The following is a 115,984-nucleotide window of genomic DNA, read 5'->3' as shown; positions in this document are numbered from 1 at the left end:
AATAGATAATAGTCCACCCCTCAAACATACCCTCTGTTAATATTTTAGTGTATTTTCATTTAGCATTTATTTATATGCACTGGTCATAATTTTGAAAACTTTGATCAACTTTTATTTTGTTTTTGTGAGGTACTATTACATTAAAAGTATGTTCGATGTTATTATATGTTCTTTTAAAACTTTAATTGAAATGGCTGCAACATATTCCATTTTCATTACTTCTATTGTTGCTACAATGCATATCAATATTGCCTTTTAAATAAGTATTACCAACTTTCTTCCAACTACACACCAATCATAATATATGAGTGTCCCTTTCAATACATACTAACATTAGGTATTATTTTACTTTGCTTCTTTGAGGCACAGAAAATTCTAATTTGTTTTCATTTAAATTTTAAATTACTAGAGAAGTCAAATACTTCCATATGCTTTTAATCATTACTATTTCTTCTTTTTTGCATCTTTTTTGTTCCCATTAATCTATTTATCTTAACTATCAAGAAAACTTGTTAAAAGGAAACTTAAAGCAACCTGATAGCATGCATTTGTATTCTCTTGATGGGGACAATCCATTGACACGAGCAAGCCTGCTGCCAATTGGTAAAAATTGCTCTTCCTGGAGAATAAAAGCCTCAAGTTTTGGATAAAGAGAAAATAATAGTGTTAGTTATTCCTTCTTGAAAAGTACAGCAACTGCCAACTGCCCCCTTGAAGTGTGTCATGCTAGACAATGAATCAGAGACAACTCCTAGAAAGTGACACATTTATCAAAAAGCCTTTAATATAGCAAACACACAAGAGGTGCTTCTGTGAAGGTTTGAAGGGATGGTTAAAGTCCTGTGTACTGAGTTCCTGCTTGATTAATGATGTTTATTTAAGCAGAAACAAATAAAATTATGTCAGATGAATATAAAAGGAAATAAAGATTTCTAAGAATAGGAAAAGAGAACACTCAATTAAGAATTCTATGAAAGACTATTTTGAAGAGATAAATATAAAACAAAAGCAAGGTATGTCTGGAAAGCAAATACATTCAGAGTATAGGGAGATGAAGCAACCCTCCAAAAAAAGAAAGTTCTATTTTGTGTTTGAGCATAGATTCATTAAAATAGAATATTAAATGGTAGAAGTGATTATTATGGCTAATTCTGAGTTTTACTAGTCTAATATAACAATGAACACTGTCACAAGTGAGAATATGGACAAAAGAAGCTATTCTTTGAAGGAAGAGGGTATGGATTTGTAACCACATAAAAGGCATATATTTTCTCTCATCAGAGAAATCAGGAGAAACTGGTAGAAGGATTCCTCAAATAAAGTTTAACCAAGGATATTTATCCATAACGACAACAGACAGATACCATTCTTAGATGATAATGTTTTTAAATAACCAAGAATCTTTGGAAATCAAATCAAGTAAGACACATTCATTAAGATCCAATTGACATTTTGAGGAATAAAAAGTGAGGAACAAATTTTCATGAATGTGCTTGTCAATCTAACATTTGATAACATACAGAGAGGCTGAAGTGAAACAAAGGAAGTTGAAAAATGAAGCTGAAAAAAGGACCTTGTAAAAATGGTTTCACACATTAAAATCCAAGGCACATTTGATTTGTATACTAGGATAATAAAAACACTATAATTTATAAGATCCCATTTGAAAAAACCTTAAAGAGAACTAGTTAGTTGGTACAAGCAGCATGTATTTACAAAGAATAAATCTTGTCATACTAATTTCTTCCTTTAAAAAAAACACATTACTAGACTAAGTGGAAATGTTAGATGCAATCAACCTTAATTCAAGAGCATTGAGTCTATATTACAGATCATTGCTGGGTACATACACATTTGCTAGGGAATATGTAAATGTAAGAGGACACAGTAAATTAGCCAATGAGTAAACGAAGCTTGTTATGTAGGATGAGAACAGAGAGGACAATGCCTTAAAGAGTTAGTTCAGAATTCACAGCGACCTTGGCAAACTGAAGACAGAGTCAAACACAAACAGGGTAAAGTACAAGCAAAGTGAGGTCATGTGTAAGTTAGTCCAAAAAGAGGACAAAAAACAAGCTTCAAATACAAGTTGTGGAGGACTGTTATATGGAAACAGGCCAAAACCCATAGGTAGCAGTCATAAAGTATAGCCAGCTGTTCAAAGCTACTTGTAGTAAGTTGTAATCATTAAAGCCATACAGAGCAGAATTTAGAGTGAAATTTATGAAAAGAAAATCAAAGTTTGCTAGAAATTTTAATATTAAACAACTTAAAATACCAAAAATGGAATTTGACCATTAGATAACTATTAAATTTAAAAGCATGTAATGTAGGACTCCTAATCAAATCTCTCAATCCTGAAGAGGTGGAAAAAAAGAGGAAACTCTTGGGTAATAAATAAGAAAAGTCCTGCCCTGGCTAGTGTGGTTCAGTGGATTGAGCGCCAGCCTGCGAAGCAAAGGATTGCTGCTTCAATTCCCAGTCAGGACACATGCCTGGGTTGCAGGCCAGGTCTCCAGCCAAGTCCCCACTTGGTGGGTATGGAGAGGCAACCATACATTGATGTTTTTCTTCCTCTCTTTCTCCTTCCCTTCCTCTCTCTAAAAATAATAAATAAATAAAATCTTTAAAAAAAGAAAAAGTCCTACAGTAGACGCTAAAACATTGAAATTTATAACCACCATATATATCATATATGTGTGTTTGTGTATATGTGTGTGTGTGTGTGTGTGTGTGTGTAGAGAAATAAATAGGTATTTAAATGAACAAATTTTAACGGCTCCAATGATTACAAATATGATTCCTCGTGGAAGTTGAGGGACTTAGCATTTGTTGATCACCCATAGAGTGTCAGCTACTGACTGAGCCACTTGGCATGTCTTATTTGCTAACCCTGAGCTGAACTTGGCTGATACTATCTCTGTTTTACAGATGAAGTGGTGAATGAGTTCCAGATCAAGACCACACAACTAATAAGTTGCAAAGCTAAGATCAGAACTAAACTCTTAGCCAACATCCATCTTCTTTTCATCATGTCAAAGGCTGGTTAAGATCCGATTTGATAGGAAGAATATATGATTCTAGAGGCAACATTGCTAAGAAATATTATAATACCGGGAAATCAGTAAAATTTAACCAGTAAAAAATAAATAATTAGAAAGCAGACTCCATAAATTGTCTGATTTAATATTGTTTAAAATTAAGATAACATAAGAAAAGAATAATACAGAAATAAAACTATAAAATTTCTCTTCTAATCTACTTAGTAGAATTAATTAGCCTGGGTGCCACACTTCTAGCTGGCTAACTGATTTACCTGAACTTACAAAAGAATATTTTATATTCTTCTATCTTACATACTACTGATGGAAGTTACTTATTCCAGAATCTAGATAATTAAACACCATTGAATTTTCATGGTTGTTCATAAATAAAGTCTACAGTTACTAAAATATAATAATAATAATCAATTCAATAAATATTTACTGAGTGTTTTCTGTGTATCAGGCATTGTATACCAGGAAACAGTATTGTTTTCTGCTGAAAGATACTTCATAGAAAATTGGAAAATTTTTAATGTGTTCCTTAAATTCTCATCATACAAACAATATAAAAAATGTAGGTAGTTTTACACAGCTGAAAGGAATCTTTAAAATCATCTATTCTAATTTTTTGTTTTATAGATATAAGAAACATCTAAATGAGGCAAAGTCATCTCATTGTTCTTGAATAATTTCATACTAGGTCTAAAACTTTAGTAGAAATAACTGTAGAAATGTAAGTTCTGAATAATTACATTTCAAATAAAAATAATTTTTTAAGTGATGGACCAAATAGTGAAAGAAACTAACAATTACATAAATCAAACTCTATACTTAATGTTGACCTTAACATTTTCTTAAAATTTGGCTTAAACATACCCACAACATAAGCTTCAGAACATGTAATGACTCAATCATCAGGTGCTTTTCATTGTAAATAGTAAAATATTTCTAAGAATGAGTTTTAAGAATGTAATTCATCATCAGCCTTTTTGTGCAATGATTATTATCATTGCAACAAAACTATCTTCTAATGTGTTCAACAGAACAGACAGCCTGTTTTTTTTGTTGTTGTTGTTTAACTTTTGTAGTGAGATAACACAAATGATTTTGCAAAGTTTTAAAGCGCAACTCTGGCCATTAAATTAAACATATTTGAGGATCACAGAGAAGCCACTTGTGCAATGTGTCTTGAAGTTACCGACTTCATGAAGTAAGAGGCAGCAGGTTACATTGGAATGACGTAGAAGATTTTTTTTTTTAATTAAAAACAGGTCACTCACGTACATTCCTACGCCACCCTTTTTATAGTACATTTGTTATATTACATCTGATTTCTTCCATGGCCTCCTATTTTCAGGGGAACATGGTCCAAAAAGCTGTATTCCACCACCCCCTAACAATCAGAGCACTACTCTCATAAACATTGAAGTTTCATCTTTACTAAAACATTATTGCAAGTTCCTATGAATGTAACATACAGCTATTTCTTTGTCCAGATTTGGAGACTTCTGAGTTGAGTCATTGAAAGGCAGGGTGCCTTTTTAATTTAATAAGGCTAAAAATTTTCGGAGCAAGGTAATGCTCCTTGGGGGGAGTGGGGGCAAGGACAAAAAGAAAACTGAGATGGGGAGGAACAAGAGGAGGGAAGAAAAAAATTCTGGTCCTCCAATTCTACAAACTTCTAACAGTCACAACTGCCAACTGGGATTTCAACTCTTGACATTCCCTTGGTGTCAAAGAATTAAATGTTTTATTCTGGTATTGTTTATTTGATGTCATTTATTTTTAACCTACACTTGACCTCATCAAGATCATCTTTAGTTCATAAGAAGATGAAAATATGTAATATTATTTGCTGATTTAACTTGGATTAGGGCATTTATTATTTCCAGGGAATATTCTTAAAAGCTTTGTGAACTGAAAAAGCAAAGAATTGATTATTAAAAAGATGAGAACTATGTCAAGGTTTGAAAAAATTGTTTTTAAAAAACTTAATTGACTGGAATTAGAAGTTGAGGCTAAACAACAATAATAAAACTCCTACAAAAAGAATGACTTGACATATTATAAAAAGTAATACAAATGAAAGAAATAAAGTTGTATAATGGAAGAAGTACAATGTTTGTTACTCTAAATGGTACACCAATATGAAACTTGAAAAAAGGAAAGCTTACCAGATTAGAATATTTATACTAAAAATGGTGATTGCATTTCTCAAATTATTAGAGACTATGACTCAAAAAGTCGCTTGTCCATAAATGTCATCTTTCTACCATAAATTAATAAGATTAATTAGTACTTGATTAATTAATATTTTCCTTTTATAACAAAATAAAGATACATACAGGCTTTTCAGGGACATTGGTTAGTTATAAAATATTGGTACTGCCAACCCAAACCAAGTATTTTTTTCAGAAATATATCTACTTCTCCAAATTTGAAATAGACAGAATTGTCTTCTAGATAAATTATGTGATAAACATTTAAATAAAACACAGGTCTTACATTAAAACATATTTTTTCTTATTTTTCTATTTATACAAATTTTGAAGACTTAAAACTTAATGAAACCTGGTTGCTGTGGTTCAGTGGATTGAGCATCGGCCTGCGAACCAAGTGTCACCGGTTCGATTCCCAGTCAGGGCACATGACTAGGTTGCACGTCAGGTCCCCAGTTGGGGGCGCAAGTAAGAGCAAACCACACAGTGATGTTTCTTTCCCTCTCTTTCTCCTTTCCCCTCTCTCTAAAAATAAATAAATAAACAAACAAATAAATATAAATAAATTATCTTTTTTAAAAAAACTTAATGAAAGTTACTGAAACCTTCAGGAGTATAGTTTAATTTCCTCATTCACATGCAAATAAGAGATAATTAATGATCATTCTGTCAACACTAAACTAAAAAAATTGTTATTCACTAGACTGTGTAGCTCTCATTTACATTTATTTTTAGTACACAAGGTAAGAGTAATAAGAAATTTCCCAATTGTGAATGTATCCCAATATTTACCTTGATAATACTTAAAAGTAAGTGGAAGTATCACAGTGAACTGAGAAAACAGAACTCAGTTCTGAGAATAAACATTTTTAATAACCCAAAATTAAAATCCTGAATTGTATGCATTTTCTGCAAACTGTCTTTGCAGCTAAGTCTGCTTAGAGGCCAGAATCCATTTTAATGAAAGTCAGCCTTTTAAAGAGGAAGTACTTTTTTAAAAAAATGTTTACATTGAAATAAAAGTTGTTTATCATACTGACAAAAAATCAACAAATATGCCCATTGGGCATATTTTTTTAACCTGTTATTTCATTTCTTGGGATATATAAGTAATCTTTAGCTCAGCATCTAGAATGCAAGGCAGGGGATGTAACAGGCGAAAATGGCTCTTATACCCTGAAGGTAAGACATACGGTTACTTCACAATGATCCGTAAGAAATCAAGGCAAAGGCCTATGCAAATATAAAAACAACACTGAAGATCAAACAGGACTCCTTACAGAAACCAGAGCCACTTAGTGGGAGAATCCAGTTCTACTGGGATGTTCTTTCACTGCTCTTCAGCTACCACCTCAGTCTAAAATAATCAGTACTCTGCACTCTGACATTTTTCTCTTCTCTTCCTCGTCCTGCCACACAAATTTCACCATAGAAAATACTTAGGGCATGATAGAAAGGGTACTAGGAAAAACAAAAGAAGGAGTCAAATGAGTAATGTGCACTTATAAAACCATATATTTAAAATATGCAAATGAATTCACATGGCTCGATGTGTAGCCGACAGGGTCAAAGTCCACACAACTTCTGCCTTCTGAAGCTTTCTCTTTATAAAATGGAGTTAATTTTTTTTTAAATTATGGAAATAACAACAAATTGTGAACCATTTAGCCAACATACAATGCTGCAATATTTTACCTGATGAAGAAATTTGAGGCCGAACATTTGTTAGATTAATTTTCTCAATGTCTATGTCCTGTCAATCCGTCAAAGCCATGTATGTGAAATCATGCTTTCTTTATGAACTTTCTGAACCTCTTGTTTGCACCATAGTTAAATTGCTATCACCTATTTTTATTTCATACCCTGATTAAAATCCTTAAATAGCTCCACCCCACTTATTGACTATAATGCAAAGTTAAAGATACAATATGTACAGTTTTGCACAGAGTTACACTATTTTATGCCTCATTCATGCTGTAGCATCCTCAGTTAGTTCCTTCATTATCTCTGTTTTCGGTCAGCAAGTTGGAAATAGTAGCAACTGTTATCTCTCATAGGTTATAAGTGATCATTAAGTCTATGATTCCTTCTATCAGCATTTATTGAAGGCCTTTCATGTGCCAAGCACGGTGCTAAATCCTAGAATAGAAACAAGACTCAACCACAGACGTGTCCCCTAAAAAACTCACTTTTGAAAAACCTTCCAAATTTAGTCTTAAAAAGAGACTAAATTTTCTACTCTCAGAATTAAACAATAAGGAACAGAAAAAAGAATTGAAAGCTTAAAAACTTGAGACCCATAAGACCCAAGCATAACACGTCAAATCAATATTCCTCTCCAGCAGCTTTCACAGAATGACATGTGATCACCTGTCATGCACCTGGAGAAGTAAATAGCCCTCATGGCACTTTTTATATCCCAAAGGAGTAACCCACACCCTAGGAGCCAGTTCAGATACAACAACTTCTCAAAAATAAGCACTTTTTTACCAGCCAGTTTTGGCTAATGGGTCTAGAGATTAACACTGATCAAATTAACTAGAATAAAACTCTAAATATCCACGGCCTGTGTCACTATAAAGACAAGGTATAAACCATGAAATCTCACATTCACTTCTTTTAAAAAATCAAATGTTTTCTGAAAAACACATGACAAATAGATATTCATGCTAAAATGTATTTTTAAATAAGTTCAAGTTAATATTGAATGCTACAAACACATAAGGCATATTTTAAAAACAGCAAGCTCTAAAATAAATAAAACCTCAAACATCCATCAATTTATGAATCTCTACCTACTATCAGACCCAGTAGGAATACCAAAATATAATTACTAAATCACAGAAAGAAAAGTAAAGGCTCACACCAAAGCTATATTAAAATTGTAAGGGTTTAAAGGTCACAAGAACTTCTCATCAGAATCCAATGAATTACTGAGCTCACCACTCTTCCTTCTTTTCCAAATCTTGCATACGAGCAGCTAAGAAAAGATGAGCCACATCAAAATCAAAGAAAACCCATTTTTGATTTTTAAAGCTATACATTGGATGGCTCGAAACAGGATTGCCATGTCCAGGCCCCAGTTTGCAAAGTCCTTTTTTAAGGAGATTAATCTTTTTCTTCAGGCTTGAAAACACTGCTAAGCCTGGGAAAATAACTACCCCACTACCTTGATTCTGGACTCCACGTTTCTTCCAGACCTAAGGTGAGGCACTTCTCCTTATCTCCAAAGGAAAGACAAGGCTCCAAAGTCCAGCAGACAGGTAACATTCTCAGGCTGATAGGATTAGCAGCCTTGTCACGTCACCTGACTTTGTGGGGGTGGGGGCGACGTGCTAGACACTCCAATTCAATTTAAAAATTCTTGAAATTGGCATATTTCCTCACTAAATACATGTCCCAAATATCTTAACAAATTTCAAGATGAAATATAATGGCTATCTTTTACACACTTACTACACTTCAAAATGGCACACCACAATTTCCATGAACCAGCAGAAATATGCCCTGAATTTTATTTGCAATTATATTTCAAGCCTGGTGTGATTTTTTTCCCCAAGGAATATCTATGCACTCAAACTAGCATGAGGAAAATTCTAATTACAAACTAGCATGAGGAAAATTCTAATTAAAGCCAGTTGAAAATAATTGACAGCTTAAAAATATTTTACATATTTACATGTATGAATGATATAGTAAGAATTAAGTAAAATGTTATACAAAATGTTTCCCTAGAACACAAACCAACCTGGTTCTTATTAATGTTCCTTTGATATGTTTAAATCGAAGCAATCAGCAGAATTAGCATTTTTAATATTAAAGGTATAAACTGTTCTTCAATGAGGATGAAAAACATAACTGTGTGTTTACATAAGTCAACTCAAAACCTCAGAATGGCACTTTGACATTAATTCATTCTATCACAGTAGCTGAGATATTTAAGCTTTGTCTGCAACATTTTCTCATAAGGAAATTGAGAAAATTTAATGATCACAAAAAAAGAGTACTTGGCCTAAAGGTGTATCTCATCAAATATGCTATATGCATAGGAAAAATATTTACAGTAATACATTTCAGAAGAAGTTTCCAGTTTTACAAACCTACTGATACGGGTTTATTCCCAGTATATTTTAACTACTAACAAGTGCACAAAATGCTAAAATAGTCAAGAAATAGAGGCAAATTGTATCCTTGGCTTGGTCATAAACATGTTCTATCCTTAGCCAAGTCAATTCACCTCTTCATATAGCAGTCTCTCCAAACACTGGGCTAGTGAATGTCACATAAATGACAGGATGTGTAAGAGTTGAGAGAGAATATGAGAATATCTATCAAGTACTATGATCTCAGAAGAGAGCATCAAAGGACATCAAATAGTCCTACACTGATAAGCTTAGTAGAATTGTTAAGAGATACCTGGGTGTGTGTGGGGGGTGGTGGTAAAAGGTGTTTCCTGATCACCTGAATTTGTATGTCTAATTTTCCATCATGTATCTCCACAGGGAAAAAAGCAGGGTGTTAGGCTAGAAAATAATAGTGGGGAACAAACTTTAGACTGGATGATTAGGGAAAGTCTCTCTGAAGAAGTGATATTTAAGCTGAGATGCAGACGACACATATTAATTAAATAGGTAATATAGAAGAAAGAGCATTCTAGCCATTCATGAAGGCTTTGAGTTGGGAATTAGTGATACCCTCTAGGAACTGATCGGTGGGTAAAAAGGATGGTGAGCAAGGGAGGTGTATGTCCAGGAGAGATCTCAGAGAGAGTCAGACTCCAGATCTCATAGGGGCTGGTAGGACATGTTAAGATACAGATTTGTCACCCACAGTACAATAGGAAGCCACTGGAGAATTTTAACCTGATGTCAGTCTGCTTAGGTTGCTAAAATAAATATGTACTGTGGATGAGGTGGCTTAAAGAACAAACATTTATTTCTCACAGTCTAGAAGCTGAAAATCCTGAGCTCCAGGTGCCAGCATGCACAGGTTCTGTGAGAGTTGTCTTCCTAGTTCACCCCCGTTGCAGAGAGAGGACGCAAGCTCTCTCAGGTCCCGAAGCTTTTCACATGGGCACTAAGCCCATCATGAGAGTTTCACCCTCATGACCTAATTACCTCCCTAGGCCCCATCTCCAAATACCATCATCATGTTGGTGTTCAGAGTTTCAGCAGATGAATTTGTGTGTGAGGGAAGTGGGGGACAAAAACATTCAGTCTATAGCACATAGAAAGTGAATTTTACTTATGTGATGAGAAGATCAATCTGATTATTGTAGAGAGAATGCATTGCATGTGGGGTGAGTTCATGCAAGAAGCTAACCGTGGTAGACTTTTTTGGGTGCTCTGCCAGCACACCTATCTCCCAGCCACTGTGAGGGTTGGCTGCTCATGAGGTGCCGCTGACACCTTTTCCAAAGACTGCCCTGGTTGACGTGTGTTGCTTTGCCCCATCAGAGGGTTATGAAAGACCAAACTCCTCTCCCTAGAACGGACAATGGCTCTGCCATGAGATCTGTGCTCCAGAGCCCTCCCCTGTGAATCAGGCCAAGATTAAATCACATATGTAATTATATTTAAATGGTGGAGGGAGAAGTCAGATTGAAGTGAATAAAAAGTGAATGGGGTGTTAAAAAGTGGAGGCAACAAGAGAAGACGAGCAGTTATGTAAAATAATAGAAGCTGGATGAGAATGTGAAGCAAGGAAGGGTTTTATTTGCTGTTTGTTTGCTTTTAAAACAGATGGTGACCAAGGCATATTTGAAGTTGATGAGATGGCTGTATCTCAAAAGGAATAGTAAATCTGCATGATACAAAAAGTGTAGCCAAAAAGTAAAGACTTTGAGAAAGAGGGTCAAGGTGAAACCTAGAGAACATGGAGGATTGGCTTATGATAGGATGAGGAGTAGATGCATGAAATATCCCTCCTCTAGCTGATGGTGGTGCGCTGATTTGCTAGTACAAAGATGAGCACATGGCCTGTGGATGGTGTCTACTCTATAATGGAGTAAGTTGTATCGTTTTCAACTGAGGATAAGAAGGTTTAAGATAATTTCTTTGAAGAGTAAGACATACTGTCATTAGAGAACCATAGCAGATGATCCAGTAGTAGGAGATTCCCATGTGAAACTGATTATGTAGAGTGACACCAGAATGTCCATGCATGTGGTTTTCTCCAGCCATGTTCAGTTAAATGATTGCACGCATAGACATAGAGGACTATTTACCAAAGATTTAAGTTTTGCCAGGCCAGTTAGAGAGAAACAGGCGTGTGGAAGTTGAGGGTATCTGCAAAGGGATGATTATAATTGTAGACATTAGACTCTAAGCTAGATAGGAAGGGATTCTCAAAATCTGTTAAAAGTGGAAATACCGAGTATTTAAGGTCAAAGAATAAGGAAATGGGTATGTGAGAATAAGGCTGTTTGAATTTTGGAGGGGGTGCAATTTCTGGTAAAGAAAGGCCTCAATGTGACCACAGGAGTTTGTAGGTGAAGTCAAAGTCGAGGCAGAAGAGTGGGATGATTTACTAAAATTGATTTGCTTCATACCATTTGGTTTATGCAACTCCGGTACTCTCGGGTCAAACAACATCTGCCAAATGACATGAATTCTGTTTACAAAATTAATTAACCATCATTGCATTATGAGGCCATCTAGATGAGTAAATTGTACTAAGTAAAGCCCAAATGGTCTCCTGTTTTTCCCTCTGGGGGAATCTACACCTTCACCTCTCAAAAATATTGGCTGAAATAAAGTTCTAAGAATTTCTTTGTTGTTGTTTTCAGGGGTTAACCATACCAATGAGGCCTTGGACTTCTCTGAGTCAGCATAACTGATCAATCAGCATTTCACTGATTGCCTAATCCCTCCCGCTCTTCATAAGAGGGGGAAAAAGCCCTTGCAAAACGTGTTTGTTCTATTTGTAATTCTGGACAAAGCCGATAACGAGTTGCAGCTGCTGCACAGAGTGTACTGCTGCCGAGGCCATCGCTTTAACTTATAGATAGAAGTGCAACAGCCAGAGACGCTCCTGGGGCTGAAGCGGCTGCTGGAAATAGGGCGGCAGTCTCCGGCTATAGTCTCTGTGTTTCATTAGCCAACAATTTGTTCTGCTGCGAAGACAGTTTGATTGGCCAGGCAAAAAGAGATGCAAAAAGAGAGATTTTTAAAAATCACGACTCAGCTGAAAGAGTTCTGTTTTTTCTGACCTGAGCAATTCACTTCTGTCAGTCTCAATAAAGATGCTTGTAATAGTAGGTGATTCAGACTCTGAAGGTGTGCATCCTTCTGGACACAGTGCTCTCCTGATGATTAGAATCTTGGGGCTATGCCTGGGGCCTCACAAATTCCCAGTGCTCAAGCTGCCTGGAGATCCAGCCCTTCTTTCAACTGAGTTCTGTTCTCTGCCTGTGTAACTAATGACTGAGTCAAAAAGATGGAAGGTCAACTATTTGCCCTTGACCAGTTAATAGGTGTTTCAGCTGAGTTAACTAATGAAGTAACATTGTCCTTTTTTTGTGATATCAGTTTATGTTTTATCCTAGAGTATGAACTAGGTCATGGGGAAAACAATAGTAGTCAATTTTATAAAGATTAACCCAAAATAGAGGCAGATTTCTGGAATGACGGAATAAAATAGTAGGCGTCTTATGCTTTGCTTGAAAGGTTCTCAAATTGCCACTTACTATCTGTGTAGCCTTGAGCGAGTTGCTTAAACTCTTTGAAACTCCATCTCTTCGTGTATAAAATAAGAATAAGAATCCCTATTATGGAGGATTGTTGAGAGAATATAAGTGGAATAAGTTATGTAAAATGTCTTGCACTGGTATGTAAAGGATATTCTCAGTCAGAGTGTAAGTGTAAATGGGTCTAGGCACTTTGTAGCATGATTTGTCATTATATAGTAAAATACATAATGTAAAATGTGCATACCTATGGCAATTACATTCTCAGTATGTAACTTAGAGAAATACTAAAACATGCACAAAATGAAACAGATGTAGATAGATATTCATTTCAGCAGAAATGAACCAGTGGGAATAATATTTCAATGTGTTAACGTTCTTTTCTCTTGAAATTCTTTTTACTGACCTTCACCACATACACACCCCATTTGCTTTGGGGTAATTTAAGATTATTACAGCAGGAATACAAAGGAAAAGAAAAAGTTAATATTTATTTTATGGCATTCTAATGGTATTTTTGCAGTAAGACAATAGTCCTACAAAATAAGATTTGTCCAAGATTTTTTACAATCTTTAAACTCTTATCAATTTATCAAACCTAGCCAAGAGGACTCAGATTAGGTAACATTATTTCATATTACAGAGGACAACCCTTCTCATTATAATCACTGGACACTGAGGTAGAAGGTAGGAGGAAATGGCATAGAGGAAGCAGACAGTCCAAAGCCCACACTTCCAGACTGTGGGGTAATAGGCAGAAGAGTGAAACATAAGGGGAACAAGAAGGTCATATCAGGATCCCTTTTTCCCACTTCCATCCCTGGCCCCTCATCCAGAACAACCCTTCAAGGAAGTCAGGATGTCATGGGGTGGAAATGACAGCAGCAGGCCAGCAGATAAATGAACCTGAGACAGAAATGCTAGTCTTCCAAGCCTGGAAACTGAAGATCTGGAATCAACCAAGTCCTCACTGTGGCCACACAGAGGATCTGAGAGCACCAGAGGAGCTACGAGGCCTGGGGTCGAGATGAAAAGACCGCTGCGAGCAGATCATTTCAGACAAGGAATGAATAGCTAGCCCAGTACCACCCTACAGAGAAGAGGGAGCATAACACCACACCAGTGACCAGCACGGAGACCAAACCAGCTCAGCTCCTCTGCAGAGATCAGTGAGGACCCAGAGAACACTACACCAATACAGCACCCCTCCTCTCCACCACCAGATCAGTAAGCCAGATAATCAGACGCCATCTTGATGAGGAATAGTGTGAACAGATGGAGCTTGGAAAAAAATTGAGCAGCTCTGTCAGTCAACCAAGCGGGGACAGAGTTGTTAAAGAGTATTTGAATTGCAGCATTAGACTCAAGACAAAGATTACCAGATTGGACTAAAGGTTACTTTTTAGCAGGTTAAATAGATCTGATCTGAGGGTAATTCTAAACCTTGTTTCAAAATAATCAATGGCTACAACTAAATAAAACACGATCTTCTAATTCTGTGGAAAATTTTGCAGCAGATTAAAGTAGATATCTATATACAAAGAATAAGCCAACCACTGGCACAGTTTACTCCTGTATTAACTCTGTGTTTCACATGTGTTGACTTATTTCATCTTCCAACAACCCTGTGAGCAGGTTCTATGGGTATTCGCACTTTACCTAGGAGGAAACTGAGGCACAAAAGTTACATTGTCTTCTCAAGAGTTCCCTACTTATTAGTGGTAAGGCCAAGATAAGAAAGATCTCTAAGGCATACTGGTGAGTGATAAAGGCAATTTATGGAACAATGCATACGGTATAACAGTAATAAAAGACCTGTACAAATCAATATCATGCAACTTTTATCTGTAAATGACTGGGAAAAAATCTGAAAGGGTATTATCAAATTGGTAATAATAGTCTCCTCTGGTAGCAGGAAGAGTTTTTCCATAGGAAAGCGTGCTGTCAAAGAACATTTTAACATTATCCATAATGTTTTAATTTTTCACATTGACAATACAGCAATGAGCTACTCATGTTGCTAAAAACTGATCATATATATCATACTAAAAATGGTGGTATCAGAGTATGATGAGAAGCAATACATTTTTATTGTTTATTTTACCTGTTATATGTTTGTACTAGAAGAAATTATAAGAAAATGCAAGCATATGTATAGGATAATGTTGAAAGTTAATAAATTCACATTGTTCGTCCTACCATCCCCACTGGATGCCAAAGGACTGATTTTTAATTATGCAATAGTAATTAAATGTGGATCAATGATATTCTCTCAAGAATACCAACATAAACAAAAATAGTTACTTGAGAAAAGAATAAATTAAAATTCAAAGTTTTACTTAAATTTATAAGGATATCTCATTTTAATATATTGAATAAGTTTAACCAATATAAAATTCTATTTTCTTGATTTTTTTCAAAAGTTAATTGAAAACTGACTCTGGGCTATATTGTACAACCTGTAATATACAGAAGTAGAACATTTCAAAAATGGCATCATTATGTTGTATATAAATAAACATGGAAAGAAATAAGGATACAGGTTTTATTATAATAGGAAATGAAGGCCCCTATGAAGTTTATAAAGGCCTTTAAAACTTGAATAGCATATTGGGACAAGAAAGGAAATCTAAAAATGGCCCCTTATTAATTTGGAAGATAATTTTATTATGTAATTATATAATCTCGACTCTTATTTCAAATCCTGCCACAAACAATCAAAAATAGCTACTGATCCTCACTCATATTCTATGGGGAGAGAATTCATTGCTCATTACCAGAGAAATACAGTTAACTAAGAGTTAAACGCTTGTTTTAATCTTGTACTTGTGTACATACAGCAGAGAACCTGTGTGTGTGTGTTGCTCTAATACACCACTGTTCTTTCAGCCTGAAAAGATTAGTTGTACTGAGGAGTGGGGTGGAAAAGGAAGTGCCATGTGTTTTGTAGGATAACGGACTGTTTGTTTTCTGTGCAAGGGCAGAATAAGCACAAGCACATCACTTGTCAACAGTACCTGATAAATCATATTACCACTGATCCTGAAAGAATCACTGCTCTCTTATAATTTTCATATAAAATGACACTCTTCAGGGATATGTTGTAGCTTCCTACAAACTGATGGTAGAAATCTACACCGTGGAATCAGGGCATCATATTTGATAAGACTACTGTTGAACAGCAGTCAAACGCAGCTGCGGGAACACCTAGACGACACTCAGGAGTGACAGTACTTATACCTCAGAGGGTGCGTTGGCAGGTGTCGTTTATGTCATGTATGTGTGGTAGTCCCACCGCCGAAGGACAATGACAGTCCATGCGCCTATGAACTCACTATCCTGTGCATAAAACCTTTACTCACCCCTTGCCTCTTACTCCAACCAGAATGAATAAGATAACTGTCATTCTTTCCACAATACACAGCAAATGCAAGAAAACCAGAAACAATTATTCACATGGAAGGAATGTTATCAACTATAGTTCCCTTATCACTGGTCTTTCTCACCACTCACTGGTTTGAAAATTAACCCCTTAGCAACGTACTGTAACTGAACCTGGTGGTGCATTGAGGAAACAGAAATCCAAAGCCAATCATTCATCTTTAGATAATATATGATACACCTTCACAGCTTATCAGCATTTCAAAGTACAAAAGTTTAAGAAATTCTTATTAAAATGCATACAGTATCATTAAGGAAGGGAATGGTGAAATTTAACTTTCTAGGTTTCTGGTGTGTTCATGAAAATGACATAAATTTATCACAGACTTTCAACTACTGACATTTCTACCACTGAAATACACAGTAGCATTACTTGTTAATAGCACATGAATTTTTTGTTCTTCATGTTTATTTGTCTTGTAATATTTAACTTTAAGAAGCAATCTAAAAATTATACAAAGTTTCTATTCAACTATTCATTCATATGTTCTTCTCCCTTAATATCATTTCCTCTTACTTTTTCAATTAAATTTATTGGGGTGACATTGGTTAATAAAGTTATATAAGTTTCAAGGGTTCAGTTCTAAGACATATCAACTATATATTGCATTGTGTGCCCAACACTCAAAGTCAAGTCTTCTGTGACCATATCTTAGATCCCATTTACCCTCCACAACACCCCCACCCCCCTTCTCTCTGATAACCACCATACTGTTGTCTGTGTTCATGAGTTTCAATTTGTCTTGTTGGTTCATGTTACTTTCAATTTGATATTCCACATATGAGTGGAATCACATGGTTCTTGACTTTTTCTGTCTGACTTATTTCTCTTAGCATGATATTCTAAAGGTCCATCTATGTTGTTGAAAATGGCAGTATTTCATCTTTTCATCTTTTCTGGCTGAGTAGATATAAGATCTATCAAGCAAATTAAATTATTCTCTACAAAGGCATTATGACAGTAGATACTGCAGTTGGCATTTATAATCCATGTTCTTTAAAGACCTACTGGCTCCTTTTGCATCACCTATGTGCACTATTTCTTCTTCTAAGACACTTTCAAGTTAACAAAAGCACACATTTAATGCTGTGTTCAGAGGTCAGTAATGGTCACAGTGGAACAATCCTAGAAATGTACAAATTCAACCCACAGCAATAGATATTAATGGTTTGGGGTAGTTGTTCCATGTGTGAACAGTCATTCATCTCTCTAGAATGAGTTTGCATTAATCAGAAGAAAGATGAAGTGATTACACAAGGCCCTCCTCCTTCCAAGGTGCCCTTCATCCCTTTCACAGCACAACTGAAGGGAAACACCTGAAGGGAATGGCCTTTCTTAGTCACTGCAGGGCTGGTTCTGTACCTAAGCAACATGTGTGCCTGTAGGCAGCTCCTCCACAGCAGCATTTTTGCTGTTGAAACCTTGCCCATCTCCCCATGGGGTATTCTAATGCTTCTTTTCAGAAGCTGTGTGATAGCAGCAGCCAAGTGCTAATTCATCAGGACACGTGGCATGAACATCTAACATGGCTCAATCAGTCACACCAACTTGGACTAATCAAGGGGCAGCCAACAAAGGACAGCTGAGGACACTGGCTTGATTCAACAGGTCACTGTCTGATTAAAATAGGCAGAGGGAGTTGAGCAGTTGGTTGCCCTATTCCCCCACGGCTTTCCTTTGAAGGTAAGAGGAACAGAGATCATTTTTGATTACTCCGAAATGAACTTGTTTCCATGTGGTTTATTAATGGTCACTTGACTGATCGCCCTTGCTAGACCCCTGTCTGGTGCATGATTCCTCAGGGGCCTTCCAGAAATAAATATAGAGACTATCCAAGAAGCCTTTAATTTGAAAATCTAAGAAATACTCCAAGTGATTCCTTTCCAGAAAATAGATGAATTTTTATTGTTTTGGAAAGCCAGATATATAGCCTGTTACCACTATTTCTAGCTCTGAGTCTAGATATGTGCAGCTTCAATTAGTGAGTATACGTCTTAGGAATCTCATTCTTTGCACAGGTTGTAACTGAGAACACAGACTCAGGACCCTGACTGCCTAGTTCAGAACCTGGTCCCACTACTTACTAAATTTGTGTAATAGGGAAAATTACTTGTTTACCTTCCCTGTGTCTTAGTTTACCATCTGTATAATTGGAATAATGGGATTGCCTATCTCATAGGGTTGTAGTAAGAATTAAATGAGCGATTTTTACTTAGTGTTTAAAACAGTATTTAGCATATAATAAGTGCCACAGAAGTGTTATAATCACTATTCACCATTGTTGTTATTGTTATTTTTGCAATCTCAAGACACTGTGTTCATAGGAAGTTTTCAGTTCTCCAGTCCTTGGACCTAATAAGCCTTCAGAAACCAAAAACCCTTTTAATCCTTAGGGTCTTCTCTAAGTCCAGAAGACTCCAAGGATTTGAGATAGAGCAGGGGCAATGATGGCAGGCCCTGCCAGATGCTACTCCCTGTCCCTGGTGGTCATGCCACTCTCCAGGAAAACCCTAACTCTGAAAAGTTACTTTTGTCCCTTCTCAGCACTGCTCTTCCCTACCTTTCTTAACTTCATTGGTCACTCACTCTCACTTTAGCTTCATAATAACTGAGCTCAGTTTTTGCAGAATCACTTTCTTAAAGACCTGATTAACCAGTTAAATTCAGTCAACCAAAGTCAAAGAGTGTGATCTTTAAGGCTGAGTACTGTATCCTACTCACAATGAAAAAGAAATCTTCCCAATTGGACTATGAGCTAGGCTTGTGGCCAGGTTCGTAGAACTGTTTACCAAATATAAGATACCATGTATAGCAACTGTTTTATTAGTATAATAAATACATAAGGTAAATACATATTTTTATTTAGAAATAGCTATCTCCTAAATCAAAGTTTTAAATGAATAACTTTAAACTAAAGTTAATTTAATAGAAAAATTCAAAATTCTGAGCATCAGAATATATACCACTATAAAAGTCTAAAGCATCTGGTTATCTTTTTTGACCTAGCAAACTTCAATTTAAAAAGCCAGACATAACTATTAGCTATTGCTTCTGCACAAGTCACCCTTTCTAGTAACCACCCTATTCCTAACAGAAAACAGAGTAAAGACAGAAAAATCGACATCTACTTTAGTACTACATGAACTATTTCAAAACAAGACAGGAAGTCAGAATTTAGGGCTGCTAAGTAGAAAGACATTCAGTTGATATTTTATCAGGTTCTCTCTACATTGTTCAGAATGATTTTTAATATACCACTTTTTAAGTAACACATTCCCCTTTCAAATGACTCTAAGGTCAAACACTAATTAACCCTTTTCTCTTTAAATTTAGTAATGATACAGAGCCTTCTGCCTTATTTTAAATTTTGGAGTAGTCTTATAACCCTCTAAAATTAATTACACATTCTCCAAAATGCCTCAAAGTTCTTTGTGATCTGGTCAAAACTAATAAAATACTTAAACTTTCACCCAAGAGGCCCTAAATAAAAACTCTGATACAGAAATAAAGTTTTAATCAGAGACATTACAAAATAAGATTACCAAAAAAACTGTGGATTTTCAGAGTTAACAAAACCTGCACCCTTGAAAGAGAGCATCACATGAACCAATCAGAAACTCTTGCTCCTCTCACTGATTTTTGAGACCTTGAGCTGCTGATGAATGTATGAGTGTACATTTTTACAATAATACAACAGTAGAAATTATATTCAGAGTCTCCATCTCACAAGAACAATACAGTCTAGAAAGCCATGTGCCACACAGAAGGAACAGCAAAATTGGGTTATAATGACCCGTTTGTGCTTATATTTTAAGATTCAGGCCATAATACATGGCTGGAGTTTCACCTCAGATCAACAGATCAAGGCCAAATTAGAATCTTGTTCTCAAAATCTTTTTAGTAGTGGATTGTAAACAACTTAAGCAAACCATCTGTTCAAAGAACATATTACTATAAACTCTTCCCCGTAAACAGTCTTTTTTATTTTCTGTAGCTCAAAGTTACCAGAAATTCTCTAATCTTTTTTTTTTTTTTTTTTTTTTTTTGTCTTTTCTCATTCATTAGGCCAAGTAAAACAGCTTGGAGTCATAAACTCCGCAAATTCGAACAAATACTTAAACGCAAAGCTTTGGATTGGATTGCCTTATTAAAATGTTCCCAGTTGATTACTTTTATTGTTCACTTTTTCGGTAGGCATGGAATGATAAGTACCAAAGACATAGAAAGCCTAAAATAACTGGTAAATCAGTGAACAATTGAGAGACTATTACACAATGCTAAATAGAAACCGCAGGACTTAATGGCTGGCACAAGAATTCTGTTCAAAATTACAAACGGAACATAGAATTATTTGTTCTGCAGAGTTCCAATTTTTTTTTCCCTGTCTTTGCCCGCTGAAGCTAAAATTAATTCCTTGGGGCTTTCAGCCCAAGGCCATGATCTTCCAACTTGCGTGCAAGTTGCTCCTTCTGTCATTTTCCGATATCAAAAACCAGAAATTTTAAGTCAGGTCCTGGAGAGTTTTCAAGCCTGTTGTTCTGTTCAACTGGTAAACATGGCAAGAGTTTTTAGGACAGTATTACCGGCTTTTTCAAAATACATATGTAAGACTTAAATAAGACTAAAGATTTAAAAAATCGTCATCTCTCTCGTCAGCATTTTCCTGGTAGTAACTAAAACAGTTGTGCTCCAAGCTTATTCTGCAAGGGAAAATAATTAAAACACAGATTCTTGGGCCACGCACCAGATCTACTGACTCTGAATTGCTATATTTGGAACCAGGGAGCTACATTTTTAACAAGCACTTCAGTTAGTTCTGAAGTAGCTGGTTGTCAACTACATACACACCAGAACTAGATCATGCATGGAGGTTGGGGTAAAAACAAAGAGACGGCGTATTTGTGATAGTGCATGAACACTCTAGGACTTGGCTTAATTGCTACCTTTACCATTACCATTCACAACTACTCCCTTATATTAAGGTATATAATCTTCCTCAACCTCAGTTTCCTCATCTGAAGAATGAAAATACTAATCTAGTACCTTCCTCATGGCACTATTCTAATAACCATTGGTTTGCAGTACCAAAATCACTCAATAAAAGAGAGCCACCATAAATCAGCTGCCCTGTGGTTGCACACCCTTCACAGCATGCCAGAACAAGAAAATCTTTGCTTCAGGAACTGTCCTAGTTATTCTTATGCCTTTCATGTGTGCACCAAAGACAACTGTGTGTGTAAAGTGGGTGAAGGCAGTGGTCCAAACACACAGATACTGACATTAAACCATCTGAATTTAAATGTTAATTCCATCACTTTTTTGAGAAAATTAATTAATATTTATGTGACTGGATATACTCCTCTTTCATCAGCATAATGAGTACTTATCTCAAGTAAAATGGTTAACAGAGTTCCAGGCAAGGCTCAATTGCTTTGTTATAGCAACATAGGAAAGATCTGATGAAGGAAAGTGAATAGTTTTATTTTATAGTTGAGAATAAAAGAAAATAAAGTTATTTTATTAAATAGCAATGACATGTTGAAAAGCAAATCGTTGGCATTTTTTATTCTGGATCAGAAGAGATTAATTCATTTAAAGAGTTAAAAACTCCACTTGTCAAAAATTTCATTTTACTTAATAATATAACACTCATTTGGTACAGGAACTAATAATTTTGCCCAACTTTTAGATATGCTTTTATGCAGGTCACTAAATTGCCTTCAGTATCAACCTTCTTATCATGAAAATAATTATAAAGTGGTAATCCTTACCAAAATATAATAGTATTACACTTTAATAGAATGCTTGCCGCCTATAAGGTTTAAAAATTAGAAGCTTAAAATCACTAAAATTCATTATAAGAAACATGAAATCCATAAAAAGAGAAGATTTAGCTGGTGACAAGACCTGAAAGCGCTGTTGAGTGAAAATGTCTAGCATTATATTGTCTGTATATCTCGAGTTGAAATAGAATATAATTGAACTGACAATGGAGCAATGAATGGGCAATAAAATGGGTATAGAATAAATGCAGTTAAGACAAAATCAAATAAAATCTATATTTTACCCAGCCCTATCTCTCTCTACAATACTGTCTAGCCTCTCTTCTGCTTCCAAGTGCAGGAAGGCATTCTGCCTAGTGAAAGTATTGATTGAATAGTGAAGAGTAAGCAAAAATATTCTGAAATGCTATCTTTCCAGGTATTTTTTCCTTTGTTGTCAGAATCAAAGGAAAACTCAAACTACAATGTCTCATTGTTTTCCCTCCAGAAGCTAATGTTTAGGGAATAAGCGTCTGTAATGCAATAAACCCAACAACCAAGGAAAGACAAATGACAAAATCCTCCCCTAGTAATATAAGCCTGACTGAAAAAAATAAATGATGCAGATGGACTCTCCGATTATCAAAAGTGGTAGCCTCTAAAATAGGTTTATCCTAGCAGAGCCTTAAAAAATGAAGAGCAAATTTTGAACATTTTCTGGGAGAAAATAGAAATGTCTTAGTAACCTTTGCTCTTTCCTCCCTAGATTTCAATTTAATATCATAGCAATATTTTTGTACCTAGTGAGTGTTAAGCAAGACTTAGATTGCAAGATAATTAAGGTATGCTTCCTATGTTTAAGGAAATTAAAAGACTCAGAGATACACAAAATTAACCAGGGATGTTATTCTCTTCGTGCAGCTATGCCAACACCTGACTTCATGTTTTCACTACTATATTCACTATACTTCCCTTTAAAACTCTTTATTTGAATTTCCAACCATTATGATAAACTCAAATATGCATAAAGCAAAACAAATAATAATTTATTTCCTCTTGCTACCCCCCAAAAGCATTCTATATTCCAGTGTCTCAGAGCATCACTATTTCTCCATCACCGCAGGCTGTAAAAGGTAACACTTTCTTTGATTAATCCTTTTCTCTCCTGTTTCATATTCAGTTGGCCACTACAGCCTTCCCAATTTTTCTGAGGATTTGGCCCCACAACACTTTCCCTTCAATTCCTAATATGAGACTAACTGCACCTTATCTTAGATTACCTTGACCTATTACAGTCATCAGTAAATAGGATGACAGACATCTGCTTCACTCACACCCATGAACTTGGAACTAAAAGAAGATTGTAGTAGACACAACTGAAATGGCCTCGGGAGGTTCACCACTGGGGTCCCCACAGTCGATACCATTCCTGAGGCACTACTGTTTGGTTTACCCTTTTCTTCTTTGAGCTACCTTGGCATATTTCCTATAAATTACCTTTTTTTTTTTAACTTATTGATTTCTGTTCCTTGCAACTAGAAGAACCTTAACCAATCCACAGGGACATGACTGAGTTAAATCAACAAATCATAAGAGGAGATAGAATGTCTGTCTACTAGATCTATAACATTTTACTAAAGCTTAATTGGCACTTTTGACATAAAGTACTCATGAATGTCAAATGGAAGCCAGTGTTAAAACATTTTTAAGGAGGCAAAGCAGCACTGTGTTCATTAGAGAGATGGCAGTCAGGTCACTAAAAAGGTTTCAGTTTTCCTGCTATGGGGTAAAAATGTTTTATATGATCACATTGCAACCTAGATAAAATATGCCTCAAAATCATCACCTAATTTTTGCTCCAATTATTTGTCCACTAAACAATCAACTGTGTATGACTTCAAATCCCCACATACCTCATCACTGGCACCAGGGTGACTAATGTTGAGGGTGTGAACGCTTTAAAGGGACAGCCCCTCTAAATGAACAATATCTCCACACATTTGTTTACCATGAGTCTCTTACCAAGAGTCCAATTATTTCCAAGAGGACCAATAAAGGCCAGCTTATGGTCCTAAAATGTACAGGAATATAACCATCACTGCCATGAATTAATGAGGAAAATATCAATCTCTGAGCCCTGGATGCAACCTTGTCATGAATGTCACCCTTCACTCCCACTCCACTGCATCAAATATCAATACCTGTATAATTGTCCCCCACCCGACCCTCCACAATCTTCTTCTCATTCATTCATTGTTGTGAGTCTTTTTTATATCTATCAAGCACTAAATTAGGTAATAAAGAGATAAGGACCATAGAATACGAATAATTGTCTATCAATAACTAAGAATGTATCAATATATGCCAGTGAATACAAGAACAAACAAATAGAAGATTCTTTTAGAACATATAAGAGTGTGACTTACTCTAGTCAGGGTTATCAGGAAACATTTCCCTGAGGAAACAGCATTAAAGTAGAGACCTGGATGATGGCTCCAGAGACTTCCCTCCAAACCCTTTTTCCCACCACTGCTAGGCTAATCTTTAAGAGTTTTCAGCACTTCTCTTGTGTTCAAAATCTCTGCCCATTAGGAAAACAGTGACACTGGGAGACTTACCTGGGAACCACTAGACTAGGTGATCTCAAGAGTTCCTTATAGATCTAATGATGCTATGATTAATTTTTAGTACATACACATTTTTCCTTATTTATTGGAGTCCTGCAATTAGCTGGATGTCCCTGATATATTTCTATGTATGAAAGTAAGTTACTCATTTTTGGACAATAACAACTTAGTATAGGTGTTTTTGTTTGTATATAGTTTTATCACCATAAAGAAATGTGTGGAGGGAAACACATCAAATTATTAACAACCATTGCCTAAGAGGAGGAAAAGAAGATGGGAAGAAATAAAAAACTAAAAATGACTGTCAAATAACTGAAAAATATCATGGCTTAATTTTAAGTAAAAATTCAAATGTAAATATTGTATTTATACTATTTCTGTAACCCTGTAACATTTGAAAATGGTAGAGATTTTGATCTTTATCAAATATAAACATCACAGATAAATGACAGTATTGACTGATTAGGTGACAAGATTATAGCAATTTGTATCACCGGTTTCTTTTTTTTTTTTAATTTTAATACTATGCTTGTAATTAAGTAATGTTTAAGCTTGTGATTTTAACTCACAGAAGCATCTACCCAGCTTCAAAGACTCTCTTTAATCCAGCTTCATCCTCTCTCTTCAATCATTCCCACATGCATCCACCAAGCATTTTTTATCAGTAACCTTCAGCTTTATGGCTTTTGTGATGAATTTCAAGGTGTGTGGGGAAAGGGAGAGAGAGAGAAATTTCTTGAATTCTACTGTCTGGCAGACACTGGTGCTAGGTACAGTGAGTGCTAACTCCGCATCATCGACTGGGTCTTAGACACCGCAATTTCAAGTGAAACCATATACAGACAACGAAACCAATTTTAACGTAGGCTCCTGCTAAAAACAAGAGTTAGGTCCCTACCGCATATTTCTAGTCACAAAAATATCACTAATCTTCTAACTAAACTCAACATACTTTATTATTTTATAATATTAAACATTGAAATAAATGTGAACTATACATACATTTAGAAAGATTAATAAAACAAGTAAGATTGTAATTTTCCAACCTGCTTATTCCAATTCAGGGTCACAGATGGCCGGAACCTCTCCCAGTAGATCAGGGCACAAGGGGAGAGCCCACCCTGGACAGGACACCCTTCTATTGCAGGAGACACTCACACCCACCGACATGCACTTATAAGGGGATAACTTAAACATGCCAATCACCTCATGTGCACATCTTTGAGATGTGGGAGGAAACTGAAGTACCCTGAGACAACCCATGCAGACATGGGTAGAACATGCAAACTCCACCAACGTGGAATGAAACGACATTATTTGGGGACTTATTGTACTTTACATTCATGAATCCGTTAAATCTTTACAATAACATTAAAATGAAGGGATTTCCACCTTTCTCTTTTACAGATTAAAACACTGCGTGAAGCAACTTTCTTGAATTGACAGCACCAAAGGGGCAGAACTTGAGTTTTCAAATTGAACATCCTTTACCCACTATGCTTTGTCCCCTGCCTACCTCTCCCATGTGGCCCCAATGAACTCTTCACTCCAGTCATTATGGACTACTTAAATTTTCTAGCACAAGTCATTCTTTCACCCACTTTTCTCTTCCTCTTTCTCCTCCTGCTCCTCCTTTTCCACCACCTCTTTCTCCTTCATTCCCTTCTCTCTCCCTGTCTCTCTCTGTCTCTGTCTCTCTGTCTCTTTCTCTGTCTCTCTCTCTGTCTCTGTTTCTCTCTCTCTCTCTCTCTCTCTCTCTCTCTCTCTCTCTCTCTCTCTCTCTCTCTCTCTCTCTCCCTCTTTCCTTCCCTCCCTCCTCTCCATTTTACTTTGTTGGGTATGTACCACTCCTACACCACCTATACATTAAGCAAACTCTTACTTGGTCCCTATAACTCAGCTCTGTTATCCTTTCTTTCTGCAAACCATCCATGATGTGACATCTCCAAAGAGATTCAGAAGCTTCCTCTGTGCTCTCATTGTGTCTATTTTTACACCTCTATCATGGCGCTTATCACTGCCATAATTACTTGATTACTTAGCCACCACCTCACTAACAAACCCTCCTCACCCTGACTGTGAGTCATTGATGGGCAGAAACTGTAATAAATTCTTCTCTCTAATTCCACAGCCTCATACAGGACCTGAGGCAAGACAAAAACTTGATAAATACATATTAAGTGAACTGTTCCCTAGCATTCAGTACACAAATCAAGGTCATTTAGAGAAGACAGGTGAATGAACAAGACAGAATGAACATGATAGTTTGCCCTATGTTCTTAAAGATAGCATAGACTCTCAGATAAATTGACTGTCTGAGGTAGATTTTATATCAGAATAATTAGCTTGACAGTACAAAGTTCCAGAGAAATTATACATATTTATATATACAAAGTTTTACAAGGTGCACTTATAGACACTGAAACCTAATTCGAGGGTGTCTAGTCATATCATGATTTCTTTATCCATGGCGTAGTATAGGGGCTAAGACAGTGGCTATTTCAACAATGACCCATTGGACAAGTGACTGATGACAGCAGGAGCTTCCTCCGTGCTTAACCCTGCAGAGGAGGAGAATGTCCATAAAATTATATTATCAACCCAGTTGATGAGATTTAAAGTTGAATTTAAGTTAATAAATAGAGATTTTTTAAATGTGATTCTTCTTACTTAACCAATTTAATATAGTTAGGATCACTGGTTCCAAGTAACCCAAAACTTGGTAACTTAAGAAACTTTGAAGGAAATTTTGCACAGAAGAAAGAGTCAAAGAATATGGCCTTTGGAACCAACAAGCATTTAGTGAAGCTCTGAGGTTCACTCCCTAGTGAAGCTCCAGGTTTACAGGAGTCATGGCCTTAATTGATTGATTATTACTCAATCTGACAAAAGCATCTGATTGGTTCAGCTTGGTCATGTACCCAAAAATCGGCTAAGAAAGATTGGAGGTATTTGAGGGACAGTTTCATCAATAATCCAATCAAAGGAGGATGAAAAGTGTCCCATAGAAATATTGGGGTGCAATTACCAAGAAATAAAAAATAAGACAAATGGTTTTGAGGACCGTAAAAACAATATATCCATTAATGATTCATAATTCCTACTTTCCACTATTTAGAATGTGAGCTCCTTGGAGAGAGAAACTTTTTTTTTCCCCTGGGTATCCTCATCACATTATCTACCATATAGAAAATATTCAATAAAAATGAGTTAAATTAATTTAATACCTTGTCTCTAAGTAAATTGCTCTTTGGCTCTATTAGCTAGCTATCTAGTGGGTCCAAGAAGAAAAAATTATACAGAGCATGTAAATTTTGATCAAAGCAAAAGTGAAAAAGATTCAAAGCCCTAGGCAGATTTTAATGAAAACCTTGGATGAACAGAAAACCACGGATGAACAGAAAACCACATGAAGGGTCCAAAAACTCTTGAAAGGTAAATATCATAGTACATGTTAGAGGGCAAAACATAGGAAAGATAGGGGGAGGGGAGTAATATTCATTGAGTGTCTACTCTCTGACAGTTGTTGTGATAGACACTTAGGCATATGCTTCCTCGCTAAATACGGTGTGCCGAAACTTCAGAGGACACGCAAAAAGTAATGACTACTGCAGAATTCAACTTCATTTACTTCATAATTGTGGATATGGCTCACTCTTGGCCTGAAGTACCCTCCGCTGAGCACACATTTGTTTTGCACAATGGGGCCCTTAGCTCTGATAAAGAGCAAAGGGTCAACTTCGCTGGTCAAAGGAACAACAATCTTTGCCCCCTCCGCTCCGCTTTTAAGCACACCCAGTGCAGGAAATAATGCCAAGCACTTCACATGTGCCCACAGAGCACTCTTTCCTTAACCGTGTACAGACACAATAGTTAACTCAGCTTTTTGGGAACTTCCTTCTTCTTTAGCCTCTAAAGTGGAGAGAATCCAGCTCACTCTGTCCTAAAATAAAGACTAATTATTTGAGGTAGAAAAGAAATGTGTTTCCAGATGGTTATCTGTACTGACAGATTTTTAAAAGGCCTAAGGAACTCTGCAACATCTTTTGGCAGCCGTCCGTCTCGAGAGACGATGGTGTAGCTTCTTAAGAGTCTATCTGCACCGCCGAGAATGGCTGTGCAGTCTGACTCGGGAGTGACACGGTATCTGTCTCCTCCCGTGTTGAATCGACATCTTGCGATGACGCTGGAGTGTCCTCTCCAGTGAAGCTGAAGCTACAGAGCCTGGGCAGGGTGATATGGAGGGTCTACTGTTGCCCATGCAGCAGACCCCCCCCCTCTCTTCGCAGCTGAAGGGTCCAAGGGAAAGACGGAGTCAATACAGCTTGGCTTCAGGTGCGCCGCAGGAGTTGCCGGTGTTGACTACAACGTCAAACCGCCTTAGGGACTCCGGCTCCGGATTTTCTGTCGGGGTTTACTCCCTTAGCCTTTCCCCTGAAGAGGTATGCCGCAAGGCAGCGGAGGTTTTTTGGAATCAGAGTTTTCCTTCTCTGATGTGCCCTGACTGGAAGATCGAACCAGCGACACTTAGCTCGCAGGCCGACGCTCAATCCACTGAGCCAAACCAGCCAGGGTGTGCAACATCTAGTCCATGCTTAATTTACAGATGACAGACAAAGGCTCAGATAAGAAAAGTGAGCTACTCAGTCTCTCAGAACTAGTTAGTCTTAGGGCAAGGACTTGAACCTGGGTCTCCCATCTCCTAATTCAGGTCTCTTCTTTTATTGCCAGAGTTTGTTTAGATGTTGAGATTCCACGGTAGCTTTAAGTTGTTTACAATAAGAAACAGTGGATTAACTACCTTAATTTTTTACCTGATTTAATTCTTTGCCTCTCTCTCAAAATTGTTTTTCTCGGTCCAAAGGATGTCCAGTGAAACAGAGCACTAGCTTCTCATAAGAACCATAGAGACAAAAAACATGGGTTTATCATAAAAGGTTTTAACTTTGGGGTGCTCTTTTTCTATTTGAGTCCTCACAATCATGACGATATGCTCTTTCTTCCTAATCGTCTAAGACTTTGATGAGATCCATGGACTCAAAAAGCAACATAAAATGTCTACTGTGATCTCTAAAGTGTTTTAAATCAAAACAATTTCAGCCATCTAGATAAGGAAGTCCCTTGGTAACTGGGCCAAGAGCACCCTCTGGTTGACAGCAGCAAAGACAAGCAACAAACATTAGAATGGTTCAAAATAAAGTTTTGTGATTCCAGAGTGGCTTATCCCCATTTTGGTTTAAAATGTTGAGGATGAAAACACAATTTTTTTTTATCTCATTCCTTAATTATTATATCAGTCAAATTTCCTAGTTAATAAACAACAAAATCTACTCTGACTAGTTTAAGTAGAAAAAAGTATTTCTTAAGATGATAACAGCCTTAGCTACACCAAACATTATCCATAAAATTTTTAAATGATGAGTTTGACTTAATAAAAATTAAAAACATTTGTACTTCAAAGGTACCATTAAGAAAGTAAAAATATAAGACATAAACTGGAAGAAAATATTTGCAAATAATATTATTAATAAAGAAATTTTATCTAGATATATACTGTTGCAGCTCAATAATAATAAGATAACCCAATTTAAAAATGGATAAAAACATTTATATAGATATTTCACCTAAAAAATGGTTAATTAGCACATGAAAAGATATTCAACATCAGTGGTCATTAGAGAAATGAATATTAAAACCACAAAGAGATGTCTATTTGATGTCCACTACATAAACTATAATCAAAAAGACACATTAACAAGTGTTGATGAGGATGCAGAGAAACTGGAAAATTTCACTACTACTAGTGGAAATATAAAATGGTACACCTACTTTGAAATCAGTTTACCAGCTTCTTAAAAAGTTAAACATAAATTGACTATATGATCCAACAATTTCTCTTCTAGCTGTCTATCAAAATAAATGAAATGAAAACATATCTCCCCACACAGGCTTATATAAGATATTCGCAGAAGCATTCTTCATGATAGCCAGAGAGAGGAAATAATCCAAGTGTCTGTCAAATGGTAAATGGATAAACAAAGTGTGATGAATCCATACAGAAAGGTACATACTATTCAATACCAAAGAAAAAACAACTGATAAAGGCTACCATGTGGATAAACCTCAAAAACCTCATCCTAACTAAAAGAAGCCATTGTAAATATTGTCTGATTCCATTTAGATAAAATGTCTGGAAAAGGCAATTCTATGAGACAGAATGTAGATTAGTAGTTGTCTGAGCTGAGGATGGGAACAAAGGTAATCAATTGCAAATAGGTATGAAATCTTTTTGAATTTATGGAAATGTCCTAAAATAGTGGGAATTGTTGCACAACTCTGAGAATTTATTAAAAGTCATTGATTTCTATGCTTAAAATGGGTGAATTTTATGGCATATATATTACAATTTAATAATGCTCTTGGAAGACTATCACTTTTGGTTAAAATGAAATAAGAGTGACTGGATACACCTTCCCACATGAAACAACCAGAAAAGACCAAACAGTATGTATAAAGCAACTGCTTTTCAAGACTCAGGAAATAAGCAGTCAGTATCAGGGGTCCCAGACAGACTGTACACAGATAAGATGAATCCTGTGGTTGCCCCAGCTTACTGTCTTGAAGGCTTTTCAGGCTTTGGCTCAGAGAAAAAGGACTGAAGAAGAATGCAGAGGACTCCCTAACTTTAAGGACATGAAGCTGAAAGTCTAGGGAGACAAAAGAAGCTAGGGTTCTCAGTATGGAGTATTGAACAAGAGTGAGCTAGAGAGAAAGCATGAGCTTCGGAAATCTACAAAGTCCCCTCAAGTATTCAGCATTTGCATGTAAGGAAATTATCCTAGACCAAGAAAAAAACAACCTGAAAAGATCAGAAGGAACAACTACACTAAAAAACTTCATAATTCACAAGATATTAGGTAGAGTAGTAAGGGTCTTGCTCCCATATTGAGGAATAATTAGCCCTAGACTAAACATGGGGCTGGCTACACCTAAGAAATCATAGGAGCAAGATCCAAAAGAGTTAGACTACTAAGCAAGTGACTTAATTGTGTCCTAGAACAAAGCTAAGAAATATTTATAGAAATGCAGAAGTCTCCAATACCCGATAGTATAAAATAGCAATATCTGATAGTAAATCAAAAATTACAAGGCATACAAAGAAGCAAGAAAATATGACCCACCATGTGAAAATAAGGAAATCAATCAAAATTGAAAGAGAAATGACACAAATATCAAAATTAGCAATAAGAAAATTAAAGCAGTCCTGGCTGCTGTGACTCAGTGGATTGAGCGCCTGCCTGTGAACCAAAGGGTTGCTGGTTTGATTCCCAGTCAGGGCACATGACTAGGTTGCAGGCTGAGTCCCCAGTTGGGGGTGCATGGGAGGCAACCACACATTGATGTTTCTCTCCTTCTCTTTCTCCCCCCATCACCTCTCTCTAAAAATAAAAAATAAATAAAATCTGAAAAAAAATTAAAGCAGGTTTTATAACTCTGTCTCATATGTTCCAACAGTTGAGACAAGGGAGATATTTTTTAAAAAGAGAGAAATTAAATTTATGGACACGAAAACTACCATGTTTGATATTAAAAATCCACTGGATGCATTTATAGCAAATTAGATGTTGCAAAGGAATACATCGATGAACTCAAAAACGTAGCGACAGAAACTCTCTGAAATGAAACATGGACAGAAAAAACAACTTTTTAGCAAATGAACAAAGCATTAGTGAACTGTTGGGCAACTCCTAGTGGTCTAATATATGAGTAATCAGAGTCACCAAAGGAGAGAAACAGAAGGAAGATAAAAAGATTGAGGAAATAATGGCTGAATTTTTCTTAATTTTATGAAAACTATAAACACAGAGATCAAACAAGCTCAATGATATTCAAACACAAGCAATGAAAAAAATGAACTATAGATACATACAACATGGATGAATTTCAAAATAATGTGTTTGATAAAAAAGTTAGATTAAAAAATTCATACTGTAGAAATCCATTGATATAAAATTTTAGAAGTGCAAACAAACTTAGAGTGACTGAAACAAATCAGAGGTTGACAGGGAGGATAGGCAGGAAGGAAGAATTACAAAAAGGCGTGAGGAAATTTGGGAGGGTGATAGAGATATCCATTATCTTGATTGTGGTGACAGTTTCACAGATGTATGTATACATATGTAAAAAGATATCAAGTTAACTGCTTTATAAGTATGGTTTATTAGGTGTCAATTATAGCTCCAAAAATATATGTTAAAATATTAATACATTAAATATATGGATTTTTGTATATATTAAAATTATATAAATTAGCCAAAATCCATACCAAAACAGGTATCACCATCTTAGAAGGTACTAGAAGAATAAATCAGGAATCTGATAAAATGTAAATAAGTAAATAAATAATAACAATTTGTAATTCTCAGAACTGTTTTGAGGGATGTGCTTCCAGGAACATGACAGAGACTTGAGCTGATGAGGAAAGCCCAGGTGCCACCGCTGCCTCTGAGCACTGCGAGTTGGGACTCGGCTCTGGTGGTATCAGTATAGCCACCAGAAACAAGGCCACTTTTTCGTAAGGAATTTTTCAAAAATCACTGCCCTTTCCTGAAGCCAAATACCTTTTCCAGCACTTGATTCAGAAAAATGCTAACTCCACCTGTGCCTCATGCTGCCCACTTTTGAACTGAAGTCTCGTTCAGGTTCATGTGACTGATGAGGCCTGGGTCACAGGTCTGTATCTAGCTGCCAGAAAGGCTGGAAACTTGAGTTCAAAATCCATGCAGGGCAGGGAATGCTCATGACGTATTAGTTTCTCCATCGACAAAAGACTCATTTAGATACTAATGGGCAGTTACAAATAATGCTGAATGTCCACTACAATCATTATTCATAATTAGACCCAAGCCAAACTACAAACATTTAAACATCACTTTATACAAAAGAAAACTTGGTAAATGTCAATAATTTAAATTTTAGATACAACACTTTTCTTAATTTAATGTTCATAAGTGATGCTAGAGAGGTGGATTATATAATTTTATTTTCAAAATCACATCAAAGGAATATGAAAGATAATAGAAATAATTTAGCTGCATGTACCACTTACATTTGTGAGGGCTTTTCCCATAACTTATCTCTAATTTCAAAAGTAGTGGTCACACCTTAGAGAAAATGCAATCAGGTCTCCCAAAATTTAATTAAGGTATTGAATAACAACTTTGCCTGATGAGGCAGATATAATAATTAACAATGCAGAAAATTGGGATAGATATATAAAGCACAAGAAACTACTTGGCATACTTGATAAAAATATTTAATTTTTTACAGAAACTGATCAAGAAACTCAATCAAGGATGTATTCTGATTTTGAAGACCACTTCAGGGAGAAAAATCTTCTTGACTATGATGGATTCTCTTGTAACAGTGAGAGAAGGAAAGAAACTGAAGATGTTTTCCGAGTTTCAGTTTGAAACACAATAGGAGCAAATTTGCAGGGAAAGCTGAGGAGTTAAATTTGGCAAATGTTAGAGTTGAAGGAATTGTGGGTCATCTACCTGAAAAAAGTTCAGAAAATCAAAATTCTGATATGGAATTTCAAAAAAATCATAGAATAATTATTTTCAGTTCTCAACTTTATTTGTGTTTGGATCTTGTGATAAGAATTAAGTTGAGGGGGTAAAAAAGTAGTTGAAGTTCAAACAAGACAAGAAACATGGTTCTCTCTCCCATCCGTTAAGTCCAGAAGTTGGTTTGGTAGGAGACCCGGAGGATCAGTGACCCAGCTCCTTTTCTTATGTGGTTTGCTCCTCCAAAGTTATCTCAGTGCAAGAGGGTTGCTGGAGCCTAGACCATCATATCTCTATTCCAATCAGCAGAAGAGAGAAAGGAAGAAGAGAATACCTTCTCTGTTTAAATACTTCCTATAAATTACACATTCCACTCCCTCCTTCAACCCATTAGCCAGAACTTAGTCAAGGGCCACACACATTTACAAGAGTGGCTGGGAAATAGTGTCTTTATTCCAACCACACATGTACCCAGCTAAAAATCATGGCTTCTTTACTTAGGAAAAGCAAGAAAATAGATAGTGGGTAATAATTAGCTTTTAGCATGAAAATCTAGGACAAATGTCTGTAGCAGTACTATTTCTCCCTCTAAAGAAAGCAAGTGGCACTAACAGCACCATCACTGTGAATCCCAGAAAATTTGTAAAACAGTAAATCATGCATAATCTTTGGTACCTTAACAATTACTAGCTACCAATTACTTGAAAGACACAACAGATCACAACATATCAAAGTGTCAGGGCATCATGAGCACACAATGATCACAGCATGACCACCTGAGGTTACCGATCATCAGTCACTTCGTATAGGGGCAAAAGAACAAATCCAGTAACATGGATAGCATATAAAATCTCACAGGTATGAGATGGAATCATGATATGAAATTTAAAAAGATGGTTTCCAGTTTGTTCATTAGATTCCACTTACGTGTGAACTCATATAGTACTTGTATTTTTCTGACTGGTTCATTTCACTTAGCATAATGTTCCCCAGGTCCATTCATTCTGTTGCAAGGGTAAAATTTTCTTCTTTTTCATGGCTGAGTAGTATTCCATATAAGCAAAATAAAAACAGAGTCATAGATAGAGAGCAGGTTGGCAGCTCTGAGGGGGGTATAGGGAGGCAGAGAGATCAAGCAAAAAAGGGGGAAAAGAGAAAAAACTCATGTACATGGACAACAGTATGGTAATTGTTTGGGGAGAGGGGTGGGTGGAGGTAGAAGAGGGTATAGGGGGATAAATGGCGATGGGAAAAAAATAAAATAAAATAATTAGAACAAAAACAAAGAAAATAGAAAAAATAATTTTAAGGTAGCTTCCAGTCATCAAAATACAAAACTCTCATTTTGAATAACCTCTTGGTTAAGCAGTTCAAAATATAGGATAGCCAGAGTGAGTTTCAACAAATAAAATGATTAAGATATTCTTCTAAGAACTATATGCTGTTTTGTATCATATATTTCTCTAGAAAAAACTCAAGAAAAAGAAAAAGGAATTGGAAGAAACATTAATGAGATGGAAAAAAGACTAAGCTGTGTAAATGGAGTAACTGCTATCATTTTTCTTTGCCATTACCTTGACAATAAAAGGTTAGTACGGAAGCTCCTGATTTATGGTCCTTTCACGCAGACACTGCTGAACAAAGCCACATTGATTTCCCAGGATCCGAGGTGGGGCAGCTCAAGGCCACTAACAATCGCAACTCACACTTCTATTGGTTTAATATCTATAAATTGGATCTGACCCAGACCAAATTTATGAATGGGGCTGCTTTTGGCCTACCTGCCTTATCGCTGACAAATAAAAACTTTTACCTTACCATAAGTAATACACATGAGTGCACCCTGGACTTCTGACCCATATCTGTGTTGGCTCTCTGGTTCAGAGAACTTAAAATTCTCTTTGAAGATTACGCACCAATAAAGTATATTAATCTTTGATATACCCGAACCTTTTACTGCTGAGAACAATATTATCACAACAAGAAGACTAAGTTAAAGAAATTATGTAGAAAATTTCAATGCATGTGTTCCTGGTTTTTCCTTAGGTTAGTGCCATTAACAAAGTGGTATTAAAAATGCTTTTCTGAAATATTTCTTCTTTTACACATTATTATAGAGAAATAAAGTAGAGCCATAGAAAAGAGTAAGCTAAAAGTTGGTGCCAATGCACACGTATTAGTCTATGCATAAAGGTAAAGAAGAGAGAGATTAAAAGAGCACAAGATAGCTAATATTTTAATAAATAACAGATAAAGAGGAAGAAAAGTCTGACATCAAAAAAATGAGAAAAAAAGGAAAACTGAAATCTTAACTGTACAGCTGTGTTTCATTGAAAGGCTCTCTGGAAGAGGTGGCATGAGCTGAGTTTTGAGGGACAAGTAGAAGTTAGTAGAGAGAACATGTGTGAAGACAGAAAGATGTGACCCAGCCACCCCTCTGAGGAACTTCACACCATGGGTGAGGTGGCGGTATAAAGGTAGAGAGGGAGCCAGAGTTCAAGTCTTCAAACACTTCATGTACTAAGACAGTTTACTTCATCCTGAAAGCTCTATGAAACTCATGAAAGAGTTGAAGCAAAAAAAAAGTAATATGATCAGATAAGCATTTTAGAAAAGTCATTGAACCAAAGAGAAGGACATGCAGGAATGTGGTTAAAGCGGGGACAGAAAGACAATCACAGCGATGAGACGTGACAAGATCTTGAACTTAAAGACTCTGGGAAAGAAGAAAGAAGACAGATTCAAGAGGTATTAGGAGACAGAAATAATGGGCCTTGTAGATTGATTGGGTGAAGAGATGAAAGAGAGTAATGTAAAATGGTACCATCCATATTTCAAATCAGAGCAAGCAGACAGCTGGCTTTGTCATTCTCTGAAAAACGGTTTACAGGAGAATAAGAGGTCTAGGGGAAAGATCGTAAGTTCAGTTTTGATAACATTCAGTTTGAGCTGCCTAATAGGATCATCAGGAGATGTCAGGAGGCAATTGATCATGAATCTGAAACAGCATAGTTCATGGCACAATGACTCATGGAAAATAAAACCTAGAGAAATCACTTAACTAGAGAATGACGATGACATAAAAAAGTTTGAGAATTATCAAAACTACAATGTATAAATAAGTATTAGTCAGTTTTGAGCTCTCTATAGTCCTTCCTCACTAAGGAATTTGTGTTGCCCCTCAACCAATGTGACTCAGGGTAATAACCTCTAAAAGCCTTTCTACGTTGTTCTACACATGCATTGTATTACCTTTGTCCCATTAAGTTTGACCCACACTGTGATGTAAGCACATTTCTAAGCCTCGAGCTTTGCTTATGCAGTCATTAAAGTCTTTGAATACTAAGTCCCTCTTTGTCAACTCCCATGGATGTCTGGCCAGTCTGTGTTCTTTTTCTCTTTTAGTGGCTACGGTTTCTTCATACATCAGTTGAAAAGATTTTAAAGCCCTAATAATTATATGAGTTTCTACCTTCTAGATTCCCTTTCACAAAACTGTTATACACCCCTGGAAGTAGCTCATTCAGAATGCTACTGTCTGCCCTCTTCATGCCCAAAATTACTGGAATTATACTGATATACTCTTCCAGGCTGAGTCTTTTCTCTAGACTTCTGTTGACCTAGAGAAGCATATGACTAGTAGGGAAGAGTTCCAAATGCCAACCGTTAAAGGTTTTATATATTGGTCCCTATCTTATGCCTACTCAGGTAACTCAGAAGTGAGTCAGCAAGAAACAAACAAGGACCATGTTCTCAGTTGCTCATTTCCTAAACTTATTTAGGTTTGTATAAACACAATGCACAATGCCAATCACAATTAAGAAGGAAGTTTCCCTCTTCTTCATTGCCTCACCTATAGGAGATTCTATCCTTTAGAAGGTGGATGTAGGGTTAAGAGGGCATAATCTCTGGTGTCAGATTGCCTAGACTCAGAACTTTGCTCACCAATTTATCAGCTGTGTGGCATTGAGAAATTTACTTACCCCTGCCTTTACTCAGCTTCCTCATCTGTAACATGTGAATTGTAATAGACCCTAGGTCATGAGGTTGGTGTGAGGATTAAATGATATGACACATGTCAACTGTTTAAAATGTACCTGGCATACAGTAAGCAATCAATAACATTTGCTATCAATTTAAAGAACAACGTTTTCTTGTATTTTTGTTAGTTTTTGCATTGTTTGGGTTTTTGTTGGTTGTTTTGTTTTAAAATGAAGATGGGTTATCTAATGCTGCCAGATGGTAACCAGAGAAGAGTAAACAACAAGGGATCTTCATGGATGGACACACACCACGCTTTGCTCCGCTGTTCCAGGCAGTGACCCATCAGTATATGTCACTCAGGGAAGAAGAAAGCACAGTGGTATATCCTGCCTTCCAGAGCCTAGCATCTGCCTAAATGACAAGCAGCTGGGCTAGAACAAAGTCTGGGAAGAAATACAATCTCTTTTTTAAAAAATCACAACACATCTTCCATTTTGACAGCCTGGGGGGGGGGTGAAGGCAGCAACACAGAATAAAGCAGCAAGTGCATTTTGAGATCTTCCAGTGAAAAGCAACAGAGAAGCACACCCATTATTCTGCAAAACCCTTACTTTTATGTACACCCAGAGCTTTGGTCATAACTCAAATTGTACTGTAAAAAGGGAAAGGATTTCTGACTATTTTTCCTTGATGGGACATAAAATTCTTTTTCTCTTACTGGATTTGGCTGGTGCTGCCACAGCTGTTGCGGAAGAAGTCCCCTGCATAAGAATTTACCACTGTAACCTGAATATGTTACCCTTCTAAGAATGCTGTGTCTGAGTAATTTTTAAATTTCTGAAATTTTTATCAACCATAAAGGTAGCAAAGTAAAATTTAATCGATGGTTAGTTTTTATGACCAGATAATAAATTGTGACTAGAGGCAGAAACCAAGAAAAGGGGAGAGAGAGAGGAAAAGAGAGGCCACTGACACAGAAAAAGAGAAAGGAAAATACCAAGAAGAACACACACCTGCTGGAAATAAGGAAAGGGTGAGCTAATATTTATGCAAGGGTTCACTTTCTCTCTCCCTTCAGACAATAGCACATTTAATGAGTCTCTCTCTATCAACTTGTCAAGTAAAACAGCTGCACCTTCTGTGCCTCTAGCTCAGGGAAAGAAACTGAAGTGTCATGTCCCCACAAAGCGTCCTAAGCTAGATATCTCAAGGATATTGCTCAGGGAAAGTAAAAATCCCAAATAACCAGCCTCCTCCATCCCAAGAATTGCCTGCGCCATCTAGCGGCAGCATGCAACATAACTTCCAAGAGGTTACTAACAGAATTACAAGAGCTTCTGATTTTACTTTCTGTAGAGTCAGAGAGACCTAAATTATCCTCCCAGTCACGGGATCTCAACGCTGGGAGCGACCTTAGTGAGACAATAGTTTCAACTCTGGCTGCACAAGAGAATCATATGGAGAGTTTTTGAAAATATATTAGTACTTGGGTCTCATGCTCAAATACTTATTACCATAAAAAACCATTTTTTTTAATAAAAATAATTTGTTCAAATATGATGAGTAAGAATTTCTAGGACTAAGACCCAGGGAATTAGTATTTTTAAAGAGCTCTTCAGGTCACTTAAGCTAAATCCAGGCTTGAGACTCACTGGGCTAACCCATTCTTCCTTGTTTTAAAGTGTGGAAAAGGGGAAGGAGTTACCTTTCATCATTTGTTGCTGGAGGAGCAGAGATGGGAACTGAAGCTCTCACTCAAATTGTTAGGTCTTGTTAGACCAAGGTGAAAGTCACCAGAGTGTCAAGGGTCAAGGCAAAAGAGAGGCTAGAAGCACTGTCCAGACTGGAACTATGATTTCCTTTTAAAGTGAACTTGCTTTGCTCTTCAAGTTTTTCAATCTCCTGTCCTGACAGATGCTCCAAATATGTTCAAACTAAATTAACTAATGCTAACATAAGTGAACACTGTATTCATTTGAAAAGATGATTTTTACAATAAAAGAGTAAATCTTACTAAATAAATAGAAAGTAGAGTTTTTAAAAACTTATTTATTAAACTTCTTTTCAATGACATCTATTTGCATAAAGTTTGCTGGCATTAGGAAGTATAAAGATAAATTTTTCTTTATAACTTACCTCACTTCAAAAAGATTTAGTACAAAAATAGATATAAAACAGTAATTTTTTATTTAATTTTTAAACAAATCAGAGTGAAAAGTAATGAAGACCAAATAGTAAGAGAAAATCAGGACAAGTTAATACACAGTTCCTTAATTAGATATTACACAAATTCTCCTGAACTTATTAGATCAAATAAAAAATAAGGAAGCTGTGATCAGTTACAAGAGTCCCATTCCCTATTTGATAAAAAACAGACCAGTGGTTCAGAATAACGGTAGGGCAAGGGGTTGACAAAAAAATAAATTAAATCAATACATACATTAGATGATAATAAATGAAGAAAAATGAAACTAGAAGAAGGGTAGGAATTAATCATTAAATGACATGATCAGAAAAGATATTGCTGAGAAGGTGAGGCACCTAGCCATGCAGCTATTTGTATAATAAGGTTTTTTCCTACTCACATGAAGTCCAGTACAGGTCAACGTGATGACTCTGATCCATACAGTAATTCAGGGCACCAGGCCATTTCCATCTTGTGACCTCGCTCTCCCCAGGTCCTCTGGGTTCTTCCCTCCACTGAACTGGATAGTGTGGAAAGAGAAAGAGTGTGAAGAAGGCACACACTCCTCCACCTGAGGAGACAAGCATCATCACCTCTCATTCCAATGAGAACCAACCACACAGCTCCACCGCTGTTGAGACGCCACAGGCTGGGGAATGCCACAGGAGTGAAGAATGAGCATACATACGAGCTTAAGCAGTTCCTACCCACAACCACTTAGGAACCACTGCAGTTATCCCAGGGAAGAGCATGCTGATTGAGACCAGGGTGACAGCAGTAGAGCTGGGGAGATCCTGAGTTAAGAGTTGCCAGAGTTTACTGAGAAATTGGATATTGAGTATGAGAGAATGAGAGGCGTCAGCTTAAAGCCATGACGAACCTCTCATTCCTGCACTGGGGCATCGTGAGAGCTCCATTTGCCTGAGTGAATTTCTATGTGGCTCTTATTCGAGGCCAAAGGAAGAGGAGGGCTTTATTCAAGAACACTCAGGTAAGCACAGCAGAAAATATGGATATTAAGATGACGGCTAGTCTTAGGCCTCAGAGTTTTTCTTGTTTCTTGTTTCTTGTATCTGGCTCTGGAGACAGATACATATACAGTTCTTTTTTTAATTCCTCAAATAGCAAAATGTAGAGTGAGAAAGTTGAGCATTTTCCTGTGAAAATCGCAGAGCCTAAGGGGTCAGCAAATGCCATAGACATTTCTGATTCATTGGCTGTGCCCTGCTGGGTTGAACTTTTTGGTGAGTTACCTATACAAGACACACTCCAAGAAATACTTGACAGAGAAGGCAGAGAATTTTGGTGAAAACAAGGATCTGCATTTTTAAGAAATAAAAACAATGTTTTGTGCTCTTTACCATTTTATCTTTACTAGGAAGATAAAGGAGGAAGGAAGGAAGGAAGGAGAGGAAGGGAGGGGAGGGGAGGTAAGATTAATTGCATATCTCCCCATACACACTGGCTACATATTCCCTCATGCACACACACACATGTAGTATGTTTATACTACATGCATACACACTCACCTTCCCCAAGTAGTGAATTCTGTGCTCAGTGACAAAGAAAAGAAGTGTGGCAAATTGAAAAAAAAAAAAAAAAAAGGAAATTGCCTGATTGCCTGCTAAATTCTTTTCTTCATACATTTTGCTACTGAAAGTCTCAGCCCATTTTGGAGACAGGAGGGACAAGAGAACATACTCCTGAGTAGATCAAATATGCAAGCCAAATATGCAAATATGAAGATAAAAGGCTTTTCTTGGGCTAAATGAGATTTTCTTCAACTAGACAGGACAGGCAGGAAGAAAGTGCAGTGTTGCTAAAGAGGCTGTATTTCCCACGAGGAGAGGGGCTGGTGATGGAGGGCGTACAAATCCTGTCTTTCTTTAAAATGTTGATATATTGTTCATCATGAAGTTTTGTATTAAATTAGATGTTTTAAATTTTGCATTAGAATATGATTTATATGATACTGATTTTCCCAGCCCCCCCTTAATCCTAGTCTTAGTGTCACATCACAGAAAGGTGCCAATGCCACCCCACTAGACCCAGCATGCTATCTAATGGGATGATGGACACACAATGGTAAACTCGGTGTATAGATTCTCTACAAATAAAGAGGCTCCTCTGGTTATCCCAAATTTTATACTGTGTAAGACCTTTGAACTACGGAACAGGTAAACGTAAGAAAAAAAATGAAGCTAACAGGAAAATTGAGATTGGGAGCAAAAAATAATTTGAGTTCTAAATCGTGCTCATTTGAGTTCATGAATCATTCATCCATTTTACCAATAATTTTCAACACTAACTGCATATTGGAATCACCTAGAGTACTTTTAATGCATTCTAAAGACAAAGCCCTACCTGCAGACGTTCTGATATAAAAGGTATGTTTTAAAATCTCCTCAACTGATTCTAATGGGAAGCCAGGATGTCACTGCCTCATACTAGCAAGCATCCGTGCTGCGTGCCATGTACACTCTGACAGTGGAGTCCAGCAGAGGTCCAGCAAAAGGATGGCCACCCCTCTTGTCTTCCTATCTTCCCTGCTCCTGTGGCTTCAAAACAAATCTTAGCATGTACTGCGATGAAGCATAAAACAAAACCAAGCTTACCACAAAGCCTGGGAACATAATTAAAACAACAAATTTAAAAGCAGCCCTTCACCTAAAGCTCAGACAGTGCCAATCCTTTAAAAAGTGTATTTGGATTTATGTGATCATTCCTTTTAAGATGCCAATGCCGTTTTATAGTTAGGGATGTAGGACAATAAGAAAACACATTTGGAATAAAATAGTAAGAGATTGATTGCAGTTCTTTTTTATGGAATTTATTGTCATCGCTTAAGTGTTTTCTCTATGCTACATGACAGCAACATACACTGCACCACCTGTCTACCTCTTAAAGCCTAAAAGTAAAACTTTCTCTACTCTGCATTGATAAGGACCTGGCTTAGATGAGGTTTAACCCTGGTTTTCAAGGTGCTTATAATCTAATAGACTATTGGTAATTCAGCATTCAGCATCACGCACCATGATGGATGTCCCTGAAATAGCTTGTGAACCAGGTTACAGTTTCCGACAACTTTATTAACCCATCTGTTCACTCATATGAATGAAATCATTCCTCTACCAACTACAAACGACTATCACCTCAAATGACAGCGCTGCAAATGAGATGTTCAACTTGAAGGAGTATTTTCCTGTCCCCAGGGAAATGTTACTGCCAGGATAAGTAGAGCCAAGAGCAAACTGAAAAAGAACTACTTCCCGTTTGCTAAATATAACCTATAACCGGCTTACAAGTAGGCAGGAGCAACAGTCAACTAAAAGGTGACTGAAAGATGCCAGTAACAACCAAAATTGCCTCCAATTGTAAACCTATGTGCAACTCCTATTTGAACACCAACTCAGTGGAAGCAAAGGATGAAAGATGGCTCAGAAACCCAAAAGAGAAAGGTCTGGGGATAAAATTCAAAGAATCTATAAATTAAATTGAAAAACAAGTTAAATTATATCATTTATTTTCACTACTATCTAACTGAAATTTCATCTTTTATTCAAATATAAATGTGGGTCCCAAACCACAGCCATATCACAGTACTTGTAACTTTGTCACAGATACAATTTACTGATATTTTCATTTCTCCTTACAGTTTTTGTAAATATATTGAAATACTATATATGCCATTACTTTGGCTTTATGATGATTATTAGGGAAGCCATTAGAGTCTGTTACTTAATATGTAAATAAGAAGCACACATACTGTATCACAATTTTTAAGTTATTTTGATAACTTGTATTCAATGTGATGTGTTTGGTTTTTTTGGTTTTTTGTTTTTTGTATTTTTTGTATTTTATCCTGTCCATTTAAAAAGATTATTCTGAGGAAGAGTAACAAGTTTCAGCAGACTACTAAAGCCATCTCAACACACACACAAAAAAAGTATAAGAACCCCTGAAGTAGAGAAACTTCTCCTCTCATTGCAGTTATGGGTAATTAGACTATTGTGTAGTCTTACTATAGATCCCAAGTATATAATCTTAAAATTCATATCAGCAAAGCAGGCAAGAAACAAAATATCCTCTGCTTCATTCTATGCTACCAGTGGCCCCCTGAGCTTCATGGTGGGGTAAAGAAGACAGATATTCTCTAGGCTTCATTCCAAATAACTCGCTAGAAGTTATTTTTTGCAGATGACCAAACTTCAATAATATGAAATGCTTCCACTCACTACCCATTCACACTAGCTATCCTATTTTTAACTTCTATAGTGACTTGCTAGAGGAGTCTAGCAATTAATATAACATTTTGGAGCTACTACTTTTCTATATTTAAAAAGCATAAAACTGTGAATCATTAAACTATATAACTATGTTTAAAGCTGTTCCAGCTATCAAATGTTGCTATTATATGATCATAAAATGGTATAGCACAGAAAAAGAATTCTGGAAGCACAGTGAAGCCTAACTCTTGTGGATGGATATATTGGGTTGGCCTCAACCTAAATTTGTGGCAGTCAACTTGGTTGGCTTCGGCCCTGCCCCCAGGTTCTCGGTTACCAACAACTCTCCATACCATAGTGTTGGTTGCTGCCAATGGCTTTGTTGCACTGTCGCTTGCTTTGTTACCACCAGCCTCAAATCTCCACTGAAGCCCCTGTCAAGTTAAGGAGGAAAAATTGAGAAAGTGGAATGATAGGACTATCCCTCAGGTTAGTAAGCTGGAAGGAAGGCCTGGTCTTCCAAATGGCATAGGGCCCCCCTCCAGCAGAAGATTCGTCTTAGGAGAGACGCAGCCCACAACTCCCAAGTGCTGACAGGTCTGCTCAAAGTGATTTTGCATCTCTTTTTATGAAAGAATTGGTGGAGACTTGATGCCTTAATTGGTGTGGTGAGATAATAATTGCCCATGGTCACAGGACACTCAGAACATCAGAGAGAACTAAACAAACCCCCAGATATCAAATGCACACTTGTACAACCAGCACAATCAAATACAACCAACGTTTAAATCATTCCTGTAGGAACTCAATACAAGCAATAATTACATCATCCAAAGAAACAAAACATTCTCTTACAACCAATCAAACTCATTCAACTCAATTATTCAAACAATTCCTGCCAAAACACAATTCAAACTTGCACATCAATCGCCTCCAGAATAGCTCCCTGGAAACATTATAAAGTGTCTCACAACATTCTTTATCTTATAGATGCAGAATCGGGAAACCACAGAGTTTTAAGGGACTTCTCTGAGACAAGAGACTTCCTTCCTTCCTTCCTTCCTTCCTTCCTTCCTTCCTTCCTTCCTTCCTTCCCTCCTTCCTTTTCTTTCTTTCTTACAATCTATGACAGTATGGGGAAAACCAAGTATGTCTTGTTTATGGCACTGTCTCCCCACTTTATGATGGTTGACTTAAACTAGATTTCCATATCTTTTACTGCCTCTTACCTAATATTTACTTACTTGCTCCTATAATCTCCAAATTAAAATGTCAAAAGGCCAGCCGATAAACATGCCAGGGAAGGCAAATTTCTCTTCTACTCACACATAAAAGTGGAGCAGGCCTATTTCTGGGCCAGTCCACTGGTGTTAAAGAGAGGAAAGTACTCATCCCTGAGACATATCAGGGATCAAAAGCAGTGTCCACACGCATCCATCTCTATCACCCCATCAGAAATTTGGTCTGTCCTCTGAGAAGTTCTGTAGTCAGTAATTCAAAACTAAGTCAGCAGCAGCTGAGTGCCTTACTCCACAAGTTAAAGTAGCCCTAGATGCAAAGAGCATCGTGGAGGAGGGAGAAGCCCTTTCCCATTAAACCCTGAGATATGTATTCTTCAAGGTAAATCAAATCAGAGATTTCCTTCTGCAGAGTTACTTGCAGTGATCCAGGCCTTAGGGAGAAGATTTCTCATCATCTAGGAATGTGCACTGTGGATCAAATAATTTTTAAATGTTAAAATAATAAGTATTTTCTTACTAAGATCCCCACTGAACAATTTACAGTAATCCTTAACCTGTTGTCTCTTTCATCTCCAGATTTGTATGAAAGTAAAAGGAATATTTATTAAAGGTATGAATCTGCAGACCTCTAAGACTTCTCTTAGACTTGCTAGAGAAATCTCAGTAAACTTACTTGGGAAACAGTTTTACTTTTTTTCTATAGAACATTAAAAATTAACCTTTCTACCATTTTTTTGGCTATAAAATGTGATCATAAACTTAAAAAGTAAAAGAAATGATGGAGTGGGAGAGGAGCTACAAGCAGTTTATAAACACATTTTTAACCCACAATTCCCAAAGGAAAACATTACTTTCCCAAGAGAGGTCTTTTGGTTATTGTACAGCAGATGGGTAGAATTTGTCCAATCCCTGATAAATCCATTGGTTTATTTCTGCTCATAACACCCTTCGTTTCCGAAGGCAATGGCACCTATACTCACAGAACAATCACTACCACAGCAGGTGCAGCAGGAGTAGTCAGGGCCACCAGGCAGCATGCTAATAAGGAGACTGCTGGAAAACCACAATCTGTCAAGCCCTGGAAAAGAAATGTGGTCATGAGCAAATTTAGCCTGCAATCAGAGGCAGGGTTTTTACGGTATGAGGCTGAACGATAATCGCGGGCCCAGACATACGTTTTCATCTCTCCTCACTTTTCAAATAAGGATGTTTTTGCTTCAATGGTGGCATTGGAAACATGATAATAATACCTTATATTGACAAGTGGCTCGTCTCCTCTCTCAACCAAAGCAAGTGCACCCTTTCCTCCAATATAAAAGGACAAGTTATACCTGTGACCCAACCAAGAGTGTGATTCAGTCCTGATTTCTTCTCCTCTTTTTCTTTCCTCTCCTCTTTTGCTTTCTTCTCTTCCAACCATGGAGAGTAGCCCATTTGTGCAGCTAATAAAGAATAATGCAAGCAAGCCAAAGAAAAAGGTTGTACAGCAAATCAGATATTTAATAAAGAAAGGAAAAGGCCATTTCAATGCAGATTTCAATTAGGTTCAAGCCCAAAGGTTTCCCACAGGTCCCCAGCGCAGATCTGTGAGTTATACTGAGTGAGGTTCAGATGCCCTTTTTTAAAAAAAGAACTAGGACATATCCCTATGGTCTGTGACACAGGCAGGAAAACTGATTTAGTGGCCTAATTCCATTCTCAAAATTTGAAACACCAATTTGAATTGGTGCCTTCTGGGCATTTTCCTGACATTTCAGTGATGCTAAGCTGTTCTCCATTTGGCTTTTTATAAATTGATACGTATAGCTGATAGCACAAACAGACGTAAAGGTAAATTTACTATCTAAACACTTGAATGAGGAAAGGCAAACTGGAGAGAAGAAAAACCTTAAAAGAGAGACCAGACTTAGCTTTTAAAAATAGGAGGGACATCAGTGTTCTAAACAACACCAAATTGATCTTAAACATGAAGACAGCAGGTCATTCAAAAAATGCCAGTACCAAGGGGTGGCTTGGAGAAACATCACTATAATTTCCATCTATCTCCTCATCCCTTTTTTATTTTTTTAAAGATTTTATTTATTTATTTTTAGAGAGAAGGGAAGGGAGGGAGAGAGAGAGAATCAAACCAGTGACCATTTGGCTATTCCTTATTTTTTTAATATACAGAGTTGATTTTATTTTCTGTCTTATGTACAGTGTTTTGCAAATGCAGGTTCAGACATAAGACAGCTGCCTGAGCCACTCCCATGTATAAATCATGGAGCTGCCACAAATTCAGATGATTCCAATTGTATCCGTTATATAGCAGGTTCCATCTATCATTTGTACTGGCTGTAAGATTCCAGAGTGCAAATCTGCTACTGAATATGTAAATGGCTAAGGCCAGAGGGCAGGCTAGCAGGGAAGAGGTTGGGGACAGAGGAAGCGCTACATCTAGAGCCACATGAAAGGCACGCAAAGTGGCATGCTGTTCAGTAGCTCCTTCCAAGACAGTAACACGTAGATTCTTTAAGGAAATGAGGGGATAAAAAGTTAAGAATATTCCCAAATTAGACTTCATTTCCAGAATTGTAACTAGAGACAGATGTGCTTCAATGTACGTTTTCCTGTGTGGATGGGGTAGGATTTATTTACAGAATAGGGATTTAAAGCAAGACAAAACAGTCATTGGTCTTGTTTTTGGCTTGGTTGCCAGAAATTGACTCTGAGATGAAGACTTGCATGTAGGAGGTTATCGTAGAGTACCCTCTGGACAGAGGGGTGTGGAGAAGTCAGGATGGAGAAGCTGACCCACAATGCAGTTGCAACAGAGCGCTTGCCCAACCCCACAGGGAGCTCTGGATCTAAGATGTCCTTTCAGAGTGCTCCCAGGTTGTAGCAAGGGTCCTGGGCACTTGGACTCCCCAAACTGACCAGTCATTAAACACTCTTCAAAGACACTGTTAAGAAAATAAAAAATCAGGCCACAACCTGAGAGAAAACACGTACAAATCACACATCTGATAAAGGGCTTGTGTTCAGAATATATAAAGAAATATATAAAGAAATCTCAAGACTATTAAAGAAAATAAACACCCTTAAAAAAGAAGGGAAAAGGATTCAAACAGAAACATCACTCAAAAAATATTATTTGCAAATAAAAATATGAAAAGATGTTCAGTAGTGTTAGTAACTAGGAAAATGAAAAGTAAAACCACAATGTGTTACCACTACACAAATTTGCTAGGATGGCTAAAATTCAAAGAACTGAACACATCAAATGCCAACAGGAATGTGGAAGAACTGGAACTCTCATACATTGCTGGGGGGAATATAAAATGGTACATTTTAGTAAACAGTTAATTTTTTTCTTTAAGTTAAAAATACACTTAATCTTTACTACCCAACCATTCCACTCCTAGGTATTTACCCAAGAGAAAAGAAGGGCGATACACATACAAAGACCTGTACATGTTACTAGCATCTTTATATGTAATAGCTAATAACTGGAAATAACCCAAATGTTCATTAAGAGGTAGACAGAGAAGCAAATTGTGGTATATCCACACACACACACACACAAAAAAAAAAAAAAAACATAATAAAACTGAACAAGAAGAAGGACAATTGATACATGCAATACAGATACCTCTCAAAATGATTATGCTGAGTTAAAAAAGTCAGAGTACACACTATGTAATTCTATTCATATAAAATCCAGAAAATGCACTAATTCTACTTAACCTAGATCATCCCCTGCTCATCTTTATCTCATTGTGCTGCTCCCTTCCAGACTCACTCAGCTGTCACCTGCCAGGAAACCTCCCTGACTGCTCCAGGGCTGGTGAGGTGTCTCTGCTATACATTCCCAGAGTGCACTGCGCATCTTACACAGCATAACATTTATGTATATTGTAATCATCTGTTTACTTATTCATCTTCTTACTACTCTGTAAGATACTTTCATTAAAAACCACACCTAGGTTGAGAAATGCTCTATAATGTCTACTTGAAACAGCTATTGGAAGAAAAGTAAATGGGTGAACAACTGAGCAAAAGAACCAACACTGAATAAGAGAATATAATTTGGAGGCCCAAACCTTACATAACCAGGCAAAGCCAAACTTGTGTATACAGTGTTCCCTCACTTATCACGGGTGTTACATTCTAGATCGGCTCCTCCCCCACCCCCCTGTGATAGGTGGAAATCCGTGCAGTAGGAACCTTACATTTATTTTAGTATTTAGATATATTTTAAGGCTTTATAAACCCTTCCCACATACTTACAAACCATCCCCACTCCCTTATTAACCTTTTCCACACTTTTATAAACACTACTTATGTTCTTAAACATATTCTACACTCTTAAACCTACGTAACTTTAACAACATACATATACAGTACCGCAAAATCCCGCAATATAGTGAAAAATTCGCAATAAATAATTAAATATAATATTTTTAAAAATCCCGCAATACAGTGAGGTCGCGATAAGTGAACCATAATATAGAGAGGGACTACTATAAAAAAAATACATGAAAACAGATAAAATGTGATTTTTGCAGACAGATAGAAAAGGGTTGTCTCCCACCACACACATTTGCATCAGTTTATTTGAATTCTACTTGCAAATATTCAGAATGAGAGAAATACAGTTTCTCAAGAGAAAAGAAAGGGTAAATTAGGAGCTTACAGTAGAGGGTAGGGGTTATGAGAGAGTCTGAGCAACCAAGGGGCAGCCCTGGGCCCCAAAGGTCACCAAGGGACAAGAGGGGGACAAAACTACTGAGCGCTGCAGCTTCTTGGGGGGATGGAAGGGGTTAAGTGTAGGTCAGCACATTGGGTCTCCCCTCAGGTTTGGAGCCACCACTTACTGGATGATGACCTCAGAAAAGTGAGGTGACTTTGTAAGTCTTAGTTTTCTCACCCTTAAAAGCAGGATATTAATAGCAGTGGCTACTCCGGGTCAAAGGTCATAACTCAGGTAAAGCACCTAGCACACAATAAAGGTCCCAGAAACAGTAGCCGTCAGCAGCAGGAAGCACTCGCTATGGCCCAATCTCCTGCCAACAACACGAAATCCTCTTAAAGGTTTCGGAACCTTTATGCACCAAGTGACAGCAAACCTCCTGGTCCAATCCGCATCATTCCGTCTGGCCTCTGGCGTGGTGGTGCAGGGCTTTATTAAAGAGCTCTAAATTAGGCCTCGTTATGAGAGGTGTAAGCTAGAATTATTCTGCCTGAAGAAAATCAAGTGTAAGTTTTAAAACTCACAAAAGACTTGTTCTAACTAGTTGTTCTCCTCCTTGCTCAAAACAGGTTTAAAATTCTGTTTGAGAGACATTTAGGTTAGATCTAAGAAAGAACTCCTGGGAATATGAAGGTTGTAAGAGCCCTAGTTGAGCCCAGGCCAGGGGGCTCACTGGTTGACTGGTTGGAGTGTCGTTCAGTAGACCAAAATGTTACAGGCTCATACCTAGGTTGCAATTCAATGTCCAGTGGGGATTGTACAGGAGGCAACTGACTGATGTTTCTCTCTCATATCCATGTTTCTCTCTCTCAGTCTCTCAGTCTCTCTCTCTCTCTCTCTCTCTCTCTCCCTCCCCTCTCCCTCTAAGATCGATAAAAGCTTGTCCTCAGTTGAGGAATTTAAAAAACAAACAAACAAAGAAACAAAAAAAAAAAAAAAAGAACACTACTTGACTACCAAAAGAAAATGAGTAGATATATTTTCCTTCCTCCCTTCCTTCCTTCCCTTCTACCCTCTCCCTCACTTCTTTCTTTCTCTCTCTCTCGTTCTCTTTCTCTCTCTCTTTCTTTCTTACCAGTAGTCTAGGAACTACTGTAGGGCCTACAGTGTAGCAAACATACATTTGAGGTATGATATATAATTCACATAATTTCACAGTCTACTTGTTACCACAGTACATACCACAGTTTTTGGATTGGAGCTCCTCTCTCTGTGACTCTCCCCTCTCTCTCTTTCTCTCCCTCTTCCCCGTCCCTCTTTCTCTAGCATTTCTCAAACTTGACTCTGCAAGAGGATTATATGAATAACTTGTTTCTGAAAATGCAGATTCAGGCAGTACCTTTAGCGGTCCCCCAAATCTGTCTCGCTTCAACAAACCCACTCCTGGGAACAGACCCAGGGACGCCCCTTCTTCCAGCTTCTGACCACCCTCCAACATCTTTCCAGTCACCACCTCCGAAACCATCTGAGCCATCCTCAGCCTCCAGGACCAGCCAACACATTTTTTTTTTTTTTTATCCTAACTTCCAAATTCGTCAGGATTACTCCACCACGGTGGAGGCTGCCATCAGCCACCTGGTCAACCCGCACCTACGGGCCTCCTACACTTACCTCCGTCTGGGCTTCTGTTTTGACTGGGACACTGCGGCTCTGGAGGGCTGGGCCACTCCTTTCTTGAGCTGGCTGAGAAGAAGGGCGAGGGCATGGAGCATCTCTTAAAGATGAAAAACCAGTGCGGTGGCAGCCACGCCCTCTTCCAGGACCCGCTGAATCCATCCCATGATGAGTGGGGTAAAACTCAGGGTGCCGTGGAAGCCGCCACGGCCCTGCAGAAGAACCTGAGCCAGGTCCTTTGGGATCTGCAGGCCCTGGGTTCTGCCCACACAGACCTCCATCTCTATACTTCCTGGAGGGCCACTTCCTGGATGAGGAGGTGAAACTCATCAAGAAGATGGGCGACATTTGACTAACCTCTGCAGACTGGGATGGATAGAGAATCTCTTTGAAAGACACCCTCGAGCAGGACTAAAAGCCTTTGGAGCCTGGAGGTCTTTGAGGGGCCACCCGCAACCCCCTGAGCCTCTCCCTGAAACTATGAGGCCTCTTTTTAACCACTCTGGAGCCCTTCCTCATGCATTGGACCAAGTAGAAACAACACTGCTTTATTTACAGCAAACAAACAAAAAAAAAAAAAACAACTAAATTTAAAAATAAAAAATAATAAAAATGTAGATTCAACCCCAACACTACTGAATCAAAATCTCTAGCAGTAAAATCTAAGAGTCTCCATTTTGAATAAGCTCCTGGGATGACACAGTGTATGAGAATTATTGCTCTAGAACTTGAAGTTACTCGGGGAAAAGGTTTTGTGTAACTCTTTGGACTTCAAGTCCTGTCCCTCAAGAGGCAGGAAATTAGCCTGAGAATTTGATCCTCTGTTTCTCAGGCAGCTCTGAGAGCCACTCTGGACCAGAGCTTGGAGGCTCAGCCCAGGTGTGACAATGGCAAAGGAGTCAGTCCCTCCCTTGCAGGTAGGGACCTGGTTCTGGCAGCCCCTTTTCCCTGCGCCAAAGACACTGGCTGACCAAGTAACATGCACAGTTCCAGATGATTTTGCATGGCAGTGGCAGGGTGAACCAGCTGAATTCTTGACGTGTCCTTCGAGGTCTGTAATTTGCATTGCTGAATTCCTATTGCCCTAAATAGCAACTTCTCCCGCCACTTTTATGAACTACGCTCTACTCACAGAGTTACCTATACATTTGAACTCATACCTCTTCGGGGGAACTAGAAAAGAAAAACAAAGTACAAATAACGTGGCTACCAGGCAAGTCAGAAAGTTTTGAAGTTTCTCTTTCAAATGATTGAGAAGTACTTTCTGTGAGGCAAGTCTGAAGCTTAAAAGAGGAACTACCTGGGCCAGAGCATCTCTGTTGATTACTTTCCCTGCCAGAGAGAAGGGCTGCCAGATATGTCAAAAGAACACCTCAAAAATGGGACATTATACAAGGACCTGGTAAAACATTATCTCATTCCATAGGTGAGCTTTGTATGGGTGAGTGGAGAGTGGATGCAAATATAATCCTCCTTGGATGAGGACGCAGTGTTGCTAGAAGGCTGCTCCAATACGAAGTGCTTTCCATCCCTACCTGCATTACTCATTTTAAGCATACAGAGAAATGCAGCCTACATAATTTTAACAATGAAATATTGGTACCTATTTTCAACAATAAAGAGGAAAGCAGTTTTTTCCCATTTTTCCTTTAAAGACATGGAAGAACACTGTTGATCAAGATCTCATTTCCAATGTCTTCTCAAAAAAGCAGTTTAAAAGTTTGTACATTTTTACCAACTTCCCATACTCACAGTCTTTAATCTCCCAAGAAATCCCCAGCACACTTGGCCGCACATAATAGCAGCTCTTACCCAGCAGGTGCATTTCAAGAAAGGAATCTGTCAGCACACTAGTAACAGTCCTGTCAAGGACGGGAGAAAATGCTGCCAGCGCCATAGGAAATATTATCTCCAGGAAATTAAAAGTGTACCGTAGCGTGCACGGCGTGTGACTGTTTATGTTCTTGTTTCCTCCACTGGCAATAGCTTCTGTCAATCCATGAATGAAACAGAAAACCACTACAGTATTACCCCGTCCCAGCGGGGTGTTAAAGCAGCCGCACAGTGATTTCAAACTTAAGTTTAACTCTTTCTTTACACTTTGAGCTGAAAAGAAAGCAGAGAACTCTCCTCAAAAGAGAAGTAAAGTCAAAATAGAAGAAAAGTAAAAATAGTAAAAGACATTTGCCTGATTTTGAGTGTGTGTGTGTGTTTTGTTTTATTTTTGTATTTAGGATGGGGGAGAATTTTCTTAAAAAAGGAGTGGGGGGGGCTTTTGATTTATCTTCTACCACAGATCAGTGACCCAGTTGCCAAGAAAATGCAAAGAAATAAGTAGGCGGAAACAGAGACGGCATGGTTGCTAGGAGGTCAGAGGCAGAAACTTACGCATGTTGCCACTTGGATAGGAGACATATAGTATCAGTTACTCTAACTTCCATTTTGCATGAGAGACCACGAACTGTCCACTAAGGTCAGTCCTCCCATCCTTTCATTGTAGCTGGGCATGCAACAGTTCAGCAGAAGACTTCATTCACAGTCTCCTGGATATGGCCATAGGGCCACATGTTCATCAGTGGAATAATGTGCGATGGGATGGATTCCACTTCCTGGTCTGGGGCTGAAGGCATCCAATATGCACTCCTCTATTCTCCTGACCTTCCCACAAGCTAGAACACAGACATGCCCATGACCAGCATGGATCTCACAGACGAGGATAACACAACAACATGGAAGGAATCTGTGATCTTGAGTGCACACATGGAACAAAGCCAGCCTGAAGTAAGAGAAAAATAAATTTCTAGTTATTTCAGCCATTATGTTTTTGAACCTCTTTGTAACTGTAGCTTAGCTTTCACTCTAACTGTGACACATTATAACATTTGAAATTAAGGTCTAAGCATGGAACTAAAGAGCCTTCAAACGGTACCTGTTTTCTCTGTTTCATATAAATCTTCCTTGATTTCTAGAGGCATTATGTTTTAAAGGTAATAATATAAGGATTGTTTCCTGAGAGTTTACACAAGACAGAGTCACGAATTTAAAGAAGGAACATTATTCTTTTTCTAAAAAATGTTATTCTAAATTGATCAAAAGTGAAATGTGCCTTGAAAAATCACCAAACTTGTATTAATGACAAGTTTGTTCAGCTACCATAGCCATAGGTGAAAACAGTTACAGGATAATTGTGCCCCACCCCCACATTTATATGTTAAATGAAGTCCTAAATCCCAGTACCTTAGCATGTATCTATGAGACATAGGGTCTTCAAGAAGGTAATTAAGGTGAAATGGGGTCATTAAGGTGGACCCTAATCCAATATGACTAGTATCCTTTTAAGAAGAGGAGAGACACAAAAAACACCAGAATTATCTTCTAGAGGATGAACCCCTTGAAGTACAGGTTTCCCCCATAGGTGAGTGTTCTAAGAACCCATCTGTATCAGTGTACCAGCTGGCATTATTGTGAAAGGCTGTGTTCAGCTTCGGTGAATTTTTTTTGAAGACCCTTTCAATACATTTGCCCAATTCATGATGGGCGATTTATGAGCACACCTGCTCACAGAAAGGTAGCCCAAGGTTGGTTACAGTCAGCGTCTGACATTGACCTGCACTGCAGTTTTTGACTTAAAACAGCATGACCCCCGTGCCCCACCCTCCCTACTCACCCAGTCTTGTCTCAAGCGACATTTTTTTCTTTCCCTGAATGAAAAAATTCCTCAAAGGGAAACATTTTGCTGATGTAGAAGAGGTGAAACAAAAAACGGCAGAAGCACTAAAAGGCATCAAAATAGATGAGTTCAAAAACCTTTTTGAACAGTGGAAAAAAGCATCTTAATAGGTGTATTGCATCAAGGCAGAGAGTAATTTGAAGGTGTCTGAAATATAAACATGTAAGAATAACTGCACAATTTTTTATAAATAAATTCCTGTTTGGGGGGGTCCCCCTTCGTAGATACACACACACATGGAATGCCATGTGAAGACACAGGGAGTCTTAAGATAGCTATGTGCAAGATAAGGAGAGAGACTTCAGAAGAAATCAGCTTTGTCAACAATATTAATCTTATTTCTTGCCTTCAAAACTGTGAAACAATAAATTTCTGTTGTTTAAGCCACATAGACTATGCTACTTTGTTGTGGCAGCCTTAAAAGACTAATATAGGTACTAAATGTAAAGCATTTTCTTTTTTTTTTTTTTTGGAGTCAGAGCCAAGGAGGAATTCTTCGGGATGGTTCTCTAACAAAATAAAGCAAAACAAACAAACAAAAGAAATTAGTTCTATATGATTTCCAATTATTCACATATTTGGATTTTTCCAACTAACAAAAGACTTGTTCATACTTTGATTATATCTGAACTTTCAAAACAGTGCTAAACCTTTCCCAAAATAAGTTTGGATCCATGCCTTATACTATATTCAAAAGTGAACGCCAGACAGATTAAAGACCTAACTGCAAAAGGTAAAAAGCTTATAAAATAAAATGTAGCCTCTGAGTGTATAAAGACTTTTTGAGCATGAAGCTAAATCTTCAAATCCAGTGTCAAAATTGCATGGGTTTAACTTCATCACAATGAATAAGTATGGTTCAATGACAGTGTCTGCTCTGCTCTGGTCTGCTTTTCTACTCTCGCAGTGTGCTCTGCTCCAGTGAGACAGCCTGAGAGTTTTAGCTCTAGCTGGGGAAACAACACAGTCTTCACTCTTCAGTGAAAGGAAAAGTGCCCTGCCTGAGCCACAGGGGAGCTGGGTTATATAGACAAAAATCCCTGCCCTTGGTCCTTGATTGGTCCATCTTCAAGCAGATGAGGGCTCCAAGTCCTTAAAATTTGATTGGTCCAAAATGCACTGTCCTGATTGGTCAGAATAGAGCCTCTAATTGGTCAGAGCTGTGCAACTCTGATTGGATGGGGAAAGCCTCAGTCCTACAGTTTGAAATAGGATTTCAGGAACTCCTTTATAAGGACTGGCTCAGAGGGCAGAAGCACAGGGCAAACATTTCAGGGCAGAGGCAGGTAGGTAGTTCAGTGCATGCTTCTTCCTGAAGTGTGGTTTGCATGAGAATCCCTGTGTAGAAATGTCTGCTAGGCTCTGTTTTGTTCTGTTTTTTAATTTGAGCTCAGTTAGCCACCAAGAGCCCTTCTTAGTAGGTACCTTTTTCCTCAGGGATCACAACAGATACCTAGAAAAAGTTAACAGACTAGTAAAGATATCTACAATATCTAAAGACAGAGGAGGTTATTATCTAGACTATCTTCCTCCCCAAAAATAAAAACAAAACAAACAAAAAACAACTTCTGGAAATAAATAAGAAAATAATGCAATATCCCACAGAAAAATAAGCAAAAACTGTAAACAGGTAAATCTCAGGAAAGGGCCAAATGTCTAACAAGTATATAAACAAAAGCTCAACACCATTAGCAACAAAAATACTAAACATTGAAACATCAGTAAAATTCCATATTGCACATTAGAATTGCAAAAGCTAGAACACTGGATGATATCAAGTATTGGGGAAAATACAGGAATGACAAACTATTAGATTGTGTTGCAGGAAATATGAACTAGTCCATTAGTTCTAGAAAGGAATCTAATAGTCAGTACTGGGAAAATGAAGTATAAGACTGTCCTATAATCCAGCAATCAACTTCTGGGTATGTATTTCAGAAATGCTCAGATCAGATCCTTTTGAAAACATGTACCTGGATATTCCTAGCTACATTATTTGTAACATGGAAGTTAGAAATAGTGCCCATTTTGGGGGGAAAGGATAAGTAAAATGAGGCAGAGACATTATATGAAAATACTATGCAATTATCTAAAATAATAAACTGTCCACAGAAATTGAGTATTTGTAGCACTAACCCATTTATTTAAAAATATACCTACATAATTCATTACATGTTTTCCAAAGGATATACTGGGTTGTCCAAAAAGTTTGTTTTGTTTTTTCTGTAAGATAGCTCTAGCAAGTACTTAGTTTTCTAACTTCATTAGAAACAATTTTGTTAGATTGTATTGTGACACCTGTCAGATCAGCATGCATTTTTTAAAAAACTAATCAAATTTGGTGAATTTTTGTGCAGCTATTTTAATATTGAAGATGGAAGGAAATACACAACATTTTTGGTGTATTATGCTGTTATTTCAAGAAAGGTAAAAATGCAGCTGAAATGCAAAAAAAAAGATTTGTGCAGTGTATGGAGAAGGTGCTGTGATGGACTGAACATGTCAAGAGTGGTTTGTGAAGTATCTTGGTAATATTGACATTTTGGGCAAGTGATTCTTTGCTGTGGGGCTCTCTTATGCATTGGAAGATGTTTAGCAGCACCCCTGGCCTCTACCCACTAGAAGCCAATAGCGAGAGATAGCCTACACACTCAAAATATCCAAATCAATAGTTATTGGTGAAAAATGAAAAATGTGTCTTTTATTTTACATAAAAAATAAATGAGCTTTTTAAAACAACTCTGGTGTTGTGGATACCAACACCTTCTCCCTGCAGCTTCCCACACCCACCCACCAAGCCCTGTACTGTGAAAAATTCTCCTGTAGCATTTGACTCTCCAAAACTTTAACTACAGAATACCAAGAGAATACCTCTCTTAGTATTCTCTGGAGGCTGGTTCCAGGAACTCTTATATATACTGAAATTCACAAAAGTTCAAGTTTCTTATATAAAATGGTGTAGATCAACGAGTATAGTCATCCCTCCACATCTGCAGATTCCCAACTGTGGAGCAAAAATATTATTTTCATTCACAGTTGGTTGAATCTGTGGATACTAAACCCAGGGATACTGAGGGCTGACTGTATATGTATTTTTTTAAACCCACATAGAAGTAGACCCATGCAGTTCAAACCCCTGTTGTTTAAGGATAAACTGTGTAAATTTAACACATTGTGGAGATTGCCTAAGGGGGAGAGGAATGGGAAGGAAACAAGGGTTAAGAAAAAAACAAAATAGAATAAGGTGTTTCATGCTCTGATAATGTTGTACTAAAAACTAAGAAGCATAGTTAGCTCAGTTCTGCGCCTGAGATTTAAACACACACACACACACACACAAACCCTACCACCCCAAGTTCGTTCCTCCTGAATTTCTTTCAGCACGCTATTCTAGCAAGCCACATTTGCAGTGCGAACACTGGAGTGAAACTATCTCGTCTTATTAAATTATTACATTATTTACACTGTCTCAGCGGGTCACCACCAGGGACCTTTGTGTTTCTCCTCTCCCCCTAGGGACGTTTGGTGTTGGCAGGTTGTTACTACTTGGGAGAGGTGTGCTACTGGCATCTGTTGGACAGGGCCAGGGACACTGCTGAGCATCCTGCAATGAACAGGACAGCCTTCCCCGATAAGAAACCTTCCTTCCAAGTGTCAGTAGTGCTGAAGCTGATAACCCATGTGCTACCTTACAAGGTTTTCCAGATTAGGTGTTTGGGAGGATGCCCTGCAAACGGACCAGATGCTCCTTTCTCTTTTCCCATCTCACTCTTCCATTTACTCTCCTTCCACCTCCGCCTTCCACTCTTCTTTCATTTCTGCTCATTCAAGCACAGTCTACTGTCTAGGATCCTCGCTCCTTCTAGTAGTCATTAATCTAATTAACCATCACACTGATTTTAATTGCTCATATAAAGACTGTGAATGGGATAAACAGATATTAAGCTTTTGATAAAGAAAAATAATTGCTAAATGCCTTTCCCTCTTTTTTCTTTTTTCTCTTATCAATTGCTCCACCACACACCCATCTATTAAAATAGGAAGAGTATCCAATTTAAGATTCATGAGGGCCTCTACTAAATCTTCATGAATTTGGTGGAGATAAGTCTCCTCGAAGGGCAACAGTTAAAAAGAACACGCTGAGGAGCCAGAATCAGGGTCAGAAGCAGATGACAGCCACTGACGGACAAGATTGTGCCAAGGTGGGGGGCTGGGGAGGATTGAACTTCAGCAGTTGCAGGTTTGGGACTCCTGTCCTGAATGAAACAAGAGAGAAGAGAAAAAGAAGCAAGAGTCACTCTTTATGACTTTAAACTGAACTCCAAAATGCTCTGAGCAACAGAATGAGCCTAATGTGAACATTTTTAGATAATGGAGACTATTAAACATTGAAATTGAATGTTCTGGATGTCCTGCTCTGTTAAACTTGGTTATGTTTTTAAGGGCTTTGGGTATACAGTATTATAGTCCCATGCAGGCTAAGGACCAAATTAACGTTCTTAAAAGCTGTGATTTGTGTTTTCTTGTATTTTCCCGGATGTTTTATCAATTGCCATTTGGTACCTTGTCCCTAGGGCTCTCACATTGCCTCTTGAGTGCCTGACAGGTCATGGCCCTTCAGAATACTCTGATTTGTGTCCTTGTGTTGCTAATTGTGGTGTTGGCTTATTGTTTGCTCTGCTTCATTTTTGTGGGGTTTTTTTAAACAATTTTATTTGTTTGTTTGTTTGTTTGTTTATTTTTAGAGAGAGAAGAAAGGAGAAAGAGAAGGAGAGAAACATCAACATAGTCATGTGCCCTGACTGGGAATCGAACCAGTGACACTTAGCTCGCAGGTCAACACTCAATCCACGGAGCCACAGCAGCCAGGGGCTGATTTTTGTTTTTTTGAAAGTGAAAAAAAAGTTTGGAAAATCTCTGAAGAGACATTATTGAGTCCTACCAGAAGGAATACGAATCTGTTTATTTCTCAATAAAGTCTTTTTCCTCTCCAAATTTTAAAAAAAAAAAAAAAAAGTGTAATTCTTAATGAATTTTCTGGACTTGAATTAGGTTTCATAAAACAAAAAAATTAAAGAGAACAAAGGTAGAAAATATTGAGCATATTTGCACATTATTAGGATAGCTCCCCACTCCAGCTACCCATAAATTAAATTGTCCCTTATTATCCTTTAGAAATCACACTCCTGTCTCTTTAAAGAACTGTAAGCGAGAAGGAGGCGGGCCTCCGGAGTGACGAGGGTTCTCATTGGTCCGACTGGGAGGAAGTGAGCGGTGACAGCGTCGCTCCTTTTACCGTCCGGTGGCTGTGGGGTGAGGGACGAGGCGGGGCTGGCCATCGGGGCTGGCCATCGGGACTCTGCGCGGGCAGTTGCTTGAAATCGCGGGAGTGGGAACGTGGGGTGCAAAACGGCTCCGCTTCATCGCGGTGGGTTCGGGCCCCTGGCCTGCTTTTCGCGGAGGTGCCACGCCCTAGCGGCCGGGCCGACGTGGGCCCGGGGTCCAGTCGGACCGCCGAGACCGTGCGGTGGCCCTGGGGCTGGCAGGAAAGTGTTGCCAGGACTCCGGCCGCCGCCCGCGCGGCTGGGCCGAGGTCCCTGGCTCAACCCCGGTTCTCTTTTTCCCCTGTTCTGCAGGCTCGCTACCGGCGTCATGGCTCAAAGGGCCTTCCCGAATCCTTATGCCGATTATAACAAATCCCTGGCCGAAGGCTACTTTGATGCTGCTGGGAGGGTGAGTTTGGGATACACCTGCCCGAATCCCTTCCTCCAACCCCCACTGTTGGGAAAGGAGCTCAGTTTTGCCTGAAAGGGATGAGCATCCCTTTTTAAAAAAATATTTAATTCAATGATAACTGTATTATAAAATACATTTTAAATGTATAAAATACACGTTAAAATATACAATTTGAGCTTCAACATGTAGACTATAAGGAATCGTTCATTGCTCGTTGACATGACCTCAGTCATTGGTACTTTAAATTACAAAAACAGGCAGATGCAGTTTATTATGTAATTTTGCATTTTTGACCTTTTTGATTTGCTTTTGAAAGAGGAGAAAATCCCGACGGGATTTCACACGTGCGCTGTTCGTTGCGTTGAGTGTACACACGTCTAGGCGGTGGTGATGAGCGTGAACTGGAAAATGTGGTCCAGACATCTTTAAACTGAAAGTGCCAAGAGAAATTTGGGACATAGGCCCGAAATTCTTTGTGCCGTTTCTACTCTTTGCAGGACATCCCCAGAGCTGAGAAAACTAGTAAGTTAAACTGGCTTGCACCTCACCAACTGCTGTGCAATGGAGAAGCTGGGTGTGAGTTACAGGAGGCCCGTGTTTTCTCGTGGCTCTCTGGGGGAAGGTGATCGTCAAGAGAGAATACAGTTCTTTCTAAGAACACCCTGTTAAGAAACCCTCAGAGTGAATTAGATTGGATAAGTGACCTCATTAAATGCACACACGTTGTTTAAAATTTGATTATCAGGTTATTTCTTCTAAAGTCCTCAGTCATGTGACAAGTATTTTACATGTGACGTAATAGCCTTAGATTTTCACATTTGCCAACTTACCGTGACAGACGGCCATTTGAACCTGTGTTCCGCCTCGCGCTGCAGATCCTGAAGCCTCAGTATTTTGTCTCGTCTTGTCGGAGAAAGACCTGCTGTTTCATGACAACTTGGCGAAGGATGTTTGCTAGTGACAGAAGCCTTTAGGAAAATGGCGCTCGCTATTTAGGCTATTTATAAATGACATGTTTTTTCTCTCTCTTTCTAAGGGAGAGAGAGAAAAAAAAGATATTCCTAAATTTAAACTCTAGCTGCAAAATAACAGTGTAATTTATTGCCTAACACTTGGTTTTGGACAGATCCCAGAAAGAAACCAGCATACAAGTTCTAAAATTGCTTAACATTAAACACTAAGGATGAGACCCTGGAGATCTGTCCTTAATTTGTTAACACACACATTTTAATAAGGAATTGATCTGTTTTCTTGCATCTATCTGAAAAAACGGTCGGGAGGTAGTTTGTAGAGACTTCAAATATCACTAGAGTTTGAACAATTTTGTGGTCTGCCACAAGCAATCAATTCTCAGGCAGGTCACCTTTATTAAGTGCAGTTATGTGCCAAATAGAAAGGAACTTCCCTTCCTGAGGCTGAGGCAGTCTCATTATTCTTAGTCTCTTAAAGTAAGGCCAAGCAAGAAGATAAATTATCTGTGATCTATGAACAGAAGACGACATGTTCTCATGTAGATGTGCTCTTCTGTCTAGTTGAGATTTATAGATCTTTTATATTCATATTGAAGTATAGGTTATCTTACCAAGTGTATTTCAAGACTTGTTGAATTCTTAACCTCTTGGCAGAAATTGTTAAATAATAGGACTATGTCCTTCAAACAATGTGGTTTCTTCTTCAGAGTGTGAAATAAGGGATCATAGGGGTGCTAAAGATGCTTCGGAATTAACAATCCAGATGTGGCTGATGGTCTGATTTGTTGTATGCTCTGCTCTTCAGAAGTAAAAGTTAATGTCTTTTTTTTTTTTTAAATCCTCACCCAAGGGTATGTTTATTGATTTGAGAGAGAGAGATAGGCATCGATGTGAGTGAGAAACATTGATTGGTTTCCTCCCATACTCGTCCCCATCGGGGATCGAACCTGCAACTTATGGTGTGCGGGATGACGCTCCAACCAACTGAACCACTCAGTCAGGACATAAAACTTAATATCTTATATTATTATTATTAATAATTCTATACTGTCTTCTTACTTTTTTCAATGTTAAGATACCCTTTTTAAAAAATGAGATTATGATGCTAACAGCTAGTAGTTAGGTTTGTTTTTACAATCCTTACATGGTAAAATAAAAGGTACCCTTGTTGTGTTCCCCAACATTGTTTTGAAATTTTACTGCTTTGTGAAATCCAAGTCTTGGAATCACAGCAGATTCCTAAAGTTATTGAAGGATACCTTAAAGTAACCTTTTATGATACTTGATGATTGAGTGTACACAGAACTTTTGAAATACTTTCCGGTTGTCTTTAGGATGAATGACGTGATGACTGTGTGGGTCCCACGTTTGCCCAGCATCTGTGGGCCGTCGTACGGACATCACTACCCACCAGCCCCAGCCCTAGTGTGCTTTCAGTTCACTTCCAAATCATTGCTTGTTATAGAACCTGGACTGCCTGTAATAGCAAAAATGTCAACAATTACATCCCTGAATGCAAAAGACCTGAGACACACGATCTCATTTGATCTTCCAAGTACCTTTGTACATTAGTGGGATAGGTATTTTCCAGACATAACTGAAGCGTAGACATTACAAGTTGAGCAAAATCACTCATCTAATACTGGAAAGGACATTGGCCAATTCAGTCACTGAGCAATACTTATGAAGCCCCTACTCTGCCAGGTGCTGTGCTGGGCATAAGGTTTTTTTCTTGTTGTTTTTGTTTTTTAAGATTTTATTTATTTTTAGGGAGAATGGAATGGAGGGAGAAAGGGAGAGAAACATCGATTGGTTGCTTCTTGCATGTGCCCCGTCTGGGCACTGAACCCAGGCATGTGGCCTGACTGGGAATAGAACCAGCGACCTTTCACTTTGTGGCATGATGCTCAGCCAACTGAGCCACACCAGTCAGGACCTGGGCATAGGTTTTTTAATGCTAGATTTGATGTTCTTTCCACTCTGCCCAAGGCTCCTGATATCTGTGAATTTATTTTACTTTTCTTATATGACTTCTACAATTTTTAAAAGATGTTTATTTTGTATAAATGGGTTTTTATAAATGTTTATCCTACTTTTTAAGAAATAAAAACAAAGTGGTTTCTTTTAAGGAATTAACATTGCTGCAGCTTAAATACTACAACTCCAGCGACTTGAAAACAGCAAACATCTTCTGACTTGTGATTAATTTAATAAACTGATTTTTATTATAATAAAAAATTGGTTTAAATAATAGATGATCTCTACTAAATGGAAATTACTGTGACCCAGTTTATTATTGATAGTCTATTTTAGTATTTAAAAGACTTTTATGTATAACATTGAAGTTACAACAGAAATACAGTTCATCCTTGAACAATGCAAGGGGTTAGGGACTCTGATCTCTCAAGCAGTCAAAAATGTGAATATAACTACAGTCAGCTCTCTGCATACTCGATTCCCAGCCACGGAGAGTTGACACTTGCACAACACAGGTTGGAACTGTGCAGGTCCACATTGATGTGGGTTTTTTCCCTTAACTGTGCAGCCTGAATTTCCTGCCTTGAGTAGTAGTACTTCTAAGTTTCGTTTCTTGGCTGTTGTTGTTTAAGAATAAAATACAGTAAGTCCAAACTGTGACTTTAAACAAAACAACATATAACGAAACCAATTTTGCTACAGGCTAATTGATATAAACAAGGGTTATGTTCCTAGGGCATATTTCTGGTCACAGAAACATCCCAAAATTCTAAGGAAAGACCTAAAACACGTCTCATATTAAACACTGAAATGAATGTCAGCAATGCATACATTTAAGAAAGATTAATAGAAACAAGTTTGATCATTCTTCTCCCGTCCGCTTAATCAGGTTCAGGGTCGGGGGTTGGCAGGAGCATGTCCTGCTAGCTCAGGGTGCAGTGCTAGAGCCAACCTGGACAGGACACCTTCCTTGCCAGGCTGCACCCACATACACACAGACACACACACACACACACATCCACACTCAGTCAGGTGCAGTTTAGATGGCAGTACTCCTCACGTGCACATCTTTGGGATGTAGGAGGAAACTGGAGTTTCCAGAGAAAACCCACAGACATGGGGAGAACATGCAAACTCCACACTGACAGAGGACCCAGCAGGAATCAAGTTTTTCCTTATCAACAGTGTAAAGAAACAATAGCTAACAGTGATGTTATTTGAGGAATTGCTGTAATTGTCCATTTCTCCCAGGCAGAAAAATGTGGCCCAAGTGGAAATAAAGTACCCTTCTATTTTTGATAGCCCATAGCTAAGAAGTCAAGGAGCCCATATATTTTGATGTTTGTTTTCCTCTTACTACCTGCAGCTGACTCCTGAGTTCTCACAACGCCTGAACAATAAGATCCGAGAGCTTCTGCAGCAAATGGAGAGAGGCCTGAAGACGGCAGACCCCCGGGATGGCACCGCTTACACTGGCTGGGCAGGTATGAGGAGCTGCAAGCTGGCCCTGGCGTTGTAGGAGGGAGCCAAGCGTACCTTTCTAGAGCAGTGTGACTCAGCCCCTTTCCTGCCTCCTGCATCTGCATACGAGTAATTGCTGCGCGCTCAGCCTAGCTCCTGTGGCTCCTGGATTTTTCACAGGGCTCTGAGCTTAGGGCAGGGAAGGCAGAGTCGTGGGCTTCGTGCCTGACGCACATTTAGATGGCGGCTGTGCTTGTGAGAAGAAAACGGATGTTCAGCTTTACAGGGTTAATCTGGAGATTAAATTTCAGTGGGAAGAGTTCCACAAGAGAGTGTGTGAAATAGAAGTAATGAGAAGTTATCCACAGGAAGTAAAACACACCTGGAAGCATTGTTTTTATAAAAATTACCACGTAACAGGGAACCATACAGAACACAGTAAAGTATAGATTCTGTGAACTGATCTTTTCATAGTCATCGCGGGTTGATTCATTGTTTGCCCATCACTGAGAGGTTGGAGAAACTTTGGGAAATAACAGTTCATAACGTGTCGGAAAGGTAAGAGGGAAACCAGAGCAGGAAAGATGAAGAACTGTGCTTAGTGGAGAAACAGAAGAAACTTTGTAATCTTGAAAAGCACAGATTAGAGACTCCGTGTTTCCCAGTTACTCTGAAAGCTAGACACATTGGAACAGGTTTTCAGCTTAGGAATTTGAATATGAGTTTAAGGCAATGATCTTGTCATAAAAATGCATTTCCTGAGCCTCACAGCAGGGATTCTGGTTCAGGAGGTCCCGACCGACCGGGGCTGTGGTCATCTTTGCACAGACTTTGAGAGCAGGAATTACTCTGAGCAATCTCCTAGCAGTCAGTCCTCTTCCAGTAATGGCAAGTGATTCTGTCTGTTTTTAAGAGGATGGGAAGGCAGTTAAAATCAGAGTAAAAGTTATAATCTCTCAGGGACATTTAAGGTCAGTATTTTATAAAATAAGAGGAATGAATGGGCCCTTTCTCTTAGAGTTTATTTAGTTTTATGACTTGTGAATTTTAGAAGCTTAACACAAGACATGTTAAGATGAGAATAAATGAAAGTACTTTGCTTCAGAGTGGAAGTTATAAAACAATTTCATTAATTGAATATCTACTGTGTTCCAGGTATGCAGTAATTGCTAGATTAATGTCATTAATAAACATTATTATTGTTTATTTAAAGTTATGAGGATTTGAACAAAACTGGACAAGTACAATGCATGGTTAGCTTTCCTCTTGATTTTGACTTTGTAACGAGGCACAGACTTACAGGGTTTTTCTTAACACGTTGCATAGGGGTGGCGAGAATTTTCATCATTTCTAAAAGGCATTTAAATACCCCGGTACACAATGTGTTAATATATTTGGAGTTTCTATTATTTTGTTATTCCAGAAAGAATGATTTAAACCTCTAACTTAACTGTTTGCGTGAGCTTGTGTTATTACATATTCATAAGGTGCCCTGCTTTAGGGGGAAAGAAGTGGGGCTCATTCCAGTTTTGAATTAGCAGTTTGACAGTGTTAAGAAAAGCCGTCAGTCAAGCCCCTCTGTTGCCAGGGATAGTTGATAAATTAGAAGTTAAGTTTTTCTTGGAAATAGAAAAATTTTCCTCCAAAATAAAATGAAAATTTGTTCAAATTTTGGCAGTATGAGGTTTCGGCATCATCTCCTTTGAATTGTCAATATTCTTCACCTTTTTTATCCTGTAGTATCTGTGATAATCATTGCTGGCTCCTGGAAGTAGCTTACATGGCAAGTGTCTGAGGCAAATTGGCATACTTAGCAGTTCAGGATTTCTTCAGTTGCTGGTCGTTTTATGATGTAGCATAAAATCTTCTAGATAAATTCGCTAATGATTTTTGATGCAAGGTTCCTTCTGTCTCCTAATCCAGCACTGTTAAAAAGCCATCATTCTAACATAAAATGGACTCTCTTCCAGTATTTTGATAAGTAAAATGCTTTCCTGTGCTGGTGTTCAGACAATCTGAATGGCATAAAACTCTGAAATGCATAAGAATCTAAAGCTGATTTGGCCACAGAAGGTCACAATGTTAATACCTCCCATTATTTTATATCTTACCAAGTGTTTCTATTCACAACTGTAATTTTAATACCAAAAAATATATTCACAAATATCTTAACACACTAAAAATACTTGGTGTGTGTCAAAGCGGTATGTACAAAATATGTGTAGATTTGTGTCGTTTTGTGGGTGCCCATGTTATCTTTCTAAAGTTGGTAATTTTTAGAAAACAGGCATTATAGTTCATTAACTTTGTTCGGCACCAAATTTAAGTCCTATTTTGATAAATATTATTTTATTTTTGATCTTTTTGCTCTGTTGCTAACTTGCCCAAAATTGTTGTTTTGGGAAACACCAATTCATTGTAGAAAACCTCTAAAACTTTATTTCCTTCTTCCATGTTGCTATTTACTGAGCATTTGCTGTCAGTTAACAATGAAAGCTTTTGCAACTTATCACGTAGTTTGTACGAGAAATCTTCACAATTATTACAATTAGTTAAAACTTTCGATTACCACCTTAGTATTGTTTCATTCCCGTGTACAAACATGGTCAATACTTAGTTATGATTCAGTTAACATAGGCTATTTATTTATTTTATACTTGGAAGCTATATAATTTTATTAACCAATGTGACTCCGATAAATTTAATTAATATATATAGATACAATTTTTAAAAATCAGCTGGCAGTCTTATGGGAGTTCCCTTGTAGGACTGATTGTCCTTCTCTTACTACTTTTAAGATTCCCTCTTTGTCTCTTTGGGTTCATTTTGTTTGGGACTCTGGACACATGTGTCCTTTTCTTTCACCCAATTAGGGAAGTTTTCAGCCATTATTTCTTCAAATACATTCTCGATCCCTTGCTCTCTCTTTTCTCCTTGTATTCCTATCATGCAGGTGTTGTTATGCTTGGTGTTGCCCCAGAGGTCCCTTAGACCTCTCTCGATTTTTTTTTTTTCTTTTTTGCTGCATTCGTTGGGTGTTTCTGCTATTTTGTCCTCTAATTCACTGATTCAATCCTCTGCTTCATCTAACATGCTGTTGATTTCTTCTAGTGTCTTCATTTCAGATATTGTAGTCTTCATTTCTGAATGGTTCTTCTTTATAATTTCTATATCTTTTTGTAACTGTCTTTTTTAAAGATTTTATTATCTTTTAGAGAGAGGGGAAAGGAGAGAGAAAGAGAGGGATAGAAACATTGGTCAGTTGCCTCTTGCATGACCCCAACTGGGGACCTGGCCCACAACCCAGGCATGTGCCCTGACTAGGAATTGAACTGGTTCACAGATGGGTGCTCAACCCACTGAGTCACACCAGCCAAGGCTATGTTACTGTCTCTTTCAGTTCACATTAAGTTTATCTATTCATCTTTAAGTTTTTTAAGCATTCTTATAATCATTGTTTTTGAACTCTGCATCTGGTAACTTGGTACCTCCATTTCATTTAGTTCTTTTCCTTGGGATTTCTCCTGTTCTTTCATATGGGTGATGTTTCTTTGTCTTCCTATTTGTCCACTTCTTTATATTTGATTCTGTGTATTAGGTAGATCTGCTATGTCTCCCAATCTTGATAGTTGGTCTTATATAGTAGGTGTCTCACAGGGCTCAGCTGTGCAGTCTCCGTGATCACCTTAGCTATGTGCTCCAGGAATGTTCCTTGTGTGGGTCATGTTAGCCTTCTTGTTGTAGGTCTTGATTGCTGTTGGCCCATCTGTGAGTGGGGTTGTCCCTCAGGCTGTCTGACTATGAGGATCTACCCTGACCACACTGTACAAGCTGCTGTGTGGGGGCTGACACCCCCAAAAGGGGATTTGGCCTCAGCAGGGTCAAGTGCCAGCCAAGATATCCATTTGAGTGTGACACTTGTGTGGTTAATTGGGGCATGCTCTGTGGTCTGAAGCTTACCACCTGTTGTGTTGGTTCTGGGTCATCTTGGAAGGGATTCCAGTGTAGGTCAATGTGAGATGCTGACCGTAACCAACCTTGGGCTACCTTTCTGGAGCTGCTAAGCAATCAGCAGTCTGTGGCTGCCTCTGCTGGGCCTGGGTGTGCATGGGAGAGGCCAAGTTGTGTACCATCATAGGCTTCCACCAGCTCTAAGCCCAGGGACATGTCAGCAAAAGGCCCAATGTACCCCAAGATCTCACGGATGAGCACCTCCGTGAGGTGCTCATCCGTGAGATGCTCTTCGCCGACGACGCAGCCTTGACATCACACTCCGAAGAGGGACTCCAGCAGTTAGTCACCTGCCTTTCCCACGCATGCAAGGAGTTCGGACTAGCCATCAGCCTGACGAAGACGAACGTTATGGCTCAAGGCACGGGGACTCCCCCATGCATCACCATCGACGGATACACCCTGGATGTTGTCAACGACTTCACTTACCTTGGGTCCACCATCTCGAGCTCTCTGTCAGTCGATTTGGAGGTCAATCGGAGAATCGCCAGGGCAGCCACAGTTATGGCCAAACTGAACCGACGAGCGTGGAACAATTCCAGCCTCACTGAGAAAACCAGACTGCGCATCTACCAAGCCTGCGTACTCAGCACTCTCCTCTATGGCAGCGAGACGTGGACCACCTACGCAAGGCACGAAAGGAAACTCAACAGCTTCCACATGAGGTGACTGCGACGCGTCCTGCATGTCGCCTGGCAGGATAAGGTCCCCAACACCGAGGTGCTGAAGCGAGCCAACATGAGCAGTTTGCATGCAGTTCTTAGTGAGAGACGCCTCAGGTGGCTCGGCCATGTCAAAAGAATGGATGCAGGCCGTATTCCCAAAGACCTCCTCTACAACGAGCTAGCAGAAGGCCAGAGGATGACAGGGCGCCCAAAACTGCGGTTTAAAGACATCTGCAAAAAGGACATGACACAATGCTCCATCAATCTCAACACATGGGAAGTTCAAGCAGACGACCGCCTAGCCTGGAGGCTCGCGGTCAGGCAAGGTACGTCAGGCGCAGAGGCTGCGCGCAACGAGGAGGCGGTCCAGAAAAGATCGAGGCGGAAGCAGCGTCAACAGCAGCAACAACAGCCATCTGCCTTCACCTGTAACAAGTGCGGCAGGGATTGTCACTCCCGAGTCGGACTGCACAGCCATTCTCGGCGGTGCAGATAGACTCTCAAGAAGCTACGCCATCGTCTCTCGAGACGGAGGGCTGCCGCCGACGACGACCCCAAGATCTACCTCTGCCACCCCCTGATGTTGCCTGGATTTCCTTTAGAGTCTTCCAAAAAAAGTCTATAGATGGGCCCTGGATGGCCACAGCCCACAGTCTCCTCCATGAGGTGTGAGCTCAGCAGTGCAGGGCCACTTGGAGAATGGGGTCTGTGGGTATCTTGTTAGGGAACAGAGGAGTAGGGGTGGGGGAAGTGGCCCCTGTTCCAGGGCCACACAACTTAGTGTCTGCCCAAGTCTCTGACTGTTCTTGGGTTCATCTGAATCCCTTAATAGTTCCCTAAGGCAGAGCATATCACAGGCCAAAGATGGATGTAGCCAGCAGGTTTTTCTGCAGGACACGAGCTTGGCAAGGTGGGACCTCCGGGAGTGAGAAGGATTAGGTTAGTGCACCCCCCAGGCTGGTGTAGTAAGGGCAGGAGTACTACACCCAGGGGAGATGGCCCCTCTGGGCAGCGTGGCCCTCTCAGTACAGGGACCTTGGCAACTGAACCTTCAGTTCTCTCCTTGGCGCCATACAACCCAGTTCTCTGTACGACTTCAGTTTGCTCTGAGTCACCTTCCCTCCAGAGCCCCAGCTGAGTGGCTGAAAACTAGATTTTGTGTGTTGGCTCTAAGAGGGCACCTCGGTTTCTTTCAGACTCCTGTCTCTCCCTGGCAGACAGAATCCCAGCTGGTTTTCACAGTCAGGTATTATACAGGCTGCTCTTCCTGTCTCTGGCGCTCTGGGTTGGAGAACTCAGCCTGTGGCTGAGACCCCCTCAGTCCTCAGGTGGAACCTTCGTAGCTGAGATATCCCTCCAGATTCCCAACCTCCACATGTAGGTGCAGGGCCGTCCCTTTCCGCATCTCCACCCCTCCTACCCATCTCTATGTGGCTTCCTCTGTAGATCCTTTGGTATGAGACTTCAGTTTAGCTAGTCTTCAGTTGGTTATTCAGGTTGCTTGGTCTATAATTTCGTTGTAATTCCCATTTGGCACTGGGAGAGGACGAGTGTAGCTTCCTCCTGCTCTGCAGCCATCTTGGATGGCGACATAGGCTTTTAATAGGATTCAGGTGTCATTTTCACTGAGCCTACTCATTCACACCTGTGGGCTGACAGAGTCCAGTTTTAGAATCTGTATTCCTGACTTCTACTGTTTTTTATTCCCAACAGAGAGGTAAAATGCCTTGACCCTAGGAAAGAAAGGAGGGAAGACTTTTTTAAAAACCTCAGAACCGTGTCATATTCACAACGGACACAGTTATTACCTGAATCCCTCTGGTCTGTCTCATGCTTATCCAGGCATGAAGTGTTGTGAATAATCAATTTTCCAGGCAGTAATTGAGAGTTAACAAATGATTGCTATACATTAATGTACGAAAGCAAGAATTCAGTACTTTAATAATAAAATACAATAAGTAAATTTTGGTTCCCAAGGGAACGAGGGTCATCAGTATGCAATTTTGTGATCATTTGACTGTCGAAGGGCAAGGGTAAAGATTAAAACACAGTTCTTGTTAATAAAAGGGTACTAGGATTGACATTTGAATGATAGGAGCCAGAAGGTGTGTGCATGTATGCCAGTAACTAACGTTACATGCCAGGCACCATCTAAGTGCTTTGCATTAATTAACTAATCTAAGTCTCGGAAGAACTCCATGGCATGGATCCTATTCATACCCCCATTTCACAAATGGGAAAAGTGAAGCAAAGAGAGGCTGAGTATTTTTACCAAGCTAGTAAGTGACAAAGTTAGGATTCAACCCAGCCAGCCTGGGTTTAGGGCACCAGCTCTTTAGAGAGAGAGAGAGAATATGAATGAATGAGAATGAGCATATGTGTGTCCACTTCTACATCTGGGTTTACCCCATACATTTTATAAGTGATGATCTACACGTAAGCTCTCAGATAAAGTAATTTGAGCAATCACAACACGATGGTACTCAGAAGTAGAAACTTTAGAAATGGCTAATGACTTGTCAGTTTAAAAAAAAAAAAATCTTATAGGCCCTGATAAAACATGAAAGGAATTTGGAAAGAAAGAGGGAAATGGCTTGTTAGACAGGCAAGAGTATTTACTATGTAAAAGTCTATTAGAAAAAGTTATTTGGAATTGGACATAAAGTAAACCCTGGAAAGATTTATGAGCATTTACAGCTAGAAAAATGAAATTGCCAGCATTGTTCCATAGAAAGTGTTTTCCCCCCTAATCCTGAATTAACATATTAGCATGGTTTCAGGATAGAAAATTAACTGGGCCAAAACAGAAGCTTTTCCTCATAATCGCTTGTATTTGAAAAAGCTTATTGAGGATCTTCTTATGTGAAATATCACCCATGTCTGAAATCAATCAGTGGCTCCTGCAGCTGTGAATAAGCGATATTTGAAATAAACAGCTTCGGTTCTTTTCACTGAAATCCTTCTTTATAAAATGAGTGCATTGAAGTGTAATGCATCATGATATTGATATATGACATATGCCAGCAATAAGCACTGAGTTGTTTGTTTTTAGCCTTAATCCTTTTCTGGTAGATATGCAAGAGTTCTTTATAGTATGTGTTCCCGGTATGGGAAGCAAGATAAGCAGTAAGGTTCTCTAGGTGGCCCATCGAGAGCTGTTCTATATATCTGTGCACACAGCAGCAGACAGTGCAGAAAAGTAGTAGGCAAGGAGGGCCTTGTAGGTCATACCCCATGGCCAGCTACCAAGTGGTCCTGGGTGGTGTCCAGGGACCTGTGGGGAGTCACCACAGAGCATAACACCACCTGCATCAGGCTGCTATGGGTTTTGTTACAGGCAGATTATAGGTTTTAGGTGGGAGAAGATTTTAAAGTGCCTTACAAAATGGAAAGCTTAAAACACTGGAGAGGAATTGTTATTATAAAGAATTAAATAAGCAGATAAAGTATTCTTGTGTTAGAAATCAGCATTTATTAGAAGAGATTGCTTCCCTTGCACATAACATGGTAGGAAGGTTAAGTAAACCCAAGGGATGGCTGATCTGACTAGTGTCTTTAAGAGAGAATGAGGGAAAGTGTTAGCCTTCGTTTAATTTCATTTTTCCCACTCTTAACTATGATGATTCCTAAGGGAAATGATGATTAACTCACACTTTGAGAGGGAAAAAAATACAGACAGGACTCTAGAGGCTTTAGTTCTAAAAGACATGACCCAGTCTTTTATAACCAACTTGCAACATTAATGAGGCTAAGATAGGCATATAGTTCCACTTTTCAAGTATTAAATAACATTTTAAATTATAGGATATGCAGCATAATCCCTAGAGTAATATTAAATTGCACTCTAAATGTAAGTCATTAAAGTGTTTCAGAATGCTGTTCCTCTGATCTGCCAAATATATATAGCCTGTGAGCTACAGCTTTAGCATGTGGGTCTTAGTTTCCGCTGATTCCAGACTTACTTGAAAGGACTCACTCCAGCCAGGTGTCTTTTCTTTGCAATTTGATCTCCTTATTAAGTAACCCTTCATCAGAGCCAGCATTTCAGTGTCTGATGTGAACCATGAACAAGTGTCCTTCACCTTCATGAGAAGCACCTGTGCCTTCCAGCAGGCTCTGGTAAGACAAGCAGAAGGAATCCAGGGTGTGGATCTACACCAGGTTTCTTAGAGCCCTTCACACTGACCACTAGGTAAATAAATACACCAAGAGTATCACCTGCTTTCTTTCTGCCTGTGCTTTCAATGGTGTTGGTGTCATTGTATGATAGGTTACCTTCAATTGTTAAGACATAGGGCTGAAACGACTGTAAGGATTAGATGCCACCAGTGTGGTTGGGTGAGGCACAGAGAGCAGGGTGAGTGTTTATAGTTAGATTAAAATAAATAGAAGGAAGGAAGGAAAGAGGACATATCTGAGTGATTTGATTTTTACAGACAACACCAAAAAGACAGGGGCTGGGTCTTGTCATTTTCATTACAGTAACTTCAGCACTTACTGCAATGCTTGGTCCATAGTTGGTACTTTATAAATATACGTTGAATGGATGATGAATGGATAGATGATGGATGGACGAATGGATAATGGAGAATATTCTGCCATTACTATTCTAGCTGTCACCTATGCAAACTAAAAACAGTACATTAAAAGTAGGTGGAATGGGGAAAGGATGGGAATTCAACTCGTTTCATATGTTAGTCAATCACATTTCTTACCCTTCAACCTCTGATCTAATTGAGAAATGAACTCAGAAATTAAATAGGGCATATTGTTTAGATCTGGATGTTAGGTGGGCTTCCTCCTTGTCGCCTGATTTGAACTTATCTCCCAAGACTCAAATAGAGCATCTGGACAGCCCAAGGTATGGAATGGATCACCACATAAGAAATAGGAGAGAGAAGAAGACAGCGAGCCTGGGGACAGAAAAGACTTCCAGAAAGTTCAAGAGTGAGACCAGTTAGCACACTTTTCCAACCTCCCCGTCAAGGGAGCCAGTGAGAGAGGAGAAAGGCAGGAAATGGGAGGAGGGAGAAGATGATTCCTTCTGTATTTTCTCTCCCTTTGGATCAGGCATCAGAGACGAGACAAGGTGACTCAGTCAACACATTGAGTTTCACATTGGACATTTGGGATTGGGTATTTATAGTAACTACGCACTGAGGACGGTTGTAATGATTAGCATGATTCACAGTAACTGTGGAGTAGCTATTTCCATTTTACAGATGAAGATGTGTGGGCACAGAAAGGCTTAGTAAATGTGTTAAGATCCATAAGTGGCAGAGCCAGCCTTCAAGCCCAGACAGTGACTCCTGATCTCGTGCTCTTAATGACTTCTTTGCTGCAGGACTCACCACTCACATGGCAGTCCGAATAAGATGGGGAGTGCTTCCTAATTTGACAAGCACGACAAGTACAAAGCAGCACACTGCGGGGCCCCGAGAGGAGGAGGAGGGAAGCATGATGTCCTTGTCCTCTTTTTTTTTAATCTCTCTTCCTATTTGGACAGTCAGTTCTGGAAACACATTCAGGAGAACAGAAGAAGACACATCTTCAGAGTGCTCATGTGCCCTCTTCCACGCCTTTGTTTAGTGCAATATTATTAAGTTAAGGCTGTGGAGTCTTAACTAGTTTGCCCCCGGATCACCTGTATTTTAAGTACTAGAGTATTTGGAAAGCCAGCAGCTCACAATGCCCAACTTCAGTAAGACGACTGAGAGGATATACTAGTCAGCGCACTGTTTACATGCAGCCTTTGTGGAGAGTGCTGTGCTCTAACTGCGGTGACTAGATGTGAGAATCCCACCCGAAAGGCCACTGCAATTGTGTGGAAGAGCTGGAAATGCACACACTCAAGCGTCATAAAATAAAATAACACCTTAGAAAGTACTAACCTGTTATAGAAAGACATGATCATATTCGATAGGGTCAATCAGAGGAAACTTCACTTATATCTTCATAAATCTGAAAAGAAAGAAAATCATAGAAATTAATGAACACCTGAAGTTTTACATAGCGAGCACTTTATTTGGAACTTAGAACAACGCATCACCCCTCTTTTAGGCAGATCGTGTCTTCATATCACTCTTGGGTGTTAGCTGAGCACCTCCGGTGACTCCAGTAGTATCTACAGTCTGAACATGAATTTTCCTACCAGGGCCCATGAAGAGAGTCTTTAAAAGCCCCTGACCTGTAAGGAAATATCTTATTGAGTTGAGGCACCATAGCAAATATTTGTACATCAGTGTGGACTGATTATAAATAAAAGAATAATGTTAAGGAGTCCTCTCTGAAAAGCAGATTACAGAGAAGCGTTTGAGATGTTCGTACATCTGTGGTTATCATCTCCATGTACATTTGAGACACACCAGGTCTTGATTGATCAAGATGAATAGGACTAATGATCCCTCAGAAATTCAGAGACTAAGTATTAATTACTTCTCAACAGCTGGCTATATTTATAGTACTACTGGGGTAAGTGCTGAGTAAGGAAATTGCAGATTTAGAAGTGTCCCCAAGCAGTTTACCCTCCCTTGCCAGAGTAGTAGCTACAGAAGGAAACAGAATAGAAAAATCTAGTTCCGTACAGAAAGCCAGAATGGGTTTCTGTTACAGCAAAATTTTATTTGGTCTTCACCGTATAAATTTTTTTTCTTTCAAGTAGTTGTCAACATTTCCAAAAGAAGACATTTCTAGGATGAACTGTGAGGCAGGGCCAGACTCCCTGAGCTTAAGCAGAATATTACATCTACCCTTGTTTCAGAGCATTGTGGTCCCTAGAACTTCTGTGGTGATGCAAATGTTACTTTGCTGTTCATTACGGCAGCCACTAGCCACATGTGGCTGTCAGGCATTTAAAATGTGGCTAGTGTGACTGAGAAACAGAATTTTGTGTTTACTTTTAATTAAGTTAAATATTGGACACCACAGTTCTGAGCAATCAAACAGGCTCTAGGAACTGTGAGGTCAAGATAATAAATATCAGGGTTTCTTGTGGCCTCTCAGACCGCAAAGAAGATGAGAAGCCTATTTTTTTTGTTTTTGTTTTTTCAATCAAACACAACTCCCACCTGCATTGGATTAATGAGTCTTCTACTCCAGCTGCTCCTGAAATTGATCACTTTGGTTAACACATTTCCCACACACCTGGAGGATATTTATCTCATCTTTCATTCCTAGACTACAGACTCATATATCCATCTGTCTGCTTGACCACTCCACTTGGATATCTAATGAATATCTCAAACCTGACCTGTCCCAGGTTTGACTCCTCTCTGCCCCCTCCCCTCCAGGCCCCATGTTAGACACTGGTAGTGCACACCCATATCTGGTGTCCCCTCCTGGGTTTGTGGGAGAATTAGACCGACAGCCACCCCCCCACCTCCATCTTCATTGTAGTTAGGTGAAGCTACCTGGTGCTGCAGGTGGAAGTGGAATATGTGACTTCCAAGCCAAAGCATGTACTTGCTGGTATGATACGCTGCTACACTCTTATGTGGTATGTGTCTAGGATCCGTTTCCTGGATAAATGGATAGACTTTCCTAATAAACTTATGCATCTTCAGTCTCATCTTAGAAGACCTAGACTAACATATATGGCCAAATTTATCTTTTAAAAATGCTTTTGTTGAGTACTTCTCCTCTATATAAACTGATAGATTAGCATCAAATCTAAATTTCTATGTCTGCTTTTTAATCATTTGAATCCCCAAGGAGCCCAGCCTTATTAACCAGGTCATCCCCTAGGCTTCTTGTCCACACAAAGTTGCTCAGATAATTCCACTTGCTGAGAGTACTCTCTCCACCTGCTCCATTTCCGTCTTTTCACATCGGAAGCCCCCTTTCAGTCTGCACCCCACTCATACCTCCTTCCCCATGATGGAAGGGATTCTCTGCCATCCTCTGTCCATCTTTCTTCACCAAGTCAGCTTCCAAGGGTATAAAGGACTAAAGAATTAACATGACATTTTGAAAAATTACCGACTTCATGTATTTGATTCTAAATGGCACTTTATTGATTGGTTGTTACTGCTGTTGCTTAAATTTATCTGGACTTACATAGAGGTGGGATCCCTATAACAACTTTTCTCTACTCTTTTGGGAAATGAGTAAGACTATCGAGGAATAATCACTTGTTCCTGAAGGAAAGTGCTCATTACTTAAGACAGGGAGGATATTACTGCAAATACTTTACTCTTCACCGTTAATGACTTTAGGGTTAACAGGACAATAATGGCTTAGGTTTTGCTTCATATGGATTATTTTCTCTTTAAAATATGTCAATATATTTAAGTTATATATATGAACAAAGCTAACAAGAGAGTAAAATAGTTTTCATAGTTTAATGATAGTAAATAGGGAGCAAACCAGCTAAGGAATAGAATATATAACTTAAATGTTATATTAATGAAAATGTCAGAATTTATCTTGATTCAAAAAGAGGGAAGAGGGGCTTTCATTTTTTTCTAAGTAAGGTAAATCAAAATCTATAACAATTTGTAGCATATTTTTACAGTTAAGTGCATTCAAAGTTTAAATCTTATTTCAGCCATTTCTGGTCTAGAAGAAAAGGTGAAACAGTAGAAGAAGGAAACAAATCTCCATTATTCTACCTTTTGCTTAGCAAGCGGAAGAGAAAGAAATTTTACCTCCTACTCAAATTGAAGCCCAAGAATACTCTTGATTAACTAGTATGCACTGTAATGAAAAGTAAAAGAAAACATTAAAAAGATTAAACTCTCTACATCATCCTGTGTTGAGCCTCACGACCAGTTTTGATGGTGGTTATTCTAGAAGCCAGTAAAAGTGTTGTTTCTCATTGTATTAAATGTCCTTTAGAGAATGGGAATCATATTTGGCGCTGAGTTTATCAATGGACGGTATTTGCCATCTCGGAGTCTGGCTCCATTGCCCACCTGGAGTCATCTTCACAGCTCCCTCTCAGTCATTCCCCACCAGGCCCCACTGATTTTGCCTTCCAGACAGACATCCTTCCAGTACAGTCTCACTTCATCTCTACTGCAGCTACCTGTCTCTCGCCGGTACTCCTGAAGCATCCTTCTAACTGCTCCTCCTGCATCCACTGTGGCACACACTCTTTCCCAAAACTTACAGTGAACTTTTAAAAACACAGATCAAATTATGCTCTGCCAGTGCATAAAGTGGTGCTTTTCAAATAAAATCCAAAACCCTGAACTCACTTACAGGGCTTTATTGATCTACTTTCAGCCTACCTCTCCAGCTTCAAAAAGAGCTGTATTCTTTCGGATTAGGCTTACCAACATGTGGGGATACATCTAAAATAACAGTGTCTTTAACACAACAGAATTTCCTTCTTTTGTAAATAGGCAATCCGGACTGCTTCACAGTCCCCCTGGATTTAAGCTTCTTTGATACTGAGGCTTTACTGTCCTCATCACAGAGCTCCCACCTCATGGTCTAAGATGGCTGCTTCAGCTACACCATCACATCAGCATCCCAGCCACGAGGAAAGAAATCACAAGTCCCCTCCATTCAAGAACATTTTTTTGAAGTTGCCCCCATTACTCCCAGTAGGCCTCGTTGGTCAGAAGTTAGTCACATGGCCATCCCCAGCTGCAGAGAAGACTGCTATGGGCAGCCCTGTGCCTCGCTAAAATCCAGGGCATTATTGTTGAGGGAAAAGGGAGACACATTTTGGGGGTCAGTTAGCAGTCTCTGCCACAAGAGCTAAATCCTTATCTTCCAGATGGTGAGTCGAAATGTCTGATACAGAAAAATGAAGAGGTGGCACATAGCATATCATTCATTTGAAATGTGGAGGCAGATACTAGAGGAAAATGGCTAAAGTTACTGAAAGTGGTTGCCTCTGGGAGGCAGGAGCAGAGTGGGGCAGGAGACTGCAAATGTCTACTAAGCCTTGCAGTACTATTTAGTTTCTTCCAGAAAGAACATTTATTTTTATTAAAATTACATTAGACTATAGTTGTTTAAAGCCTCGGCTGTGGCCCGGGTGGTGATTGTACATGAGGATTGGATGGGTTTTTCCTGCAGAGCCCTGGAGGCTGTGTCTTTATTTCCAACCAGTTATCTCTCGGCCTTTGGTATTTATGCAAAGGGGATGTTATTTGCATGAATATTGTGGGAGGTGTGGAAGATCATAAGAATCAGGTTCAAGGCATTTGGCCATACGCAGGTCGTCTATTTTTTTCTTTTTTCTATTATTAAATTTGGGCACCTGGGGTATAAAATGTTGATGAGGCATTAAACATCTTTGACTTAGGCATTTTCCTGACCTAGACTGATTTATAATAAGCTTATTCAGGAACATTTTTCTAATTGGCAGCAGCACCCCTCACTTGAAACACTTTTCATTCTTGGGTGTTCTGTGACAGGGAGGGTAGACACCGTAAATTGCAACCTTCAGGAGATTGCTTAATCAAAATAAGCAGACACTGAGTCCCAAAATGAGAAATAGGAGAGAAATAGAACCTGAGGTTGTACAATCCCAGAGGCTGGCATGATAATCTTCTGTTGATCAAAAAGGAAAATATATATATATATATTTTATCTAAATGAATTATTATGAGACCTGTTGAAATGATCACCTATTTTTCATGAGAAATACATCACATCTTAGAATTGGCAAACTTTCATGGGTTCTGTTTGTTAAATATTTAGGCCAAGAAGAATTGATAATGAGAGACAAAGGTCGGCAAAGGAAAGCAATCATTGGACTTGTATTTAATCACTTCTTATTTTCTCAGATCTCAGTCATGTCATTATCTGGCATTGGTGCTACATAACTTAATTAGGAGAGTTCAGGCAGCGATGGGAATAGGAGGGCAAAATGAAAGGGTAACAATTTAAACAGATTGCCTGCAGATGCCTGGTGTGGATGAGATGAAGCCTATTAAGGAACTAATCCTAAAAGAAGCTCTTGACATTGATCATTTGTGAAAAGGAGATTTTTTTTTTTTCTTACCCACATACTTGGTTTTGTATACTTATGTCTACAAACCTTAAGCATTGCTACATCTGATCATCAGCTTGTGGGATTACTAACACCAAAACACTTTGAAAGAGCAGACAGCGTTATTAACTTCGGCAGGAAATGAAAATTTGCTCTTAATATACATGTGAAATTGAATTGTCTATACCACAAAGCTTTGGAGATTACCCATGCAAAATGAGAAAACTATCTAAATTTAAAATTGTCCTCAGTACAATGAAAAGTAATTTGGCAGACTGCATTTTTACTGCATTGAAATTCGTGAAGAGATTGGCTCTATTAATTTAGACTTAAACAGAGGCTCTGTATCTTTTAAAAATGGCAAATGAGATGGAAAATGTACTTTAAGGAGAAAAATGAATTTCTGGAAGAGCTGCAGGCAGGCTCCCTGCGCCACATCTGAGCCTGCCCTGAGACCAGGCGGCTTCAGAGGGAAGGTATGTGTACTGTGACGGGTATTGGGAATAAGGACATGTAGCAGACTTCCTGAGTAGGGTAAGAAGCAGACTGAGTAAGGGCCAAAGCAAAAGTCATTGGCAGCTTTTACAGTATAGTTCCTAAAGAAGCTGGGTTCTCAACAGAGAGGAAAAAAAAATTAAGGAGGAGTTGAATTTATTTCGCTGCCCAAAATGATGCTAGAGTAGGGGATTTGGTCATTCTACCTGCCTTCTCATGGAAAAAAAAAAAAAAAAAAAAAAAAAAACCTCTATAAGGAGAAATTTGAATTTTTCATTTCCTACCCTTTGAATTTCTTTAGCTCACAAGAACAGACATGCCTTGTTTATTGCTAAGTAAATTATTATTTGTTAATTAACTGACTTTATTTGGAACCATACCTTATGACCTAACATTTAACCATCAAAAAGATTACATGGACACAACAGCCAGAGTGCAACAAAGATTAATAATAAACTTGGAGTTAGAGATCTTGGAGAGTCTTAGACTTCCTATTATTTAGCGTTAATAATGATGAAGAAACTGAGAGCCGATAATGTGTCTGCCTGTACCTGGTTTTTAGAGCTGCTTGGTAACAAAGCTGAGTCTAGAACTAAGGTCATCTGAACTACCAGACAGTTTGCATACTTTTTACGCTGTAACAAAAAGCCACGCTGCTGGGTAGGCAACACACCAAAATAATATAGTCAGCTGCCCTTTTCTCACTTTTCCATTATTTTCCTGTTGCTTTTCAGGTATTGCTGTGCTCTACTTACATCTCTACGATGTGTTCGGGGACCCTGCCTACCTACAGATGGCACATGGCTATGTAAAGCAAAGCCTGAGCTGTCTGTCCAAGCGTTCCATCACCTTCCTCTGCGGCGACGCGGGCCCGCTGGCCGTGGCGGCCGTGGTGTATCACAAGATGAACAGTGAGAAGCAGGCGGAGGACTGCATCACCCGGTAATCCCATTTCTCTTTGAGGATGTTTGTATGCCTGTTATTATGCATTAATTCTGCATGTGTTAGCAAAAGAACATTTTAATGAATTTACTCTCAGCAATAACTCTTAGTAGTGTCATTTAATCAATTCTCACATTATTCCTATGTTGTGGTTAAGAAACATTATAATCGCTATATTATATCCCTACATTATATTGCAAGATATAAATGGCACTGACACAGTCCAGATCAAACATCAGTTTCAGTAACAAAAATAAGATCAAAAGCCTAATTATATGATAACTAATCCAAGGTGCTATTCAAGATCAGTGCTCTGGAAACAGTGCGGTTCATTTCCTGTGGGGGTTGAGAAGAGCCTCCTAAGTGTGTGCAAACTGATACAAGACTTCTTTAAGGACACATGCTACGGAAAGCTCTCTTTTTATTTTCAGGGCAGCCCACTAGAAGCTTGTGAACTATGAAAAGTTACCAAACTTTTGTACTAGTAAATTACAATTACTGCTTTACTAGAATTTAATGAACACTCCTTCAGAATTCTACTAAGAAATCTGGCTGCCATGCAATTCTGCATGCATGTTAGTTCCCACTGAGCATGGTAACATACAGAGTTACATTTCCAGCAGAGGTTTGTTGTTATTTTTTATTGTTCTTTTACAGTTGTCCCGATTTTTCCCCCACTGCTCTCCGCTGCCCCACCTCCCCACGCCTGGCTCCCACAGTCAGTCCCCATCCCGTTGTCCATGTCCGTGGGTCACTAATACATGTTCCTTAACTAGACCCTTCCCCTTCTTTTCCCCCTTATCCCCCTCCTCCCCTGGTCACTGTCATTCTGTTCCTTTTAGAGTCGTTTTCAAATCACAGCATAATTGAAAAGAAAGATATATAGAGTCCTCATATACCCCCACCCCCACACATGCACAGCCTCACCGTTGTCAACACCCCCCACCAGAGAGGTACACTGGTCACAGTTGATGAACCTGCACTGAGACATCATAATCACCTGAAGTCCATAGTTTACATTACAGTTCACTCTTGGTGTTGTACCTTCTGTGGGTTGGACATATGTATAATAGCACGTTTTCATCATGACAGTATCATTCAGAGTGGCCTCACTGCCCTGAAAACCCTCTGTGCTCTGCACATTCGCCCCTCCTCCCTCCTCCCTAACCTGGCACCCATGGCTTTTCTGCTGTCTCCGTAGTTCTGCCTTTTCCAGGATATGCCCTGGAATCATGCAGTCTGTAGCCCTTTCAAACTGGCTCCCGTCACTGAGTAATATGCAATCACAGTTCCTCCGTGTCTTTTCATGGCTTGATATTTCATTTCTTTTTAGCGCTGAATAATATTCCACTGTTTACCAGTTTACTTATTCACCTACTGAAGGACATCTTGGTTGCTTTCAAGTTCTGGCAAATATAAACTGCTATAAAAAATCCATGTGCAAGCTTTTATGTGGACATAAGTTTCCAACTCCTTTGGTAAATACCAGGGAGTATGATTGCTGGATTACTGCTAAGGATATGTTTAGTTTTATAAGAAACTGCCAGACTGTCTTCCAAAGAGGCTGTCTCATTTTGCATCCACACCAGCGGTGAATGAGAGCTGCTGTTGCTCCACATCCTTGCCAACATTTGGTGTGGTCGGTGTTCTGGAATTTGGGGCGTTCTAATAGGTGTGCAGTGATATCTTGTTGTTTTAATTTGCACTTCCCTCTAATATATGACATGGAGCTTCTTTTCATGTACGTATTGGCCATCTGTATATCTTCTTTAATGAGGTACCTGTTAAGGTCTTTTGTGCATTTGAGTCCAGCAACATTTTAATCAGTGATGGTCCCTGAGCTGACCATGGTATTTTTGTTTTGTTTTGTTTTCCCTGCTATTCTTTCTTATAAATTACTCTTAGAATTGTATTATCATTACTGATTTCATTTGTTGAGGAGCCTTGGTTAATCTCTCATTGTGTCATGGTTTATATAGTTCAACAACAGGTTTTTGGCCTAAAATTCTAATAACTAGATTTTTTCCACTTAAATTTTATTATGAAAAATTTCAAACATAAAAAAAGTTGAAAGAATAGTGAATACCTATATATCTACCACATAGATTCTACTGTTAACATTTTACTGTACTTGCTTTATCACATATCTCTCCATCTATCCATTCCTCTGTTCATTATTAATGCTTTCAGGGAGCTGCCTTTCAGAGTAAATTGCAGACATCAGTACACTTCCTTCTAAATACCTGAGCTTGCACATAATTTATTGGAGTTCAGTATCTGGCTAGTTTTTTCTTCCTTTGATGTAAACTTTATACATAACGAGCTGTTTAAGTTTTAAGTGTAGACTTACTGAGTTCTGATGACTACATATACCAGTGTGCTCCATGCCCCTATCAAGATCTGGAATATTTTCCCAAATTTTTTTCTTCTCCATCTTCTGTCTTCTCCTTCTGAAATTTCAGTTACACATATGTTGGGCCTTTTAATATTGTTCTACTGATCTCTGAGACTGTTCTTTTTTCAATCTTTTTATCCCCACTCTCTGTTCTTAAGATTAGGTAATGTTGATGTTTTCTCAGTTCACTTGAGAAAAAAAAGTGCCTTTTTTCCCCTGTCCTATCCATTCTGCTGTTAAGCCCATCCAAGGAATTTTTTATTTTAGACATTGCAATTTTTAGTTCTAGAATTTACATTTGGTTCCTTTGTTCCAATTTTTTTTAGTATGGTAAAATACATATAACATCAGATTTACCATGTGAACCATTTTTAAGTATACAGTTCAATGGAATTAAATGCATGCAGGATGTTATGCAACCACCACCACCACCACCATCTTCATAGCTCTTTTCATCTGGCAACCACGGTGCTGCTTTCTGTCTGTCTCTGTGATTTTTAACTGCTCTGAGCATCTCATGTAAGGGGACTCATTCAGTATTTGTCTTGTTGTGACTGACTTGTTTCACTTAGCATGATCATCCATGTTATAGAATGCACTGTAAGTAGACTCTTTAAGATTTGGTTTGTATTGTATTTAAGGAAAGAATCAGCCATACTCCTGTCGTTTAAGCATATATATGCGAATTCTCCCTCCTCCCCCATTTTTACATCATACAGTGATATTTTCTTAGTGCAACTAATTTTTTTCAGTGGGAAGGGTAACGAAAGAGAGGATAGAGGAGGATCCAAGGAGCCTTGCGCTCTACCTGTAATGATCTATGAATTATATTAAAGCATTCCCTGGATTGTTGTATACTTCCAAATACCGTTTTTTATGCATGCCTGTGATACATCTATCAGGGGTTAGAAATTACCTACTGCAACTTAAAAACAAAAAAGTGTAGTATTAGTGTATTTTAGAGGAAAAAACTATGACCATCCCATTCCAGGGCTGGGAAGTATTTAATATAAAATCTGTCACTAAGCTTGATCCAAAATGACAAGTGAAACAAAACTGATTTCCCCAAAAGTTTAATTAACACATATATTCCTTTTAAAGTAATTAACTTGCATGAGACCAGCCAATACAAAAAATGTTTCATACCCATCTAAATTTGAAATAGAAGCTAGCTTTTTATTTGTTTTCCATAGCCAGTTTAAAGCCATTAGCCACCTACCTGCTTTACAGGTTCACAAGGAACTCCCATTGAATGAATCACTCTTTTTAAGTATCATAAAAATAAATTGTAGTGGCCCAATATTTTATTTATAATGCCAGCCTTTCTCATGTATGTGCAACCAAATAGTAATAGTTTGCTATGTGAAGAATGTTAATAGGTGTTAATATTTGTTAAATACAAGTAGTGTGTATTTAAAAAGATTGGGGAAATTAATTAAACAAAGGTAAATATGTAACTTTACTGTCTGCTCAGTCTTCAGAGAGTCTGAAGAGAAACTCCACCTACTCTAGAGAACGGAATTTGCCACATTTATCATTTAGACAATGTTTTTTCCTCATGACATTTTAGGGCCTATTCTTCTAAGAAATAGTCTTTGGGGAACAGTACCATGTAGTAATATTGGTTTATTTTAAAACACTCTTAAGAGTAAGCTACAAGTTTTTTATACCTTGGTGATAAAGGTATTTTTGTTACTTTTGTCTTTTTAAAAATTTTATGACATTTTAACAATATATTTTTTACAGCCAGTAGACTTGTTAATGTTAAAAATATAGAATGTGAACTTATGATAGGAAAATACATTGTGGTCACAGCTTCGATTTTTTATATTTCTGGATTTCATGGCAGAAGAAAAAGAAAAATACTATTTGTAGTTTCACATCTCCTTTTTAAGAAAAAATTATGTCTTTTCAGTTCAGTTTCAGGAAATCCAAAATTAATTGATGTCAATTAATTTGAAGACAATAACTGAGGTCTCATTGTCCCGCTGATAGCGCTTTCCTATATTTTCTTAGTATAGTGGTCTTCAGACTCATAATTTTCAGTTTTAGAAATCAAAGTGTCTTTGGGATCATCAAAAGCTAATCCTTAGATAGAAAAACCGAAGTACAAAGAGATCAGTGTTTCCTTAAGATAAAGGTTCTTAACTTTGGGACCCTGAGGGCTTGCGAAGGTATAGAAAACCCCCAGATTGCATTTTCACTTTTCTTGGAGGGGTCTGTGACTCTCCAAAAGAAGAAAGAGAGAGGGAGGCAGGGAGAGAAGGAGAGAGGAGGGCAGGGGAGTTCAGATTGTCCTGCAGTTGGCCTGTGGGTAGGGTGGTAAGTAGTGCTAGTTCTTCCTGGTGCCCGACTTCTGTATGGATGTCAGTTGTCACCCTTCCTTCTACAAAGAGACTGCTGGTGCCACTACACAAATAGAGAACACTGCCTGTTTGGTACCCAGTTAAGTGACTAACCTGATGTATTGGGGCCAATACTCAGAGTGATGAAGAACTTTGGCTCTCTGGTCAGAAGAGGTATACCCTCTCTCTTTTGTAGTGTGATGAGTACGAAAAGCACTTCTTTTTTAAAAAAGAAGTCAAACTTCTTTTGATGATGTAAAGCAAAAAACTCCCCAGCGACACCCTGCGAAGTATTGCTAAAAGTAGAACAGAACTACCCTGTTTTATTTGTCTTTATTCTTCCTTCAGATTGATTGCTATTAATATCAGCATATTAAAACAAATACATGGACCTGCATCATGTGCTTCTGGGTTTGAGAGTTTCTGAAAACACATAGAATAATTATTATGACTTATAAATGCTGTCATTCCTCCTTTTTTGTCTTAAGAATGGAACATGTAAAGCATGAATTTAAAACTCCTACTTTTAATAATTATCAGACCCACCTAATGAGTTTTAATGACTTGAATTCATATCCAGAAAAAGATGGAACACGCACTTACTTTTTTACCCTAAACCATATTGTTTTAAGGAGATGTTCTGAGTAATACTTGATTTTCAAAGATTTGAAAGGTATTTGCTACCTACTTTGAACTTCCCAAATGCAAATAAGTTTGGCTGCAAAATAATTGTAATGCTAATTATTGATCCATATTGCCACCTAGTGGTAATGCAGGTCAGATCATAGTGGTGACAAATAAAGGAAATGCGTTTTCTAATACAGCGGTTCAGACATTTTTGTTTAGTTGAGAACATCATTGCAGTTAATGCAGTGATTGTTCTGAGGAACTTCATAGAGCAGTGTTGGGTTAGAAAATTCATGGTAATTTCTCTTTCAATATTTCTTTTAATCTCCTTTGCAAAAGTCAATCAAAAGTGCTTTTTTATATCCAAATTCTATACAGTTTGATACATTTACATTAAAACTTGATTTAAAATTTCTTATCAAGACTCTGAAACATTCATTCTGTTTACTACAACAGATGAGTTTATATCTAGTAAACAGATTTTACTTTCTTAAGGTTACTGACCTGCCAGTTGGACATTTAAAGAAAAGAGAATTTTTATTAAAATTTTTTAAGTTCTTTACAAATATTAGGAGTGTGTGTGTATATGATCCTGAAGTAGAAAACAAAATGGCCCATAATTCCACATCCAGATGACCTTGCTGGCATTCGGGAAAAAAGTCAGGGTATCACAAGAAAATTAAAAGCAATCTCTTACCGCTGTGCTCCTGTACCTAAAATAACACTGTTTGTTCTCCTGTGAGTTTAATGCCTGTTTTTGCAGAAGGAAAAATACGCATGAGCCATCATTTGCATACTTAACCAATCTGATTGAAGTGCCTCCATTTGCTAAGATACAGTTACTTTGTCAGTAACTGCCACCAGCCATGCTTTTCAAACCCCTCCTTCCTGCTTAAGGACCCTTTCCTGACTTTCTCAGTCTGTTTCGTAACTGTTGTCCCCCGTTAGTCGTGAAGCCGTCTCATTCTGGTAATTAAAACATGTCTTCTTCATTTTAAGTTGTGAGCGCTCCCTTGTCTCACCACAGGCCTGTGGAAGTGGCAGGGAGGCGTCGGGCGGGGACAGCTCTCTGCTCTTTCTCAAGTACCTTCCCTTTGGGGCTCACTCTCTTCACCGTACCTGTTGGGATCTAGCCTAGTGATAGCAACTGTCCGGTTTCTGTTTGCTTGTTTGTCTTTGATTTTTGTAGATATTGGTAGCTTCCAGCATTGCAGGTGGCAACTGTATACCCACTACTGCCCAGTTATAACCTTACCACTGAATCTGCTGAAATGAAAGCCCAAGCTATTGATTAAACTCTACCAAATGTGCAAACACTGTTTGGGAGTGAGATACACACGCACACAAGTGGTCCCCGACCTGTCTCTGTTGCTCAGACGAAAGCCACATTGTAGGCCCTTCTGAGATCTTACTCACCAAACAGTGCCGTCTGCCCGCCTACCCATCTTCACCACTCATTCCACCAATGAAAAGGCACTTTCTGACACCTCACTGCACCTACTAATAGACCATCTGGTGTAGATTTTGATAAAGTTATTTGAAGTGTAAGTATTGTACCTGTGAATGTTGATTCCTGATTACAATACTTTAAATATAAACAGTCACCCCAGGATGTAATTTTTGATACTTCAAATGTTAATTAACACTTCCTAGTGTATAGACTAAAGTTAGATGAGATATATACACAGGCCCTTTTTATATTTAAATACTTTTAAAATCAATTTCCACACAGACAACTTAGAAGAATTTTTTAATTGGAAGGGACCACTCATTTTATAGATGAGGAATTTAAAGCACAGGGATTAAGTTGCAAGTTCAGTGCAGGTTTAGTGCCATAAGCTACTTGATGACAAAGACATTCTTTGATAGGACTAATGTTCTCTCATAATTACTCTCTTCTAGAAAACCTAGAGCTCTTCCCTCATACTTCTTCCAGGGTATTAATATTATTTTACAAAGTTTCACACACACAAAAAAAGTTGTTTTAATAACTTAAATGGTATAACCTTTAATTTTAGGATAATTTAGAGGTAACTGAAATGTGCTTTCAAATTTCGTGTGATAGAATACCTAAAATGGCAAGGACAGTTTTCCTACATGTCATATTTGTTGCACACACACACACACACACACACACACAGGGGGAAAGGTTCATTCTCAGCGTTCAGACTATAAATGTGGTCACTTTGCTGAGCTCATCTCCCTCTGTGAATACCACCTAATTTCTGGGTGCTTGGAGCTTCCTTTTTTGGTCCTCTGAAACAAACTTTGGGGCTTTGGTTACCCCACTGCCACATACTTCCCACTACTGTGCCTACATCTGAGGCCAAGCGATGGGGAAGCTAGAAGAGAAACAGTGGGGGCACATTTTTAATTTTTTGAGGTATCTCCATACTGCTCTTCACAGTCATTGCACCAGTCTGAAGGAACCCAAAACACTAATTCAAAAGAACATAAGCGTATGTTCACTGCAGCGTTATTTACAGTTGCCAAGATATGGAAGCAGCCCCAGTGTCCATCAGTAGATGAGTGGATAAAATAACTATGGGGCATTCACACAAAGGAGTACTGCTCAGCTGTGAAAAGAAAAAGAAAGAAGAAAATTTTACCCTTTGCAACAGTATGGATGGACCTGGAGAACATTATGCTGAGTGAAATAAGCCAGTCAGAGAAAGACAAATACCGTATCATTTCACTTATATGTGGGATCTAATGAACAGACTGAACTGATAAGCACAATAGAGACAGACTCCCAGGTGGAGAGCAGATGACGGCTGGAGTTGGGGGAGGGACTGAGCAAATAGGAAAAAGGACTCATGGACGTGGACACTGTGTGGCGATTGTGGGGGTACCAAATGGTAATGGTGAAAATACAATTTAAAAAATTAACATATAATAACTTAATATATGTTTTAGCTGTGTGTTTTTCAGATGTACCATTCTTTAGTATATGCCACTACCTAAGTCCTTTCAAATTACCTTCAGCATGTATTTTTCTTCTCAGGCTAATTCACCTAAATAAGATCGATCCTCATGTTCCAAATGAAATACTCTATGGTCGAGTGGGCTACATCTATGCTCTTCTCTTTGTGAATAAGAACTTCGGAGTAGAAAAGATTCCTCAAAACCATATTCAGCAGGTACCATGTTTTTGTGCTTTTTGTAGTCTTTTTAGGATTCCACGTAGTGCCTGCCTGAACTGTTGGTTTTATTTAACCAGTTAGCTATCCCAAGTAGCTGGAAGTTGTATATTGACCTCAAAAAGTCAGGCATGATCAGAGGACCAGTAGCCTCATGCTGAGTGCCGTGGAAACACTGCAGAGAATGACTTGGGAAGCCGTTCAGCCATTTTGAGAGTTTAGAGGCCCTTTCCAAGAAGATAGGGGCCAGATTGCACCTTGCAGGTGCAGGTGGCTCCTTTGGTGCCTGAAGCAGTCATGCTTTCCTTTGACAAGTGAATTCTTGCACGCTCTAGTGAAAGGAGTTCAAGATTTTCCATGCCATCCCCTTTTTAGACAGAATATAGTCACACCTACTTCTCTGGGTGCTGAACTTAACTGTGCCCTTCCATGGCCTAAGGCAGCGTCTAATTTACCCTGTTGCCCAGTATCTATGCAAAAAGGTCCTTACCTCCACCAGTAGGATTTTTACTCTAATTCTCTCATTATTTTGGCTGCTTTTCTCCCTGTAGATTTGTGAAACAGTCTTAACATCTGGAGAAAACCTTGCTAGAAAAAGAAACTTCACAGCAAAGACTCCACTGATGTATGAATGGTACCAAGAATATTATGTGGGGGCTGCTCATGGCCTGGCAGGCATTTATTACTTCCTGATGCAGGTAAGAGGTGGTGATGGTGAGACTTTAACACGTGCTCCTGACTTTGCTGTCTTGGGCAGAAGACAGGTGCTCCAGCTCCATGTGTTCATTCTCCCAACAACTGCATTACCCTCCTGTAATCACTGGCCTAGACAGACAAGAGGACTGTTTGCCAAGGTGCATTTCATGTGAACAGATATAAAGGGCGCTGTGCTTTGAAGTGATGTTTGGTTTGTGGATGCCCATACTTGCCTACCTAGGTCCGCTTTTCCTGACTAAAGCGTTTTGACCTGTACTTCTGTATGAAGTGCCTTCTGCTCTGCTCTTCTCTTTCAGCAAATGCCTTAAATTAAGAGTATTATTTCACATTGTAAGGCACAACCCATTGAAACAAATTCCAGAAGAACAAAATCAATAAAAAACAAATGAGCGTATGTTGCCTAAGGCTCACTGTGAGAGCAAAGCTAAGGAGCCTTTCCAATGGATGTTGTGTAAGCTATCCAGAAACAGCTGAATAGGCTATGCTCAACAGTGCTTCAGATCTAATACTATTGGGGAACATCAGCCAAAGTCACATCGACTAAGGACAAGTAGAATTTACTGCAGCCAGCATAATCTGAGAGGGGAGGTCAGAAGAGGACTTCTCTTGGGAGCCTCATTTCTGGGGGCTTATTTAGCTCTCTTTAAGGAGAGATTGGCACTTGTGAATAAGAATTTATGGCAGAAGAAAATTGATTTTTAATGGTAGCAGAGGTGTCCCCCTCACCTTCCCGAAGTATAATGTGGCATAAAGAAAAGTGTTTCATTAATATGTTCAACATGAGTGCTTAGACATACAGACTACTCGCTGGTTGAATAGCTGGCTATAATAATGCAACGTCAATGTCAGACCTGCCCTCTCCCCATAACTAAACAGTGACAATGATGCTGGAAAACTCAAGGTTATTACTGCTTTTAAGTGCAAAGTCACACTTTGGGGGTTACTGGTTATAAGAGACCAACGGTTGTATTTATTCTATACTTCTCAATTAAGAGTTTTATAATTAGGGATTTCAACAGTTTAGACTTAAATTTCTTTATTTTCTGACATACCCCTCACTGGCTCTCTATTTCCAGAAATAAATACAGATTCTTAAAAGTTTTCAGGAAGGAGAGTTCATGTGTTCTGAAGTTTTAAGATGAGTTAGAGTCACACAGGTCAGTGACTAAACAGCGACATGACCTTTCTTTTTTTTTATTTAATTTTAATTTTACTTTTGTTATTTATTTATTTTGAGGGAGAGAGAGAGGGAGAGAAACATCAGTGTGAGAGAGAGAAACATCGATTGGTTGCCTCTTGCATGCACCCCATCCAGGGACCAAACTTGCAACCTAGGCATGTGCCCTGACCAAAATCAAACCGGTGACCTTTAACTTTATGGGATGATGCCCAGCCAACTGAGCCACACCGGTCAGAGCAACCACATGACCTTTCATTGAAGTAGCTCATCAGGAGCATCTTACCCTCTGTCTCTTTTTCTCTGTAGTAAGAAATCTGGAAACGCAAAGTACTGAGTTTTCCATTGGCAGATTGTCATCTATTTTAAATTATTTAATCTTTAGTCCTAAAAATTCATTTCAGGAGATGCCTATATATTAGCATAAAGCAAAATATTTTTTTGGTCATCTTGGATAATTCCTGCAAGTTTGAGGAGAATCCACTTATTCTACACTAGCATTTTATACAGAGCTTGAACAATATCCTTTGGATAAAATGAAATCCACATGTGCCCTAAAGAACTAAGTGCACATTCAGTGTCTGAGGAAGCCTTACCATCAGTATGGCCTAGTTCCTGCCACCACAGTCTCCTGCCTGTGCATCACACCACTACCTCCCCCTCCTCTGCACAAATTCACCCCCTGCGGGGCAAAGACAACACTTTGAACTTGTCATTTAAAGAAGTGAACACTGCTTTGAATTAAGAACGGGACCAAAAGAAAAACTAAATATTATACCAAAAATGGAGGCTCGTGTGCCCATTTCAATATGTCTTATAAATCTGTCCATTGTTTTATCAAAATCATCCTGCATAAGTATCACTTCCAAGTCCTCTGCAGAAAGGCTTGATCTAGAGTCACACAGCAGTTTGAAATCTAGATTCCCAGTCTCCTAACTTGTTAGCATCCTCTTCCAATGGAAACATCTAACTGTAAAAATGAAAGCTGTGGTTGGTTTGTTTGTGGATCTCTTTCTGAGTTTTAATGTATGCATAAGGTGTTAAACTTCTCTTAATACTCATTTTCTCAAGAATGGACTTAGGAAAATTATTTATATGTATGTAGATAGCAAATACTGAAAGACAATATGGGCTTACAGCCCCAAGAGTTAATTGATAGTCTAGTTTTAGTTTGTTGCAGTAGGTGCAATAATTGCATTGACTCCAAAACTTCTTAATGACTTCCAGTTCCTTTTGGTCATGTTTTCTTTATGGTTTAAAACCCATTTCTGCAGCTCAGGGGGATATGCTTGTTTCAGCAGAACTAATAACCTCCTTTCTCATTTTTAGCCCAGCCTTCAAGTAAACCATGCAAAGTTACACAGTCTGGTCAAGCCCAGCGTAGACTACGTCTGCCAGTTGAAATTCCCTTCTGGCAATTACCCTCCCTGTGTGGGCGACACTCGGGATCTGCTGGTCCACTGGTGCCATGGTTCCCCTGGGGTAATCTACATGCTCCTCCAGGCCTATAAGGTACTGTGAATGTTGTTTTAGAAATAAATAGGAAAATATAAAATGCTATAATTTAAAATGAGTTTTATGCATAATCTTTAAAAGAGCAATAGATAAATCACTTGTTAGCCCTGAGATCACATTTGCTAAATGAATTATAATTCATTCTCACAGTAGCCACCCATACTGGCCGTTATTTCATAGACCCAGGAGGCTTCCTCACTGACAAGGAGACTATCCAAGATTATAGCATCAGTGGCAGAGCATGACGAGGACCCCGGAAACTCAGTTTAAAATAGAAAGAGTCCACCTCGTGCACTGCTGGTTGGAATGTGAAACGGTACAGCTGCTGTACAAAACAGTTTGGCAATTTCTCAAAAAATTAAACTGAGAATTAACATATGATCCAGCAATTCCACTCCTAGGTATTTACCCAAAAGAATTAAAATCAAGGCTCCAAACAGACCCTTGTACACCTGTGTTCCACAGCAGCATTATTCACAACAGCTAAAAAGTGGAAATAATTCCAAGTGCCTATCTACAAATGAATGGATAGACAAAGTGTGGTGTACACCTACAGTGGAATAGTATTCAGCCTTACAGGAGGATGAACCTCTAACCCATACTATAGCATGCATGCATGAACACTGAAAATATTGTAAATAAAATAAGCCATATTCAAAAGGACAAATACTACATGATTTTACTTAAATAGTGTTATGCTGGCGTGTGGGTGAGTGGGGCTGCGCGGTCACTTCTGCTCTGTAGAGGAGATCAGGGGCTGCGCGTTCACGGTGCGCCGGCGTGTGTGTGAGCGGGGCTGCTCAGTCACTTCCGCGCTGGCGTCTCTGTCAGCGGGTCTGGGGAATCACATCCGCGCTGGCACCTGGGTGAGTGGGGCTGTGCGGTCACGTCTGCGCTGGCTTGTGTGTGAGCAGGGCCCCGCTGTCATATCAGCGCCGGTGCCAGAGTGAGCGGGGCGTTGCGGTCACATTTGTGCTGGCATTTGGGTGAGTGGGGACCCGCTGTCACGTCCGCGCTGACATGTGTGTGAGCGGGTCTGGGGAATCACGTCCGCGGTGGCATGACCGTTAGCAAGCCCGCGCGGCCACATCCGCGCTGGCGTCGTCGTGAACGGGTCTTGCCGCGCGCTCACGTCCGCGCTCGCGTCCGCATGATCGGGGCCTCACGGTCACGTCCGCGCTGGCGTGTGCTTTAGCGGGGCCCTGCTGTCACATCAGCGCTGGCGCCTGGGTGAGCGGGGCTGCCCAGTCAAGTTCGCGCTTGCCTGTAGGTAAGCGGGGTTGGGCGGTCACGTCCGCGCTGGCGTGTGGGTGAGCCGGGCCCCGCTCTTCTATCCGCGCTGGCGCCTGTGTGAGCGGGGCTGGCCGGTCACCTCAGCGCTGGCGTTTGGGTGAGCGGGAACCCGCTGTCACGTCCGCGCTGGCGCCTGGGTGAGCGGGGCTCCGCTGTCACATCCGCACTGGCGCCTGGGTGAGCGGGGCTGCCCGGTCAAGTTCGCGCTTGCTTGTGGGAAAGCGGGGTTGCGCGGTCACGTCCGCCCTGGCGTGTGGGTTAGCGGGGCCACGCTGTCACATCCGCGGTGGCGCCTGGGTGAGCAGGGCTACCCGGTCATGTCAGCGCTGGCGTGTGGGGCAGCGGTGCCGGGGAATCACGTCCGCGCTGGCGCCTAGGTGAGCGGTGCTGTTCTGTCACGTCCGCGCTGGCGTGTGGGTTATCGGGGCCCCGCTGTCATATCAGCACTGGCGCCAGAGTGAGCGGGGCGGTGCCGTCACGTTCGTGCTGGCATTTGGGTGAGCGGAGACCCGCAGTCATTTCCGCGCTGGCGTGTGTGTGAGCGGGTCTGGGAAATCACGACCGCAGTGGCATTACCGTTAGCAAGGCCGCGCGGCCACATCCGCGCTGGCGTCGTCGTGAGCGGGTCTGAGCGCGCGCTCACGTCCGCGCTCGCGTCCGCATGAGCGGGGCCTCACGGTCACGTTCGCGCTGGCGTGTGGGTGAGCGGGGCTGCTCTGTCAGATCCGCGCTTGCCTGTGGGTGAACCAGGCTGCCCCGTCACGTCCGCACTGGGGTGTGGGTGAGCCGGTCCCCGCTCTTCTATCCGCGCTGGCGCCTGTGTGAGCGGGGCTGCCCGGTCACCTCTGTGCTGGCGTGTGGGTGAGTGGGTCTGCGCGGTCACTTCTGCTCTGTAGAGGAGATCAGGGGCTGCGCGTTCACGGTGCGCCGGCGTGTGTGTGAGCGGGGCTGCTCAGTCACTTCCGCGCTGGCGTCTCTGTCAGCGGGTCTGGGGAATCACATCCGCGCTGGCGCCTGGGTGAGTGGGGCTGTGCGGTCACGTCTGCGCTGGCTTGTGTGTGAGCGGGGCCCCGCTGTCATATCAGCGCTGGCGCCAGAGTGAGCAGGGCGTTGCGGTCACATTTGTGCTGGCATTTGGGTGAGTGGGGACCCGCTGTCACGTCCGCGCTGGCATGTGTGTGAGCGGGTCTGGGGAATCACGTCCGCGGTGGCATGACCGTTAGCAAGCCCGCGCGGCCACGTCCGCGCTGGCGTCGTCGTGAACGGGTCTTGCCGTGCGCTCACGTCCGCGCTCGCGTCCGCATGAGCGGGGCCTCACGGTCACGTCCGCGCTGGCGTGTGCTTTAGCGGGGCCCTGCTGTCACATCAGCGCTGGCGCCTGGGTTAGCGGGGCTGCCCAGTCAAGTTTGCGCTTGCCTGTGGGTAAGCGGGGTTGCGCGGTCACGTCCGCTCTGGCGTGTGGGTTAGCCGGGCCCCGCTGTCACATCCACGCTGGCGCCTGGGTGAGCGGGGCTGCCCGGTCAAGTTCGAGCTTGCCTGTAGGTAAGCGGGGTTGGGCGGTCACGTCCGCGCTGGCGTGTGGGTGAGCCGGGCCCCGCTCTTCTATCCGCGCTGGCTCCTGTGTGAGCGGGGCTGCCCGGTCACCTCAGCGCTGGCGTTTGGGTGAGCGGGGACCTGCTGTCACGTCCGCGCTGGCGCCTGGGTGAGCGGGGCTGCCCGGTCAAGTTCGCGCTTGCCTGTGTGTAAGCGGGGTTGCGCGGTCACGTCCACGCTGGCATGTGGGTGAGCCGGTCCCCGCTCTTCTGTCCGCGCTGGCGCCTGTGTGAGCGGGGCTGCCCGGTCACCTCTGTGCTGGCGTGTGGGTGAGTGGGTCTGCGCGGTCACTTCTGCTCTGTAGAGGAGATCAGGGGCTGCGCGTTCACGGTGCGCCGGCGTGTGTGTGAGCGGGGCTGCTCAGTCACTTCCGCGCTGGCGTCTCTGTCAGCGGGTCTGGGGAATCACATCCGCGCTGGCGCCTGGGTGAGTGGGGCTGTGCGGTCACTCTGCGCTTGCTTGTGTGTGAGCAGGGCCCCGCTGTCATATCAGCGCTGGCGCCAGAGTGAGCGGGGCGCTGCGGTCACGTTTGTGCTCGCATTTGGGTGAGTGGGGACCCGCTGTCACGTCCGCGCTGGCATGTGTGTGAGCGGGTCTGGGGAATCACGTCCGCGGTGGCATGACCGTTAGCAAGCCCGCGCGGCCACATCCGCGCTGGCGTCGTCGTGAACGGGTCTTGCCGCGCGCTCGCGTCCGCATGAGCGGGGCCTCACGGTCACGTCCGCGCTGGCGTGTGCTTTAGCGGGGCCCTGCTGTCACATCAGCGCTGGCGCCTGGGTGAGCGGGGCTGCCCGGTCACCTCAGCGCTGGCGTTTGGGTGAGCGGGGACCCGCTGTCACGTCAGCGCTGGCGCCTGGGTGATCGGGGCTGCTCTGTCAGATCCGCGCTTGCCTGTGGGTGAACCGGGGTGCCCGTCACGTCCGCACTGGGGTGTGGGTAAATGGGACCTCACGTTCACGTCCGCACAGGCAGTGGGTAAGTGGGGTTGAGCGGTCACGTCCGCGCTGGCATGTGGGTTAGCTGGGCCCCGCTGTCACATCCACGCTGGCGCCTGGGTGAGCGGGGCTGCCCAGTCAAGTTCACGCTTGCCTGTGGGTAAGCAGGCTTGCGTGGTCACGTCCGCTCTGGCGTGTGGGTTAGCCGGGCCCCGCTGTCACATCCACGCTGGCGCCTGTGTGAGCGGGGCTGCCCGGTCAAGTTCGAGCTTGCCTGTAGGTAAGCGGGGTTGGGCGGTCACGTCCGCTCTGGCGTGTGGGTGAGCCGGGCCCCGCTCTTCTATCCGCGCTGGCGCCTGTGTGAGCGGGGCTGCCCGGTCACCTCAGCGCTGGCGTTTGGGTGAGCTGGGACCCGCTGTCACGTCCGCGCTGGCGCCTGGGTGAGCGGGGCTGCCCGGTCAAGTTCGCGCTTGCCTGTGTGTAAGCGGGGTTGCGCGGTCACGTCCGCGCTGGCATGTGGGTGAGCCGGTCCCCGCTCTTCTATCCGCGCTGGCGCCTGTGTGAGCGGGGCTGCCCGGTCACCTCTGTGCTGGCGTGTGGGTGAGTGGGGCTGCGCGGTCACTTCTGCTTTGTAGAGGAGATCAGGGGCTGCGCGTTCACTGTGCGCCGGCGTGTGTGTGAGCGGGGCTGCTCAGTCACTTCCGCGCTGGCGTCTCTGTCAGCGGGTCTGGGGAATCACATCCGCGCTGGCGCCTGGGTGAGTGGGGCTGTGCGGTCACGTCTGCGCTGGCTTGTGTGTGAGCGGGGCCCCGCTGTCATATCAGCGCTGGCGCCAGAGTGAGCGGGGCATTGCGGTCACGTTTGTGCTGGCATTTGGGTGAGTGGGGACCCGCTGTCACGTCCGCGGTGGCATGTGTGTGAGCGGGTCTGGGGAATCACGTCCGCGGTGGCATGACCGTTAGCAAGCCCGCGCGGCCACATCCGCGCTGGCGTCGTCGTGAACGGGTCTTGCCGCGCGCTCACGTCCGCGCTCGCGTCCGCATGATCGGGGCCTCACGGTCACGTCCGCGCTGGCGTGTGCTTTAGTGGGGCCCTGCTGTCACATCAGCGCTGGCGCCTGGGTGAGCGGGGCTGCCCAGTCAAGTTCGCGCTTGCCTGTGGGTAAGCGGGGTTGCGCGGTCACGTCCGCGCTGGCATGTGGGTTAGCTGGGCCCCGCTGTCACATCAGCGCTGGCGCCTGGGTGAGCGGGGCTGCCCAGTCAAGTTCGCGCTTGCCTGTGGGTAAGCGGGGTTGCGCGGTCACGTCCGCTTTGGCGTGTGGGTAGGCCGGGCCCCGCTGTCACATCCACGCTGGCGCCTGGGTGAGCGGGGCTGCCCGGTCAAGTTCGAGCTTGCCTGTAGGTAAGCGGGGTTGGGCGGTCACGTCCGCGCTGGCGTGTGGGTGAGCCAGGCCCCGCTCTTCTATCCGCGCTGGCTCCTGTGTGAGCGGGGCTGCCCGGTCACCTCTGTGCTGGCGTGTGGGTGAGCGGGAACCCGCTGTCACGTCCGCGCTGGCGCCTGGGTGAGCGGGGCTCCGCTGTCACATCCGCACTGGCGCCTGGGTGAGCGGAGCTGCCGGTCAAGTTCGCGCTTGCTTGTGGGAAAGCGGGGTTGCGCGGTCACGTCCGCCCTGGCGTGTAGGTTAGCGGGGCCACGCTGTCACATCCGCGGTGGCGCCTGGGTGAGCAGGGCTACCCAGTCATGTCAGCGCTGGCGTGTGGGGCAGCGGTGCCGGGGAATCACGTCCGCGCTGGGGCCTAGGTGAGCGGTGCTGTTCTGTCACGTCCACGCTGGCGTGTGGGTTATCGGGGCCCCGCTGTCATATCAGCACTGGCGCCAGAGTGAGCGGGGCGGTGCCGTCACGTTCGTGCTGGCATTTGGGTGAGCGGAGACCCGCAGTCATTTCCGCGCTGGCGTGTGTGTGAGCGGGTCTGGGAAATCACGACCGCAGTGGCATTACCGTTAGCAAGGCCGCGCGGCCACATCCGCGCTGGCGTCGTCGTGAGCGGGTCTGAGCGCGCGCTCACGTCCGCGCTCGCGTCCGCATGAGCGGGGCCTCACGGTCACGTTCGCGCTGGCGTGTGGGTGAGCGGGGCTGCTCTGTCAGATCCGCGCTTGCCTGTGGGTGAACCAGGCTGCCCCGTCACGTCCGCACTGGGGTGTGGGTAAATGGGACCTCACGGTCACGTCCGCACAGGCAGTGGGTAAGTGGGGCTGCCCGGTCACCTCAGCGCTGACGTTTGGGTGAGCGGAGACCCGCTGTCATGTCCGCGCTGGCGCCTGGGTGAGCGGGGCTGCCCGGTCAAGTTCGCGCTTGCCTGTGTGTAAGCGGGGTTGCGCGGTCACGTCCGCGCTGGCATGTGGGTGAGCCGGTCCCCGCTCTTCTATCCGCGCTGGCGCCTGTGTGAGCGGGGCTGCCCGGTCACCTCTGTGCTGGCGTGTGGGTGAGTGGGGCTGCGCGGTCACTTCTGCTCTGTAGAGGAGATCAGGGGCTGCGCGTTCACGGTGCGCCGGCGTGTGTGTGAGCGGGGCTGCTCAGTCACTTCCGCGCTGGCGTCTCTGTCAGCGGGTCTGGGGAATCACATCCGCGCTGGCGCCTGGGTGAGTGGGGCTGTGCGGTCACGTCTGCGCTGGCTTGTGTGTGAGCGGGGCCCCGCTGTCATATCAGCGCTGGCGCCAGAGTGAGCGGGGCGTTGCGGTCACGTTTGTGCTCGCATTTGGGTGAGTGGGGACCCGCTGTCACGTCCGCGCTGGCATGTGTGTGAGCGGGTCTGGGGAATCACGTCCGCGGTGGCATGACCGTTAGCAAGCCCGCGCGGCCACATCCGCGCTGGCGTCGTCGTGAACGGGTCTTGCCGCGCGCTCACGTCCGCGCTCGCGTCCGCATGAGCGGGGCCTCACGGTCACGTCCGCGCTGGCGTGTGCTTTAGTGGGGCCCTGCTGTCACATCAGCGCTGGCGCCTGGGTGAGCGGGGCTGCCCAGTCAAGTTCGCGCTTGCCTGTGGGTAAGCGGGGTTGGGCGGTCACGTCCGCGCTGGCGTGTGGGTGAGCCGGGCCCCGCTCTTCTATCCGCGCTGGCGCCTGTGTGAGCGGGGCTGCCCGGTCACCTCAGCGCTGGCGTTTGGGTGAGCGGGGACCCGCTGTCACGTCCGCGCTGGCGCCTGGGTGAGTGGGGCTCCGCTGTCACATCCGCACTGGCGCCTGGGTGAGCGGGGCTGCCCGGTCAAGTTCGCGCTTGCTTGTGGGAAAGCGGGGTTGCGCGGTCACGTCCGCCCTGGCGTGTGGGTGAGCCGGGCCCCGCTGTCACATCCGCGGTGGCGCCTGGGTGAGCAGGGCTACCCGGTCATGTCAGCGCTGGCGTGTGGGGCAGCGGTGCCGGGGAATCATGTCCGCGCTGGCGCCTAGGTGAGCGGTGCTGTTCTGTCACGTCCGCTCTGGCGTGTGGGTTATCGGGGCCCCGCTGTCATATCAGCACTGGCGCCAGAGTGAGCGGGGCGGTGCCGTCACGTTCGTGCTGGCATTTGGGTGAGCGGAGACCCGCTGGCGTTTGGGTGAGCGGGTCTGAGAAATCACGACCGCGGTGGCATTACTGTTATCAAGGCCGCGCGGCCACATCCGCGCTGGCGTCGTCGTGAGCGGGTCTGAGCGCGCGCTCACGTCCGCGCTCGCGTCCGCATGAGCGGGGCCTCACGGTCACGTTCGCGCTGGCGTGTGGGTGAGCGGGGCTGCTCTGTCAGATCCGCGCTTGCCTGTGGGTGAACCAGGCTGCCCCGTCACGTCCGCACGGGGGTGTGGGTAAATGGGACCTCACGGTCACGTCCGCACAGGCAGTGGGTAAGTGGGGCTGCCCGGTCACCTCAGCGCTGGCGTTTGGGTGAGCGGAGACCCGCTGTCACGTCCGCGCTGGCGCCTGGGTGAGCGGGGCTGCCCGGTCAAGTTCGCGCTTGCCTGTGTGTAAGCGGGGTTGCGTGGTCACGTCCGCGCTGGCATGTGGGTGAGCCGGTCCCCGCTCTTCTATCCGCGCTGGCGCCTGTGTGAGCGGGGCTGCCCGGTCACCTCTGTGCTGGCGTGTGGGTGAGTGGGTCTGCGCGGTCACTTCTGCTCTGTAGAGGAGATCAGGGGCTGCGCGTTCACGGTGCGCCGGCGTGTGTGTGAGCGGGGCTGCTCAGTCACTTCCGCGCTGGCGTCTCTGTCAGCGGGTCTGGGGAATCACATCCGCGCTGGCGCCTGGGTGAGTGGGGCTGTGCGGTCACGTCTGCGCTGGCTTGTGTGTGAGCGGGGCCCCGCTGTCATATCAGCGCTGGCGCCAGAGTGAGCGGGGCGTTGCGGTCACATTTGTGCTGGCATTTGGGTGAGTGGGGACCCGCTGTCACGTCCGCGCTGGCATGTGTGTGAGCGGGTCTGGGGAATCACGTCCGCGGTGGCATGACCGTTAGCAAGCCCGCGCGGCCACATCCGCGCTGGCGTCGTCGTGAACGGGTCTTGCCGCGCGCCCACGTCCGCGCTCGCGTCCGCATGAGCGGGGCCTCACGGTCACGTCCGCGCTGGCGTGTGCTTTAGCGGGGCCCTGCTGTCACATCAGCGCTGGCGCCTGGGTGAGCGGGGCTGCCCAGTCAAGTTTGCGCTTGCCTGTGGGTAAGCGGGGTTGCGCGGTCACGTCCGCTCTGGCGTGTGGGTTAGCCGGGCCCCGCTGTCACATCCACGCTGGCGCCTGGGTGAGCGGGGCTGCCCGGTCAAGTTCGAGCTTGCCTGTAGGTAAGCGGGGTTGGGCGGTCACGTCCGCGCTGGCGTGTGGGTGAGCCGGGCCCCGCTCTTCTATCCGCGCTGGCTCCTGTGTGAGCGGGGCTGCCTGGTCACCTCAGCGCTGGCGTTTGGGTGAGCGGGGACCTGCTGTCACGTCCGCGCTGGCGCCTGGGTGAGCGGGGCTGCCCGGTCAAGTTCGCGCTTGCCTGTGTGTAAGCGGGGTTGCGCGGTCACGTCCGCGCTGGCATGTGGGTGAGCCGGTCTCCGCTCTTCTATCCGCGCTGGCGCCTGTGTTAGCGGGGCTGCCCGGTCACCTCTGTGCTGGCGTGTGGGTGAATGGGGCTGCGCGGTCACTTCTGCTCTGTAGAGGAGATCAGGGGCTGCGCGTTCTCGGTGCGCCGGCGTGTGTGTGAGCGGGGCTGCTCAGTCACTTCCGCGCTGGCGTCTCTGTCAGCGGGTCTGGGGAATCACATCCGCGCTGGCACCTGGGTGAGTGGGGCTGTGCGGTCACGTCTGCGCTGGCTTGTGTGTGAGCGGGGCCCCGCTGTCATATCAGCGCTGGCGCCAGAGTGAGCGGGGCGTTGCGGTCACGTTTGTGCTGGCATTTGGGTGAGTGGGGACCCGCTGTCACGTCCGCGGTGGCATGTGTGTGAGCGGGTCTGGGGAATCACGTCCGCGGTGGCATGACCGTTAGCAAGGCCGCGCGGCCACATCCGCGCTGGCGTCGTCGTGAACGGGTCTTTTCGCGCGCTCACGTCCTCACTCGCATCCGCATGAGCGGGGCCTCACGGTCACGTTCGCGCTGGCGTATGGGTGAGCGTGGCTGCTCTGTCAGATCCGCGCTTGCCTGTGGGTGAACCGGGCTGCCCCGTCACGTCCGCACTGGGGTGTGGGTAAATGGGACCTCACGGTCACGTCCGCACAGGCAGTGGGTAAGTGGGGTTGCGCGGTCACGTCCGCGCTGGCGTGTGGGTTAGCCGGGCCCCGCTGTCACATCCACGCTGGCGCCAGGGTGAGCGGGGCTGCCCGGTCACCTCTGTGCTGGCGTGTGGGTGAGCGGGGCGGCTCTTTCAGATCCCCGCTTGCCTGTGGGTGAACCGGGCTGCCCAGTCACGTCTGCACTGGCGTGTGGGTAAGTGGGGTTGCGCGGTCACGTCCGCACTGGCAGTGGGTAAGTGGGGTTGCGCCTTCACGTCCGCGCTGGCAGTGGGTAAGTGGGGTTCCGCGGTCACGTCCGTGCTGGCGTGTGGTTTAGCGGGGCCCCGCGGTCACATACGCGCTGGCGCCAGTGTGAGCGGGGCTTCCCGGTCAAGTTCGCGCTTGCCTGTGGGTAAGCGGGGTCGCGCGGTCACTTCAGCACTGGCGTGTGCTTGAGTGGTCCTGCGCGGTCACTTCTGCTCTGGAGAGGAGTTCAGAGGGTGCGTGGTCACGTCCACGCCCTAGTCTGGGTCAGCGGGTCTGGTGAATCACGTCTGCGCTGCCTTGTGGGTGAGTGGGTCTGCGCTGTCACGTCCGCGGTGGTGTCTTTATGAGTGGGGCCGCGTGGTCACTTTTGCGTTGGCGTGTGGTTGAGTGGAGCTACCCGCAGGAGCATCATCCTGTCCCACTGGCATCAAGGGGAGCCCACATTTACTGAGTTCGTACCATGTGGGAGTCTCTAAACTGAGCCCAGGGCCTTTGCGGGCCCTCTAGGATTTGCATCCCTCCCCCAGAGTAGTTGGGGACCTTGGATCTGAGTTTTGCTGCATCAGAGGGGAACTTTGGGATATGAGTGAGGGGCAGGAGGTTAGCCGTCACTAGGCAGTCAAGATGGGTTACATTTTGAATGTGGAAAGGTGGGGATAGGGCAGTGGCCTTCTGGAGGCAGGGCAGGTTTGGGTTGAGCCCCCCCAACCCAGAGAGTTTAACGTGTGCTGGAACTGTAGGAGTGGCCAGAGTGTTTTCAGGGTTGGGTTCCATCTGCAGCGCTGCAGCATCCTTGTTTAAATAAACCCGGTCCTCGTGGAGGAGTCTTGCTTACAGAGGAGAAGCTACCATGGAAAGAAGAGCTCATATTCAAGAGCTGAAATCAAAGTCCTTCACCTGGGCCGCAAGTGTAACATGTGAAGCGGAGAGCAGTCACGTCTCATATGGTGTGGTATTTATTTCCTCCTGACTCTGGCTCGGAGCTTCCGTTTTCATTGCCCTGTTCTTGGCTTTTCTTCCTTTCCTCCTTTTCTTTCTTTCTTTCTTTCTTCCTTTTCTTTTTCTTTCTTTCTTTCTTTCTTTCTTTCTTTCTTTCTTTCTTTCTTTCTTTCTTTCTTTTCTTCCTTCCTTCTTTTTTCTCTCCTCCTTCTTTATTCTTTTCCTTCCTTCCTTTCCCTCTCTCTCTCTCTCTCTCTGTCTCTTGTCTCTGGTCTCTGTCTCTCTCGCTTGCCTGTGATTTGGCCTGGGCCAGGAGAGGCCCTGGGTGTTCTCAGGCAGTCAGTGAAGGAAGGACCCAACTGCTCATTTCATGGTCTCTGAGGGGTGCAAATCCTGGTACCAGGCACAGAGTTTTCCCACCAGGAGCCTGAACAGCCTGTGGTAGAAGGTCAGCTTTCACAAGTGGAAGACCACGCGGGGCTGTGCTCAGCCCAGAGATCAGCCCACTGGGGCCAAACTGCAGAGTCTCGTGTCCTTGCCATACTCAGCATGCTTGTACATGGCTGCATGTGTGTGAGTGTGCATGCATGTGGCTGTGGGCGCAGGCTCTCCCTGTTACCCCAGGGAGAGCAGGGGTTCTCTTCTTCCCTCCCTGACTCCCTCGTGTCCACTCTCCTGGATCTCAACCCTGGTATTTGAGTGGTGAGCCTTTGAAACAAATAGTCTTTAAAAACCAGACTCAGAAAGGGAGGTAGGGGATTTTTCTTTCTCCTGGATGTGGCAGCTGAAGATCCCTGGAGACATCTGGTCCCTAGAGCCCCAGACTCGGAGGTTCTGGATTCACTGTGAGAGGCTGGACGTGCCGAGGGAACGATGGTCTGACATCAGAAGCAGTGAAGGGAAGACTGCCACACCACCCCCCAATGTGCTCCCGCCTGTTTTCACTTGTAGGGGCCACATCTCACCCCCTGGCCCTGGAACAGCTACACTGGTGTGTGTGTGTGTGTGTGTGTGTGTGTGTGTGTGTGTGTGTGTGTGTACACGCATACCAACCCCCCCCAATTTTATAACTAAGATGTGCAAAACCTGTCAAGTCTGCTGCATAGTGACAGATGAGCACCTCTGGTGTGTCCAGAGCTGTGCTTGGTACTTGGAGCAAGAATATAACAGACATGGTGTCTGCTCTCAGGGAGCTTTTATACTAGCCAGGGAGGAAGATGGGAACAAAGTACAAGCTGACATTTAAACAGGAGTCACGGCACCCACGTGAAGGAAACAGCAGGGTGCTGTGAGAGACAAGCATGGGGTAGATTTAATTTATGTGCCGCGAGTAGGTGACGGAAATGGCCTCTCTGAAAGAGAATTTTATTTATTTATTTAATCAACATTGAACTATCTGCTAAGTTCCTACCACTCAAGGTGCTCCACAGCACAGGGGATAAAACAGGGAACTCCCTGTCCTCCATGAGTTTGTCCTTCCTGTGAGCAGTGATAGACAAGATCCCAAAGATAAATAGGCACTAACAAGAGGTAAGTACTAGGGAGGGGGTTTGAGCAGGAGTGACGGCTGCCGGCTGTGCCTTCCACCCACGGGGTATGGGGCCAGGCTTTGCTGCAGGGGCGCCCTGTGGGGAGAGACTGGAATGAGCAGGGCAGCGAGCCTCACAGGTACTGGGGAAGAGCCCTCCAGGCTGCGCAAAGAGCAGCTGCCCCCATGCAGGGACGCTGTGGTTTTCAGTGCGGCTGGAGCGCAGTTGAGGGAGGCGAGAGTGAGCTGGAGAGGAGGCTGAGCCCAGGGTGCAGGGGCCCCCTGTGCACCGCGGAGATGCTGGCTGTGGCCCTGAGTGGGAGAGGGAGCCCCTGAAGGTGCAGAGCAGGACAGCGTTGTGATCCGATGCCTCTTTCACAGGACCCCTGACTGCTGGGAGTCACCGAGGCAGACACTTGCAGAGGGGTGCCGGGAGATTTAGGAAGGGAAGGGGACATACCTGTTACGCCCCCAGGGCGGGGCTCAGGCCTGGGAGAGGAGAGCTGGGATCCCTTCTGAGTCCCGCCTGACAAGACTGGAGGACATGCATAAACAGCCAAGGACTGAGGAGCCCTGCGTGGCACCTGTTTGTGACAGGCTTGGAGTTGTTATTCAGTGACTGGGGTGGGGTTCCGAGGGTGAGGAGCCAGGATGCCTGGGCTGATGTCCCAGCTCAGCCGGGCACTGCCAGGCCAGTGGCCTGGGGTCTCTGAGCCCTGGTTTCTCTGTGGTAAATGGGTATCGTGACACCTGCCACATTCAACGGGGCTGCTGAGCAAAAGAAATGGATACAAAAGTGCTTCAGGCATTTTAAGCACAGTACAAATCTAAATGTAAAAGGAAACCTAAGTTTGGATTCTCAAACTTCCAGATTTGATAACATTGGAAACTTTATCCTTGAAAGATTTCTGAACCAAAGGAAAGAAAACATTTCCTTTCCTTTTAATGTGATTAAATTTTTTTCTTGGAATAATTTTAGGTTTATCAAGAGATGTAAAGTGAATACAGAGAATTTCCATATTCCCTTTACCCAGTGTCCCCTAATGTTATATTTTACATAACTATGGCACATAGCTTTTAGGATTTGCTTCTTGCCTTTAAGCCTTGTCATTTTAACTATGATGTGGACCTTCTTGAGTTCATCTTGTTTGGGACTTTCTGTATTTCCTAGATTGTATGCCCATTTCCTTCACCAAGTTAAGGAAGTTTACTATTATTATTTTCTCAAATAGGTTTTCTATTTTTTGCTTTCTCTCTTCTCCTTCTGGCACCATCATAATGAGGATATTGGTATGCTTGAAGTTGCCCCAGAGGCTCCATATACTATCTTCATATTTTTAGATACTTTTTTCTTCATGTTGTTCTGACTGGGTGTTTGTTTTTTGTTTTGTTTTGTTTTTTTTTTTTTTTTTTTTTTTTTGCTTCCTTATATTCTAAATAGCTGATTTGATTCTCAGCTTCTTCTACTCTACTTTTGATTTTCTATACACTGTATTTTTTAAATTTCAGTTAATGTATCCTTCATTTCTGACTGGTTCTTTATTATGGTTTTCATGCTCTTTTTTATGCTATTGATGTTCTCATTAAATTCACTGAATATCCTTATAACCAGTGTTTTGAACTCTGCATCTAATTGATTGCTTGCCCCCATTTTGTTTAGTTCTTTTTCTGGAGTTTTATTCTGTTCTTTCATTTGTGCCATGTTTCTTTGACTCCTCATTTTGGCTATCTCCCTGGGTTTGCTTCTATATATTAGGAAGAGCTGCCATGACTCCCTGGATTGGAAGGGTGGCCTGATATAGTAAGTCTCCTATAGGGTCCAGTGGCACAGCCTCCCCTATTATTCAAGCTGGGCACTCAAGGTGTGCCCACCATGTGGGCTGTGTACACCCTTCTCTTATAGTTGATACTTGATTGCTATTGGCAGATCAATGGGAGGGATTTAGCCAGGCTGCTCAGCTATAAGGACTGGGTATGTGTAATGACCACCAACCTCTAACCACTGTGGGGTCAGCTGTGCATAGGTCCACTCCACAGAGCAGAACTACTTCAGCAGGGCTCTGGTGTCCACTGAGTCTGCCCTTTGAGTGTATCACTTGTGGAGGTGGTCGGGTGATGGTGCTCTGACATGGTCTGTAGCTGTCCACTAGTTGTGCAGGTTCTGGGGCCTGTTCTAATCTATAAAAGGGAATGATAACACACTTCTTCCCTTCAATTCTCCTAGATGTGCTATTAGTAACTGTTTCTTGAACTTAGTATATGTATTAACTTATCCCAAAAGTTATAGCTTCTTAGTAATATTTGTATCACATCAGCATCTCTTTTTGATCTTTTAACATTATACTTCTCAGGATATCTCAATTTTGCCACATATCTCCCTCACCCTGGAAGTGGAGTTAAAGTTCCATGGTAATATTTTATTTTATTTTAAAGTTCCATGCTTATTAATTTCTAATTTTGCTGATTTAACTGAGATATATCTTCAAATGTATTTCTTCAAAATCATCAAACCTCTCTAATGCCACCTATTGCTCTATATCCTTGTAAGTATAAAAGATTCACTTTCAGATGATTTCCACTGAGATGATTTCTTAGCTTTCATGGGAGCACAGAACAACCCGATGTTCTTGCATGGGATCTAATAAAATGTTATGAACCTCTCTGCTTCAGAAACACTCCACTGTTCTAAATCATCCTGACAGTGTTCATAATTTGTAAGGAGCAAGATCAGCTAAAATTCTTAATGGGAATTGTGACAGATACACAAAATAAAAGCTTAACTATATTTTACAGTTGAAATATTTATAACATTTACCTTCTAAGTTTTTAAATTTTGGTCATGAACTGACTTATCTCCAGATTCACACAAAATTTTGACAATAAGATGTTGGTACCTATTAGCTTTGAGTTGTTGGATATATTACTTTCCTTATGATTTAATTTATCTGTAAAATGGCAGTGATATTACCTACTACAAGAAAATCTGCATAATTCTTCCTTGTGCTCTAAATTCAATTTATTTTTCCTTTTCAGGAAAATATTCCTCTTTCCAAGGTCATTAAATATTCAGGTTTTCCCGATTTACTATCTAATAGTTAAAAATAATGCTCGCAACTGATTAAAAAAATAATTATTAAAATTGACATCACAATATTTTACTTAATTATTAAAATCAAGTTAGACTCTTCTAAATTGTAGCTATGAACAAAACTTCTCAAAAATGTTTTCCTTAATTATTTTATATTAATTTCCCAGAGACAGGTTATTTCCTTCAAACTTTTTAAAACTTAATGTAAATGATATTGCAGATAATGATGGTTATACATTTAAAATATTTTATTCAATTACCTATAATTATATTCTTTAAAATTTGGTTACCTTAATTGAAATATGTAATTACTTTAATTTACCTGTAAACTCCATGAGGAAATTGAGGGTTACAGGGATTAAATACATTGATGAAAGTTAAACATGTACAAAATATTGGAGTTGGGATCTAAATATACCCAGTTCTGTTTGCTTCCAATTTGATCTTCTTAATAATAGTTTAATTTCTCAATGAAACAGAATCCAGTAGCGCAACAGGAATCCCATCAACACAGATAAAATTTTATTCCACCATGCTTAATTAAAAACAATGGAGAATAAGTTAATATGTGTTTATAGTAACTAGCCTCCTCCTGGCTGGTTTGGCTCAGTGGATTGAGCATCGGCCTGCGAGCTAAGTGTCGCTGGTTCGATCTTCCAGTCAGGGCACACCAGAGAAGGAAAACTCTGACTCCAAAAAACCTCCGCTGCCTTGCGGCATACCTCCTCAGGGGAAAGGCTAAGGGAGTAAACCCCGACAGAAAATCCGGAGCCGGAGTCCCTAAGGCGGTTTGACATTGTAGTCAACACCGGCAACTCCTGCGGCGCACCTGAAGCCAAGCTGTATTGACTCCGTCTTTCCCTTGGATCCTTCAGCTGCGAAGAGAGGGGGGGTCTGCTGCATGGGCAACAGCAGACCCTCCATATCACCCTGCCTAGGCTCTGTAGCTTCAGCTTCACTGGAGAGGACACTCCAGCGTCATCGCAAGATGTCGATTCAACACGGGAGGAGACACTGTCACTCCCGAGTCGGACTGCACAGCCATTCTCGGCGGTGCAGATAGACTCTCAAGAAGCTATGCCATCGTCTCTCGAGACGGACGGCTGCCGATGATGATGATGAGAACAGGCAAAATCAAACAGAAGGAAAATAGAGTAGAAGTTACCTGGTGCTGGGGCAGCAGTGGGAGGGGGTGGGGACAGATTGAACACTTAATGGGTACAGAGTTTAAGTCTGGAAATAGGCAGAGGTAATGGTAATACAACAGGTGAGTGTAATTAATGCCATGGAATTGTATATTTTAAGTGATTAAAATGGCAACTTTTATATTATGCATATTTTACCATAATCAAAAATGCCAGTATCACTTCTAAAAAGCATGCTATAGTAAAGATATAAGCAAGATATCTATGTCTATTAATGCCAGATCTACAGACTAGCATCTCATAGTTTAAATAAGCTTTTAGTATATCAGATTTTACTTTTAGAAACTTGAAAAATCTTTTAAAACTTACTCTATTTTTAAGGACACTTAGTCTGCAATGAGATATTTAAAATGTCTACTCAGAATATTCCTCAAGTCTTCAATCAAAAGAAAGGGGTCCAGAAAAGTTTGTAAAGGTGTATCTTCATTCTTCTGACAAAGGACAGTGTTTTATAATCAAATCGGTTTTTAGAATCAATTTTATAAACAGTTTATCCTTCAATATGTAAAGAAACTTCCTTATAGTGAAGGGCGTCATTGTGACCAAAGAAGATGGCAAGTGTTCATTGGAAAGTGACCGATGATAGCATTTCAAGTAGAATAACGCTGCTTCACCAACAACACCGTGTACACAGACACACAGACACATAAAACTTACACCGTGCAAACAAGGTCATGCCCAGTTATTTAAAAAACAAGCAAACAACGAAAGCTAGTGAAGCTTTATAATTAGTCCGCACTGATGTAACACGTCTCTGTGGCTCTAAATTCCCTATCCTTTCTTGTCAAGCCATTTCCCTCTCTCCTCCCTTCCCCCCTCTCCTCTCCTTTCCTACGAGGGAAGAATATCAGTAATTTTCTTTCACGTCCTTTAGAATAAAACTGTGTCCCCTGATTCTGCAGGTGTTCAGAGAGGAACAGTATCTCAATGACGCCTATCAGTGTGCTGACGTGATCTGGAAGCATGGGCTGCTGAAGAAGGGGTATGGGCTGTGCCACGGCACTGCGGGCAATGCCTACGCCTTCCTGACGCTGTACAACCTCACGCAGGACATGAAGTACCTGTACAGGGCCTGTAAGGTAGGAGCCAGAACTGCCTGATAGAAAGCGCCCTTCCCGGGGGCTGAAGAAAGGGTTCTAGTTAATCCGATTGAATTCATTCATTTTGTTAAACAGTGTCTCTGGGATGGGCAAACAGTTATTTAAGAAAAACCTTCAAAACTCTTTCAGTGGAATTAGCTTTTTTAAAAAGGACATAATTCTACTCAACAGCATTTGTGGGGGTAAGAAAAACAGAGAGTGGTTTTATTCCTTTGTTTCTTCTGTGCTCACCTCGGAGATACGTGGCTCAGACAGCTCATTAGATTCCCTCCGTGTTTCGTACTCTCAGGCCATCTGTTGCTCTGCATTAACCTCTTTTCTCTGCCTTAAAGATAGTGTTTGACTTCTTAGAATAATTCTTAGGAACAATCTATCAACTTTTGGGGGTCTTTGGAAGAAATCACAACAGTAATTTGACTTGGTCTCATTTTCAGTTTGCTGAATGGTGCTTAGATTATGGAGAACACGGATGCAGAACACCAGACACCCCCTTCTCCCTCTTTGAAGGTATTTTTCACACATTACTTTTTTGCCTTGTAATATCAGCATCTACTTCTCTGCCTAGTAGTTAATGTATTTAAATCAGAGTTTTATCAACAAATTAATTTAATAATTTATTACGCTACTTTTTATTTTCTAATACAACTCAGTAGTAAAAATCAGTTAGCTCATGGGCTTCCGCAGACCTAATACCAATAGCTGTAATGGGGGTGGCCATTATGGAGCCAGGCATCTGCTGGGTATTTTGCGGATGCCATCATAAATCATCTCAGCAAAAACATACAGTCATTATCCTCACGTCACAGATGAGAAGCCCGAGGCTCAGACCAGCAAGCGGCCCGTGGTGCTCACGTAGGGTAAATGGTGGGCTTGCCTTAACTTGTCTGGTTCCACTCTCCCTCCTGTCTTCCACCTGGATGAAGTGGCTAAACACCTCAATACTGATCTCCTCTAATAATTAGCTGCAAGGAATATAAATATAGATAGATACCCACTTCATTTAAATCATTGCCATTAATATTGTAATGTTGATGCTACAAAATAAAGCCACTCTCTAAAATGGAGTCATTTGGTGTATTAACTTATGCCTCTTTCTCTTCCTTCAGGAATGGCTGGAACAATATACTTCCTGGCAGACCTCCTAGTGCCCCCCAAAGCCAGGTTTCCTGCCTTTGAACTGTAGAGGAAAGCCTGTGCCCTGCAACGCGCCGCATGACCCTGTCTGTGTATCAGACCTGAGCCAAGTGCTCTCATCACTTTTCAAGGAGACAGAGTCAAGCTGTGTACTTCATTTAGTTGATTTTTTTATCAGAATTTGTCTTCAGTTCACTTCCCTTTCTTTATCATTTACTTTTATTTAAAAATATCTAAGGAAATCGTTTAACTTCACTTTCTTCCAAAAAGGAAGTTGGGTGATATGGACAATATGTTGAGGGCATATATGTATATATATTTTAAAAGTTGGAGTAACCCTTCCTCTTATATAAGCTTATGAATAGAACCGTCTGTTACTGTTCTAAAAATGTTTAAAAGAAACTAAACGTAGGTAAACCAAGATAAGTCTATAGTATTGTTGCACATTGCCCCTACCTCTGCTCATTAGTATTTTTTCTCCAACAGGACAGTTTTATGACTTTGCTTTCCTCTGTGGTTGCCTATAAAAGGGGACAAAAATATAACTTTGTGCTTCTAGGACAAAAATTTCAAGAGTTACAAACTAGTTTAGGGATGTAAATATCATTTTTTAAATGCACAATGCTTATTTAAACTAGAGATAAACATACTTTGAAATTTGCCTCTTTTTGTTAGTAAAGCATCCAGGCTCTAGTCAACATTTTCATCAAAAATTTCTCAAATGCAGTGGTCATTGTGAAAATTCTGATTTGATGGTTAGTTCTAGATAAGCTAACAATAAGTTTATTGGTTTTTCTAAAATAAGCCAGTGTAGTTTATAACTATTTAATTAAATTTGTTTGTTCTCTAGAATGAGTGTAAGATCAAGAAACCAGTGTTCTGGGTGTGACTGTGCTGTGACTGAGGACCTGAGTCCACCCTGCCTGCCTAACCTTCTGCACTCTGACTTGTGTGTTGCTTACTTGGCAGTGACTGCCATAGCGCTGGCTGCCTGGGGCAGGCCGTGATTTCCTTCCTAGCAATCAGTCTGAACGCTGGCCTTTTCACTACCAGACACAGCACTCTTCTGTTGAAAAGGAGGGAGGGGTGCTGTATATATAGCCATTAACTTGAGGGGGGAAAAGAAAACACTAAGCTTTTGATAGAAATCCAGTGATCATGCTTAGAACAAGTGGATGCTGCCTCTTCGCGTATGTCAGGCTTCCCGGTCATCAGTTTCTGAGCCCTCAGAATCGGGTGTTTATGTAGTAGAAGTAGATTGCCTGATGCTCCAAATATGTGCAAATATTTTGAGTCATAAGCTTCCTTTTTCCTCATTCCATCACTTCTTTTCCCAGGCTTGTTTTACTCGTTCTCTGTTTTGATTGATTTTAGAACATTTTGCAGCTTTAAAAAATACAGGGTCTAAGAATTTTAAGTGTGCCTATTTCTCGGCTCCCTGAGTCATAAAAACATGCTATTTTCTATTGGAGCTTTGACCCAGACCCTCGCTGAGCGTGTGTGCTGGTTCCTGCAGATTGCAGTCCCCCATTATTTTCCACGTAGCACCAAAATAGCTAATATTATTGGAAGTTGTCTGACCCTTTAAAGGCTACCAACAACAGGATCTAAAACAAGAGCCCACTGCTCAAATCCCAGGATTAGCTTGTTCCTCTGTGACCTGTGCTAGTCGGGGACAGCCTGGTGCCTCTCAGGTTTCTGAGGTACCACTGACAGCTGTGCGCGAGCTCTGCCTTTCTCCTGAACGTTTCAGGTCAACACCGTCAGCATTCACAGTAAAAGCTCCTTTGCCTTTGGCTGGGCGTCCAGCTTGAAAGAATAAAACCCATTTGGTTTAGTTAATTGTCTTCCCGTCCTGCGCAATTATAGTTACTAACTAAGGGAAAAAGAACAAAACACATTTTCTCGTAGCCAGAGACTTGATCACAGTGCTTCTCCAAACATCTTGATTAATGGAACCCCAGGAAGACTTCAAGAGAAGGAGAAGAACATTTTGAATAAGATTCTTGTTAATATTT

At 41.4% G+C, this 115,984-nt stretch overlaps 1 protein-coding gene across 2 annotated transcripts; it reads left to right on the top strand.

The window, feature by feature from the left end:
• The first annotated feature begins 61,320 nt into the window (after nt 1–61,320).
• Nucleotides 61,321–114,574, top strand: LANCL1 (LanC like glutathione S-transferase 1). 2 transcript variants are annotated; one of them, XM_090283351.1, is made up of 10 exons: nt 61,321–61,375; nt 61,699–61,795; nt 66,113–66,230; nt 83,061–83,268; nt 91,640–91,775; nt 92,327–92,473; nt 94,999–95,181; nt 112,635–112,811; nt 113,267–113,339; nt 113,939–114,574. In XM_090283351.1, exons 2-10 carry the CDS (start codon nt 61,715–61,717, stop codon nt 114,013–114,015), a joined length of 1,200 nt encoding a protein of 399 aa, XP_090139477.1. In that variant the 5' UTR covers nt 61,321–61,375; nt 61,699–61,714; the 3' UTR covers nt 114,016–114,574. The 2 variants fall into 2 exon arrangements, with proteins under 2 accessions (XP_090139477.1, XP_090139469.1); XM_090283343.1 differs by lacking the exon at nt 61,321–61,375 and adding an exon at nt 61,408–61,490.
• The last annotated feature ends 1,410 nt before the right edge of the window (nt 114,575–115,984 follow it).

The sequence above is a fragment of the Furipterus horrens genome, unplaced genomic scaffold (assembly GCF_987537825.1).
Source record: "Furipterus horrens unplaced genomic scaffold, mFurHor1.1.pri manual_scaffold_1, whole genome shotgun sequence".
Classification (NCBI taxonomy): domain Eukaryota; kingdom Metazoa; phylum Chordata; class Mammalia; order Chiroptera; family Furipteridae; genus Furipterus; species Furipterus horrens.
The sequence above is the reverse complement of the archived record's forward strand: the minus strand, read 5'-3'. Positions and strand labels throughout refer to the sequence as shown.

Coding starts and splice junctions, on each gene's coding strand:
- LANCL1 (XM_090283351.1), top strand. CDS start 61,715: ATGGCTCAAAGGGCCTTCCCGAATCCTTATGCCGATTATAACAAATCC. Junction 91,776..92,326: donor CTCAAAACCATATTCAGCAG/GTACCATGTTTT, acceptor TTCTCCCTGTAG/ATTTGTGAAACAGTCTTAAC. Junction 113,340..113,938: donor CCCCTTCTCCCTCTTTGAAG/GTATTTTTCACA, acceptor CTCTTCCTTCAG/GAATGGCTGGAACAATATAC.